This window comes from Convolutriloba macropyga, chromosome 3 (assembly GCF_964194025.1).
Source record: "Convolutriloba macropyga chromosome 3, txConMacr16.3, whole genome shotgun sequence".
In the NCBI taxonomy this organism is placed as follows: Eukaryota; Metazoa; Xenacoelomorpha; order Acoela; family Convolutidae; genus Convolutriloba; species Convolutriloba macropyga.
Genome location: NC_134470.1, coordinates 32,557,081 through 32,701,259, shown reverse-complemented (window position 1 = coordinate 32,701,259; position 144,179 = coordinate 32,557,081). Strand labels below are relative to the sequence as shown.

General features: G+C 35.8%; 2 protein-coding genes across 4 annotated transcripts in view; both read left to right on the top strand.

The window, feature by feature from the left end:
* LOC142337016 (uncharacterized) overlaps positions 1–263 on the top strand; it is a 162,611-nt gene extending 162,348 nt beyond the window's left edge. Inside the window, exon 3 of the transcript XR_012758923.1 lies at positions 1–263. This exon is cut by the window's left edge and continues 117 nt beyond it. The gene's annotated coding sequence lies outside the window, so the exon portion shown is untranslated.
* Positions 264–23,984: 23,721 nt separating this feature from the next.
* Positions 23,985–136,084, top strand: LOC142337014 (uncharacterized). 3 transcript variants are annotated; one of them, XM_075386032.1, is made up of 9 exons: positions 24,043–24,120; positions 26,207–26,376; positions 36,358–36,416; positions 42,502–42,657; positions 45,938–46,175; positions 122,122–122,282; positions 126,745–126,868; positions 133,530–133,580; positions 135,677–136,084. In XM_075386032.1, exons 4-9 carry the CDS (start codon positions 42,624–42,626, stop codon positions 135,999–136,001), a joined length of 933 nt encoding a protein of 310 aa, XP_075242147.1. In that variant the 5' UTR covers positions 24,043–24,120; positions 26,207–26,376; positions 36,358–36,416; positions 42,502–42,623; the 3' UTR covers positions 136,002–136,084. The 3 variants fall into 3 exon arrangements, with proteins under 3 accessions (XP_075242146.1, XP_075242148.1, XP_075242147.1); XM_075386031.1 differs by lacking the exon at positions 26,207–26,376 and having other exon boundaries at positions 23,985–24,120; XM_075386033.1 differs by lacking the exons at positions 26,207–26,376; positions 135,677–136,084 and adding an exon at positions 133,804–133,933 and having other exon boundaries at positions 23,985–24,120.
* Positions 136,085–144,179: the final 8,095 nt, after the last annotated feature.

Genomic DNA, 144,179 nt, shown 5'->3' with positions numbered 1-144,179 from the left:
CATGGCTGTTTGACTCTTGTCAGCGCTCCTTTCGAGATCAACCCAACCACCGTCATCCAGCTGGACAGCAACAGGAACGGTTTAATTGTGCAATTTCTTATTATGTCGGATTTGTTCTATTTGGTCTAATAGAACTAATATTGCTTAAAGGTCTATTTAAACTTCTACTGAATTGTGCTCCAAAAGGGTATACTTTTGTTGTACCTTGTTTTTACTTATGTGTTTTTGATAAATTGTTGATTTAGGTGCAGTCTTTAAATTGAAATCATTATTTAGACAGTTTTAATCATTCACTAACCTACCCGGGTCGAGGTGTCACCGCCATTCAACACAAAATTATGTAAGATAAGCGGTGAAGGCGGAAAATTTTGTAAGATAAGCGGTGAATGCGGTGAAATTACATAAATCAGGCGGTGAAGGCAATGAAAAAATCTTTATCGTCTAGTAGCAGTGAAATTACATAACTTCAACGCTTTGAAAAAAATTGTCCAAATTATGTAAGATAAGCGGTGAATGCAAAGAAATTACATAAATTCACCACTTAGAGAAAAGTGTTAAAATTGTGTGAGACCAGCAGTGAATCCGATGAAATTACAGAAATTCACCGCTAAATTTAGTGGTAAAATAACAGAAATTCACCGCTTAGAAAACGCGTTGAATTATCTTTTGCTCAACGAAGTTAAGAATCATTTATTAAAAGACGCACGGAAAATTTACCCACGAATAATCCTACTTCTCTTTGAAACTTTTTTAAGCGGTGAAACTATGTAATTTCACCAGTAGGATAAGCGGTGAACTTACGTAATTTCACCGCATTCACCACATTTCTCCGCTAAAATTTGTAATTTCAGCGCTTATCTTACAAAAGTTCAACACTAATGCTATAAAGGAGAGTGAGTTTGAATTAATTTCAAAACAAGTATGCTAGATATCAGTGAGAAGTGGCGCAGTGGAAGAAGAAGTGGCTGACATGCAGGAGGTGAGAGGTTCGAATCCGTGCAAGGGCGGTTACTCGTAGTAAGCGGTGAAATGTGGTGAATTTTTGTAAGTTGATCGCTTACTCTAGCGGTGAACTTACATAATTTCACCGCATTTCACCGCAAAACTATATACGAATATTGCGCTGAAAAAACCAATTTTTCAATGCTTATCTTACATATTTTTCCAATTTTTCCTCAATCCGGGTAACCCATTAACTTTATAACTGTTCCAAACTGCATCGATTATGTTATAGAACAGAAGACCTTAACTTAACTACCGATTAAACAGCGAGCTTGATCTACACATATTTTAATGCATGCTATATTGATGTGTAATTGTATAATTTTTGCATCAATGCAACCAAATATTTTTCCAAAAATTTTGCCAAAGAATGTTGTGAGTACCAATTTATGTTGGAAGAATCAATTGTTCAGAAAAATAAAAAATTGTTTGGATTTATAAATTTGCAGAGTATATTCAGAAAATATTATGGATAGAACTATACACCGACAAAATTACTCTCCTCTTCATTTTTTGGTATTATGATGAAAAAAGTCGTCATAAGTTTTTGGAGGCTCTAATTAAATATCTTATTGAAACAGAAATGATTGTGTTTCTTCAAAATTATATCTTCTGTGCTGTGTTAACATCTTTTAATGAGATGAGTTTGGAACTTGATGTAAAAACACAAAATGTTTATCCGTCTTGTTTGGTTGCAGTCAAGCAGGACGATAGGCAAGAAAGCCAAATTTTGAAAATGAGGAAAAGTTGGCTGAAACTTTTCGGGATACCCGTAGTTTAAGTTATCCCTGGCTGATTGACCCTACCCGTATTTTAATAACCGGCCCCCAAATTCTAGACTACCTCTCACAGCATCTGAGAGGAATGACCACGGCCAGTGGTCCGCTAAGGCCTGTAACCACTAGATGGCTAAAAACTGATGTATAATTGTTTCTTTTTGGGAAAACATTAAAAACTAAAAAGCAATGTGCAGTCTTGATTGTGACGGTCGGAAAGGTATTTTTTGATAGATTACTTAACTATTACAAAACTTTCGGCTTGTTTTGTGTCGGCTTACTTTTACATCGGCTTACGTTGCATTCACTTTCTCAATTATAGTTTATAAAACTTAAAACTGGTTGAGTCCAACAGAGCGGAATAAATAAAGACGTAGCAATGACATGCACGAATAGAAAAAACTTGTGATCCAAACGAACAATTAAATTAAATGTTATTCGAAACCGAAGAATTAACTGGGTTAATTATAAATTGAGCATATAGAAAATTTGCTGAACTAAATATATTAGCATCGAGCAATGTTGTCATCAATGAGCAATGAGATAGACATTTAAGCAATATATTTGCAGCAACATTTCTTTATTTCTTTAACAAACAACTGTTTGTCAATTGTTTTAGAAACTTAAAAACTTGTCTTTTTTATTACAGAAAAGGGTACATTTTCGTGAAAGTGAAATTGATGTATTTATTTGCTTTTGGTGGCATCATCAAAAAATATTACAAGCATTGAGAATACATGAGGGTGGATTTATAATATTTATACAGATTGTGTTGTCAGTTTCAACCCAATTAGAGACATTTTTGCACTTTTGTACAGAAAATGAAAAAAGTTTTTTGGAAGCAAAAATGAATTTTTTGAGGGTCTAACTAAATTTCTAAAGGAAACAAAGTTATTTGTGTTTACTCAAAATTATATCTTTTGTGCTGCTTGAACATTTTTCTCTATGAGTTGAGGCAGGAACATGATGAATAAACACAAATTGTTTAACTGCTTGTGTGGTTTCTGTCAAGGAGGCTCTAATGAATTTTCTAAATGAGACAGAAATAATTATGTTTCTTCAAAAAAATATCTTCTGTGCTGTGAAAACATTTTTTTTTACAATACGAGGTTGGAAATGATTTACAAACGCAAATTGCATAAGCATCTTGCTTTGTTGCGGTCAAGCCAATAGGCAAGCACTCCAATTTTGAAAGTGATGTGAAGTTGGCTGATTACCGTATTTTAAGTTGTCCCTTGCTGGCCAGTGGGCACGTTCGCTTACTTTTACTTGCGCTTTTTTTTGCGTTCATATTCTTGTTTGTTTGCTGTCAAGCAAACCGAAAAGCAAGACAGCCGAATTTTGAAAATGAGGTAAAGTTGGCTGAAATTGATATAGTTGCGGCACGCTTTGTGGTTTCGCCGCAACAGTCGTCCCGCAGTTTTCGAGTGACATCCCGGAGTAGCCGTGAGAGATGTCAAGGGACAGCGTTACGCTAGGGCCAGTGACCACTAGATGTCTGAAAATTGATGCATAATAGTCTCTTTTCGGAATACATTGCAACTTAAAATTTTATGCGTAGTCTTGATTGGTAAGGTTAGGAATGTTTTATTTTTGATAGGTTACACAACTATTACATAAATTTTCGGCTTGATTTATGTTTGCTTATATTTACTTTGGTTTATTTAGAGTTGATCTTCTTGTTTACAGTCTATCAAGCATAAAAAGGGTTGAACTAAACAGGGCGGAATGAATAAGGCATAGAAAGGACAAGAACGACTAATAATAGTGATCCACCCGGAGAATTACGAAAAATTATTGACTAGATTATTTATAGAACGACCATATGAAAATTTTGCTGAAATAAACGAAGTGGCATCGCGCAAAGTTGTCATCAATAAGCCATGTTAAAGACACTTAAGAAATATTATTACGGACAAACTTCTGGTTATCATTTGTTTTGCAAATTTAGTAACTTGTATTTTGTTTATTGCAGAAAAAGAGAAATTTTCTGAAAATTTCATGCTGTTTATTTTTACTGTGGCATCATAGAAAACATTACACAGAAGAAGATTACACAACAGTGAAATCATCATGTTTTTGCAGATTGTGTTGTCCTTTTTTTAAATCTCAAACATGTAAATTCGAAAAACCCCAAGGTTAAAGTTACATGTTGTAATATTATAAATCAAACATACTACATCTTTCCTTTGAATAACTAGACATAAAAACAATAAAAACCTAAGTTTCAGTTTCTAATTCTCCTGAATTATTTTTAAAAAATAAACTTTTGAAGCCTTCAACTTTTTGTCCATTGGAACTCGTTCGTGTCTTTTTTGCATCTCTTCCTTAAATTTTTTTTGATTTTTTTCTTTGAGTTTTCCCTTCTTGGAGCTCGTGGAAGTTTATTCCATTTCCGAACAAAGTTTCTTAAAATTGAATTTTGACACCATTTTGAATTACATTTTTTGTGGGAGATAAATCATATGTACGATTATTAACTTTAATTTCTAGGTCTCCGATTATTTTGAATATTCTTTGGTCTTGTATGTTTGTTTGTTGGACATTATCGAAAAGTCTATTTAATGAAGTTTTTGCTATTTGAATTTCTGCGGGAAATATTTTATTTTCAAGAAGTAGTTTATGAGCACTGTCATATTTTGTTCGAAAAAAGAAAACTTTTATGCCCATAAATTTTGCTTATTAATTCTGTCAATTGAGTAGGACGGCAAAACTTCGAAAAAAAATTGCACTAAATTCTAAATGCGATAAAACAAGTGATCTGGTGAGATTTTTTCGAGCCTTTGAAGGTACTTCATTGCGTACCAAATAAATTGATCTGATAGCTGATCACATTATTAAGTTGTTTTTCGTATGTCAACTCTTTTTCAAGAATAATATCTAGGTGTCTGCATTCATCTACGCTCATCTATTGGGTTCAATGAATGACTTTTAAGTTCAACGCAAAAGACAGTTGGTAACTTTTCAGTTTTGAAAACCATTATTTCTGTTTTCCCTTCATTTAGAGTTAACTTGTTTTGTTTCATATATTGTTCAGTTTCCATCAATATCTTTTTACCCTTTGCTTCTAAACATTGTTCATTTTTTTCATGACATAAAATCTGCAAATTGTAAAACATTCGAACTTTTCCCTATTTCCTCGCCGAAGTCATTAACATAAAGTATGAATACTAGTGGTCCTAGTACAGTACCTTCTGGAACGCCATGATTTATAATTGTCCCGTCGGATTCAACTCTTCCGTTGCCAACACACTGTTTCTTGTTAATTAGAAACGATTTCAATAAGACTCTTGCGTTTTCTCCAAAACCATATTTTTCAATTTTTTGAATGAAATTTTCCATGATATTGAGTTAAAAGCTTTCGCTAAATCCAAAAAGATTGTTAAAACTATATCTTTTTCTTCAACATATTGATTTATTTTCTCTGTCAGTGCAATTATTGTATTGACACGACTTTTGTTTTTGGAAACCGAATTGATTTTTGTTAATTATTTTATTCATATCTAAATATTCTGAAATTTGCTCCAAGAGAAGTCTTTCAAAAATTTTTGCTAATGTTGAAGTGACCGAAATTGGTCGATAGTTTTCAGGGTTATGCTTGTCGACTTTCTTAAAAATGGGAGTGACGTAGGTTTCTTTTAAAACTTCAGGATTGTGTTTGCGTTTATACAGTCATTGAAAGCAAACTGCAAATGGGTTCCAAAGGCCCAAGATGATATATACCCCGGTCCAGTTGATTTTTGTGCTGGTAGTGTGTCAATAACTTTGTGTAGTTCTCTTCTGGTTACCGGCCTGAAATTGAATTCATTTCAAATTAAAAGAAGGCAACCTAGGAGCAATTATTTCGGCCTTGTAAAGTCCAAGACGGGCAAAACAATTATTCAAACAGTTAGCAATGCTTTTTGCATCCGATATTACGTTATGGCCCTCTTTCAGTTTTGGAATTTTTTCTGTCCGTTTATTTGAATTAATTTTGTTCTTGATGAAATTCCATTGTTCTTTTGATGTTGGGAGATTCTCGAAAAATTGTTTTGTATAATTGTCAGATGCTTTACGTAATTTTCTATAAACATTGTTTCTAGGTACTTTGTATTTGTTAAAGAGCTCCTAATTAGAATCTTTTCTCCATTCATTGAAAACACGATGCTTTTCATTATTGAGACTAGGCAGTTCTTTTGATAGCCATTTTTCGTGCTCCTTTTTTGTTTTCACTTCTATTTTTTTCAAAGGTGCGTGAATATTTAATTCAATTTAGAAAATTTCAATAAATTTATGAAAAATTCCATTTGCTCCAATATTTTTGTACATTAGTGACCAGTCTTGCAATGCAATATCACTGTTAAACTTACTTCTTGTGTATCACCTTTTATCTCGCATTAAGTATTCCCTCCTTTGCCGCTTCCATTCTAACTTCAATGATGATTGAAATAGTCAATTGATCATTTTCAAGTATTGACTCTATTATATCTGTTTCGAATATTTGATTTTTAGAAAAAAAAACCCTTTACTCATTTCTCGTATATAAGTACCACATATGTCAATTTATTTTTCCTCATTTGGTTCAACAAAATTTTTTGTATACCACTGTGAAGCAGGAATGATTGGTTTAGAATTATCAATCATTTGGGTGCAATACTGACATTGGAGTCAATGGGAGAGAATATTCCAGTGCATGTTTAGATATAATGCATATTGATACGACGATACCACGCCCCTGCTGCCAGAATGGATAGCATTTTGCTAGTTAATAGCTGCCTCGCGTAGTGAGTACGCAATTGCCACGCATTAGGCCACAAATTTGGAGCCAGATTTCAAGTTCAAGCCCCGGAAACCGTGGATGGTTGGTTTTATTGGCCTGCAGTGCTAATTATCATTTGGTCTGATAGCCCGGGTCGAGGTTTGGTGGTGAATTTTTGTAAGAAATGCGGTGAAATGCGTTGAAAAAAAATAATTTTCACCGCGTATTTCTTACATCTTTTTGCGGTGAATGCGGTGAATCGCGGTGAATTATTTTTTTTCACCGCGTTCTCAGTATTCTTACAAAAAAGAATCGTCCCTACACGGGTTCGAACCTCTGACCTCCTGCATGCCTTCCAATGCTTATTCCACTGCGCCAACTGTCACTTACTTGTTTGTTAATTCTTGTGAATTTAAATCAGATTGAGTAAACTTTGGAAACCATATGCGGTGAATTTTTGTAAGAAATGCGGTGAAATGTGGTGAATTATTTTTTTTCACCGCATCTAGTGGTGAGAAAAAATAATTCACCGCTTGAGAGAAAGCGGTGAATTATTTTTTTTCACCGCATTCACCGCATTCACCACATTTCTTACATTATTTTGCCATAATAGTCTATGCGGTGAATTTTTGTAAGAAATGCGGTGAATTTGGTGGTGAATTTTTGTAAGAAATGCGGTGAAAAGCGGTGAATTATTTTTTTTCACCGCATTCACCGCAATCACCGCATTTCTTACGAAAATTCACCGCATTCACCGCATTTCTTACAAAAATTTACCCAAAAACCTCGACCCGGGAGTCTATTACGTTCTGCATTGACTTTGTGTGGTAACGTACCTCTGCATCGTCTTGAATGAGTCGGAGTGTACATACAACAAAAATCAGAGCATACTGTATGTGAAATTGACATACTGATTAATATGATAATAATCCTGGAAGATCTTGAGATTTTTATTTATTCATACTGGCACAGTGTCAGGCTTACTTTTTTGAAGAGGAAGATCCTGTTTAGGAAAATTTTTTATATTCACATGTGTATTCTGTGTCCGTCTGATACAAGTGTTATTCCATGGGTAAAAAGTATTTCAAAAAAATCTTTCACTCGTATATCATCCTTCGTGGGTTTCATTATTGCATCATTAACAACTGTTTTTCGATTTTTTGTCCTGCTGTCTTCATAAAAAATCAAATATACCCTTGCACTCAAACTGATTTGTCAAGTTTTATTATGAGGGTGCAAGCATTCTTTAAATCCAAAAACACGTCCTCATCAGTTCTCATATTCTGAATTAATAAGTTTAGGGGATCCTTTAATTGTTTTTATCACTTCATTTGAATTTAGAACTACTACAGAATTGAAATCAAAAAACGATTATTTGGAATCGACCGCTCAATCGTATGTTTTGAATAACTGGCTGACTGTTTTCACAAGTTTCGATTTTTATTGTTTTCATTTTTAATATTCTTGATCCCAAATTTCTGTTTTTGATTAATGTTTATCTTTGTGTGCGGCACACTTTTAAGAAATGGTTCGAAGTTCGTAAATTGTGGCACGTGTTCCCTTTGCAAGTTATATGTTGCATTGGTGAGAGGTCCAACCAAATCCCCAATAACGGCCATTTTTTGGTGACCTCAGGGAGGCTGATCCTGTTTTGATTTTGGCCTGGAATCGCTCTGCAAATTCGATGAAATGTATAGGACAAACTGACCTATTTTTCGTTTTCTTCATATAGTTTATTTCCTCGCCATACAGCGGTGTTGGAAAAAGAGCACAGTTTAGGTGTTGCCATTGTGCAAGTCACTATACAGTGCAACAAAAATGAGTCAAACTGACCAAGAGTTAAAAATCTCAAAAGTCTTTACAAAAGTCGGAGTTGATTGCAGTTTCATCATGATTCAAATTTTTTTATCTGTTACTTCTCTGGAGATTTTTGCAATGCTCTGACATATCTAGGGGTTTTCTATCATCATAAGTTTCTCTCAACGCTTTCCATGTTTTACTTTCTTTCGTGATATAAGCCCGGGTCGGAAAATATCGGAAAAATATGTAAGATAAGTTGTGAAAAGTGTTTTTCTTACCGCAAATTTTGTACAGAATTTTGCGGTGAAATGCGGTGAATGTGGTGAAGTTAAGTAAGTTCACCGCTAGAGTAAGCGGTAAACTTACAAAAAGTCACCACTTTGTACCGCTCACTACACGTCAGAGTCCTTGCACGGATTCGAACCTCTTACCTGCTGCAGGTTAGCCACTTCTTCTTCCACTGCGCCACTTCTAACTAAACTGTAGCATATTTGTTTTTAATTTGGCGGTGAAGAGTGGTGATTTTTCGTAAATCCACCGCTTACTCTAGTTCACTGCTGTTCTCACACAATTTTAACACTTTTTTCTAAGAGGTGAATTAATGTTGTCTCACCACTAAGCTAAAATGTGAATTTATGTAATTTTACCGAATTCACCGCTGTTCTCACACCATTTTACAAGTTTTCCTAAGCGGTGTGTTTATGTAGATTCACCACTAGGTTAAAAGGTGAATTTATGCAATTTCATCACATTCACCACTTATCTTACATAATTTGGACACTTTTTTTCCAAGCGGTGAGTTTATGTAATTTAACCACTAATTTCAGCTGCGAAATTCTGTAATTTCACCGCTACTAGGCAATAAAGGTATTTTTCACCGCATTCACAGCCTAATTTATGTAATTTCACCGCTTTCCTTGATTATTCTACAAAATCTTTCGCATTCACTAATTATAACCGATATAATTTTGCAGTGAATGGCAGTGACACATCGAACCGGGTGATTTATATCTTAACAGTGGAGTTACATGGTTTGTAATCGCGCTATTGTCACAAAAGATCGTCCTATATTTAATGCTTGGCAATACCTTGTTATGGGTGCAAACGATAGATATAAGGACTATTGTAAAATTGGTTATCTGCACGATTCTATTCGAGAGTTTCGTTTTTGTCACCCAACAAAATTTCCCTTATAATAGGGAAGAGGAAAATGATACGAACATACCAAAAAACATTATATAAAAAGCTTTTTTTAGCCGATTACCATTCATTGCCCCGACCTATAGATTTTAACTAATATTAAGATAATTTGTGGAATTACGAGACAAAAACTTTTTAATATATAGTGCCTGTTATAATCTTGAACGACATCTTAAACGACATGATACTATAGTATATTGCTTAGTGAAAAAGCATAAAACAAACGTACTTTTTGTAGCATATAAAATACTGAATGTACACTTTCAATGAGTCAGTGACTAAGAAGACTCTATTCTCTTTTATATAGCGATATCACAATGATTTCAGTCAGTCTATTAGATAGTAGCTACCCTAGGCACGTAACTCCTCTATTGACTTTGTTAAACTCTATCTATATTTACCTTATTCACCTTAAGTAAATCACCTCACCACTAGGGTTATAATGAGTCCTAACCCTAGCGATACGGATAATCATTCCGAAAGCGGAGAAATGTCTGCACCAGGAGATGAAAAAGAACGCCTGTTAGAAGGTAAAAAGGCAACTGAAATTTAACTAATAAAGTCTAACTACTTTAAAAAAGAGCAACAACCCTTTGTCTCTACCTGAAAAAATTTCCCCAAATCACTCGAACAACATTTCTCTCTCACCTGATAGAAATTGATGGTCAGCAACTGAAAAAAGGCACGCTCCTTTTTGTGAACGATCCAATAACAAATAGATATATTTCTCTTATCTATGACAAATTATTCTGTCCACCATCAGATACATTTCGACTAAACCAAGGAGGTGCTTATAATGAAGTCTATACTCATGATGCAGGAGAGCTATTCCAAAAATTATCCCTTGAGTTTCTTAAAAGACTTGCACCTGCACTCAATGCTGCCGCTAAACATTCACGAGCGGAAAATGTACATGGAACAATCAGACGAAGAATTATAACGCTCTAATCACCTAATAGATACACAGCTACGCGCAGTCGTAGGTGCCGATTCATAAAGAAAAGTTAGAAGTGATCTATTTTAAACTTGGTTTTATACACCGATTTTGGAAAAGTCTGTTGTGTCAAATTTTTGCTGCTACAAAATCCATAGCAAAAAAAATATAACTAGCTGATTCCAGAACTTCTAAAAGTATTACAGTAATTGTATTACTCAAACTGGTTTCCAGAAAAATTTTTATATGTATTACAGATGTTCCATGAGAACTTATTCACGAATTAACAACATTGCAATCACATTAACTAATCAATATGTGGAAAGCCATCCGTTTACTTTTGACAATGCTACGGAAGCAAGTATGTCTTTAGAAGCATGACCAACAGAAAAACATGCACTTAACGTAATTGTACATCCACAACTTATGAATATAAATCCGAAAGAAAAAAATGAAGCTGATTTTAACTCAAAACTATTAGATGTCGGAACTGTGTTATCATCTTATGATCTGTCACCAAATGTTTTACATAACAAAATAACAATAATAGTAACATAAATCAGATAAAACCAACTAACTGCCACAAAATTCAAACAAAGAGGTTAAAAATATTTTACCACTCTTACATTAATACACCATTATGCCGTTTACAAAAACAAAATTCAGTACACTTTAATACTGAACCTTTAATTTAAAAAAATTTTGAATCAACAGTCAAATCAAATACAAATTAATAAACAAAATACTCAAAAGACAATAAAGCAGTTTGCAAAACTCTTTAGAAAACTGAACACACAAAATAATTACCGGCTAAAAAAGCCTCAAGACCAGGTTATTAACAAATAATGTGTCCGTATTTAGGATAGTCAGTCCCCTTGCAACAATCAGTAAGAGCGTTTGAAGGCTCTGATCTTACAAATACCACAGAAAATTCCTTGAACGCTATCAGAGCAAATATGGTTTTGACAGCAGGCCAAACTGAATCCCTTTATCCTGAAGCAGGGATCTTGGAAAGGATGTCAATGACTCAATCAGCCTCAATTGGCCCAGCCCAACAGAGGTACTCACAATTACCACTAAGAAACGTAAAGAATTGACGAGGCTTTTGCCTAGAAATCCAAAAAAAACTTGATAATCAACGATCAAAATCTCGAGAATGTACATTTAGAGAGTTTTACTCCCGCTTCTGATAGACAAATAAACCCACTCGCGCTTAGAACTGAACAAATGGCCTCAAAAAGCAAATGCTATTTATGCACCAGATATGAGTAACGCATAAATGAATGATGCCGTAGTAAAAGAGGCAAACTCATTACTAGCAGGATTAGCAATAAAAAGATAGCAAATCGCAAATCAGCGGTGTTGAAGCCACAACTTCTTTTTCGCAATTGGTAAAAAAATCCACCCGGAAGATATTACGCGAACACATATTGATCGACATAAGATTGAAAAAAGGTCGCTTTTTTCGCCCAATTAAAACAATATAATTTAAACATCGCAAATCTCACTCCAGACGCTGTCAGAGCAACGGAAAAAAACATAGCGCATTGTATCATACAGCACGACAAAAAAACTCGAATGGTTTCAAGAAAATTCAGATTTTTAAGAATTTGGCAAAACTGCTTGTGAAATAGTATTTCAACATACCCTGATCGTCCGTTTACAAAATTGATAATCAAACCAAGTTTTCCAAAATATACAATTAACCCAGCTATATAGCGAAATCAAAACCGCCCAAATAAACAAGTAGCAACGAATAACATGAGAGGGAAACCCCAAGCATTTAGTGATTGCTCTAGAAGCAGTAGTAGAGATAAAAATAACTCTTCACGTCAGAAAACTCCTAACAGAACCTCCTCACTAAATTTTACAAATAAAAACACATATAGAAAACCAGTAACTTCGACCGACCGAATATATTGGGCTCTTTATAACCCGGACCACGAAATTTTTAAAAGTAACAAATGAACAAATAATTGTAACAATCATAGCTCTAATTCCAGACCATAATCAACAACTTATTGACAACCCTTCTCTAGAAACGGTCTCAGAAACATACAAAAAAAACTAATTTTCTTTTGAATCAGAAACAAACAGATAGTGCAACGGCTCCATCAGACACAACACAAACACACAATGTTTCGGAAGAACAAAGATTAAACAACTGTTTATTGATTTACTCTTTGAACTCAACCAAGATACACAAAATGAATAATTAAATTGTTTAGAAGAATTTAACACCCTCAAAGAGAAATACATTCTTTCTGCATCAGTAAACAGCAATATCTGGGTACTATCACTCACTTTATTTATGTCACAGAATAATAGCCACAATATGATTATATCATCACCAAATGTAGACATCGATTTCTTAATTATTTCATGTGCTACTCTTGATGTTCTGAATGATGACACTTCGAACGAACTAAAACGAGTATCACAAGCCCCAATAAAAGGCATCCAAATTTATTTTCTCTACAGCAAACCATACTGAATTAAACTCAAATGGGATAGTCAAACTCGAATTATACACAGAATTTACTGAAAGCCGTAGATACCTAAACAAACAGTTCAAATTAACTTTTCAATTAGCAAACGCAAAAATTCAATATTCTAGGAACACCATTCGCAGAAAAAAGATGTAGAATCAATTAAATTCTCAGAACTGAAACTGGTAATAAATCAAAACTACGATAAGATCAGTAAAGATCTACGAATCATCAACCAAACCCGAGAATATTTTCTAGTCATTGGAGATCATGAACTATAATTTTGAGCTTTAGAACATCGTATTTTAGCAAATTCTCTCAATGCCTACAAATACAGAAGCCGTTACAAAAAACGGTCCTCCGCTGCTCTTATCATATCTCTCAATTATGCCAATATATAAAAACATATCCTTCTCTATGATGGGTATCAACAACCTGGAATATCCATTTCATTTCTTTGTACAAATTTTAATGCAAAACCCATGAAGTCACCCACTAACACTAACAAGTGGACTAATTGCATATACACAGCAGGATATCTTTTTTTTTAGATTATAACCAAATCACAGAATCTTTGGACTCGTATTTATGAAACTATTCATCTCAGAGTAAATCAAAAACATTGAAAAAACAATACTGCCCAACTTTCACCAAACAATACTGCCCAAAACAATGACATTAAACTGGCATTAAATCAAACTGTCATTAAATCAAAAACATTTTATATCTCATATGATATTTCTTTTTCACAAAACAAGGAGTATATTTTCATCAAATGTTCAATTTGAAGAAAATATACTTCAACAAGATTATATTGAACTTTCAGCTAATCTTCTAATAAAATATCAAAACTGTTACGCAACTTCTTAATTAGTTATTAGGAAAATTAAAGTAGAACTCAGTCTACCACATAAAGCAAATTCAGTCTCAAGCATTAGCGTACCACAGTCATACCACTACAATTACATTAAGAAGTACCATACTTACTCGACATGCTTTCTGATTTTGACATCATTGCTCTGATTTTCTCGCTACCAGGAACACATTTACATATTTACTAGGACACCCAGTAATTTTTCTCCGGAATGAGTCACTCAAAATCGTTTTAGATGCATGCGGATTGGTCTCAATGATTAATAAAACAGAACGCAGTCGAGCAATAGAGCCAAGACAGATAATCCTAATATATATTAGAGGACCGGTTTTCTAAATAGCCGACATAACCAGCGCATATAGGCAAATGCTACTAGAAACTCTGTGCAGCGGTTAATGAGCTTTGTTTTTACAGGACAAAAGTATTGCTTTTATGGTATTTCAAATTCTCAGCCGCATTTTCGTCCTTCAAGAGTGGTATATTCAAACCACTTAAAAATTTAGATATTTAGATGAGGTCTTCATAAAAGATGAAATAACAGAAAGAATGTTTAAAACACCCAAGGAATGCCACCAAATTATAAAAGATGAAACTTCCAAAGCTGATATAGATAATTTTGTTCTTTCTGGAATAAAAAAAATCCCTGGACATCAATTTAAAAATGATCACATTTACCCATTAAAACCGAAAACTGATGTTCTTCTTGAACTCCAGCTACAGAAAAAAATACAATTTTTACTTATCTCAAAATTCATATTTAACAAACAATTAATTTTTAGACAATTTTATCTTCCAATTAGAAGTCCAGTAGGTTTTAAATGGACACGAGAATTATAGCAGACACTTGATCAAACACAAAAAAAGAGTTAACAGACGGCACACAATGTCTCAATATCCCAAACCCAGATACACATTGTTATATTCTATGCGACGGCTCAAATTATGGCATAGACCAAGACCTATTAAAGAAAACAAATTTGAGAAATTGAAATTATTTTCCGTCGATTCCTGCTTGCTCTCCAGAGCAGAAATCAGGCACTACACTATATCGAAAGAATGTTCAGCAATCACTTAGCAGTTTCGGAATACAAATTCCTAATAAAAGGTTCACGACCTTCTATTATACTATACACAGTACATAGAACAATCCTTCTTCCATTCACTCAGAAAAATAAACTAAACTACAGAACTCATAAGTTTCAACTCATTATATTTAAGTTCCCAGGCATACTCATTGTTTGGACTGAAGGGGAAACCTTTCATTTCCCGATTTAACGAGTCATTCGTTAATATCCACTACACACGATGAACACCTTCTCAAGACAATGGAGACTCCAGAATCGGTAATCCACGAAAATTATTAATGACCAAGAATCAAGATAATTTCCAATTGGAATGCCGCTTCTCTGCTTCAAAGATTTCCTATAGAGCGTTGTTAGAGATTCGCCAAAAGATCCACCCCACTTTCCAGTGTATGTCAACATAAGAGACAACTACTTCAAGGGATAACTAGAAGGCAATAATTTCCAACCAGTTTTTTTATAACAGATACACTACAAAGCACAACCAACAGAAACTTTACAGAACAACTTAACTATGAAATCACATAAAAAAGCGGCAAAACATACCCAGTATTAAAACACAGGAAAGTTATTTTAAATACAAAAACGGAACCTCCTACACATTTCGTACCACTAGAAGAGGCTGCTGAACTTTTTAAATAGAATCAATTGTTCTCTTCCAGCAATTGTTGAATCTATTATCAAGTCCCCAGAAATCTATATTTATTGTCTTCCAGAACGTACATAAAAAACCTGCCCAATCACTCCAACTTGAACATTAAGAGCAACCAAAAAGCTTTTACGCTACTGTCTTCATGACCATGACTTAAGTATTAATGAATCAAATCAGCGTTTAAAATTTTATTAGTAACTTTATCTACAAAATGTGTCTACTTGTTTCTCTATTGTTAACTGCTTTTCATAAAGCACACTCCCACAATCTTTCAGGCCACCTACTTCGTGAGAAACTTAGTCAAATAAAACAGAGGAATACTATTTCCCAAAAAAAAGTTTTGGCAATCCTCACACAAAATTACTTAGAACTCCAAAGTAGCTAAAGAATGCCAAACTCACTAATTGCTCCACAGCACCCATTTTTAGAAGAAGGTCAATCGCACTCACCTAGAAGGGTAACTCTCACATTCATGTAACAGTAGTTGCAATTTTACATTATGTTTTTTTTACAACCGTCACCAAGAAAGGACGCAGCTAACGCACTCAATATACTGTTTGATCAGTCCATTGCAATAATTTGGAATCCCAAATAACCTGGTCACGGACAATGGAAATGATAATAATGGCGAAAACACACATTTTTACGTTGCATAGTTTAAATCATGCACGCCATACGCTCCGTGGTCTAATGGTTTAGTTAAAAATAGCATTAAAAAACTTAAAAAATGTTTTGAAGCTCTGTTTTAGATACACAACATGACATATAGTCACAAAAACTGAAAAAAACCCCTGGGTTTTTAACTCAAAAGTTTGCGTAAAACGGGGACTCAATTTTAAACCAATATGAAAAGTGTTCCTGGCATAAAAGCCAAAAAGTCAGCAATGTTTATCTTATCCTCCACTACAGTTAAACTGAGAAACTGCAAACTAAAGGTAAAGTCACCAAGCAATTCACGCCGGACGTACAGATACAGATCATCTTTGTCTGCACCCCAAATCAAAAAATTGAAAATATGACTTCTTGCATCTCGACGAGGAGAACATTGATTTTAGATCTACTCCTAGTCATTGAAACCCAACAGATTGGAGTTTCAAAAAAAAAACAACAACAAAAAGTCGGTCCTCACAAAATAATAGAAACTATTGTGACAAATAAAAGTTGACATATAAAAGGTATTTAACGTAAAAAACAATCCGCCATTGAAGCTACATATTCCCATGTTGCGCAGAAGAAAAAAATATTCGAGAACAAATTGAGAAATATATCTCCGGTGACAGTCGTTTACAAATACAACTACATAAACCGACAATCACAAAAATGAAGTCAATCTCGTTTTGTCTAGAAATACCAAAAAGACCATCAACTACAGATGAATTGTTTGCTCAGTCTGCAGAGGGCCAATCGAGACCATCTAATACTAACGTGGCGAACTACAATACCAGGGATGTCCGCTTACGAAAGCAACAAACGGAAGATTACACAGTCTTTTTAACACAATCTGAATTTTTTTTCACGCACAGAAACTTACCAAAATATAAAAGATAAATATAACAGGTATATAAAACTTAAACTTTCTCGAAGTATATAGCCGAACTCAACCTAGCATAATACAGAAAATAACCTATAAACAGAAACAGTTCTTTCACCACTCTCCCACTAATGTTTTCACCTTCAGAGGGAAAAATTAAAAATAAAACACCACATGATACCCCCACTTTGGGATCAATTTATCACCAGCTTTCTTAGCAGAACCTCATATCTGGCAACACTTTTTCTTAGCTTCACCTCCATCACGAAAGGTAAAAAGAGAAAAACCAGGCCAATCACCGTAGATATGAAAGAACACAATTTAACCAAAAAATAATAAGACAACAACGGAGCGTTCTGGGAAAACCCACAACTCCATTCATCTTACATGATCTGACTCAAAAAATCTTTACAGTACGCTGGAACTGCATCGGTCAAAATCATTGCACGGTGGAAATTTTCACAACATTGCACTTTGCTGTAGTGCCTTGGAACTATGCCTAGAAACCAGACTTACAGTATGCTTTGATTCTAGACGCTAACCGAGTCCCATGTGAAAAAAAAACACTTTAAGAAATTTTGAAGTTGGAAGCTCCAAGCCAATTGAAAACGCATACCCACAAGTAACTTTCGCTTTTGAAAGAAAAGACTTTACACTTCACTAATTTTTAGCAATAATCTCTCCTTATTTCCTAGATCTCATCTATGAACAGAATATCATCCCATCGAACTCTCCCTTTGCAGAAGCCAGAGTAAGTAAAACTCAATTATTTCTTTTAATCATTGTTGTACCCTTCAAAACTCACTATCAAACTTTCGATTGTAATAATTTTTTTCCAAGTATTGGAGAAAATTTGACTGCACAATTGGGACTCATGTTTGTCAAACAGAAATCCAAGTGCTCCCCCGTTCACCGAAGCTTCAACGCTTTCAGAAAATGACATCACCAGACAATCTTACCACAAAAGTCGTCATTGATTTTTTTAATAAAAGCTCAAAAGCTCAAGATAGCGAAGAACACCCTTACTTGGTCACTACTTCAACAAAATTTGCAGCTAGACCTGGACCAAACTCGACACTTTCCAACGCTTTCTCCTTCAAACATGTATACACTGCTCACCTATCAGATTCAAAAGCAAATGCACCAAACGCAAGCACAACAAAAAACGAAAACAAATAAGCACATAATTTTGATGATGATTCCTTGCTTTCCCGTTGCAAACACAGCTTTGCCACAAGCACCTTTAATACCTGCGCCACCAAGAGCACCGCTGTAAGAAATATTAATCTTTTTAACTCCCCGAATCTCTTAACTGCACCAATTATTTTTGCAAACACTTGCAAAAACTCAAACTTCAGATCTAAAATAAATGTCTCGTTTCAAAATATTCGTCAAAAGCAGAGTATTTAAGTTCCCCATTTTATCACCAAACTCTTCGCAAATTGCAAACAACCTATTAAATTCTCCATAAGGACCAGATTCAAATATAGAAAGACTTTTTTTCACAAGCGCAGTGGATTCACTCGTTTAATGTTTTCAATTCTTCTCCCTGTTGCCAAATTTGAATGCCACTTGGCTTCCATGAAACCCCTGCTATAATCAATCGAATTTCAAACTCGCTTGAACCGGATAAACATTCTTATCAGTGTATTGGCAAACAGCCAGACACAACACGTACCTTCGCCCATTCAAACCTTAAAACTTGATCCAAATTGTTTAGTCCTCATTCCCACTATTTCGGAGAGATCAGAATAACGGGGAACAATTACATAATTGGGTTGAACCGAGAATGACAAAGTCATAAACATTTATTCCGGCACAGAAACCAAGAGCACACGACTTGCTAATCCAATCTCAGTTCAGACAGTCGTAGACCAAGTCAGACTGATCATTCATCCTCAATCACCCAATCCCTACTTGTTAGGTTGAAAACTAACACTTCCCCGTTCACTTGTCATGATATTCACCAAAACTTTATCGATACTCTAAAAGCACAGAAGGTTAACTTCGTATTTTATAATCCTCACTCAGGATTATCTAACACTTTTCTACTACAAGTGTAATTATAGTATTCATTAATTTATATTCTAATCATTTCCACTACCTCTAAAACAACCAATCACTATTGATTGACAGAACATATCAACTCCCAAATCCGGAATACAGTAATTTATTGTGACACACTATGACTGCTCTCATAATCATATCACAAATATGCATTCACTATGAGCTCAATAAGATTGGTGAACGTAAGAACAAATCCGGGGATTTCCAAACTCTAACCGCAGGAGTCTCAATTTTTTCACTTTAAAATAATTCCTATACGCGCTTTTGTCTTATATGAAATACTCGACAACAAAAAAAGCTTTTGCCAAAATTCCCCGGTAGCAACACCAATTATGAATATCAAGTCGTCCATATACTATGATGGTCTTTTCAACTAACTATCTTCTCATACATAATCTTGACCTCCAGTCATGAAACATTAACTGCAAAAACACAAAAATTAGATTTAAAACTTGTACTGGCCCTCAAATCAAGCAATTAAAAGCAACAGTCAATTGGGAACATAATGATTACTGTCAAAACATCGACTCAGGACAATCATAGGCCCCAATTGTTTAGTTTCAAAAACGACAATTTATTGAAACCATCACGAACAAAGAAAGGAACACTGGAAATAAACGCACTTCCAGCATATACACAACTTGTTTTCATGATTAAGTGTTTGTCGATTTTAAGGTTTGACGTAAGCCTTAACATGAATATAAGGACAACTGCCCCTGCTCTGTGACATGATATCAAGATATTTTGTACAAACTCACGAAAGTTTGCTCAATTCAATTCTTCGCCGGATTACACGACTATGCTGAATGTAACAGTAAACAATAACTACTTTTCGCAATGGTTACTTTTTACTACAGGAATCAACTTTCTTGCAAATCTGGAAAGTATGATTTTTCAGAAAGCAAAATTGATTAGAAACAGTACATCCTATTGTAAAATTAGACGCCAAAGTCGACTATGCAATCTGTCCAGTACTCTTAGATCTCAAAAGGCCGAAAAAACTTCCAATTTACAAAAAAAACTATAGGAACCTGACAGAAATCTCAAACAAACGGCTTTAACTTTGCTAACACAAAAACTTCACTTTTTAGGTTAAAATATCACGGGAATCAGAAATACATTTTTCACACTCAGTAGCTCTAAGGTAATATCAATCTAAAAATGCAAAACAGTTTCTTCCCCTTGTATGTATTGCATGGCTACTGCTAGCAAAACAGTCGTTTTCACTTTTAAACAAAAGTCAATGAATGCTCTACGTGAAACAAATAATTTAGATCAACAAGAGACGCTTGATGCAGACGACGAGTCAAATCGTCTAGCGACTTACCCAATTAGGAACTTAACAGTGTTAAAGTATTCACAGCCGATGAAAATGAACGCTGTTTTACAAAAAAAATTTTCACTGCTAAACGAATAGTCAGATTTAGCCAAAGTAACTGGGCAAATCCAAAGAACAGATTTAAATTTAATCAATTCGTTTTTGTTGCCACAGAGAAATTTGAAGTGGCACAAACCTTAAATTTTCTAGATCGAGCTTAACGAGCCGAATTACAAACCCCTTATTCACAGTTACAAAGACAATACTCTGAATATTTTAATTTTTTTATTAATTGCAAAGAATTAGGACTTCGCCGCCTTGACAGTCGTGATTTAAATAACTTTTTAAATTGTGTAACTGTTTGAAATGTTTGAAAGACTCTCTTATTGGAAGCTTCGGAAACCCATGGTATGTATTAAAACAAATAATCATCTCATGGACAAAGTTTAAGTTAATGCAACGTCTCTTTGTCTTAGTGAGCAGCGCTTTTAATGCAATTGATCTGATAGTTCTTTTAGGACCAAATATCACATTGGCTAAAATAATAACATCCCAATTTTGCAGAATAGTTTCACAAACTATCATTATTGTATTACAAAAAGAACTAAATAAGTACAAACAACCACTCCCAAACAGACAGAAATGACGACGCTCTAGCAATAGAAAACGCACACATTCACAAACTGAAATGAAATTATGACACAAAATAATTGAAAATTTTTAAAAAAAAATTGTCCCTCGTACACAAATATCTAACTGTAATCGTTGGGGATCGACGCTAACCACATCAGTTATGATTGTTATAAAAATCAAAATTCAATTCTCCTTACCTCGAATCTATCATCCCCGGTAAAAGAAATCGTATACAGAATATACCACTATCACAAGACTCTTTTGATGTAGATCATAAATATCATGCAATTCCAGTGGATCTTATCCTTGATCTACCAAGTACTTGACTATAACATATGCCCACCAAGCTGAGGGATCTCCAACCCCTCCCAACTTCGAACTGAAGCAATCAACCTCATTATGCTGAACGTCGTTGGCAACCTCCCTATGCCACTCACACCTCTGTTGATGGCTGCTCTGATACCAGAAACAGTGTTTGAGTCGCAAACTCCGGCTAAACTCACTATGGCGCAAGCGCCACCACAGCCCAAGCCTGTATTTTCCACAAGGTACTCGCTGGGTAATCCACTGCCTTCACCCGCTACTTTTTTCTCTTCCTCAGGAGCTGGGGAACTCTGAATTTTTAATGGAGTGACCCTAACTCCTGGAACAGACAAAAATTCCTGGGTCAGCAAGCTCGTCAAGAGAGCCTCTCAAAACTAGACAGCAAGAAACACCCCAGATATAGTCCTGAGTAGAGGAGGTTCCTGTCGTACAATCTCAACGCTCAACACCAGAGGTGGTGGTGCCAAATTGGGCCTAGACTGGTTGTGTCTGTATGGCTGAACGAAGATCACAACCGCTGGTCTACCCTCCCTACCAGATGCTGACACCACAATTGGTAGCAACGTAAGATCACACAACCAGGCACAATAGCGGGCTTGCTTCTGCTCCACGACCACAACAATCCTTTCATCAAGGTCCTCACTGCGACAGACCGACATCTAAGTTCAACTACTATCTGTGCACCGACACTTCGCCCCGAAAACGCGTGCGCAATAAAGCGTGATAACTAGAACATCAGTATACCTCATATCAAGACGCCACCGTCGTCCGCGTCTACTAACTCCCCTACAGACCATACTATAGCCCTCTGCACTGCAACGTTTTTCCGGAATCTTGGCAAGCAGGCCCGGATTTCACGTTAGAGCACCACTACTGAGCAACACTCCGACTTCTCCATGTCAATAACGCAATACCGAGAATGACAGATCTTAGAACTCAGATTTTTTTCAATTTCATAATTACGTAGGTAATTAACCGTAAATGCTCTTTCTGCTGCTTACTGCTCTTCTTCAACATTGAGGGCTAGGAACAATTCTCTTTCCGTCTTTTCTACGGTCGGAATTTGCTCACAAAGAATTAAAATCGAAAAGTTTAAAGAATTAAGTAGATCGCAGTAACTAATATTGGATTCTAGAAAGAAAGTAAGTTGGTAAGTTCGTACTAAAAAGTACTGAAAAGAGATTAATCGAAGTCTCCTGGTACCACCGATAAGGACTACAGACTACAGCTCTCCGCCAAACTGGGAAAAATGATCTTTACAAGACTGTGGTAGACATCTGTATACTACGACATCAGTGACGTCATTGGCCAGCATACCCTGTAACTGGCAGTCTCAGTGGCTCTACAATCTACAGGATGTGTGCCAATTACTGACGACTCATGTCTCACATTTAACTAGACGGGGACTCCCAATGGCGTTTCTGGTAACCAACTCCATCACTTGACAGGGACAGCTCAATTAGAGTAATTCTACAATTTGGGATGAAAAAATCTCAACCCGCATGGATTACCTACATCCCCGGATGGTAGCAGATGAAATACTGAATGTACACCGTCAGCCAGTCAGAGAATGAGAAGACTTTATTCTTTATTATATGGTGCGTGCACTCCTGAGCAGCTAACACTACTGAGTCTAGTAGTTAGCTGCACTATGTGTATATCTCCCATCTTGACTCCAGTGTTATGTATATTATACACCGTTATAATCTCCGTTCGTGTACATCTTCAGTTTTTTTACCGAGTCGGCTTGTCTGAGTGAACTGGGTAAGTCTACTTCGCGCGCAGAAAAAGGTAGCACTAACTCTTTATACTTTAAGGCTGTAAAAGGAGCCAAATAGGGTTTGCCTTAATTTGTCGCCATATCCCATACGGTATAAGGATACCGTTTGTGGAATTAAAGAAGTAAAATGGAATAAATAGTCCGTTTACTCGAAAGGGAAGGCGTGCTGGCTCATAATGCACACATCAACATCATTCCACGTTCTAAACGTCACGCTCTGAGCTGAGAATGATGCTAATGTCTGTAAAAAAAACAGGTTGTATTATGAAATTTCAGAGCATGTACTGATTCAGTCGAATTCAGTACACGCGCTCATTTTTTATCTTTAAATATTGCAGTTTGTGGTTATTTTTTAAAAGAGCTTTCAAAAATGCGCTTCTAGCTCTGAAGAAATGTTCTATTTTCTGACAATATTTGTTCACATTTTCGAAGAAACACATCGTGCACTATCAAACTTCTGATTATTCAGAACGCCACTTTGAACGCAATATTGACGTGTTTGTTCTCCGATCATATCAAAACTAAAGCGTGCTGCTATAAATTAATTTTTTGGGTTCCATGATGTGGAAAATTAGGCAGCGATTGCGCACAGTAATTTTATAACGATATCTTTTCGGTTTAAAGTTATAAGCAAAGCGAGTATCGCGAGCAAATTACAATTTGTTATTATAAGGTGTCACTTCTGTTGTTTTGACTGATTTTTTGTAAATTATTACAACATACCGCTGTTAAAGCGAGCAATCACTAGAGAGTGTAGTTTTCAAAAAGCTGCATGAACAAAATATTTGTTCATTCTTGCTTTTATTTATTCACAATTTCTAATTTGAAGTGTTAGCAGTTTGTGAGTTTTTATAATCACTACGACACAGTTCACAGCAAAAGATGTCTGCCATTCGTATTGTTTTCCATATCTGGTTCAGGTATGTGCTAATAATCAGTCAACGTAGAAACAGAAATTTTCACGTTCCCAATCCTTTATTCATCAAGTTCCCTTTTTCATTGAAGGAAAAGTCATTATATCGTAGTTGTATTTACTTGAACAAGATATGTCTTGTCTTGTGTTGCAACTGTGGCCAAGAGTTCCAACTGGCCAAAGTTATGGTTAAATTCAAGACTTCCAAGGAAACATTGCTAGGCCATAAGTAATTCGGGTAATCGAGACTCCCAATTCGACCAGAACGACCTTGCACATCGAGTAACTCTTTCCAATATATTTCACTATTCGGTATTGATCACAAAAGTTGAATAATTGGGTTTAAATTATAATAAATAATTGAACACAGAAATCCAATAGTTTACTTCTGTATTACTATCTCCAATTGTTTGCGTTCAAAGGCTCTTTGAAGTCAGAATAACTGACAATTTAAAGGAACTAGGGTGTGGGAATGAAATCATTTAATTTTGGAACAGATTGGTTTTATTCTGGGGAATCTAAACGACAAATTTTGTAGCTCGGTTTGCCATTTTGTGGAATTGGGCACCCGGACCCTAGTGTCATTAAAAATCAGTTTTGAATCATAATGAATTCATTCTGTTTTCTTTTCTATGCGCAGAGCTCTCATCAGGGCACTTAGCGGACATTTCGTGGCAAATTTCAGAATTTCTGAATTCTTCCTGAACATAATGACATTTTATCCTATTTTTCTTTAATGATTAATATGAAAAATTAAAATCGGCCAAAGTTGGAAAAAGCTGAATGGCAAAAATCAATTAATTGAACATATGGTTATGTGAAACAATGGTTAATACTACTAATACCAGACCAAGGGGTTAAAAACACTGAGTTATTTTAAGTTTTAATAATATTAACTATGAACTTCTTCTTCGACAGTTCTCTTCTGTTCTACCACTCTTCTATTCTCATTTCATCATCACATCAATTCACCATCACTTCTCTACACTAGCTCTCTCTTCACTTCTGCCTTCCAGTTGAGGTGCAAAGACTGTTGAGACTGGTTCTATTTAAAATGCACTGTCGGCTGTCGCAGTAAATGACCTCTATCGCTTTGAGTTCACCTGAGGAAACAATACCAGCGACCTTACTCAGATTAGCCGTCGGCTGACACTGACAAAAGAGCTCCAGGAAGTGCAACGGGTACTCGACTGTCCCTCGAAAGATACATTCGTACGACGATGAAGGTCCTTTGAAAGTAACAGGACCCACCCCCTGATCTCTGCCAAGGTCACTGGGTCCTGTCAAGTGATCTTGGCCAAGATCTGGTCGAGTCCTGCCATGGTATTTCTGAGCTTCGTCCTCTCGTTGAACAAATCTTCTTCCACGTTGTCCAACTGTTATAATTGTCCCACCCCCCCCCCCCACCCCCCCCCCGAGCTCTTTGGCGTGATTTCTGATTTCACAGATTAAGCTATAGATATCCTATCCCAGCACAGATATAGAAACAACGCTATGTCATGCTCAAAGATGATGACCGCAAATTCCTAGTATTTTCGAAAATTTCAATTTTTTTCTGAATTTTCAGTGAACAATTTGAAAAAGGAAAGTCATACTAAACAGACAAAACTCCTAAAAAATTAGATTATGGGTTTTTTCTGAACATATTGCAAGGTAACTTTACTACGAGAATCTAACAAATCAGTACTGAAAGGCTCTGACACTAGGGTCCGGGCAACAAAAGATTGATTTAGATGCAATTGCCCGCTTTAAAAGCCATTTAGAGCAACTTTAACACTGTTTGGCCCCTTATAATACGTGTATTTACTTTTGTTTTGCGGAAATTAGATGGTAAAATGGAGTAAACGGCCAAATTTAACTTTGGGGATTGCAGTTTACTAGCTAATAAACTCTAGTGATCGATCTTTCTCTGTCATTAAATTTATTCTTGATGATTTGACATCAAAGTTTTAATTGCGGATCTAGCATTTTTCATCATCTAAAGACAATCAGAAAGACTAAGTTCGAGAAAAGATTCAAAGAAATGATATGAGCAAACGATAATCATAAAGTTTGCATGGAAATGTATTGATTTGATGTTTTTGAAGTTTCAGGTATTCGACAGTCATTTTTGAGACAAGCGGAAATTTGAAACCCCTTGGCTATCCCAAACTGATGACTTGTTATTTCACATAATAGATTCTTTCTTATAAGATATTGTACTGGCGGAAAAGCTGACAACCCCGGATCTACTATCACACAACTTCCTTTGATTTCATACTAGGTTATATATGAATTTTAGGAGTCATTCAGGAACCAAGCAAATGTTTGAGAGCGAAAATGCATTAACTTCAATTCATATAGAAGCTTTAAAAATTTCTTTAAAATTATACAAGATCACATATGACTCAAAAAAATTGACTGGTGCAACATATTTGCGTATAACATAAGTCAATGAGCATTTAAATTAATATGATTGCTTTTGCAGTCTTTGTTTGAACTTTTTTGGGAGCACTACAACAATAAATTTCAAGTTTATACACTTTTAGAAAACGATACTAAACTATCATGCAAATTTTGCCCGCTTCGTATAAATAAGCATTCTGAGTATAAACTGCATTCAGAGAATATAAAAATTTTATCCATATAGATAGACTTACTGTTTCGTTAGCGTCCAACTATGCGTCCGACTAGCCTAATTGTTGTCCATGATGATTAAATCGCTATTATTGTCACTTTCGGATCAGTACCTCAAAGTGTCATAGGAAAGCCACAAGCAAGTACGCCACTTTGTGCAGGATGGTCCTTTGGGAGTGAGTCTTTTATAGAACGAGATTTTTTCACTAAAAGTTGCTTAAGATATAAAATCTTGATTTTTTATTGGCTTTTTACACTTAGTTTTTACGCTTTAAAAGTTGCTTCAAATCCATATCCTCGTCGTTCCACTAAGCAATAGCCCTCAGTGGGGCCCTGGCCAACATGAACCAACTGAGCGCTCTCCTATCAGAAGCAAGAGCAACCGCTGATGATACTTCACAGAATGAACAATATTTTATTCAAGTTCAAAACAAACGTAAGCGTTTTTGAAACAGAAACAAAGGAAATTCGATGTCACAGACAGTTAGACCAATAGTTACAAAATCAATCCGAGATCCACTTATGTGAAATTTGCCCGAGCTACGAAGACAAAAATCCCACAACTGAAAATACAACGAATTAGAGAATTGCCAAACGCCTCCAGAGAAAGTCTCATGTCAAGTACAAACCTGCAACAATTGTTCCCAAAGGCTAATGTGAACACAAGAAATTCACTGCCAAAAACCAAGTCCAAACCAAGCTTTGTTATAGTCAATGTGCATCACAGCATCCAAGAAAACGAAATAAAAGAGGAATTCTTGAGCAATAACGGAATGAATGTAGTAAAAGTGTCAAGGATTATAAGCCGAGCAAGTGGCAAACCTACAAAGTTTATCAGAGTAATAACAGATTCAACAAATCATGTATTAGCAGCACAAAAGCACGGTGTAAGGATTGGTTGGCTGATCTACAGATGTGATACAAGCGAAGAGCCGCCACATGTAGAACAAGGCTTCAAGTGTCAGAAATATGGACACTCCGCCATTGAGTGAAAAAACGAGCAGCGTTGCCTGTGATGCACAGGCCAGTAAACGGTAAAACAATAAGCCGAACCAAAACAAAATGCCAAGGGTGCAAATTGTGGTGTATTGCACGCATCTGTGTACAAAGGATGCTCCTCCTATCAAACCGCAGTTGTTGCAGTGACAAAGAGAAAACAAGATATCAAGTACTCAGCAGTGGCAAAAAAACAAACCGAAATATTACAACCAAACTTGACTGTCTCAGCGATAAACATTAGTGTTCTGGTTGCTGAATAGCTCAGCGAAATCCGTTCATCCTTCAATACAATGTCTTACAGTGATATAATCAATGTTGTCAGTGTTAGTGCAAGCAGAACTTTTGGTGATAAAATAGAAGGTCAAAAAATTCATGACAGCGCAAAAATGCTAACAATAATTTCCCAATTGTTCCAACGCAACAAATTTCAACAAACAGCCATCAATTCAGCAAATATGTATAAAATTAAAATTATGTTATTGAACCGCCGAGGCTTATCCAACAAAATATCAAAACTTCTCGTTTTTCTGAAGGAAAAAGATATTGATATTGTGCGCCTGAATGAAGTCAAGAGCTGACATAATTAAAATCTTAGCGATGATAATTTCGTAGTTACAGAAACGAGAGCAAGTAAGTCATATGGCTCAATGATTTTAGCAAAGAAGGGAACGACAGTAATAGAAGTTAAACCATGAAAGTTTGAAAGAAACAATCGAGGAAAAGTTTTCAAAATAATAAAAGCATGCTTTGAAGTACCTGTTTTAGGTCATCTCTGGGTTATAGCTCTTTGCAGCTCACCAGGTCGCGATTTGAAACTAACAAAAAATTTTGAAACTGAAATGAAAAACGTTTTTATCTGTGGTGACTTCAACGCTCCCCATCAGGAGCTGAATTGCACATAAAACACTGAAAAGGGTGATAAAATAATTGAAATCCTGGAAACTGGAACTTTCAAAATTTTAAATAACGGTTATCACACATATCAATCAAATCAAATAGAATGTCGAAATACGCTCGATCTACATTTCGCCGATCAATTAGTCATCAGATTTTTGACACATGTTATGTTTCCGATGACTTTGTTAGTGACCACAGCTCAACCATGACTGCCTTGAATATAATAACTCAGAGCATATTCGATTTGAAGGCAAAAAAAATTCAAAAAACTCAACCAGATTGTCAGACAAGAATACAAAAACTCTGTGCTCTATCCACTAGTCTATCCAAAACCAGAAGAACTAAACCACCTAAATGAAATAAATGTACAGATCATTCAATTCTCGCTATAGAAGTTTTATATCCTACAAAAGATTTTCCATTTGGATGTGAAATTAGTAAAATTATCCGTGAAAAGAAGAAAAAGAGACGAGAGCTGAAAAGAACAAACGGAGAACAGTTAAATTTCCTGAAAAAGGAAATAAATTTCCTCCAAAGAGAAATATAGAGGTCCATGAATCAATCGGACAAAATCAAACAATCAAAATTGATTGCAAGTGCTCAAAATAAGGGGACCAAAATCTCTTGGGGAGCAGTTAAAGCCCTATGTAGTGAACAAAAAAACCAAATGAAACTGAACAAAGTGTTGAAGTCTCATATAAACAAATCAGAGCAAAAACAGACACTGAGAACTGCGAAAGCTTCAGAACTTTTATAAGGGATACAATGAAAGATCATATATACGAAAGCTTGGATCTAAATGAGCGCCTGGAGAAAGCTGAAAACAAGACAAAAACGTTTATTCAATGCGAAAATATTGAACCAAATAACTACTGTATTATTAAAGTAGACGATTATGATGAAATTGTGAACGAAACAAGTCCAGGACCAGATAAATTCAGCTATAACATCCTAAAAAGTTTACCTAAATGCCTCGAAGCATAAAGTTGTCTCCTGATAACTAGCTCAAAAAATAATTCTTATGTTCCAACTGCATGGAAAGAGTCACAAGTAAAAATGTTACCAAAGCCAAACCAAATTAAAAAAGATGCAGAAAATTACCGACCAATCAGCCCAACCAATTGCATTGCAAAAGTTAGTGAAACAGCAGTAAAAAATATTGTCCTAGCGCACTGTGAAAACAATGATGAAATGCAAAGAGCGTATAGAAGGAATCGTTGCACAACTTATATTTTGCTCAAACTTACTCAGAACGTAACAGAAGCATTGCAATGGTCCGAATTGATTGGATTTGTCGGCTTAGATATTGAAAAAGCGTTTAATGCAGTGTGGAGACTATACTTCAAAACAAACTGCTGCAAATTGGTGTGCATAAAACTCTGATGAAATGGGAAACTCTTTTCTCTCTAAGAAAAGCATCTTCGTGACAATTAATAAATCAAAAAGTAGCACATTTTCAACACTAGATGGAGTACCTCAGGGCAACGTCATTGCACCAATGCTCTTCCTGGTTTATGTCAGCGGCATTCCTGAAATACCTGAACAAATATCTCAATTTGCTGATGATTTTCCCCTTTACTACAGGTCGCGTTTCTGTAGAATAATTCAAGAGAAGCTTCAATATTCACTAGACAAATTGGTCAAATGGTGCAAAAAACTGAAAAAAAATAAATCCAGGCACAACAAATTTTATGCTTTTTAAATGTCCAAAGAAGTTTTCCAGTTTAGACGTTTTATCAATGGCACACGAATTGAAGGCGCTAATTCAATCAAATTTTTTGGCGTAAACCATATCCCACATCTAAAATGGAACAAACACAGCAAAAGCTTGGTGCAAGAGCAAACAAAAGAATCTACCAACTATGGCGCTCAGTCAGATCAACATTGATGAAGAGTGCTTGCTGACCTTGTATAAATCATGGGTTCGACTTCTATTTCTCTATGCAAATGCCTGCTGGATTGACCAATCTAATTCAGTTATTAACAACATACAACTGATCCAAAATAAGGCACTAAAATTTGTATGAGGAAACCCCGCTGGTACAGTGTCAAAAAACTCCATGAAGAGGCCAATATACCTGCAGTAAGAGACTTTCAGACTAGAATAGCAAATGAGTACCTGAAATGGGCAAAAGATAATTAGATGGAATCGATAATACAACTCATCCAGAAGAAACGACAACGTTCGAAAAACAGTTATCAAAGCACACTGGACTATCTGTCATATTAATGTTCTTTGCCAGTTCCTATATCGCTGAAAAATTCAGAACAGCCATCATTCAATGACTTTCTGCCGGCCGCTTGCTTCGTTAATTCGTGGCAAAAGTCGAACAAACAATGTCCTAACCGTAGAGCTAAGCCAGCCGCTCACTTAGTTAATTCGGAGCTCAGCTGTGAGAAACACAAGGAAAACAACAGCAATTTACACAGCTTTTATCTACTGAACAATATTGATCAGTTAACATCATTTGAAACCAAGAAAACGTTCTTGGCTTTCACATTCACTCCACTGATATCTCTAACAAAATTAAATTACGGTTATGCAACTAACGACACAATACAGTGCTGTGCGCGGTTTGGTTCAGTGGTTTTAAGGTTTAGGTTAGCATAGCACTTTTGACTACTTCTTATTTTCCGTCTGTGTTTTACTTCATTCGTCAAAACGCTTCAATTTTGTTTTTGAAGACAGGTTACTAAATGTTGCAACTGCACTTTTTCTTACCATCACACAGTTCATTGTGACGCGTCTTATTGCTTTCCTTCCTAAACAAGATTACACTTTTTATGGCTAGCGCATTCCTCCAATTCTTTGATAAAATGAGGCGCAGCACTTCAATCCCCAACGCGAGCGCAGCTCTTTTTTTTCAATTTTTTCAGTTTTTTTATCTACTCTTCCCACTCTCAATAATTTTTACTTCTTGAATAATTAATCTTAATAAACGACTTTTTTTACTTCGAATAAAAATTTATTGACATCTTACCACACATAGAAAAACGACGAATTATTCAGCTACTGCGAGGCTAGCCGAGAACACCAAGAAAAAGAGTAAAAGCAAGCAGAGCCAGCAGAAGCACTTCCCGGCGCTTGAAGTGGCTCCCAGCAACAACAGCAATCATTTGATTTCAAAAGAAAATACTCTGTAAAAACAGTAGCATAAACTCATCTTTCCGAAATTGCGAACTTTCTATTTTACTTATTGATGCCTTTGAAATTGACTGAACTTGATTTTACATACATTAATAACAGTAAGTTAGCGTCCAACTATGCGTCCTTAATTATAACATTTGTTACAGACATTGAGGAGTTTATTAATTTTAAAGTCATTTTTGGTTATTTCAATTACAGAATTAAATGTATCTAATTGTTTTCACGATAATCAACAAATTCTGTTTAAATTACAAAAAAAAATTACAGATTTAGGACTTTTAAGCTTTGTCTTGATTAGCTTATTCAAAACATAAATGAACAGCAGCCTACAAGCATCGAAGAAGATAAAGCGGAAGCAAAATTTTCGACCACGCCCGGAGTTCGTGGAGTATCCTTCGAATCTTTTTAGCTATGAGAATTTCGTCCAAGCAACTTTGCATTAAACTGAAGCAGAAGATTTTCCTACTGCTTGTTCTTGTTATTTTTATTGTGGAACATATGCAATAAGACGAAAACTCAAAAATTGTTTGTTGGCCATAGCCTGTTCAGATTTTTTTTAAAAAAACGATTCAATGAAGCTAGCATGAAGATGTTAAATTTTCTTTACCTGAAAATTTGGGAAAATAGATAAAAGATTGTAATTTGAAGGAAAAGTAGATGTATTATTCTTGGTAATCTTACTGTGATCACATATGTTTTTTTGGTAATCATACAGGGATCATCATTGGTTTATCTTTGTGAACGTCTTCGGTTTTATAGAAAGTAGGATCATAGTAAGAAATCACGTACGGATAATGAAATCATACTATCCTTGTGTGAAATCAAAAGAGACGTTGGTCCAACAACGTTACCCATTTTTAGCACCAAGTTGCGGCGGCCACATTTTGTGATTATTATGATGGTGTCTAAAGATTATTCTAAAATTTCAATTATTTGCCCTCTGAATCAATTCTGTACAATTCATTGAAAACTCTTTCAAGATAGACCAGTGTTTCGTTTTCTGAATTCTCATGGAATTGAGTAGCATAGAACATTCATTACAGAACAAATTACAGAATATTCATTTTCTTCATAACATGTTCATTCGTTTACCTCTTAACGGAGTGTGATTTTACTTCGGTTTCTATGTCGAACAGCACTATGATTGAGCAAGAAGGCACTTTGCGTGGCGCAGAAAAATATGCACATTCGCATATAACAGCATGAAGCTCCATGTTAATAGATAGGAAATGACATTGCAGAATCGAATGTCTTGGCAAAAAATCAAAAGATCTGTGTTTCTACAAGCATCTAAGAAAATTGCATTTTATGGCTTAAGTTTGCAGAAAGGAAAATTATATGAGTCTTCAGAGGAACAAAGAATGCCTGAGTAGCATTCTACTTCAAAGAATTCTTCTTCCATAACTCATTGAAAATTTTTAATAAGAAAGTGTTGCTGTGATACCAGTAATAACCTGTTATTTTCAAATTTGTTATTCTGGCAGTGACTGCTTTGATTTTCCCTAATCAGTTCATGTCGGCCTTGATTATATCATTTTACAGACCTTGGGCATCTTTTTAATTTTAAAGTCATTTTTGGCAATTCCAAACCCACAGTTAATTGCATCTGATTGTTCTCTTCACAAGAAAATAATTGCCAACAAAGACACAAGCAAATATGGCTGTCAAAATTACAAAAAAAAAATAAACCGCCGTCAGATCGTCATGCTTCGTCTTGATTATTTTATTCTATGCATTAAACTGTTGCTTTAAACTGAAACAAATTGATTTCTTATTGCTGGTCCCATTTATTTTGATTGTGAAATATTTGCAATCAGACGAAAACTCAACAATTACTCGTTGAGCATAGTTTGTTTACATTTACTTTTTAAACAACGAATTAATAAAGCTAGAATGTAGAAATCAAATTGATTCCACCTGAGTTGTTGCAAAATGGTCAAAATAGGCGAAATGGAGAGAAAAAATGAGTGGGCAACAATTCTTGAAATATAATACAAAGAAATGACAAAATCACATGTCCAGCCAATTATTATCTAAATTTGGATCCTTTCCGTTCGTGCCCCGCAGCTCAGTGGGTGCATATTATTTGCACCCCTCCCCCGACGCACGTGCCATGATTTCACATATTGATATACTATGTAATGGCTCTGTATGAGAGGGGGGGGGGCATAACCTCGGGGGGGGGGGTAACCATGGTTATATGGAATAAGATGGTGGCAGTTTAGTTTTACACTAAAAATGGCGTCAAAACACCAAATTTTACACTCTTTCGAGAGAAAAAATCTAACGAGAAAAAAGCTGATATTCTGCTGAAGCTTCGTAAACCTTCAGTCTCAAAAAGAAAAAAAAACGAGGCGAATTTTTTCCGACTAAGAGTTCAGATGTCAAATACTCTACTGCAATAATTTCTGTAACCTGTGTTTTGTTTGTTTTAACTGTCATCAAAAGACCTTCATTTTGAATGTCGAAAAATGAATCAGCCAGATCACATTTTGCATGCGAAAGTTTTTTGGAATATGGGGAAAGTTATCATTGAGAAAATGTGAGGTCGAGTGTTAAAAACAAATTTATGATGACAAATTAAAATCCGAACAAACGGACAATAATAGACCCGCGCAGCTATAACTCTTCCCGCTTTAAACATAGTGTTTAGTCAACGATTCTATTTTTTACTTAGAATGTCAAATACGTATACAGTTTGGAACATTGTTCCGGAACATTGACGAAATTGCCTTAAAAGAGAGCATTCTTTTTAGTGATGAATGACATCAACGTAGAAGCTCCAATATCATTATTTTTGGAAAAAAGTTAAAGCTCACTTTCTCAACAAACCATGTCGAAATCAATCAAATTCATTGAGCAGAAATAATTGGCATCTGCAACTGTTAGTATTCAAAACCAAAGACATGCCAATGCAACGAAGCAGCAGTTTTATTGAGAACAACAGATCTGGACAAATTTCAAAATGTGTAAGAGAACATTTTTTTTTAAATTAAAAAAGAATCAACTGAGTGCGCTGACTGCAAAAAAATGAAACCAAAGAAAAAGAGTCAATTTTTTCAAAACAACCCGCAGAAGACATGTCATCATTTATTCCGAGAGATATCACCGTTAGGAGCTATTAGTTGTTGCAACCGATAGGATCTATTAACTTAAAATATTGACATCGAAGTACAAAAATGTCGAAATCTTGCATCCGGAAGGCAGAAGTTTGACCAAGAATTGATAAGTTTGTGGTGCTAAATTTTAGCAGCAGTCGCAAATATATGAGATAGCGAACAGAGAAGGAGTGAAAACAGTAGTTAAAATATTTAACGAGAGGACAAAATGTCAACTGTAAAAATTTAGCCAATTCTTTTAACTATCGATAAATTCAATTTTGAAGTGAACTATGGTAATTTGGTTTCAGGTGTAGCATCGGTGCCCCCATGAATTAGCAAAACTGAACAATTTTCAAAACTTATCATGACCAGCGTCTTTTTTTCGATTCTTGTTATTTGATGCCTCCGTTGAAAATAACGCTCTACAATATAGAAACCCTAGTTTGAACACAAGATGATTTATTGAAGTAGCCAGAAACGCCAGGAAAAATTGAAATAATGTACTTCCAACTTTGTTATCTTTTCTCAGTTCTCTAGAAAAAAAATTGTCTGTGGCTTTCTTGAACATCAATAGTATCTTAGTTCTTAGTTGGATTCTATTTTGTGATTTAAAAAAACAGCAAGTAACTACAAAATAATTAAATTAAAAATTCTATTTTTTTTCAGTTCCAACATTCTCTGAAAGTTTTTTGTTTTGAATTAGATTGGAAACCTATCCGTTGTAACAGGAAAAAGGAACTCGTGAGAAGTAAAAAAGATTGCCTCTTTTTTATCTGTAAATTTAAATTAATACCGTTACTTTTTTGCGTAAACAAAAAATGAAAAATCGACTGGAGAAAAAATAAAACGCCGGCCTCGCATATATAGTCCCCCATTTTGAGAAAAAAAATTTGGAACAATTATGATTTTAGCCCCATTTCATTCATTAGAGTTCATTAGATAAGAGCTCAAAAATGAGCGCATGAGATAAGAGCTCCTCAAAAACTAGTCCTGAAATCACAAGCAGCCGGGCCAAGGATTCAACGCTAAAGAACGCAAAATTATGTAAGATTGGTGTTGAATGCGTTGAGTTTATGTGAGATCAGCTCTTGAGCGTAGATCTTAAAAAATTCAACGCATTCGACGCTAATCTTACTTATTTTGCGTCGAATTCAACGTAGATCTTATATATTTTGCGTTGAATTTAACGTAGATCTTACATATTTTGCTTTGGATTTAACGTAGATCTTACATATTTTGCGTTGAATTTAGCGTAGATTTTAAATTAACTCAACGCATTCAACGCCAATCTTACATATTTTGCTGCAACAACGATAAAGTTTCTGAAATATGTTTGCAGAGGCACAAGCTGGCTTTGCGCAAGCGCTGGATCTCTTCAACCTCGAATCTAAACATTGAGAATCTAACAAATTAAAATTGGCTGAATTTCAGCAAGCTGCGTATGTGTTATTCTGGATACATTTTTAAAAACTTTATTTTTTAGTTGCTTACTGTGTGGCAGCTCATATTCCAGCACAAGCATTGGTGTCGCTCATGGTCAAGGTGAGCTCCCCACTGAACCCGAATTCTGAATACAGACTTGTTAATTGTAAACTCGACTATTCCATTTAATATATTTTGTTTTCCATCAGAAGACAAAAGTTGGGAACAGGTCTCAAAGAAACTTTTTGCTTCTTGCTTCCCGGCAAATTAACATGGTTCAGGACTTTTATAGCGAAATATTGCATGAAATTGTCCATGAATAGTTTGAAATTGAGATTGGAAATTTCCAGTTTAGATGCATAATCGGCGCTCAGTGTGATTTTTTAAAAAGCGCCACAGACATCAATTAATACAACACTTTGATTTCAAATCAGTTCTCATTTCACCAAAATCGAGGCCAAAATTTTATCCTGTAAGATCTTGCAAAATGCAAACTAAAAAGTTTATCTTGTAAGACTCTTGCATATAAACACACCACGTTAGAAAGGAGGTGAAATCTGAAAAGTCCAGCCCAAACTAAAGCTAAATTTTTATGCAATTACTGAGTTGACATCAAAGGTAAGTGACTGACCTCATTTTTCAAGATAACTAAGTAGTTTGGAGGCTAAAGAAACCCTCTTGAGAGGCCGCGGAACCAAGAAACAAAAAAATTAGAAATCTAGAAAACAGGAAACCAAGAGATTAAAAAATTACGGCAAAATTGAATAACGAAGATTGAAGATACTAGGACCCCTTTCTGATGCCTTAGATTGATAAATTTCAGATATTTTTTGTTCTTCGTTCATATCTTGCGATGTTTTAGATTTTTGTCTTCGAGTATAGGTCATAACAATAGCTGCTGTGGGCGGGACACCAATTCTGAAATTTAAAAAAAGGCTATATTGTAAATTTGTAGAAAGAAAAAGTTTCTCGTGTAGGATTCATGAAAGTTTATCAAGTAATATTCATATAAGAAAAAAACTTATCTTGTGCGATTCTTGCGAGAAAAAGTATATCTTGTTGGATTCTTGCAAGAAAAAGTTTGTTATGTAAGATCTTATCTTGTAAGATTTGTAATCTGATTCTACGATCTAAATATCTTTCCAAATAGGTAACAGTTCATTATGTTTTTAGCGTTATAGAAATTTTCTGGAGAGTTTGCAGAGCTTTCACAACAGTTTTTTTATGACATCTGAGTCACTTTTCCGACGTTTTTCTTCCGGATTTTCCCAGAGAATTGTCTGTTTTTGCTATTGTTGCTTCAAAATTGCCCATGAAGTTCCAATTGGATTCAGATTGAAACTACTCGCTGACATTTCGGGTATTTTTCGCTCTTTTGCATTGAACAAATTACTGAAAATGATTGAATTATTCACGGGAGCATCATTTGCTTACAAATTTGTTCATTAAAATGTCTTGTTTTCCGCCCATCTTATGCCACTCTTGTTGATTACCAATCAATTGATTTTTATCCTAAAAGGGATGATTGCTTGCCCAAAGTCAAGTTTTTGCTTCTCTGACAAGTATCACTTCTTCGTAGAACTAAAACAATTCCTTCGCCAGAGACGCCTTGAGCCTGATACTTGTTTTGTATCGTTTGGATTTCTATTGTTTTCTAGATCTTGATTATACGTTTTTGCTTTTGTTTTTCTTGTCCACAAAAAATTGATCATTTTGGCTTGCAAAAGCGTTTTAACCAGTAAAAGAAAAAACCAGCTTAACCAATTTTTATCTGTATAACGGACAAAATGAGCATGAAGTCTCATTTAAAGTTTTGAGATTTCACGCAACTTTTCACGCCCCAGCGCAAATTATACTTTCACGACAAATGTAACGCTTAAAGTGTATGCTGTATGTTACCATAGTGCATTAAAGATTTCTCATTTTATTAGGTCAGATATGTTCTTTGTATGCAATCTGCCCAGCGTTTAAGCTTATATTTACGATACATCAAAGTATTTAAACAATATTATGACCTCTAATCAGTTATTTTTCAAATGAGAGCTGCAAATTGTTTATCATTTTAAAGCCATGTATAGTTTTTTAGAAACTTAAGCAGAGATGAGGGCTGATTCCTGTTTGTCTCATATTGAACGCGGACATTTTTTTTGTCTGAGTTATCAGAATTGTCAGAGTTTATTAGATTTGTCAGAGTTATCAGGAAAATTACTTTTCATGCTGTGGGTTCAATTGTCTATGAACCTACAGTCAAAGCAACGAAGCAACTTTCGAAACTTTGCATTCTGATTTTTCCACCTCTTAAAATTGTTTCCATTTTCAGACATTTCACGCATGGCATGAAAAATTTTTATTCTAACATTACTTTGCTAACAGATCATTTTTTATAGTTCTTTGGCTCTGTTACATTTTTGAGCCATTTTTGAACTATAATTTTCATTATAGTTCAGGTTCAATTGTCTATGAATCTACAGTCAAAGCAACGAAGCAACTTTCGAAAACTTTGCATTCTGATTTTTCCACTTCTTAAAATAGTTTCCAATTTCTGACATTTCACGCATGGCATGAAAAATTTTTATTCTAACATTACTTTGCTAACAGATCATTTTTTATAGTTCTTTGGCTCTGTTATTTTTTTGGTCACAAGTTATATTTTTAACCTCGAAAAAAAATTACCATGGTGGAAACCATTACTCATGATTTGGAGCAAGTAATTCTCTACAAAACCATTTAATTAGACTAAAAAATTGGTTTACTAAGAGATTAATTGAGGCCCGAACCAGCATCTGGGCAGTTGCCACATTTGTCTCAATTGTCTTTTAAATCCGACAAGGAGGCTCGTTAATGTGCGTTTGCACATGATGTTCCGATCCGCGCTTATCTACATTTTTGACATGACTGTCAACCAAAAAAGAGATAATCGAAAGTAGATCTCTGAGTTTAAAAAAATCGTTACACAAACTATTAAATGATTTATTTGATGTCATGCCTCAATACAGTGCTCGCGAGATCTCACAGTGCTCGCGAGCCTCAATACAGTGCTCGCCCCCTATTAATAAGACTACGGGAGAAAAAAAAATCAACAAAATATGCAAGAAGAAAATTGTTTTTACAACAAAAGTTCGACATCTAACCTTAAAATCACCTAAAAAAACATCAAAATACAACCAGAAGAAAATTTAACTTTAAAAAAATTTAATTTTTTTGTAACTACAAAGCAATTTGGACTTTAAATTAATGAGACTAGGTAAAAAGCTGACAAAAAGAAGCCACAATGGGGCGAAATTCAAAAAGTCAACCAATTATTAACAAAATATTTACAAACTTCTTAAATCCATTAGATTTTAACAAAAAAATTCTTGATTAATTTACCAAAAGGACACTACAAAACCAATCAAATCGGTCTTTAGTTAGACTGAGCCACAAAACGGACCAAAGACGAAAAAAATTGAAAAACTTACGAAAAATTTGCGAAAACACAAATTATTGAAGCCATTAAAATCTTTCGCTGTTATCTGAATATTCCTTTTTTTCAAGAAATAAGTAAACGGTTTCACTTAAAACTATAATGAACAAAAGTTTACGTTCAGTTGGGTTTCATTTGAAAATAATCTATTATTACGCGATTGAGCTGAAAGAAGAGAAAAAGCAACTCGCATTTTGACCACTAACAAAACTTTTATGAAAATGCATATTGCTCAACTAACAAAACATCAGTTACGACGTAATATCAACAACCACTTTAGTATTCGAGTTACAGGGAAGTGGATGGGGCCTCTCAATGATGAGAATTAGATAGAATTTGAAAAATATAACAACAAGAACTAAAAAAAATTAAAGAAAAGAACGATTGAAAACTATCATGAAAATTAAGGCTATTTTCTATAAACTTACTGCATTGAGTAAACTCATTCGCTCCGCTCTCAGTTAGAAAATTTTGAGACCTCTCAGTTTCTTACAACTACATAAAGAATAAAAAACAGGAAAAAACAGCAAATTGAAAAAAAAAGAATGGAGATTGAATTCTCGAAGCCATTAAAAACTGAATGAGCTATTCATGAACTATTCATTAAAAAATTAATTAACTATTCACATAAAACTTTTTCATTTTCAAATATCTTATTAACAACAATGGATTTCTTTTCCGCAAAAAATGCCTGCAAAAACCAACAAATATGAACAAATATATTGAAACCACGATATTTTTGAGAAAATCCGTAGTATCAAAGCCATTAAATTCAATAGCTTTCAGCTGAAACCAATAAACAATAATGGTAATACGTTTTGCCCCGATAGAATGGTTATAATTTGTTTAATTTCTAAATCATCAATAAGTCATCACAATAATTCGTATGACTTTGAAAACCCAACAAATACAGGCAAAAACCAAAAATTCAGTAGAAAAGTGCGAGAAGACAATGCCGAAGACACTAAAACCATACGTTTTTCTCTGCAAGTTTTATTTATGATCTTTTGAAGGTCTTCTCTATGCCAATAGGAATTGGCAATAATAGCATAAAGTGGTAAGATTTCGAAAGGATTCAATATTGTGAAAAAATTAACAAAACTTTTTAAAAAAAAGTTATGAAAATTTGTGGCATCCAAGTCTTAAAGACAATAGTTAGAAGCTGAAACCGCTAACCAAATTAATTTTTGTTGTAGTAGAAAGGATGAGGGCGCTGTCATTATTGAGATCGACGTACAGTTTACAGATACAAGTTTAAGATCGGTTAGTATTCAAAAAAATTATTTTTCGAAAAATTATTTTTTGAAATTTTACCAGCCATTAGCTGTCCAATCAAACTACTAAATTGGTTCAAGTACTGCTCCTTAGGAACCTAATTTATTTTTAGTCAAATTTTTTAGTCATAGGACAATAAATTTTTATCAAAAAAATCAATAAGAAAATCAAAATTTCAATAAAAGTTATGAAAACTCAGATTCGGAACAAAAGAAAATGAGCGATTACTTAAAAACGAATTATTTGTTCATTGGGAACCATTTGACGGTATATTAGCTTTCTCATGAACAAAATTTGGATTTGAAAAGCGACTAGTCTCTAAGTGACTTGAAAAAAGTCAAAAAAAATTATGTGGTTTTTAAAATAGAAGCTCTCCTATAGATATCGAATTTCTTTTTATAGTAAACTTCTCTATGAGACAAAAACTACCCTTTTTATGGCCTTTCGTCAGTAAAATTTTAAAATTGTTGCATTTGCAGCATAAAATGTAATTTTGAATTGATATTTCTATGGAAAAAATCTTAATTTGAACAAAAAGGTGAACAAAACCATGCCAAACATCACGTGTTCACCCAAAATTTTAAACCTTGATAACTCTTCGAAAAACGCGAAATGCAAAAAAAATCTTTTTGATTCTGAACTCTACGCTGGACGAGATTTCTAATGATACCACTCACATTTCTCTACGATAAATATATCGAAATTGTCTGAACAAAAAAAAACCCATTTGAGTATATAGTTCCTACCCCCACAAGTGGGGTCGGAACAAAAAATGAATTGCGATGGATTTTCCTGAAGAAACAGTGAATTAGTTTTTCGTTCATTTCGGTCTAATTGGCTCGTTGCAAAATTCGTGAAAATTGCATACTGATACTGTGGAAAACAGTACACAGATCTTGACAATCTGCACGAATTAAGAAAAATATGACATATATTTCCAACTTTAAAGCAAATCTGACCTATTTTCTCTTACCGCCAATGTTTTTCACCAGCACATATGATTTAAAAAATCGCAAATAACATCTAATTAAATTTACTCGATAAAATTCACGATTTTAAAAATTGAGAAAGTTTTGAAAAAGACCTGCACTAGCAACTTCGTTAAAATTCGGATCGTTAAAAAAAGACATTGCATCAGTTCTCAAATAAAATTACAGTTCGAATGTGTATTTTATTACCGGAATAACGCTAGACTCGAAATTAATTTTCTTATGGTCTTTTTGTTCTATTTTTAAACAAAAAACTATTTGTTATTTGCTATTTCTTAATTTTTGTCTGTTGCCTTTTTTGGCTTTTTTTTCATGACCTGGCCTCCCTCATGGCCTAAGCCCTAATAGTTTAGTCTCAGCTTTATATGAACCAATCTCAAGCCAAGTAAAACAGAATTTTTGTGCTTTGTCCAGCTAAGGAACTGTTTTTACTAATTTCTCTTTTCTGAGACAGACGAAAATTATCAGTACCATTTAGGAACCCATCCGACAGAATCACCCTTGGTATGCCAATTTCCATCTGCACCCAGTGATGTTACCTATGAGGCAGTTGGTGACTCTACAGTTAACATCTCATGGCATAGAGTGGAAAACAACTTGATGTTCGATATCATGGATTCTCAGAACGAAATAGGTAAGTATTCTTTTTTATTAACAGGAACAAAAAATATTTTCCTATGCATCTTCACTGTATGAAGTCCTGTGTAATCCCACAGATGGATCATGGTAACTTTATCAAAGCCCATAATTGGATCAATCAGAAGACTAAACTATTATTCTTTTCTAGTTTGAGGTGATAATAGAAAATTCATAGAAACTGCTAAGAAATTCCAAGGAATATCTCCTGATCATACCATGACTTTTCTATGCTGCCAATGAATCATAGAAGACAAATATTAACTTTAAACTTGTGTTTTCTCGCCGCATCAGGTAAAAGTTTTCCTAGCAATTATTCATATACTAACATAATGCAAAAAAAAACAGTAATAGTTAGGACCCGGGTCGAGAATTACGGTGAATGCGGCTAATGTTTGTGAGAATTCTGGTTTTTAACGCAGAATGCGATGAGAGCAATGAAAATAAAAATAAAGCTGAAAGATGACGTGAAATGTGGCAGAGTTGGAGCAGAAAGTATTGACATGCAGGAGGTCTTGAGGTTCAAACCCGTGCACGCCGCTAAAAAATATGGACTGCATCGGTAAAAAATTCGGGAGCCTTGCGTTGCAAAATAGTTTTTTCACCGGTTTTCACCGCAATTCTTACAATACTTTTTTTCTGCAGAACATCAACTCGTGTATTCTTGTGTCTTCACAGGAAATAAAACGAAAATCTTGAAAATGAAAAATGGCTGAAAATTGACGATAAAAGATTGCATTTTTCTGTAAAACCTATGAACGTTTTCAAGATTCCATTGAGTAGCCGATTTGGTAGTAGACATGAATACAATCAGTTTAATTGTGTAACTTTTCAATCGGATCAAATCCTATTATTTTTTATTTTCGTATCGCCTGCTAAGTTCATCATATTGTTTTTTTCCAAACTTATAAAAGTGAAACCACTTTCAAACTTTCAACGAAACCTGCAATTATCTTTTTTGAGAGAAAAACAAAAAAAGAACCAAACAGAAATCACAAAAAAAAGAAATGCTCACAAATTTCAACCATACTCGTACAAAACATTTGACTCCCACTTAGTCAATCAAAACAATGTCATTTATTATTCAACCTCGTGATTATTGATAGAGATTTCTCAAAGTAACTTCTCAGACCTCTTGCCGTGCCCTCTGAGTGTGCACTGAATTAAAACAAACATGATTTTTATTTAATTACATTAAGATCCTAGTTTTTCAGCAAGTTCTCCTTATTTTAAAAGCCTTTGCAGTCCTCTAAATCATTCCTTCCTACAGTTTTCTCAAAAATCCAAACATGTAGACTGATCAATTTTACTCACTTTTTATTCTTGCGTCCAATGAGTTTTAAAAAAAAAGATACAACCTTATGTCGGAATAATGATTTTCCGGCCGTTTTTTCTATATAAGAACATGTTATAAATCTTTTGTTTTTGAAATAAACAAATCAAGGTTTCGTTTTACTTGATGATATTCATTTCTGTATAAAGTTGTCGAGAGCAAAATCGAATTTTTTTTACTAGACATTTGACGTAATGCTTTAATTGATTTTATTTAGACAGACATAATTGAGATGCTGATAGAGGCCTCTGTTGTCATACTTTTCTACTTGTTAAAACACACTTTTGTCTTGTTACTCAGATTGAAGTCCATTACTGTACGTTAAGACTGCCCCGGACGAAAACAGCTTCTTTCCGTAATTTAGTGCCTTCATGTACAGAATTTTGCGCATTCACCATTTTTTTGTGCGTTCAAGTTCATACTTGCGTGCCCTTTTTAAAGTTTCCAGATTCTGTAATGCTGAACGCACGACGCACCGCTCGTGCGCTCATATTCGGTCTGGACTTAATTGTTTCAGTCTGAGACTTCGACCTCGGTTATGCACACTCATTGTCAAGCATACCTGAGCATCAAAAATTTTCTACCTTAATAATGCCCTGTTAGTTACTTTGAAATGGTTTCATCTTAGTTAAAGAATATTAACCATAAAAATTATATTGTAGCATAAAATTTTTACCAAGTAACCTAAGTTAATAATAAAAATGAACCAAAAGTTTTAAATATTTCTTTTCGCGTAGCAATTGCATAAAATATCCACATACGAAGCTATAAGGTAAGTAAAATTAAATTTCTTTAAAAGCGCTGGCTTATAAGAAACATTAAAAAATCTTGTAAATTTTACCCGAGGAAATAATTAATTTGAACCTTGTGAGTAAAAATGTTCTGCACTATTTTGTTGTATTATTTGAACAATTTAAATTGTTGAATGGCATCGATGATTGTTGCAAAGTTTCATCCAATCAAATGCTTAATTTTGGTGTTTAACTTAACTCCATGCAAAAAAGAAGTTTTTTTTGTAATTTTCTCCATTTTTTATCCATATATTTTTCTTTTTTAAGATTTTTCCAATTGTGTTTTTTTTACGGCGAATGTGTTCATTTATGATGATTAACGGAGTTTCCAAATGATTTTTAATTGTCGCACAAAAACATCTCAATTTTCTTTGAGCAAGTATTTTTGACCAAAGAGCGGTTTAGAAGGGGTAGTATTCCATATTTTGAACTTTTGTTTGTATAGCTCTATTTTTTGATACACAAGAAGAAGCTAAATTTCGGAGTTATGAAGTTGCAGTCCGCAAGCCCTTTTTCGTTGAAAAAATTAACACTCTTTGTCTTTTTGCAATAACTGAGTATATATTTGCAGCTGTATCCTTCATCCTTTCTTTATAGTTCAGTTTCAGCCTCTATAATGGATAATTATCGCCTAATGAATGTTACATAATTACGCTGTCCTTGAAAACAAATTTTATGGTGAGCGAAAATGAAGCTGACACAAAATTTTGAAAAAAAAACTCCTATCCTCAAAATCAAAAAAACTCACAAAATTTAAAATCAAGTGAGTCAATACCGTATTGATTAGGTCTGCACTTGGTACTGAGTTCACTAATTGAGGCTATCCCAGGCTGAGGTGCCAGACGGAAGCAAGTATGTCCAGACCGTCCCAGACGGAAAGTACCTATGTCCAGACCGTCCCAGACGGAAGTGGCCTATGTCCAAACTTTCGTGCGTTCGACAGACTTTCGTGCGTTCATGTTCAGACTTTCGTGCGTTTTTTGATGTTTCCAGACTATGTAATTTTGAACGCACGACGCCCCCTCTCGTGCGTTCATCTTCGGTCTGGACATTCTTGCTTCCGTCTGGGACCTCAACCTGGGATAGCAGCTCTCTTTGAGCAATCAAATATCGTCATTTTGTTGTGTAATAACTTCACCGTTTTTCCCTTTCAGAATCTGACATCAACAACACGTTCATTGAATTGTCGCGCCGATTTAGACCAATGACTCATTACCGCTTCCATATCCGATCTTCTTCTCAGTGCCATGGTAATGGATCAAAAACATACTCCGATTGGGTGAATGTTGATGTCTACACACGTCCTCTGAAACCCGTGGTAGAAGTTCTGGAAACCGGGTTAAACTATGCCGTGGTTGATGTTCACAGTTGGGAAGTCTATGACTCAATAAGGTAACTGAAGCCAGCGTACTTCCCGGTTTCAGAAAAAGATAAGATACTGCTTAGCCTATTGCTTAAAACTCAAATACATTCATTGCTCTGATAAAATATCCACATGCGAAGCTATAGGGTAAGTAAAATGAAATTTCTTCAAAAGCGCTAGCTTATAAGAAACATTAAATATCTTGCAAATTTTAGCCGAGGAAATAACTAATTTGAACCTTTTGAGTGAAAATGTTCTCAACTATTTTGTTGTATTATTTGAACAATTTTAATTTTTCAATGGCATCGATGATTGTTGCAAAGTTCCATCCAATCAAAGGCTTAATTTTGGTGTTTAACTTAACTCCGTGCAATAAAGATGTTTTTTTTTGTAATTTTCTCCATTTTTTATCCACGTATTTTTCTTTCTTAAGATTATGGAATATGAAGAAAATTTTGAGGTTGTTTGAAATTTCCGCAAAGGCAAAAATATTCCGATTGTGTTTTCTTTTTGACCCAAATGTGTTCATTTATGATGATTAACGGAGTTTCCAAATGATTTTTTCACAAAAACATCTCAATTTGCTTTGAGCAAATACTTTTGACCAAAGAGCGGTTTAGAAGGGGTAGTATTCGATATTTTGAACTTTTGTTTGCCTAGCTCTATTTTTGATGATAAAGAAAAAACTATATTTTGGAGTTGTGAATTTGCTGTTCTCAAGCCTTTTTTCGTTGAAAAAACTAACACTCTTTGTTTTTTTAAAGTTTTTGGTAGCCTTACAACTTACTCATAGATGAAAGTCCTAGGATTACAACTTTTTACAGACGACATAATAAGAAGCATTATTTTATAATTTTTGAATTATGAGGTCAACCTGGGTATATCCCAAGCCACAGCTCCATTTAATGATTGACTTATTGGTCCCATTAATGAATTTCCCATTGAACATAATACTGTAAATTAAAATTAAAAGTCTTTTTCTCAAAATCGTTTATTTTGAGGAGTAATCCCGCAGTTTTATTTTTTTAGTGAACATCGGAATTTTACCGTATTTTTTCACTGTTTGCGTATTCTTCTAAGAATATGAGTCGCTTTTGCCCTATTCTGTAAATATCATAGAAGAAGTAGCGATCAGCCACGTAACCCGATCGTGGTAAGTCTCATTGTGGTTTTCACAATCGAAAGTATTTGGATTACTTTGGGGAGCCATCCTTTCTAAGATGTTCACATTTTTTGACTTTATAACGTCAATGAAAACTCGAACTTGAAACAGTGAATTTGGGTAATGTCTGAATAGTCAAAGGAGCTATAGAATAATTAATTTAAACTTTGCATAAAAATCAAATGTAAATTTTTTCAAGCTGCTGCTCAACTTTTCTCAAACCAAAATGTAGACATTACTGATATTTTTTTCACGTGCGAAAATATAATTGCTAATTTTTTGCTTTCATCTTGATTTTCCGATAGAGTTGATATATGAGCATAATGACGCAAAGTATTCGTTTCGTCTGGAAGGTATATGTGTTGTACTTAAAATACTTTTGAGTTCTTTTAGTTTAACTCCTATCAGCTGCATCTTTGTTGCTTTCTCATTTTTTTCTTGATAACGGAAGTTCCACTATGTGGTTAAAAAACGTACTAAAGCATCATTTTTTAATCGTTTTTGGGCAGTATATTTGTTTCAATGAATTTATAACCAGGGTTGTGTAAATTTTATCAGAACTTTTATATTGCCGATAACTTTTGTTCATCATGACGTCTGATCACAACGACTCACTAATGATAGCACAACTGTGTTGTTTACGCAGGCAAAATAGGGTTTTAATAATGATTGTAGGAAACAGTTTTTACGGCTCCCGGGTCGAGGTTTTTGGGTAAATTTTCGTAAGAAATGCGGTGAATGCGGTGAATTATCGTAAGAAATGCGGTGATTGCGGTGAATGCGGTGAAAAAAAATAATTCACCGCTTTTCACCGCATTTCTTACAAAAATTCACCACCAAATTCACCGCATTTCTTACGAAAATTCACCGCATATGCTATTATGGCAAATTAATGTAAGAAATGCGGTGAATGCGGTGAATGCGGTGAAAAAAAATAATTCACCACTTTCTCCCAAGCGTTGAATTATTTTTTTTCACCGCTAGATGCGTTGAAAAAAAATAATTCATCGCATTAAGCGGTGAAAAAAAAATTAACCGCCACCGAGAACGCGGTGAAAATAAATAATTCACCGCGATTCACCGCATTCACCGCAAAAAGATGTACGAAATACGCGGTGAAAATTATTTTTTTTTCACCACATTTCACCGCATTTCTTACAAAAATTCACCACCAAACCTCGACCCGGGCTTTGACACTTTGTGAACTGTTGTTGAGTTTTCAATTTCCCCCCCTGTTTATTGTTTCTGTTGTTTTTTTTTCTAATTTAATTGCGGTTTTGAAAGATAACATTGGTCTTTCTAACGTTTCTTAAATAAATTGGTTAATGTTCCCTATTGATAACCTATGGTGTATGTGTCTCTGGCCCCGTAGCTTTTTGTTTTGCGTGTTTTTGGTGTTGTTTCTCTGTAATTATGAAAATGACACTATTGGAAAGACAAATGGGATTTCCAATCGACCTTCAACAAAACAATTTTTTGTTCTGTCAAAAGGCAATTTCTTTTCAATACAAATGATTGCAAAGTTTTACATTGAAATCATTTGTCTTGAATAGGACAAGTGAATTCTGAATTTTGCATCCTTGTCGTTATTCTCTTGAATTTATATATTTATCTAAATGACAAGTTCAAGCAGCTTTCAACGGAAACTGTGAACTTGGCATGTCTTAATTGGAAATTTTTCACTTCTTACTTAAAAAAAGTGAATTTCGGAGTTTTGCGTTTTGTCTTTTGTTTTTATTATCAATAATCGTCAATTCACTTAAACAGTATTCGCGGCCTCGTGGTGTCAACTTCTGACGGAAATTAGCGACTGAGACACCACTCTTTATTGAAGTCAATTTCTTATTTTGTCAAACTTGCCTTCAGTTGTATTTACTTTTAAGTCTTTTCCTTTTTTGTAATTTTGTGGTTTGCTGCATTTATAAAACGATGGTTTCATTGTTGAGAACTTTATAATGATTTTTGATTTACAATTGAGATTTATGTATCAATTTGAGTTTTCTTTTTTGTTTACTTATAAACTTTTTGAGTATCGGAATTACCTTTTTAGAATTACCTTTTTCCTTTTAGTTTTTCCAACCTAACATTTTCAGAATTATTATTCCTCTTTTGGTCACAAATAGTGTAATTTCTTTTGCACAGTAAGATTTCTTGGAAACTTTTACCATCATAGTATTCCGGGGAAGCATAGTTTTCCTTGTCATGAAATCGTTTTCTTCTTTTGGCGTCTGTCTTTGCCTCATATGATTTCCTAACTATCAAAAGCTGGTGTTACCGGAAAAATGTCGAAAACTGAATGATAAGTTTTTTATATTTACCTTAATTGGTTTTTAAATTCGTATCAATTTATAATCAATTGTTTTCCCTAAGTTTGGTTACAACCACCAAATTATGTGTCAAGACCAATTCAAAGAACACTTTTTCATTGAGTTCCATCACTTGGTTCTAAATTTGTGTTTCATTCGTTGGAATTGCCCTAGTCGATTGAGGACGGTTATCTTGCAAGATCTTGCAAGAACCTTGCAAGAATCTTGCAACACTATGCATCATCTTGCAAGACTCTTGCAAGATCTTGCAAGATAATCGTCCGAAATGCAAGAGTCTTGTAAGATAACCGACCATCTTACAAGACTCTTGCAAGATAACCGTCTTGCAAGAACCGCCGGAAACATGCCTTTAGCTTCTGCATGGGCCTCTTTAGCTTCTTTGAAGATTAGAGAATAGGATTCGACCTATTCCCTAACGTCCAAAGAAAAAAAGAGAGACCCGAAAATAGCTAAGGCTAACAAATATAAAAAGAAACATCATCAAAATGCGCAGAAGGGGTCACAGAAAGGGCAGGGGGTTTTTGCGCTGCAGCAGGGGTCACAGAAAAGGCAGGGGGTTTGTGTGCTGCGAAAGAAAGCATACAAATATAAATAAGAACATCAGCAAAACACAAGCACATGAGAGGGGGCACAGAAAAGGGGTGGGGTTGAAGCGCAAAAGAAAAGGAGCGAGAGAGAAGGGTGGGGTTAAAACGCGCTGAACACAAAGACACACAGAAAAGCAGATCGCCGTGGGCGAAAGGGGATGGGAAGAAAAAAAAGCAAAGGGGAAAAAGAAACAAAGCGAAAAAACGAGCGAGCGCACGAGCGAGAACGAGCGAGCGCACGAGGGAGACGTAGCAAGCGCAGGAGGGAGAAAGAGCGAGCGCAAACGACCGAGAGAACGGGCGAGCAGGAGCGTCGGCGACAAAGAACAGGCACGAAAACAACAAAAAAAAAACAAAAAAGCTGAAAAAAATTGCCCGGAAGGCATACCTAGACAAACTGAATGAAACTAGAGAGACGAAAGGAGCAAGTTCAACTAGAGGGAGAGAGAGAGAGAGAGAGAGAGAGAGAGAGAGAGGGAGAGAAGAGAGAGAGAGAGAGAGAGAGAGAGAGAGAGAGCGAGAGGAGAGGAGAGAGAGAGAGAGAGAGAGAGAGAGAGAGAGAGAGAGGGAGAGAAAGAGAGAAAGAGAGAGGAGAGAGAGAGAGAGAGAGAGAGAAAGAAGATAGAGGAGAGAGAGAGAAAGAGAGGAGAGAGAGAGGAGAGATAGAGAGAGAGAGAGAGAAAAGAGAGCGAAAGAGAGAGAGAGAAGAGAGAGAGAGAGAGAGAGAGAGGAGAGAGAGAGAGAGAGAGAGAGAGAGAGAGAGAGAGAGAGAGAGAGAGAGAGAGAGAGAGAGAGGAGAGAGAGAGAGAGAGAGAGCGAGAGGGGAGAGAGAGAGAGAGAGAGAGAGAAAGAGGGAGAGAAAGAGAGAAAGAAAGAGAGAGAGGAGAGAGAGAGAGAGAGAAAGAGGATAGAGAGAGAGAGAGAGAGAAAGAGAGGGAGAGAGAGAGAGAGGAAAGATGAGAGAGGAGAGATAGAGAGAGAGAGAGAGAGAGAAAAGAGAGCAAAGAGAGAGAGAGAGAGAGAGAGAGAGAGAGAGAGAGAGAGAGAGAGAGAGAGAGAGAGAGAGGAGAGAGAGAGAGAGCCCGAAAGAGAGAGAGAGAGAGAGAGAGAGAGAGAGAGAAAGCAGCCGGAAATAGTAACAGAAAGAACATCAAGAGAGCAACGAGAAACTAAAAAAGGGCAAGAGAGGCAAGGAGAGAATAGAAAAACACTAAAACAACAAGAAACAATAGGCATTCAGAGTTTGTCATAATCATTATTCATGAGCTTCAATGGTTGTCATCACTGTCAGAGCTCAGAAAACTGATGCTACTATCACAGCACATCATTGGAACAACATGGAAAAAAAACAAAAAGTAGAAAGAGGAGCCTTCAATCAAACCTACAAGCAGCAAAACAAATCTAAAATAGGTATGGAACTTCCGAGTCTTTCATAATCAAAGATCATGATTTTCAATGGTTGTCATTACCGTCCGCGCTCAGAAAACTGATGTTTTCATCACAGCGCATCTTTGGAAAAATAAGAGAAGCCGACGAAAATGGCAGAACGAGTATCATTTAAGCAAACCAAGACAAGAAAACAAAAAAGAAATAGGACTAAGCATTCAGAGTATTTCATAATCACTGACTATAGTTTTCAAGGGTTGTCATTACTATGAGTGCTCAGAAAACTGATGTTCCAATCACAGCATATTGTTGCAACAACTTGAAAAACAAGCGGAAAAATCAAGAACAAAGCAAACCTACAAACAGAGAAAGATCTTAAAAATGACATCTTGAAAAAAGTGACCAGAAAAAAGAGACAACAGGTCAACCAAGAGCAACTAATCAGCTCGGAACGAAACATCGAATACCAGGAACAAGCTATAACAAAGGAAAAAGTGATCAACGGAACAAAGGAACTTGAAACAGTTTCGCAAAGCACTCATATTGCTGACAGAAGAGTCGGTTTTAATCACTGTGCTTCACGCAAAATGCGGGATTTGGCCGGGCAGGCACAAAAAAAACAAAAGACAAACCAGAGAAAGGACAAAACAGCAGAAAGAAACGAAGACAAACAAAACCTGCCCACCCAAGTCCCAAATGTCACTTAACTTATCCATAACAAAACACATAAAAGAACAAGAAACGACACAGAGGAAAATCATAAGCTGAGAAAAGAAGGGAAGACCAAAACAAAAGCAGACAAAAGCTAACAACAAGTCACCAGAAAAGACAAATCAGATATCAAATACATCAAATACCAGGAACAAGCTACAACAAAGCAAAAAAGGGGTCAACGGAGCAAGGAACTTGAAGCAGCTTCGCAAAGCACTCATATTGTTGACAGAAGAGTCGGTTTTAATCATTGTCCTTCACGCGAAATGCGGGACTTGGCCGGGCAGGCAGAGAAAAAACGAAAAAAGACAAAACAACAGAAGAGAACAAAACAAAACATGGCCACTGAAATTCTAAAGTCACTAATTAACGAAAAAAGAAATATGAAGGAACGACAGGAAAAAACTTCAACTGATCAAAGGAAACTGAGACAGTTTTACAAAGCACAAGAATTGCCGACAGTCGCTCTGCATCACGCAAGAGGCCGCACTTGGCCCAGCAGAGAAAAACAATCCAAAAAAAGGACAAAGGAGCAAAAAAACGAAGAAAAACAAAACCTGCCCACCCAAGTCCCAAATGTCACTTAACGTATCAAAAACAAAACAGAGAAGAACAAAAAATGACACAGAAATAAAGTCATCTGAGCAAAGGAAAATGGAAATATTTGACAGTTTAAAAGTGCGTATCATCAAACGCCGTAATTGGAGAGAAAAACAACGAAGAAAAACGGACATCACAGCACAAAAAAAGGAAGACCACAACTGAGCCCATCTATCTAATTCCCAAAGATGACATAATTTATCAAATACAGAAAACCAAAAAAGCACATCAAGTAACAAACGGTTTGAAAGCTATCAGAATCAAGAATTCAAAAACAATCGAGCGAACACTAATATAATTGAAATACAGACAAAATTTATCACAGTTGAGCAGATGAAACTCGCACCTTTGATGAGTAGGCAGAAAGTAACTGACACCAAATAAAAAAAAGGAACCAGATAGAAAAACTGCCTACCAAAAACCCTATTGCATTGAATATTGAGAAAACAAAAACATAAAGACATTAAAAAAGGAAAAGCAGTCAAATCAATTATCATGATTTGATACAAAATATAAGCCACAGTAATCTGTTCAGAGTTCAATATTGAGTGGCGTTATACAAAGTTTGAATTTTATAAAGTATCGAGAAAGGTATTAAATCATTAGACATCAAACAACCCAATGAAACATCAAAGAAAACAAGAACATTGGACTGAGGATAGAGTTCAACATCAAATGAAGGACCAAAATTTTACTCAGCAGAGCAATGGAAAAAATGCAACAACCAAGCGAAACAAACAAAATTTAGAGAAATCATATTAGCAAAAACAGAGCCGATTCTACAATCGACTTGCAGAAAAAGAACCACCAGTGCCTTATGTAAATAAAAGGAAGAAAATTTTAAGAGCTTCAAAAATCAATTGAAACTCAAAGCAAAAAAATCAAGGAGTAATTACTCAACTATCACATTTGCAAAGGCTGGGCTAACAAATTTAAAATAACCGACTACCAATAGAGCGGTGCAGCAATTGTTTAAAGTCAAGTTTGCCGTCATTATTCAAATGGCACTTATCGAAATTATCAATGTGCTTTTCTTTTAGTTTTTTTGAAGGGAAATATTGGCGTCCTAAGTTTTTGAATAAATAAAAGTTTACTTCTTGAACTAGTTTTTCATCAACATCGCGTCTTTTTATCAGACCCAGAGTTAGAACTTTGCCGCCCTTTCTGCCTAAGACACGACTGAACGCAATTAGATTGGCAGCCACTTCAAACGGAGGCTTTGCTTCATTGTCGAAGAACTTTGTTAAGTCATTATTCCCGACAGCAACTATGACAAACTGGTATTGGGATGCCGCCAAAACAACATGCAGTCCGAGTTCGTTCGATCGCATGCCTCCGAAACTAAGAATTTCAACACCATATTTTGAGATTAACGGATCGCTTTTGATTTCCTCTTTTATTCGTTTGGTGTTGGAATCGCCAATCAGCAGTATTGAGCTAAATCAAAGCAGTTTGCAAAAATTTGAACGAAAAACAAACAACTCAAATTAGCACGCAATTATCAGCAAAGTTTTTTCCATAAAAATTGAAATATCTAAACTTAAGATGAAGGTAACCATCCACCGATTGAGCCTATAAATAAATTAGAGGGCAGTATCAATGTTACTCAAAGCATTTTTGTTTTCTAATTTTTTCCAAGAAATACCGAACAAGCAAAAAAATATAAATCAAAAAGATATGTTGATTCTACAACCAACATTGCCAAAGAACCTTAAAATCTGTATTCTGAATTATTTTTAATTGTGCTCATAGCCTTCCTTGATTACGCTGACAATATAGCAGCCAGAAGCAGGGAGTACAACTGTTTTATAAGCAAGTTCATCTACTAAAACCAGAACGGGAGACCCTGAATTAGATATTTGGAAAAAAAATGGGAAGGGTTCCGAATAATTGAACATTTTCAATTTTGTCATCTCTACAAATGGAAGGCAGAGAACATGACTTAAACCATTTTTTAAAACAAAACACTCTATCAGCACGAAACAGCCGTCAGTTTTTTGAAGAATGCATTCTCCTAAATTTTCATTAACACGCATATAAGAAAGGGAACAAAGTTTTTTTCCGTTTTCATTAACGAATCGTCCTCCAGCTGCTTCAATTGAATTTTCACTAACAAATTTTTTCGAGCAATCAATTAATTTTGTTAGACTAGTTATTATAGAATTTTTCTCAGTCGTTCCGCTTTGCATAGACTGTTGTTCAAATAATCTTTGATGTTTCAAAAACCTGATGAGCATTTTTTCAGGATTCTTGATGGTACCTGAAAGCGCAAAAAGCAGCATATGGTAAGCCGATTCGTATCAAAAAGCTGAAAAAAGAAATAGTGGTCCGTTCCGCTTCACTTGTTCCACTAAATGACGCATGGTATGAAAATTAAAAGATTGTGATTCCTCTCCATTGAGATGAATAAAATTTTGAAAAAAGCTCTATTAAATTATCAGCGTGTCGAAGATCCGAGGAGTGAATATCTTTATCACTTAGAAGACGAACTGCAAAGCTCAATTTGCAGAAACTTTCGTAGTAATCATTAGGCAACTGCACATTTTTTAATGCCAAAGGTCCGAGGTGAAAAAAAAACAACTTAAAATCAAAAGCTTTCCAGAAATTGAGTACAGATAATTTCTTTGGTCAATGAAGTATTTCAAAGGAAACTTTACAATTTAGAATTGTCTTCTCAAGCTCTAAAGCTGATGGACCTTTGACAAGTGAAACTATCATTTTCGATAAAACCTTAGCTGTTCCTAGGAAAACCTGGTGCATGGGATCAATTGGACAAAACCAGGGAAGACTTAAAAATTTGTTCAAAGGTGTATACGATTTAACTCCGTTGACAACTGTTTTTGTTTTGTCTGCCAAGTCGCCACATCGCTTAAAAGAATCGTTTTCTCGCAGTCTGAAATTTTTCGAAACCTTAAACAACATTCGATTATTTCTATGGAAGCCTTTAATAAAACAATGAGGGCAACTATTATGACCCATATGCTGCTTCATGCACAGTACATACGCTGTAGCGGGCATGTCACAAACAATTGATCTTATTTTAAATGTTACACGCCCTAATGGTGGACACAGGTCAGTTGCTGCGCTGCATACATTTTCAATCTCCACACCAAGTTTGCTAAGAAACCGCGAAAAATCAGGTTTTCCCCCATACCAGAGTCCAAAAAGGCAGATATTTAAGAAACTTGATCTTGAAACAGGAGGCAAGTTATAAAGTTGAACCCAAACTGGCCATACAGCTAGCTTACTAGACTTAAAAACTGGAGCACCGTCTGTGTTTAGAACTAACTGCAGCTCTCCCTGACAAAAAACTTCTGATGCATACTCCCAGCTACAATCATTTGACCAACTTTGCAATATATAAGACGAATTTTTTGAGGCAACTAGCGCGAGTTGAGATATGAAATCAGCTATAAGGAACTTAGGATCGACGTAACTATTGGTTGTTATTATCGGAAGGTTGTAAATTGGCAGATCTGCAAATATTTTATTGGGAGACGGTAAAGTTTGAGCAAAAAGCTTGAGCATATCTGCTCTGGCAATATCAGATAACTTATGTTTTTCACTTTTTTTTCAATTTTTTTCATAAACTCGTCATGTCGAATATCTGCTCCTTCAAACAAAAAAAATCAAGCGAGTCAAAAGAATCAGGATCAAAATTAGGTGCATCATTAGGTGGTTTATCTTCGATAACATGAAGAGAGATAGGTGTAGACATGACCTGAGCATCTTCAACATTTTGCACAACTGGAGTTTCATTTAGAGCCAAAAAGTTAATATCCCGAGATCCTTCATCCGATTCACAACTTTGTTCAACTTCGTCACGACAGCCTACAAAATTAAGTATAGTCTCATCAGTGTCTTTTACGTCAAGGCTACCAAAAACAGAATAGTAAGTTAAGTGACTTTGTCGATCATCGTTTATATCTAAGATTTCTGGAAAAACATTCGAGCACGCGGTGGAAAACCTTTCCTAGAAAAACGCTGATTAAAATTGAAACTTTCCTGGTGTTTTTGTGAGATTTTGGTTACTTTTCTCTTTTTAGTGACAGGGATATCAGGGAAGGGATCACCGTGCAAATGCTTATGCGGGCACAGACAATCTTTATTTTTTTCTCCGAAAAAGTGGTTGTGGTAAGATATTGTCAATTCTTCGCCCTCTTCAATTACCCGCAATGGAGCACATACCATAATATTTTCAACTTTTACGTAACTAACGTTCGGTTTACAAGACGCGTTAATGAAAGAAATCGGGCCTAACATAATCCATTGCATTCCCACACGCGAACTACACATTACTGAATAGTCATTATAACCCGGTATTATCTCAGACTCTTCTATTGGCACTAGGTACCCAATCAAGCCCGGTATTTCGGTATTAAAATCAATTTTGTATTTTCCAAACACTCCAAGTTGTGTAAAGGAAGCGTCCTGGAGATAACAAACCGTTTTGTAAACAACATGTTTGAAACTTTTTCGGTATTCAGAATCCAAAAAATTTTTGACATCACAAAGAAAATCTTTCGTTAAGCTGATATCTAGATTTAAACCATGAGCACTCACCAAATTTGTGTTGATCCATTTTTGTGTTAGCTCGCTGTCAATTTTAGCAATTTCCTGCCAACTGATATCAAGTTTGGAGAACTGCTTCGCTACTTGCGCGTAGAGTTTAAACTTTTTGAAGTTAAGGATAGACATTATTGATCTTAAAAATGATATCATCTTAAAAAAAACGATCAGCAAAAAAAATTAAAGTTTAAATCGCCCAAAAAAAAACAATTGACAACTTTTATGTATACCGAATTCAAGAAAGTTGAAACGGAACAACAAATCAGATTAGCTTCTGAGATAATCGAGAACGTTCGTGACGGCCCAGAGAGTTTGCAGCGTCTTTGGTTTTTTTCAGGGCATAAAGACTATCACCGCATAGTCGTCTCACAGCTTCTAAAATCAATTAAAAATACTTGATACAAAAAAAATAACGGGCAACATAGTAATGAAGCAAAACAATCGAACCTTTGAAAAACCATTCATCTTCATTTGAAGCCATTTTCCGCCCTACACATTTTGCATTCGATCGCTGACCGAACCAGCAAAACTCAACTCTCTCATCAAACGTAAACATTTTACGCGCCAAAAACCTTCCAATAGCACCATAGTCATCTGTAGGGCCATCATAGGCCAAGAGATTCTCTCCTTTGTACATGAGTTCACCATTGACTTTTATTTTAGAACACTTCGCTCGGCGTTCCTTCTGAAAAAAAGGCAAGGGCTCTATAAAGGGAAGTTTCTTACTGCCAGAATTATTCACTTACCAAAAAAAACTTACCCACTATCTAAAATATTTTAAAAAGCTTTGAAGCGTATGGAATTTCAGTGTAAAAACGAAGCTGTTAGTTCATAATAAAGAGTAGTGTGATCTTTGATAAGAATTTGAGCCAGTTATCACGAGATGTTAAAATAATTTCAAAATGGCAACTCAAAAATAACAGATCAAAGAAACACCAAAAAAAGACCAACATAGGAAAACCTGTATCAATAATTAGAACAAAGAACAACTGGTTGCTACCAACCGGATCCAAGATTACTTTAATAAAAAGCAAAAAATTAGCGTTGATATAAACTTACGAGCTCTTGTAGACCTTGTGCAACATCCAGCAACCGATTTCTTGCTTCAACTTCAATTCCATTACTCGTACGCACACCACGTTCTAACTTCTCAAAATAGCTCAGGGACATTTTAAACCCGGGCACAAAATTGGACATAGCACAATCTAAAAACAATCTTCCTTTATTGATCAAAACAAAAAGAAAAAATGCGCAGAAATTGAGGAACAGCTGAAAGAAGTTAAAACATGAAATATTAATGCAAATGTGCATGAGAATTTGATTTTAGGCAACAAAACAACTCCGGAAACTAAGAAGACCCAGGATGATTATATACTTAGATAAAAGAACTCGGAACCAGAAATTGAATTTCGGAAAAGGACCTATGCAATGATAGTTACCTACATCAAAATTCAAAATATTCTTTCAAATGAGTCATGAGCATTACTTCAAACACTTTTCACGCATGCGTTGATTAACTAATCGTAAAAACATTCGAATATACTCTGTTGGAAAACTGATCACTCAATGCAAATCTCAAAGCTTTTTAAAAAAGCTCAGTCCGTTCCTCATCCGCTGCAATGCGATCGGTATTAGACAGAGTTTTCTTAGGCTTTATGACAATTTTTCTGCATTCATCTGCAGACCATAGCTTCATAATTATATTGAATGCTTTGTCAACAGGAGTTGATCCAACCAGGCTGTACAAATTTACGCCATTATACATCAGCTCCGGAAGATTTCTGTCTACTTCATCAATTTTGTGATCATTAATATTCGATTTTGGAACCGAAGCTTCTGACAGCCGATATATTTCTTCTAGAGATCGTCTAGCGAACTTCGATAGATCGTCCAAGATTTTATCACTTCTCTCCATTCTTGCTTCCATTCGATCCATTAGTCGTTCAAAACGTTTGACAAGAGCAAGCTAAGAAAAAAGACAATTTAGTTTAAAAAAAAGGTATAACCCATCGAATCCAACAACTGCGATATAATTCTCTATCAAGAACTCTTACTATGTAGCTCAAAATTGTTACAGAACCGTTGAAAACTTCGCTGATAAATTTTACAGAAGATATCTCGAAACAATTTCACCCCACTCAATTCAACCTACTCAAATTTACCCGAAATCAATAGCCGCTACCGGCTAAAGAAACGAAAACATACCATTTCAGCTTTGCTCACGACGGACTCAATGTCTTTCTGAACTTTGTCAGTTGACGCGACAGGAAACGTTGGCTCATCTGCCTCATGGTCAGAGTCGGTAACTTCGGAATCCGACGGACAAGATTCAACCGGCACAGCAGGCAAAGACATAGAACTTTTTCTCAGACTGCCAGAACTCGATTTTTGACTCCCAAAGTTTTTCTGCGGATCATTGTTTTCCTTTTCTTGTTGCTTTTCAGTTTCAATTTCCTGTCGCGCGTCTTCGAACTCCTGCGTCAGGTTCATATCTGTAGGAGCCGTACCCTTCTTAAGCTTCACGGTCATTAAAACTGCTACTCGTTCCAACATTTCACTAGGACCACTCGTTATGACCAACCCATTGATAAACTCCTTTGGCTTCTTGTCGGACTTAAACGGCAAATCTTCCCATTTCAGGGAGAGTTTCATTGAATTAGTAAGATGATTCGGCCAACTCCCGTGACCCGGTTTCAAGACAGAAATTTTATCGTCGCAGTTAAAGTAAACCAGAAAGACGTAATTCGTAGGAAGCTCTACATCTTCCATCTTATTCGCATTTCTAGCAGACTTCTTTCTGAGGCCAGTGGGACCACCGGAATTTGAAACAGGAGTTAATTGAGAGCCACTCATTCAGGTTTTGTTTTTAGTTAACAATCCTTAGAATAAAAATAAAAAACATAGCTGGCAGATTGCCATAAAATAGCCGCAATAGCTTTGTAGATCTGCAGTCTCAAAAAAGCAGTAAAAAAGACAGACCAAAAGAACTCATTGAAGGCTATATATGTTATATTTTCATTAAAAATCTGTATAAGATTTTGCTGCCTCTATTAGCTGCTCTCAAAAAACTTTGTGCTAAAAACTTGCTCCAATAAGAGCGAAGAAAGACGTCACGCACGCAATTTAGTCGAAATTGCATGCACGAATGAACAGAAAGCAGATTCGAAGTGGTTGTGAGGTCATAAGGTCTTAACAAATATTGCGACGACAAAATTAAAAAAAAAACGAGAAGGCCCCACGTATCGCCCCACGTATCGCTGTGCGACTATTAATAAAGCGCACTTTGGGCCAAAGAACAACCTTACAGAAGTTTCTTTCTCGGCGGGCAATTGAACTAACTGTCTTACGAAAAATTGTACAAAAAAATAATTGAATTTATTTAAGTTTTATTCAAGTCAGTTTGAAATTTGGAAAACTTAGCTGATAACCGCGAGCATTAATATTCAATATCAAATTTGATTTACCTCATTTTGAAGCGCTGAAACACATAGAGAACAACTTGATTGAAAGAAACAACCAAAAAAAGTAACAAGTGCTACCACTTGCTATAACAAGAACACACAAAAAATCCTAACGCGTTGATCAGTGCTACCACTGACCAAAAAGACAAAGCAAGCTAAACCGAAAATTGTTACACATAGTGCACCAGTGGCCATTTATTATTGCCAATTCAAACTCCAAAGCATCAAAACTGGCGAATTACACGGTGAATACGGGTTGTCTCGTTTTTTTTTCGATTTGCTGATAATGCCCCAAAGTTAATTTTTGAACAAAACCTAACGCACAGAACGAATTCTGCCCATATATCTTCAATATCATTCTGCTCAGGTTATGACATTCGACTTTGAGGCCGAAAGACGCAAGATAAAGAACTCAATTATAAAAAAAAACAAGAAAAAAAGGAAAGACGAGACAATCCTTCACCAACAAAGATTTTATTATTACATAATTGGATTAATTGAGATGGATATTACTCACTCGAAGTTTGATGTCGTTCTGGCTTGTAGCTTGGTAAGACAACTGAAGTTGATAAGGTTGCAATATAAAGTTTCAAATCAAAACAAACCTGAAAAAATTTGTTTTAGAGAACATATAGACAACGTACATAAGGCACAAACAACAGAGCACTAATAATATAACACCAGGTTGGGGAAACACTAGGGATGCTAGAGTACTTTGAGATACGAGTTGAAAACATCAATCAGATCCAGACGATGTGGTTTATAGACCAAGAAAAATCAAAATTTGGGTACTGTACCAGGTCCTGATATGTCCCCCAGTACCCAACCTACATCTCTAAAAAATTTCAAAGATACCCAGGTTGAGGTGCCATCCGGAAGTGATCTCTGATCAGACCGTGCCAGACGAAAGTAACCGCTGATCAGACCATCCCAGACGAAGTTGACCTCTGATCAGACTAATGTGCGCTCAAAACACCGTGTGCGCTGAATGTGCGCTCAAAATGGTCCCTGATCATACCATTCCCATCCGGAACTGATCTCTGATCAGACCCAAATCAAATCATTACCAGACGATTGTGCAACCATGGCCCAGACGAAACCCAGACCATTGTCCAGACGATTGTGCGCGTCCGATGACCTCTGATCAGACTATCCCCAGACCAAAAATGCCATTGATCAGACCATCTTCTAAAGATTTTCTGACCACCTCAAGACCATTGTCTAGACGATTGTGCGGCCATGGTCCAGGCAATTATGCGCTTCAGATGACCCCTGATCAGACTATTCCCATCCGGAACCAAAACCCAGATCCTGTAATTATGGTCTGGGAGCACAACGTGTGCGTTGGACTTCGGATGATCAGAGGTCACTTCTGGATGGCACCTCAACCTGGGTAACACTGTGACAACTCAAATTACCCAGCATTTGTTTTGGGAGATTGTCCCGGGTGTTTTGGGCCACTATAGGGCCACCATTAGCAAATCAAGGGTACGTACCAGAGGTACGTACCAGAGCCGATTTCATGGGTAAATTGGGAGGGTATTCAGAGGTTAATAATTCAATGATGCGCGATCCAAATAAAACGGCACCTATATCAAATTAAACCTTGTTTCAGGACCTGTTCAGGTCACCAAACAAAATTGAAATCGAACAACTACATCAAAAGTTATTAGGGATCAAAGGTACCGTACCGGAGCCCAGTCTCATGGGTACTCAGAGGTGAATAACTCAACAACACAGGACTCAATTTAAACGGTACCTATATCAAAATAAACCTTGTTTGAACACCTCTTTAAATCATCAAACAAAATTAAAATCGAACAACAACAGGAAAAGTTATTACGGATCAAACTTACCGTACCGGAGCTCATTTTCATGGGTAAAATGGGCGAGTACTCAGAGGTCAATAACTCTGCGACGCCCGGACCAAATTAAACGCTACCTATATCAATTTAATCCTTGTTTCAGGAACTGTTCAGATAAACAATCAAAATTAAAATCCAACTACTACATCAAAAGTTATTACGGATCAAACGTACCGTACCCGAGGTCATTTTCATAGGTAAAATGGGCGAGTATTCAGAGCTCAATAACTCCGCAAAGCCCGGACCGAATTAAACGCTACTTATATCAAATTAATCCTTGTTTCAGGACCTGTTCAGATCCCCAATCAGAATTAAAATCCAACAGCTCTATCAAAAGTTATTGCGGATCAAACGTACCGTACCCGAGGTCATTTTCATGGGTAAAATAGGCGAGTATTCAGAGGTCAATAACTCTGCAACGCCCTGACCAAATTAAACGCTACTTATATCAAATTAATCCTTGTTTCAGGACCTGTTCAGATCACCAATCAGAATTAAAATCCAACAGCTATATCAAAAGTTATTACGGATCAAACGTACCGTACCCGAGGTCATTTTCATGAATAAAATAGGCGAGTATTCAGAGGTCAATAACTCTGTAACGCCCGGACCAAATTAAACGCTACTTATACCAAATTAAACCTTGTTTCAGGATCTATTCAGATCACTAAACATAATTAAAATTGAACTACTCTACTGGGAGATATTAACAATTTAAGGTGCAATGCCAAATCCCACGTATAAACGAATATTTGACCAATATTTGATCAAAATTATAACAAAAAAATTGGTTATGAATCTGAAACTTTGTCCAAATCTTTTCGGTACCATAGCAATGCTATGGTTACCGTTAATAACACAAACAGAAGCCCGGAACCATAAGTTATAAGCCGAAAACCATCAGAATGGTCAAAAATGGGGTAAAATGGGGGTATGTGTGTCCTAGACAATTTTTCAACAACGGCTGAACGAAACGTAACGAAACATGTATCAAATGAAACCAGAGCTTACGGCGAGTTCAACGAGCCATTAAAAATCAAAATCCGTTAAGTTTTCGAGGAGATATTCCAAAATTAAGGTTTGGCACCAAGTCAAAAATTGCACCCGGTACGTGACCTGAATCGTCAAAATTTTCATAGTAAACACTGAAATACGTGTACACACTATAGTGTAATTCCTTCAGGACATAATACTGGGTGTAATAAGCCATAATTTGACAGTAAAATACCAATTTATCAACATTTTATCAACCTCTGCAGCAAAGGCACGTTTTCGTCAAAAATGGGGATACTTCACGTGCAGAGTGAAAATTGAAGAACTAAACGTCAGAAAAGTGTATAGAAAACCATGCAAAACGGACTCCACACGTAATGACGAAGCTAAAGAACCATTTCCTGTAAGTGAAAGCGCTAATTTTGAAGTTTCGAAAATCGGCCTCTCCAATATGTACCCAAAATAGGGTTATTTCCGGATTAAGTCGCAAAATTCATCCTTGAACTCGCTGAAAAACAACGTCAATTAGCACGAATCAGTGAGGGGGGCTCGTGCGCTACAAAACAAGCCTACGTTCGCTTAAATCTGTTCGGTACTCGCAGAGATAATAACAAACTACCGAAACGTACTCAATTTATTATCAGACATATTCAGGACTGTTCCTGCCAGAAAAACGCTCTACGACAAAGACGCGCTAACGCAACGTAATTCGGGGCGTACAGTAGGTCCTCGGTGACAGTTTCGCTATGTCTTGTTTGTCAAGACATTTTTCACAATATTTTCAAAGGCATGTTTAATGTAGAATTTTTGTAAATGCGTTTTTTAGAGAACACCAGAACCGAGAACAGCTGTAACCACCGAGTTTATTTATGTCAGCAACCTCTTAGATTACTTAGAAACAGAAGGAAACAGGTAGGCAGGCCCGGGGAGATAATCCAAAATCAACATTAACAACTGCAGGACAAATGCAGCAGATTTTTCTCCGAACACAGACATTAAACACCTTTTGCACCCAGAGAGAGCAGAACAAGAACGAAACGTTTGTGCTGTAGTAGCTCGCGGGCCATTAGCAGATCCAACATGAGTTCGCTACACATTTTATTTGGTCGTTGTAAAAGCGTTTCATGAATTGCGTAGGAACAATTAGAAATCAGCAAATTTCATGTTTTGAATCTTCATTTGCTTTCGAAAGAATACTGTATAATTTTTGTGTTTAGGCCAAAATGAACCACGCATTTTTTTTCTAATTGGCACAACTTTTTGCTAGATTATAAACTCCGGTCATTTACGGCCATTAAATGTCAAAAACATCAAAAAGTAATGCTAATTTTAAAAAAAATGAAAAAAAAAATCAGCAAAACTTCAAAAAAAACGCTATTTAAAAACTACTCAAGCACTCTTAACCTTAGATGAGTTTCTTCATACAACGCCAAGAATTCAGAATATCAATTAATTTAACTGCAACATTTGTAGAGACAAAGGAATAATAAATATAACGGGAATAAAAGAGTCATCTATAAAAAAAAGAAAGGAACAAAAAGTTTAAATGGAAATTTTTCAAACATAAGGCGCTGATATTACTATTTTTCTCTTTTAGCTGTGTGTACTCTAATTCAGAAGCGCTGTACTGTCATACGAGGGGTTTAGAACGGATTGGAAAGTTAAAGAATTCCAAGTTAAGATAAAGAACTCAATTATAAAAAAAACAAGAAAAAAAGGAAAGACGAGACAATCCTTCACCAACAAAGATTTTATTATTACATAATTGGATTAATTGAGATGGATATTACTCACTCGAAGTTTGATGTCGCTCTGGCTTGTAGCTTGGTAAGACAACTGAAGTTGATAAGGTTGCAATATAAAGTTTCAAATCAAAACAAACCTGAAAAAATTTGTTTTAGAGAACATATAGACAACGTACATAAGGCACAAACAACAGAGCACTAATAATATAACACCAGGTTGGGGAAACACTAGGGATGCTAGAGTACTTTGAGATACGAGTTGAAAACATCAATCAGATCCAGACGATGTGGTTTATAGACCAAGAAAAATCAAAATTTGGGTACTGTACCAGGTCCTGATATGTCCCCCAGTACCCAACCTACATCTCTAAAAATTTCAAAGATACCCAGGTTGAGGTGCCATCCGGAAGTGACCTCTGATCAGACCGTGCCAGACGAAAGTAACCGCTGATCAGACCATCCCAGACGAAGTTGACCTCTGATCAGACTAATGTGCGCTCAAAACACCGTGTGCGCTGAATGTGCGCTCAAAATGGTCCCTGATCATACCATTCCCATCCGGAACTGATCTCTGATCAGACCCAAATCAAATCATTACCAGACGATTGTGCAACCATGGCCCAGACGAAACCCAGACCATTGTCCAGACGATTGTGCGCGTCCGATGACCTCTGATCAGACTATCCCCAGACCAAAAATGCCATTGATCAGACCATCTTCTGAAGATTTTCTGACCACCTCAAGACCATTGTCCAGACGATTGTGCGGCCATGGTCCAGGCAATTATGCGCTTCAGATGACCCCTGATCAGACTATTCCCATCCGGAACCAAAACCCAGATCCTGTATTTATGGTCTGGGAGCACAACGTGTGCGTTGGACTTCGGATGATCAGAGGTCACTTCTGGATGGCACCTCAACCTGGGTAACACTGTGACAACTCAAATTACCCAGCATTTGTTTTGGGAGATTGTCCCGGGTGTTTTGGGCCACTATAGGGCCACCATTAGCAAATCAAGGGTACGTACCAGAGGTACGTACCAGAGCCGATTTCATGGGTAAATTGGGAGGGTATTCAGAGGTTAATAATTCAATGATGCCCGATCCAAATAAAACGGCACCTATATCAAATTAAACCTTGTTTCAGGACCTGTTCAGGTCACCAAACAAAATTGAAATCGAACAACTACATCAAAAGTTATTAGGGATCAAAGGTACCGTACCGGAGCCCAGTCTCATGGGTACTCAGAGGTGAATAACTCAACAACACAGGACTCAATTTAAACGGTACCTATATCAAAATAAACCTTGTTTGAACACCTCTTTAAATCATCAAACAAAATTAAAATCGAACAACAACAGGAAAAGTTATTACGGATCAAACTTACCGTACCGGAGCTCATTTTCATGGGTAAAATGGGCGAGTACTCAGAGGTCAATAACTCTGCGACGCCCGGACCAAATTAAACGCTACCTATATCAATTTAATCCTTGTTTCAGGAACTGTTCAGATAAACAATCAAAATTAAAATCCAACTACTACATCAAAAGTTATTACGGATCAAACGTACCGTACCCGAGGTCATTTTCATAGGTAAAATGGGCGAGTATTCAGAGCTCAATAACTCCGCAAAGCCCGGACCGAATTAAACGCTACTTATATCAAATTAATCCTTGTTTCAGGACCTGTTCAGATCCCCAATCAGAATTAAAATCCAACAGCTCTATCAAAAGTTATTGCGGATCAAACGTACCGTACCCGAGGTCATTTTCATGGGTAAAATAGGCGAGTATTCAGAGGTCAATAACTCTGCAACGCCCTGACCAAATTAAACGCTACTTATATCAAATTAATCCTTGTTTCAGGACCTGTTCAGATCACCAATCAGAATTAAAATCCAACAGATATATCAAAAGTTATTACGGATCAAACGTACCGTACCCGAGGTCATTTTCATGAATAAAATAGGCGAGTATTCAGAGGTCAATAACTCTGTAACGCCCGGACCAAATTAAACGCTACTTATACCAAATTAAACCTTGTTTCAGGATCTATTCAGATCACTAAACATAATTAAAATTGAACTACTCTACTGGGAGATATTAACAATTTAAGGTGCAATGCCAAATCCCACGTATAAACGAATATTTGACCAATATTTGAATATTCGTTGTAAAAGCGTTTCATGAATTGCGTAGGAACAATTAGAAATCAGCAAATTTCATGTTTTGAATCTTCATTTGCTTTCGAAAGAATACTGTATAATTTTTGTGTTTAGGCCAAAATGAACCACGCATTTTTTTTCTAATTGGCACAACTTTTTGCTAGATTATAAACTCCGGTCATTTACGGCCATTAAATGTCAAAAACATCAAAAAGTAATGCTAATTTTAAAAAAAATGAGAAAAAAAATCAGCAAAACTTCAAAAAAAAACGCTATTTAAAAACTACTCAAGCACTCTTAACCTTATATGAGTTTCTTCATACAACGCCAAGAATTCAGAATATCAATTAATTTAACTGCAACATTTGTAGAGACAAAGGAATAATAAATATAACGGGAATAAAAGAGTCATCTATAAAAAAAAGAAAGGAACAAAAAGTTTAAATGGAAATTTTTCAAACATAAGGCGCTGATATTACTATTTTTCTCTTTTAGCTGTGTGTACTCTAATTCAGAAGCGCTGTACTGTCATACGAGGGGTTTAGAACGGATTGGAAAGTTAAAGAATTCCAAGTTAAGATAAAGAACTCAATTATAAAAAAAAAACAAGAAAAAAAGGAAAGACGAGACAATCCTTCACCAACAAAGATTTTATTATTACATAATTGGATTAATTGAGATGGATATTACTCACTCGAAGTTTGATGTCGTTCTGGCTTGTAGCTTGGTAAGACAACTGAAGTTGATAAGGTTGCAATATAAAGTTTCAAATCAAAACAAACCTGAAAAAATTTGTTTTAGAGAACATATAGACAACGTACATAAGGCACAAACAACAGAGCACTAATAATATAACACCAGGTTGGGGAAACACTAGGGATGCTAGAGTACTTTGAGATACGAGTTGAAAACATCAATCAGATCCAGACGATGTGGTTTATAGACCAAGAAAAATCAAAATTTGGGTACTGTACCAGGTCCTGATATGTCCCCCAGTACCCAACCTACATCTCTAAAAATTTCAAAGATACCCAGGTTGAGGTGCCATCCGGAAGTGACCTCTGATCAGACCGTGCCAGACGAAAGTAACCGCTGATCAGACCATCCCAGACGAAGTTGACCTCTGATCAGACTAATGTGCGCTCAAAACACCGTGTGCGCTGAATGTGCGCTCAAAATGGTCCCTGATCATACCATTCCCATCCGGAACTGATCTCTGATCAGACCCAAATCAAATCATTACCAGACGATTGTGCAACCATGGCCCAGACGAAACCCAGACCATTGTCCAGACGATTGTGCGCGTCCGATGACCTCTGATCAGACTATCCCCAGACCAAAAATGCCATTGATCAGACCATCTTCTGAAGATTTTCTGACCACCTCAAGACCATTGTCCAGACGATTGTGCGGCCATGGTCCAGGCAATTATGCGCTTCAGATGACCCCTGATCAGACTATTCCCATCCGGAACCAAAACCCAGATCCTGTAATTATGGTCTGGGAGCACAACGTGTGCGTTGGACTTCGGATGATCAGAGGTCACTTCTGGATGGCACCTCAACCTGGGTAACACTGTGACAACTCAAATTACCCAGCATTTGTTTTGGGAGATTGTCCCGGGTGTTTTGGGCCACTATAGGGCCACCATTAGCAAATCAAGGGTACGTACCAGAGGTACGTACCAGAGCCGATTTCATGGGTAAATTGGTAGGGTATTCAGAGGTTAATAATTCAATGATGCCCGATCCAAATAAAACGGCACCTATATCAAATTAAACCTTGTTTCAGGACCTGTTCAGGTCACCAAACAAAATTGAAATCGAACAACTACATCAAAAGTTATTAGGGATCAAAGGTACCGTACCGGAGCCCAGTCTCATGGGTACTCAGAGGTGAATAACTCAACAACACAGGACTCAATTTAAACGGTACCTATATCAAAATAAACCTTGTTTGAACACCTCTTTAAATCATCAAACAAAATTAAAATCGAACAACAACAGGAAAAGTTATTACGGATCAAACTTACCGTACCGGAGCTCATTTTCATGGGTAAAATGGGCGAGTACTCAGAGGTCAATAACTCTGCGACGCCCGGACCAAATTAAACGCTACCTATATCAATTTAATCCTTGTTTCAGGAACTGTTCAGATAAACAATCAAAATTAAAATCCAACTACTACATCAAAAGTTATTACGGATCAAACGTACCGTACCCGAGGTCATTTTCATAGGTAAAATGGGCGAGTATTCAGAGCTCAATAACTCCGCAAAGCCCGGACCGAATTAAACGCTACTTATATCAAATTAATCCTTGTTTCAGGACCTGTTCAGATCCCCAATCAGAATTAAAATCCAACAGCTCTATCAAAAGTTATTGCGGATCAAACGTACCGTACCCGAGGTCATTTTCATGGGTAAAATAGGCGAGTATTCAGAGGTCAATAACTCTGCAACGCCCTGACCAAATTAAACGCTACTTATATCAAATTAATCCTTGTTTCAGGACCTGTTCAGATCACCAATCAGAATTAAAATCCAACAGATATATCAAAAGTTATTACGGATCAAACGTACCGTACCCGAGGTCATTTTCATGAATAAAATAGGCGAGTATTCAGAGGTCAATAACTCTGTAACGCCCGGACCAAATTAAACGCTACTTATACCAAATTAAACCTTGTTTCAGGATCTATTCAGATCACTAAACATAATTAAAATTGAACTACTCTACTGGGAGATATTAACAATTTAAGGTGCAATGCCAAATCCCACGTATAAACGAATATTTGACCAATATTTGAATATTCGTTGTAAAAGCGTTTCATGAATTGCGTAGGAACAATTAGAAATCAGCAAATTTCATGTTTTGAATCTTCATTTGCTTTCGAAAGAATACTGTATAATTTTTGTGTTTAGGCCAAAATGAACCACGCATTTTTTTTCTAATTGGCACAACTTTTTGCTAGATTATAAACTCCGGTCATTTACGGCCATTAAATGTCAAAAACATCAAAAAGTAATGCTAATTTTAAAAAAAATGAGAAAAAAAATCAGCAAAACTTCAAAAAAAACGCTATTTAAAAACTACTCAAGCACTCTTAACCTTAGATGAGTTTCTTCATACAACGCCAAGAATTCAGAATATCAATTAATTTAACTGCAACATTTGTAGAGACAAAGGAATAATAAATATAACGGGAATAAAAGAGTCATCTATAAAAAAAAGAAAGGAACAAAAAGTTTAAATGGAAATTTTTCAAACATAAGGCGCTGATATTACTATTTTTCTCTTTTAGCTGTGTGTACTCTAATTCAGAAGCGCTGTACTGTCATACGAGGGGTTTAGAACGGATTGGAAAGTTAAAGAATTCCAAGTTAAGATAAAGAACTCAATTATAAAAAAAAACAAGAAAAAAAGGAAAGACGAGACAATCCTTCACCAACAAAGATTTTATTATTACATAATTGGATTAATTGAGATGGATATTACTCACTCGAAGTTTGATGTCGTTCTGGCTTGTAGCTTGGTAAGACAACTGAAGTTGATAAGGTTGCAATATAAAATTTCAAATCAAAACAAACCTGAAAAAATTTGTTTTAGAGAACATATAGACAACGTACATAAGGCACAAACAACAGAGCACTAATAATATAACACCAGGTTGGGGAAACACTAGGGATGCTAGAGTACTTTGAGATACGAGTTGAAAACATCAATCAGATCCAGACGATGTGGTTTATAGACCAAGAAAAATCAAAATTTGGGTACTGTACCAGGTCCTGATATGTCCCCCAGTACCCAACCTACATCTCTAAAAATTTCAAAGATACCCAGGTTGAGGTGCCATCCGGAAGTGACCTCTGATCAGACCGTGCCAGACGAAAGTAACCGCTGATCAGACCATCCCAGACGAAGTTGACCTCTGATCAGACTAATGTGCGCTCAAAACACCGTGTGCGCTGAATGTGCGCTCAAAATGGTCCCTGATCATACCATTCCCATCCGGAACTGATCTCTGATCAGACCCAAATCAAATCATTACCAGACGATTGTGCAACCATGGCCCAGACGAAACCCAGACCATTGTCCAGACGATTGTGCGCGTCCGATGACCTCTGATCAGACTATCCCCAGACCAAAAATGCCATTGATCAGACCATCTTCTGAAGATTTTCTGACCACCTCAAGACCATTGTCCAGACGATTGTGCGGCCATGGTCCAGGCAATTATGCGCTTCAGATGACCCCTGATCAGACTATTCCCATCCGGAACCAAAACCCAGATCCTGTAATTATGGTCTGGGAGCACAACGTGTGCGTTGGACTTCGGATGATCAGAGGTCACTTCTGGATGGCACCTCAACCTGGGTAACACTGTGACAACTCAAATTACCCAGCATTTGTTTTGGGAGATTGTCCCGGGTGTTTTGGGCCACTATAGGGCCACCATTAGCAAATCAAGGGTACGTACCAGAGGTACGTACCAGAGCCGATTTCATGGGTAAATTGGGAGGGTATTCAGAGGTTAATAATTCAATGATGCCCGATCCAAATAAAACGGCACCTATATCAAATTAAACCTTGTTTCAGGACCTGTTCAGGTCACCAAACAAAATTGAAATCGAACAACTACATCAAAAGTTATTAGGGATCAAAGGTACCGTACCGGAGCCCAGTCTCATGGGTACTCAGAGGTGAATAACTCAACAACACAGGACTCAATTTAAACGGTACCTATATCAAAATAAACCTTGTTTGATCACCTCTTTAAATCATCAAACAAAATTAAAATCGAACAACAACAGGAAAAGTTATTACGGATCAAACTTACCGTACCGGAGCTCATTTTCATGGGTAAAATGGGCGAGTACTCAGAGGTCAATAACTCTGCGACGCCCGGACCAAATTAAACGCTACCTATATCAATTTAATCCTTGTTTCAGGAACTGTTCAGATAAACAATCAAAATTAAAATCCAACTACTACATCGAAAGTTATTACGGATCAAACGTACCGTACCCGAGGTCATTTTCATAGGTAAAATGGGCGAGTATTCAGAGCTCAATAACTCCGCAAAGCCCGGACCGAATTAAACGCTACTTATATCAAATTAATCCTTGTTTCAGGACCTGTTCAGATCCCCAATCAAAATTAAAATCCAACAGCTCTATCAAAAGTTATTGCGGATCAAACGTACCGTACCCGAGGTCATTTTCATGGGTAAAATAGGCGAGTATTCAGAGGTCAATAACTCTGCAACGCCCTGACCAAATTAAACGCTACTTATATCAAATTAATCCTTGTTTCAGGACCTGTTCAGATCACCAATCAGAATTAAAATCCAACAGATATATCAAAAGTTATTACGGATCAAACGTACCGTACCCGAGGTCATTTTCATGAATAAAATAGGCGAGTATTCAGAGGTCAATAACTCTGTAACGCCCGGACCAAATTAAACGCTACTTATACCAAATTAAACCTTGTTTCAGGATCTATTCAGATCACTAAACATAATTAAAATTGAACTACTCTACTGGGAGATATTAACAATTTAAGGTGCAATGCCAAATCCCACGTATAAACGAATATTTGACCAATATTTGATCAAAATTATAACCAAAAAATTGGTTATGAATCTGAAACTTTGTCCAAATCTTTTCGGTACCATAGCAATGCTATGGGTACCGTTAATAACACAAACAGAAGCCCGGAACCATAAGTTATAAGCCGAAAACCATCAGAATGGTCAAAAATGGGGTAAAATGGGGGTATGTGTGTCCTAGACAATTTTTCAACAACGGCTGAACGAAACGTAACGAAACATGTATCAAATGAAACCAGAGCTTACGGCGAGTTCAACGAGCCATTAAAATTCAAAATCCGTTAAGTTTTCGAGGAGATATTCCAAAATTAATGTTTGGCACCAAGTCAAAAATTGCACCCGGTACGTGACCTGAATCGTCAAAATTTTCATAGTAAACACTGAAATACGTGTACACACTATAGTGTAATTCCTTCAGGACATAATACTGGGTGTAATAAGCCATAATTTGACAGTAAAATACCAATTTATCAACATTTTATCAACCTCTGCAGCAAAGGCACGTTTTCGTCAAAAATGGGGATACTTCACGTGCAGAGTGAAAATTGAAGAACTAAACGTCAGAAAAGTGTATAGAAAACCATGCAAAACGGACTCCACACGTAATGACGAAGCTAAAGAACCATTTCCTGTAAATGAAAGCGCTAATTTTGAAGTTTCGAAAATCGGCCTCTCCAATATGTACCCAAAATAGGGTTATTTCCGGATTAAGTCGCAAAATTCATCCTTGAACTCGCTGAAAAACAACGTCAATTAGCACGAATCAGTGAGGGGGGCTCGTGCGCTACAAAACAAGCCTACGTTCGCTTAAATCTGTTCGGTACTCGCAGAGATAATAACAAACTACCGAAACGTACTCAATTTATTATCAGACATATTCAGGACTGTTCCTGCCAGAAAAACGCTCTACGACAAAGACGCGCTAACGCAACGTAATTCGGGGCGTACAGTAGGTCCTCGGTGACAGTTTCGCTATGTCTTGTTTGTCAAGACATTTTTCACAATATTTTCAAAGGCATGTTTAATGTAGAATTTTTGTAAATGCGTTTTTTAGAGAACACCAGAACCGAGAACAGCTGTAACCACCGAGTTTATTTATGTCAGCAACCTCTTAGATTACTTAGAAACAGAAGGAAACAGGTAGGCAGGCCCGGGGAGATAATCCAAAATCAACATTAACAACTGCAGGACAAATGCAGTAGATTTTTCTCCGAACACAGACATTAAACACCTTTTGCACCCAGAGAGAGCAGAACAAGAACGAAACGTTTGTGCTGTAGTAGCTCGCGGGCCATTAGCAGATCCAACATGAGTTCGCTACACATTTTATTTGGTCGTTGTAAAAGCGTTTCATGAATTGCGTAGGAACAATTAGAAATCAGCAAATTTCATGTTTTGAATCTTCATTTGCTTTCGAAAGAATACTGTATAATTTTTGTGTTTAGGCCAAAATGAACCACGCATTTTTTTTCTAATTGGCACAACTTTTTGCTAGATTATAAACTCCGGTCATTTACGGCCATTAAATGTCAAAAACATCAAAAAGTAATGCTAATTTTTAAAAAAATGAAAAAAAAAATCAGCAAAACTTCAAAAAAAACGCTATTTAAAAACTACTCAAGCACTCTTAACCTTAGATGAGTTTCTTCATACAACATCAAGAATTCAGAATATTAATTAATTTAACTGCATCATTTGTAGAGACAAAGGAATAATAAATATAACGGGAATAAAAGAGTCATCTATAAATAAAAGAAAGGAACAAAAAGTTTAAATGGAAATTTTTCAAACATAAGGCGCTGATATTACTATTTTTCTCTTTTAGCTGTGTGTACTCTAATTCAGAAGCGCTGTACTGTCATACGAGGGGTTTAGAACGGATTGGAAAGTTGACCAATGTGACAATTTACGATTTTCGCAAGATAAAGCTTCATCAGTGAAAAATGTTATATTATCGCCGGTCAAAACGTTTGATTGACTTTTTACAGTAACTTTATCAGTCTCAATCTGTTGCTGACAATTGTTTTTGGTGTTATTTGCAGCAAAATAATAATTCAAAGCTAATGGATTCACAGAAAATTATAGTTCACAGTTTAAAAAAGTCGATTCAATAATTATATATCATAGGCTGAAACGTACTGCAGGCTTTTGTATCATCATTTTTAGTGTTTACCACATCATTCACGCTTGGTGTGAACAGAACAAACCATTGAATTGATCAATGATTTATTTTTGTGGAAACAGGTAGGTCAAATACGTTATCGACGGCAGTTTATATGAAACTTTCCGTTGAGATTCGAGAGAAAAATTAGTTTAAGGCAAAAAAAATTTTGACCCAATTTTTGTCTTTAAACTGTGTGCAAACTTTAGTGGGAGTGCCGTTTGGCTTTCGGAAGAACTTAGAAAGGATTAGGAGGATTTGAAATGCGACCACTTACGATTTTCGCCAGGTACACCTTGAACCAGTGAAAATTGCTGTGTTATCCCCAGTCAAAACGTTTGATTGACTTTTTAACAGGATATATGTCTTTTATCAGTCTCAAATTAACATTGAAAATGGTTTTTGGTGGTGTTTTCAACATAATAAAGATCGAAAGCGAATGCACTCAAAGGAAATTATCGTTTACAGATAAAAAAGTCGATAAAACCATTATATATCATAAGCTGAAACGTACCGGATGCTTTTGTATGACCATTTTTAGTGCTTTCGACATCATTCAGGCTCGATATGAACAGAATAAACCATTGAAATGATCATTGAATTATTTTTGTTGGAATGGGTATGTCAAATACGTTATCGAAGGCAAAGTTGAGGCCCGAGAGAAAAATTAATTCAAGGCAAAAAAAATTGGACCACTTTTTTGTCTTTAAACTGTGTGAAACTCTCAGTAAGAGTGTTGTTTCGCTAGAGGAAGAGTTTAGAAACGATTAGAAGGATGAGAATTGTGACCTTTTACGATTTTCGCCGGGTGCACCTTGAACCAGTGAAAAATGCTGTGTTATACCCAGTCAAAACGTTTGATTGACTTTTTAACAGGATATATGTCTTTTATCAGTCTCAAATTAACATTGAAAATGGTTTTTGGTGGTGTTTTCAACATAATAAAGATCGAAAGCGAATGCACTCAAAGGAAATTATCGTTTACAGATAAAAAAGTCGACTAAATCATTATATATCATAAGCTGAAACGTACTGGATGCTTTTGTATGACCATTTTTAGTACTTAAGACATCACTCACGCTTGATGTGAACAAAACAAACCATTAAAATGACCATTGAATTATTTCTGAAGAAACGAGTATGTCCAATACGTTATAGACGGCAAAGTTTATAAGAAATTTTCCGTTGAGGCCCGAGAGAAAAATGAATTTAGGGCAAAAAAATTTTGAACAACATTTTCTGCCTTTAAACTGTGTCCAAACCTCAGTGGGAGTGCCGTTTGGCTATAGGAAGAACTTAGAAAGGATTAGGAGTATGAGAAATGTGACCACTTACGATTTTCACCAGGCACACCTTGACTCAGTGAAAAATGCTATGTTTTCCCCAGTCAAAACGTTTGATTGACTTTTTAACAGGAAATATGTCCTCTATCAGTCTCAAATAATTACTGGCAATTGTTTTTGGTGGTGTTTTCAACATAATAATGATCGAAAGCGAATGCACTCAAAGAAATTTATCGTTTACAGATAAAAAAGTCGATTAAGACATTATATACCATAAGCTGAAACGTACTGGATGCTTTTTGTATGACCATTTTTAGTGCTTACGACATCATTCACGCTTGGTGTGAACAGAAAACCATTAAAATGATCATTGAATTATTTTTGTGGAAACGAGTATGTCAAATACGTTATCGACGGCAAAGTTTAAATGAAGCTTTCCGTTGAGGTCCGAGAGAAAAATTAATATAAGGCAAAAAAAATGTGGACCCCAATTTTTGTTATTAAACTGTGTGCAAACTTCAGTGGGACTGCCGTTTGGCTATAAGAAGAACTTAGAAAGGATTAGAAGGATGAGAATTGTGACCTTTTACGATTTTCGCCAGGTACACCTTGAACCAGTGAAAAATGCTGTGTTATCCCCAGTCAAAACGTTTGATTGACTTTTTAACAGGATATATGTCTTTTATCAGTCTCAAATTAACATTGAAAATGGTTTTTTGTGGTGTTTTCAACATAATAAAGATCGAAAGCGAATGCACTCAAAGGAAATTATCGTTTACAGATAAAAAAAAGTCGACTAAATCATTATATATCATAAGCTGAAACGTACTGGATGCTTTTGTATGACCATTTTTAGTACTTAAGACATCACTCACGCTTGGTGTGAACAGAAGAAACCATTAAAATGACCATTGAATTATTTTTGAAGAAACGAGTATGTCCAGTACGTTATAGACGGCAAAGTTTATAGGAAACTTTCCGTTGAGGCCCTAGAGAAAAATTAATTTAAGGCAAAAAAATTTTGGACACTATTTTTTGTCTTTATACTGTGTGTCAACCTCAGCGGGAGTGCCGTTTGGCTATAGGAAGAACTCAGAAAGGATTAGAAGGATGAGAAATGTGACCATTTACGATTTTCACCAGGCACACCTTGACTCAGTGAAAAAAGCTATGTTTTCCCCAGTCAAAACGTTTGATTGACTTTTTAACAGGAAATATGTCTTCTATCAGTCTCAAATAATTACTGACAATTGTTTTTGGTGGTGTTTATAACATAATAAAGATCGAAAGCGAATGCACTCAAAGAAAATTATCGTTTACAGATAAAAAAAGTCGATTAAATCATTGCAGATCATAAGCTGAAACGTACTGGTTGCTTTTGTATGACCATTTTTAGTGCTTACGACATCATTCACGCTTGGCATGAACAGAACAAGCAATTAAAATCATCATTGAATTATCTTTGTGGAAACGAGTATGTCAAATACGTTATCGACGGCACAGTTTATAAGAAATTTTCCGTTGAGGCCCGAGAGAAAAAAGAATTTAGGGCAAAAAAATTTTGGACCCCATTTTTTGTCTTTAAATTGTCTGCAAACCTCAGTGGGAGTGCCGTTTGGCTTTAGGAAGAACTTAGAAAGGATTAGGAGTATGAGAAATGTGACCATTTACGATTTTCGCCAGGTATACCTTGAACCAGTGAAAAATGCTATGTTATCCCCAGTCAAAACGTTTGATTGACTTTTTAACAGGATATATGTCTTCTACGAGTCTCAAGTTAACACTGACAATTGTTTTTGATGGTGTTTTTAACATAATAAAGATCGAAAGCGAATGCACTCAAAGAAAATTATCGTTTACAGATAAAAAAGTCGATTAAATCATTATAGATCATAAGCTGAAACGTACTGGTTGCTTTTGTATGACCATTTTTAGTGCTTACGACATCATTCACGCTTGGTATGAACAGAAAAAGCAATTAAAATGATCCTTGAATTATTTTTGTGGAAACGAGTATGTCAAATACGTTATCGACGGCAAAGTTTATAAGAAATTTTCCGTTGAGGCCCGAGAGAAAAATGAATTTAGGGCAAAAAAAATTTGGACCCCATTTTTTGTCTTTAAATTGTGTGTAAACCTCAGTGGGAGTGCCGTTTGGCTATAGGAAGAACTGAGAAAGGATTAGGAGGATGAGAAATGTGACCATTTACGATTTTCGCCAGGTACACCTTGAACCAGTGAAAAATGCTATGTTATCCCCAGTCAAAACGTTTGATTGACTTTTCAACAGGAAATATGTCTTTTATCAGTCTCAAGTTGACACTGGCAATTGTTTTTGGTTGTGTTTTGAAAAAAAATGAAGATCGAAAGCGAATGCACTCAAAGAAAATTATCGTTTACAGATAAAAAAAGTCGATTAAATCATTTAATATCATAAGCTGAAACGTACTGGATGCTTTTGTATGACCATTTTTAGTGTCTACGACATCATTCAAACGCGGTATGAACAGAATAAACCATTGAAATGATCATTGAATTATTTTTGCGGAAACGAGTATGTCAAATACGTTATCGACGGCAAAGTTTATATGAATCTTTCCGTTGAGGCCGGAGAGAAATATTAATTTAAGGCAAAAAAATTTTGGACCCCATTTTTTGTCTTTAAACTGTGTCCAAACCTCAGTGGGAGTGCCGTTTGGCTATAGGAAGAACTTAGAAAGGATTAGAAGGATGAGAAATGTGACCACTTACGATTTTCGCCAGGTACACCTTGAACCAGTGAAAAATGATATGTTATCCCCAGTCAAAACGTTTGATTGACTTTTCAACAGGAAATATGTCTTTTATCAGTCTCAAGTTGACAATGGTAATTCTTTTTGGTGGTGTTTTCAACATAATAAAGACCGAAAGCGAATGCACTCAAAGAAAATTATCGTTTACAGATAAAAAAAAGTCGATTAAATCATTATAGATCATAAGCTGAAACGTATTGGTTGCTTTTGTATGACCATTTTCAGTGCTTACGACATCATTCAAGCTCGGTATGAACAGAATAAACCATTGAAATGATCATTGAATTAATTTTGCGGAAACGAGTATGTCAAATACGTTATCGACGGCAAAGTTTATATGAAACTTTCCGTTGAGGCCGGAGAGAAAAATTAATTTCAGGCAAAAAAATTTTGGACCCCAATTTTTGTCTTTAAACTGTGTGCGAACCTCAGTGGGAGTGCCGTTTGGCTATAGGAAGAACCTAGAAAGGACTAGAAGGATGAGAAATGTGACCACTTACGATTTTCGCCAGGTACACCTTGAACCAGTGAAAAATGATATGTTATCCCCAGTCAAAACGTTTGATTGACTTTTCAACAGGAAATATGTCTTTTATCAGTCTCAAGTTGACGCTGGTAATTGTTTTTGGTGGTGTTTTCACCATAATAAAGATCGAAAGCGAATGCACTCAAAGAAAATTATCGTTTACAGATAAAAAAAGTCGATTAAATCATTATAGATCATAAGCTGAAACGTATTGGTTGCTTTTGTATGACCATTTTCAGTGCTTACGACATCATTCAAGCTCGGTATGAACAGAATAAACCATTGAAATGGTCATTGAATTATTTTTGCGGAAACGAGTATGTCAAATACGTTATCGACGGCAAAGTTTATATGAAACTTTCCGTTGAGGCCGGAGAGAAAAATTAATTTCAGGCAAAAAAATTTTGGACCCCAATTTTTGTCTTTAAACTGTGTGCGAACCTCAGTGGGAGTGCCGTTTGGCTATAGGAAGAACCTAGAAAGGATTAGAAGGATGAGAAATGTGACCATTTACGATTTTCACCAGGTACACCTTGAACCAGTGAAAAATGCTATGTTATCCCCAGTCAAAACGTTTGATTGACTTTTCAACAGGAAATATGTCTTTTATCAGTCTCAAGTTGACACTGGCAATTGTTTTTGGTAGTGTTTTCAACATAATAAAGATCGAAAGCGAATGCACTCAAAGAAAATTATCGTTTACAGATAAAAAAGTCGATTAAATCATTTAATATCATAAGCTGAAACGTACTGGATGCTTTTGTATGACCATTTTTAGTGCCTACGACATAATTCAAGCTCGATATGAACAGAATAAACCATTGAAATGGTCATTGAATTATTTTTGCGGAAACGAGTATGTCAAATACGTTACCGACGGCGAAGTTTATATGAATCTTTCCGTTGAGGCCGGAGAGAAAAATTAATTTAGGGCAAAAAAATTTTGAACAACATTTTCTGCCTTTAAACTGTGTCCAAAACTCAGTGGGAGTGCCGTTTGGCTATAGGAAGAACCTAGAAAGGATTAGAAGGATGAGAAATGTGACCACTTACGATTTTCGCCAGGTACACCTTGAACCAGTGAAAAATGATATGTTATCCCCAGTCAAAACGTTTGATTGACTTTTCAACAGGAAATATGTCTTTTATCAGTCTCAAGCTGACACTGGCAATTGTTTTTGGTTGTGTTTTCAAAAAAATGAAGATCGAAAGCGAATGCACTCAAAGAAAATTATCGTTTACAGATAAAAAAAGTCGATTAAATCATTTATTATCATAAGCTGAAACGTACTGGATGCTTTTGTATGACCATTTTTAGTGTCTACGACATCATTCAAGCTCGGTATGAACAGAATAAACCATTGAAATGGTCATTGAATTTTTTTTGCGGAAACGAGTATGTCAAATACGTTACCGACGGCGAAGTTTATATGAATCTTTCCCTTGAGGCCGGAGAGAAAAATTAATTTAGGGCAAAAAAATTTTGAACAACATTTTCTGCCTTTAAACTGTGTCCAAAACTCAGTGGGAGTGCCGTTTGGCTATAGGAAGAACCTAGAAAGGATTAGAAGGATGAGAAATGTGACCACTTACGATTTTCGCCAGGTACACCTTGAACCAGTGAAAAATGATATGTTATCCCCAGTCAAAACGTTTGATTGACTTTTCAACAGGAAATATGTCTTTTATCAGTCTCAAGCTGACACTGGCAATTGTTTTTGGTGGTGTTTTCAATATAATAATGATCGAAAGCGAATGCACTCAAAGAAAATTATCGTTTACAGATAAAAAAAGTCGATTAAATCATTTAATATCATAAGCTGAAACGTACTGGATGCTTTCGTATGACCATTTTCAGTGCTTACGACATCATTCAAGCTCGGTATGAACCGAATAAACCATTGAAATGATCATTGAGTTATTTTTGCGGAAACGAGTATGTCAAATACGTTATCGACGGCAAAGTTTATATGAAACTTTCCGTTGAGGCCGGAGAGAAAAATTAATTTCAGGCAAAAAAATTTTGGACCCCAATTTTTATCTTTAAACTGTGTGAAAACCTCAGTGGGAGTGCCGTTTGGCTATAGGAAGAACCTAGAAAGGATTAGAAGGATGAGAAATGTGACCATTTACGATTTTCACCAGGTACACCTTGAACCAGTGAAAAATGCTATGTTATCCCCAGTCAAAACGTTTGATTGACTTTTCAACAGGAAATATGTCTTTGATCAGTCTCAAGTTGACATTGGCAATTGTTTTTGGTAGTGTTTTCAACATAATAAAGATCGAAAGCGAATGCACTCAAAGAAAATTATCGTTTACAGATAAAAAAGTCGATTAAATCATTTAATATCATAAGCTGAAACGTACTGGATGCTTTTGTATGACCATTTTTAATGCCTACGACATCATTCAAGCTCGGTATGAACAGAATAAACCATTGAAATGGTCATTGAATCATTTTTGCGGAAAAGAGTATGTCAAATACGTTACCGACGGCGAAGTTTATATGAATCTTTCCGTTGAGGCCGGAGAGAAAAATTAATTTAAGGCAAAAAAATTTTGGACAACATTTTCTGTCTTTAAACTGTGTCCAAACCTCAGTGGGAGTGCCGTTTGGCTATAGGAAGAACCTAGAAAGGATTAGAAGGATGAGAAATGTGACCACTTACGATTTTCGCCAGGTACACCTTGAACCAGTGAAAAATGATATGTTATCCCCAGTCAAAACGTTTGATTGACTTTTCAACAGGAAATATGTCTTTTATCAGTCTCAAGCTGACACTGGCAATTGTTTTTGGTGGTGTTTTCAATATAATAAAGATCGAAAGCGAATGCACTCAAAGAAAATTATCGTTTACAGATAAAAAAAGTCGATTAAATCATTTAATATCATAAGCTGAAACGTACTGGATGCTTTTGTATGACCATTTTCAGTGCTTACGACATCATTCAAGCTCGGTATGAACCGAATAAACCATTGAAATGATCATTGAATTATTTTTGCGGAAACGAGTATGTCAAATACGTTATCGACGGCAAAGTTTATATGAAACTTTCCGTTGAGGCCGGAGAGAAAAATTAATTTCAAGCAAAGAAATTTAGGACCCCAATTTTTGTCTTTAAACTGTGTGCAAACCTCAGTGGGAATGCCTTTTGGCTATAGGAAGAACTTAGAAAGGGTTAGAAGGATGAGCAATATGACCATTTACGATTTTCGCCATGTACACCTTGAACCAGTGAAAAATGCTATGTTATCCCCAGTCAAAACGTTTGATTGACTTTTCAACAGGAAATATGTCTTTTATCATTCTCAAGCTGACACTGGCAATTGTTTTTGGTGGTGTTTTCAATATAATAAAGATCGAAAGCGAATGCACTCAAAGAAAATTATCGTTTACAGATAAAAAAAGTCGATTAAATCATTTAATATCATAAGCTGAAACGTACTGGATGCTTTCGTATGACCATTTTCAGTGCTTACGACATCATTCAAGCTCGGTATGAACCGAATAAACCATTGAAATGATCATTGAGTTATTTTTGCGGAAACGAGTATGTCAAATACGTTATCGACGGCAAAGTTTATATGAAACTTTCCGTTGAGGCCGGAGAGAAAAATTAATTTCAGGCAAAAAAATTTTGGACCCCAATTTTTGTCTTTAAACTGTGTGCAAACCTCAGTGGGAGTGCCGTTTGGCTATAGGAAAAACTTAGAAAGGATTAGAAGGATGAGAAATGTGACCATTTACGATTTTCGCCATGTACACCTTGAACCAGTGAAAAATGCTATGTTATCCCCAGTCAAAACGTTTGATTGACTTTTCAACAGGAAATATGTCTTTGATCAGTCTCAAGTTGACACTGGCAATTGTTTTTGGTAGTGTTTTCAACATAATAAAGATCGAAAGCGAATGCACTCAAAGAAAATTATCGTTTACAGATAAAAAAGTCGATTAAATCATTTAATATCATAAGCTGAAACGTACTGGATGCTTTTGTATGACCATTTTTAGTGCCTACGACATCATTCAAGCTCGGTATGAACAGAATAAACCATTGAAATGGTCATTGAATCATTTTTGCGGAAACGAGTATGTCAAATACGTTACCGACGGCGAAGTTTATATGAATCTTTCCGTTGAGGCCGGAGAGAAAAATTAATTTAAGGCCAAAAAATTTTGGACAACATTTTCTGTCTTTAAACTGTGTCCAAACCTCAGTGGGAGTGCCGTTTGGCTATAGGAAGAACCTAGAAAGGATTAGAAGGATGAGAAATGTGACCACTTACGATTTTCGCCAGGTACACCTTGAACCAGTGAAAAATGATATGTTATCCCCAGTCAAAACGTTTGATTGACTTTTCAACAGGAAATATGTCTTTTATCAGTCTCAAGCTGACACTGGCAATTGTTTTTGGTGGTGTTTTCAATATAATAAAGATCGAAAGCGAATGCACTCAAAGAAAATTATCGTTTACAGATAAAAAAAGTCGATTAAATCATTTAATATCATAAGCTGAAACGTACTGGATGCTTTCGTATGACCATTTTCAGTGCTTACGACATCATTCAAGCTCGGTATGAACCGAATAAACCATTGAAATGATCATTGAGTTATTTTTGCGGAAACGAGTATGTCAAATACGTTATCGACGGCAAAGTTTATATGAAACTTTCCGTTGAGGCCGGAGAGAAAAATTAATTTCAGGCAAAAAAATTTTGGACCCCAATTTTTATCTTTAAACTGTGTGAAAACCTCAGTGGGAGTGCCGTTTGGCTATAGGAAAAACTTAGAAAGGATTAGAAGGATGAGAAATGTGACCATTTACGATTTTCGCCATGTACACCTTGAACCAGTGAAAAATGCTATGTTATCCCCAGTCAAAACGTTTGATTGACTTTTCAACAGGAAATATGTCTTTGATCAGTCTCAAGTTGACACTGGCAATTGTTTTTGGTAGTGTTTTCAACATAATAAAGATCGAAAGCGAATGCACTCAAAGAAAATTATCGTTTACAGATAAAAAAGTCGATTAAATCATTTAATATCATAAGCTGAAACGTACTGGATGCTTTTGTATGACCATTTTTAGTGCCTACGACATCATTCAAGCTCGGTATGAACAGAATAAACCATTGAAATGGTCATTGAATCATTTTTGCGGAAACGAGTATGTCAAATACGTTACCGACGGCGAAGTTTATATGAATCTTTCCGTTGAGGCCGGAGAGAAAAATTAATTTAAGGCAAAAAAATTTTGGACAACATTTTCTGTCTTTAAACTGTGTCCAAACCTCAGTGGGAGTGCCATTTGGCTATAGGAAGAACCTAGAAAGGATTAGAAGGATGAGAAATGTGACCACTTACGATTTTCGCCAGGTACACCTTGAACCAGTGAAAAATGATATGTTATCCCCAGTCAAAACGTTTGATTGACTTTTCAACAGGAAATATGTCTTTTATCAGTCTCAAGCTGACACTGGCAATTGTTTTTGGAGGTGTTTTCAATATAATAAAGATCGAAAGCGAATGCACTCAAAGAAAATTATCGTTTACAGATAAAAAAAGTCGATTAAATCATTTAATATCATAAGCTGAAACGTACTGGATGCTTTTGTATGACCATTTTCAGTGCTTACGACATCATTCAAGCTCGGTATGAACCGAATAAACCATTGAAAGGATCATTGAATTATTTTTGCGGAAACGAGTATGTCAAATACGTTATCGACGGCAAAGTTTATATGAAACTTTCCGTTGAGGCCGGAGAGAAAAATTAATTTCAGGCAAAGAAATTTAGGACCCCAATTTTTGTCTTTAAACTGTGTGCAAACCTCAGTGGGAATGCCTTTTGGCTATAGGAAGAACTTAGAAAGGGTTAGAAGGATGAGCAATATGACCATTTACGATTTTCGCCATGTACACCTTGAACCAGTGAAAAATGCTATGTTATCCACAGTCAAAACGTTTGATTGACTTATTAACAGGATATATGTCTTCTACGAGTCTCAAGTTAACACTGACTATTGTTTTTGGTGGTGTTTTCAACATAATAATGATCGAAAGCGAATGCACTCAAAGAAATTTATCGTTTACAGATAAAAAAGTTGATTAAATCATTATATATCATAAGCTGAAACGTACTGGATGCTTTTTTATGAACATTTTTAGTGCTTACGACATCATTCAAGCTCGGTACAAACAGAATAAACCATTGAAATGGTCATTGAATTATTTTTGCGGAAACGAGTATGTCAAATACGTTACCGACGGCGAAGTTTATATGAATCTTTCCGTTGAGGCCGGAGAAAAATTAATATAAGGCAAAAAAATTTTGGACAACATTTTCTTTCTTTAAACTGTGTCCAAACCTCAGTGGGAGTGCCGTTTGGCTATAGGAAGAACCTAGAAAGGATTAGAAGGATGAGAAATGTGACCACTTACGATTTTCGCCAGGTACACCTTGAACCAGTGAAAAATGATATGTTATCCCCAGTCAAAACGTTTGATTGACTTTTCAACAGGAAATATGTCTTTTATCAGTCTCAAGCTGACACTGGCAATTGTTTTTGGTGGTGTTTTCAATATAATAAAGATCGAAAGCGAATGCACTCAAAGAAAATTGTCGTTTACAGATAAAAAAAGTCGATTAAATCATTATATATCATAAGCTGAAACGTACTGGATGCTTTTTTATGAACATTTTTAGTGCTTACGACATCATTCAAGCTCGGTACAAACACAATAAACCATTGAAATGGTCATTGAATTATTTTTGCGGAAACGAGTATGTCAAATACGTTACCTACGGCGAAGTTTATATGAATCTTTCCGTTGAGGCCGGAGAGAAAAATTAATTTAAGGCAAAAAAATTTTGGACAACATTTTCTTTCTTTAAACTGTGTGAAAACCTCAGTGGGAATGCCTTTTGGCTATAGGAAGAACTTAGAAAGGGTTAGAAGGATGAGCAATATGACCATTTACGATTTTCGCCATGTACACCTTGAACCAGTGAAAAATGCTATGTTATCCACAGTCAAAACGTTTGATTGACTTATTAACAGGATATATGTCTTCTACGAGTCTCAAGTTAACACTGACTATTGTTTTTGGTGGTGTTTTCAACATAATAATGATCGAAAGCGAATGCACTCAAAGAAAATTATCGTTTACAGATAAAAAAGTCGATTAAATCATTATATATCATAAGCTGAAACGTACTGGATGCTTTTTTATGAACATTTTTAGTGCTTACGACATCATTCAAGCTCGGTACAAACAGAATAAACCATTGAAATGGTCATTGAATTATTTTTGCGGAAACGAGTATGTCAAATACGTTACCGACGGCGAAGTTTATATGAATCTTTCCGTTGAGGCCGGAGAGAAAAATTAATTTAAGGCAAAAAAATTTTGGACAACATTTTCTTTCTTTAAACTGTGTCCAAACCTCAGTGGGTGTGCCGTTTGGCTATAGGAAGAACCTAGAAAGGATTAGAAGGATGAGAAATGTGACCACTTACGATTTTCGCCAGGTACACCTTGAACCAGTGAAAAATGATATGTTATCCCCAGTCAAAACGTTTGATTGAGTTTTCAACAGGAAATATGTCTTTTATCAGTCTCAAGCTGACACTGGCAATTGTTTTTGGTGGTGTTTTCAATATAATAAAGATCGAAAGCGAATGCACTCAAAGAAAATTATCGTTTACAGATAAAAAAAGTCGATTAAATCATTTAATATCATAAGCTGAAACGTACTGGATGCTTTTGTATGACCATTTTCAGTGCTTACGACATCATTCAAGCTCGGTATGAACCGAATAAACCATTGAAATGATCATTGAATTATTTTTGCGGAAACGAGTATGTCAAATACGTTATCGACGGCAAAGTTTATATGAAACTTTCCGTTGAGGCCGGAGAGAAAAATTAATTTCAGGCAAAAAAATTTTGGACCCCAATTTTTGTCTTTAAACTGTGTGCAAACCTCAGTGGGAATGCCGTTTGGCTATAGGAAGAACTTAGAAAGGGTTAGAAGGATGAGCAATATGACCATTTACGATTTTCGCCATGTACACCTTGAACCAGTGAAAAATGCTATGTTATCCACAGTCAAAACGTTTGATTGACTTATTAACAGGATATATGTCTTCTACAAGTCACAAATTAACACTGACTATTGTTTTTGGTGGTGTTTTCAACATAATAAAGATCGAAAGCGAATGCACTCAAAGAAAATTATTGTTTACAGATAAAAAAGTCGATTAAATCATTATATATCATGAGCTGAAACGTACTGGATGCTTTTTTATGAACATTTTTAGTGCTTACGACATCATTCAAGCTCGGTACGAACAGAATAAACCATTGAAATGATCATTGAATTTTTTTTTTTGCGGAAACGAGTATGTCAAATACGTTATCGACGGCAAAGTTTATATGAAACTTTCCGTTGAGGCCGGAGAGAAAAATTAATTTAAGGCAAAAAAACTTTGGACCCCAATTTTTGTCTTTAAACTGTGTGCAAACTTCAGTGGGAATGCCGTTTGGCTATAGGAAGAACTTAGAAAGGGTTAGAAGGATGAGCAATATGACCATTTACGATTTTCGCCAGGTACACCTTGAACCAGTGAAAAATGATATGTTATCCCCAGTCAAAACGTTTGATTGACTTTTCAACAGGAAATATGTCTTTTATCAGTCTCAAGTTGACACTTGTAATTGTTTTTGGTGGTGTTTTCAACATAATAAAGATCGAAAGCGAATGTACTCAAAGAAAATTATCGTTTACAGATAAAAAAGTCGATTAAATCATTATAGATCATAAGCTGAAACGTATTGGTTGCTTTTGTATGACCATTTTCAGTGCTTACGACATCATTCAAGCTCGGTATGAACAGAATAAACCATTGAAATGATCATTGAATTAATTTTGCGGAAACGAGTATGTCAAATACGTTATCGACGGCAAAGTTTATATGAAACTTTCCGTTGAGGCCGGAGAGAAAAATTAATTTCAGGCAAAAAAATTTTGGACCCCAATTTTTGTCTTTAAACTGTGTGCAAACCTCAGTGGGAATGCCGTTTGGCTATAGGAAGAACTTAGAAAGGGTTAGAAGGATGAGCAATATGACCATTTACGATTTTCGCCATGTACACCTTGAACCAGTGAAAAATGCTATGTTATCCACAGTCAAAACGTTTGATTCACTTATTAACAGGATATATGTCTTCTACAAGTCACAAATTAACACTGACTATTGTTTTTGGTGGTGTTTTCAACATAATAAAGATCGAAAGCGAATGCACTCAAAGAAAATTATTGTTTACAGATAAAAAAGTCGATTAAATCATTATATATCATGAGCTGAAACGTACTGGATGCTTTTTTATGAAGATTTTTAGTGCTTACGACATCATTCAAGCTCGGTACGAACAGAATAAACCATTGAAATGATCATTGAATTTTTTTTTTTGCGGAAACGAGTATGTCAAATACGTTATCGACGGCAAAGTTTATATGAAACTTTCCGTTGAGGCCGGAGAGAAAAATTAATTTAAGGCAAAAAAACTTTGGACCCCAATTTTTGTCTTTAAACTGTGTGCAAACTTCAGTGGGAATGCCGTTTGGCTATAGGAAGAACTTAGAAAGGGTTAGAAGGATGAGCAATATGACCATTTACGATTTTCGCCAGGTACACCTTGAACCAGTGAAAAATGATATGTTATCCCCAGTCAAAACGTTTGATTGACTTTTCAACAGGAAATATGTCTTTTATCAGTCTCAAGTTGACACTTGTAATTGTTTTTGGTGGTGTTTTCAACATAATAAAGATCGAAAGCGAATGTACTCAAAGAAAATTATCGTTTACAGATAAAAAAGTCGATTAAATCATTATAGATCATAAGCTGAAACGTATTGGTTGCTTTTGTATGACCATTTTTAGTGCCTACGACATCATTCAAGCTCGGTATGAACAGAATAAACCATTGAAATGGTCATTGAATTATTTTTGCGGAAACGAGTATGTCAAATACGTTATCGATGGCAAAGTTTATATGAAACTTTCCGTTGAGGCCGGAGAGAAAAATTAATTTCAGGCAAAAAAAATTTGGACCCCAATTTTTGTCTTTAAACTGTGTGCGAACCTCAGTGGGAGTGCCGTTTGGCTATAGGAAGAAATAGGAAAGGATTAGAAGGATGAGAAATGTGACCACTTACGATTTTCGCCAGGTACACCTTGAACCAGTGAAAAATGATATGTTATCCCCAGTCAAAACGTTTGATTGACTTTTCAACAGGAAATATGTCTTTTATCAGTCTCAAGTTGACACTGGTAATTGTTTTTGGTGGTGTTTTCAACATAATAAAGATCGAAAGCGAATGCACTCAAAGAAAATTATCGTTTACAGATAAAAAAGTCGATTAAATCATTTAATATCATAAGCTGAAACGTACTGGATGCTTTTGTATGACCATTTTTAGTGCCTACGACATCATTCAAGCTCGGTATGAACAGAATAAACCATTGAAATGGTCATTGAATTATTTTTGCGGAAACGAGTATGTCAAATACGTTACCGACGGCGAAGTTTATATGAATCTTTCCGTTGAGGCCGGAGAGAAAAATTAATTTAAGGCAAAAAAATTTTGGACAACATTTTCTGTCTTTAAACTGTGTCCAAACCTCAGTGGGAGTGCCGTTTGGCTATAGGAAGAACCTAGAAAGGATTAGAAGGATGAGAAATGTGACCACTTACGATTTTCGCCAGGTACACCTTGAACCAGTGAAAAATGATGTTATCCCCAGTCAAAACGTTTGATTGACTTTTCAACAGGAAATATGTCTTTTATCAGTCTCAAGCTGACAATGGCAATTGTTTTTGGTGGTGTTTTCAATATAATAAAGATCGAAAGCGAATGCACTCAAAGAAAATTATCGTTTACAGATAAAAAAAGTCGATTAAATCATTTAATATCATAAGCTGAAACGTACTGGATGCTTTCGTATGACCATTTTCAGTGCTTACGACATCATTCAAGCTCAGTATGAACCGAATAAACCATTGAAATGATCATTGAATTATTTTTGCGGAAACGAGTATATCAAATACGTTATCGACGGCAAAGTTTATATGAAACTTTCCGTTGAGGCCGGAGAGAAAAATTAATTTCAGGCAAAAAATTTTGGACCCCAATTTTTGTTTTTAAACTGTGTGCAAACCTCAGTGGGAGTGCCGTTTGGCTATAGAAAAAACTTAGAAAGGATTAGAAGGATGAGAAATGTGACCATTTACGATTTTCGCCATGTACACCTTGAACCAGTGAAAAATGCTATGTTATCCCCAGTCAAAAGGTTTGATTGACTTTTTAACAGGATATATGTCTTTTACGAGTCTCACGTTAACACTGACAATTGTTTTTGGTGGTGTTTTCAACATAATAAAGATCGAAAGCGAATGCACTCAAAGAAAATTATTGTTTACAGTTAAAAAAGTCGATTAAATCATTATATATCATAAGCTGAAACGTACTGGATGCTTTTTCATGACCATTTTTAGTGCTTACGACATCATTCAATATCGATATGAACAGAATAAACCATTGAAATGATCATTGAATTATTTTTGCGGAAACGAGTATGTCAAATACGTTATCGACGGCAGAGTTTATATGAAACTTTCCGTTGAGGCCGGAGAGAAAAATTAATATAAGGCAAAAAATTTTGGACCCCAATTTTTGTCTTTAAACTGTGTGCAAACCTCAGTGGTAATGCCGTTTGGCTATAGGAAGAACTTAGAAAGTGTTAGAAGGATGAGCAATATGACCATTTACGATTTTCGCCATGTACACCTTGAACCAGTGAAAAATGCTATGTTATCCACAGTCAAAACGTTTGATTGACTTATTAACAGGATATATGTCTTCTACGAGTCTCAAGTTAACACTGACAATTGTTTTTGGTGGTGTTTTCAACATAAAAAAGATCGAAAGCGAATGCACTCAAAGAAAATTATCGTTTACAGATAAAGAAGTCGATTAAATCATTATATATCATAAGCTGAAACGTACTGGATGCCTTTTTATGAACATTTTTAGTGCTTACGACATCATTCAAGCTCGGTACGAACAGAATAAACCATTGAAATGATCATTGAATTTTTTTTTTGCGGAAACGAGTATGTCAAAAACGTTATCGACGGCAAAGTTTATATGAAACTTTCCGTTGAGGCCGGAGAGAGAAAATTAATTTGAGGCAAAAAAATTTAGGACCCCATTTTTTGTCTTTAAACTGTGTGCAAACCTCAGTGGGACTGCCGTTTGGCTGTAGGAAGAACTTACAAAGGATGAAAAGGATGAGAAATGTGACCATTTTCGATTTTCGCCATGTACACCTTGAACCAGTGAAAAATGCTATGTTATCCCCAGTCAAAACGTTTGATTGACTTTTTAACAGGTTATATGTCTTCTATGAGTCTCAAGTTAACACTGACAACTGTTTTTGGTGCTGTTTTTAACACAATAAAGATCGAAAGTGGATGCAATCTAAGAAATTTATAGTTTACAGATAAAAAAGTCGATTAAATCATTATATATCATAAGCTGAAACGTACTGGATGCTTTTGCATGACCATTTTTAGTGCTTACGACATCATTCACGCTTGGTTTGAACAGAACAAACCATTAAAATGATCATTGAATTATTTTTCTGGAAACGAGTATGTCAAATACATTATCGACGGCAAAGTTCATATGAAACTTTCCGTTGAGCCCGGAGAGAAAAATTAATTTAAGGCAAAAAAATTTTGGACCACATTTTTTGTCTTTAAACTGTGTGAAAATTTCAGTGGGAGTGCCGTTTGGCTATAGGAAGAACTTAGAAAGGATTAGAAGCATGAGAAATGTGACCATTTACGATTTTCGCCATGTACACCTTGAACCAAGGAAAAATGCTATGTTATCCCCAGTCAAAACGTTTGATTGACTTTTCAACAAGATATATGTCTTCTATGAGTCTCAAGTGAACACTGACAATTGTTTTTGGTGGTGTTTTCAACATAATAAAGATCGAAAGTGGATGCAATCAAAGAAATTTATAGTTTACAGATAAAAAAGTCGAATAAATCATTATATATCATAAGTTGAAACGTACTGGATGCTTTTGTATGACCATTTTTAGTGCTTACAACATCATTCAAGCTCGGTATGAACAGAATAAACAATTGAATTGATCATTGAATTATTTTTGCGGAAACGAGTATGTCAAATACGTTATCGACGGCAAAGTTCATATTGAACTTTCCGTTGAGGCCCGAGAGAAAAACTAATTTAAGGCAAAAAAATTTTGGACACCATTTTTTGTCTTTAAACTGTGTGTAAATCTCAGTGGGAGTGCGGTTTGGCTATAAGAAGAACTTAGAAAGGATTAGAAGGATGAGAAATGTGACCATTTACGATTTTCGCCAGGTACACCTCGAACCAGTGAAAAATGCTATGTTATCCCCAGTCAAAACGTTTGATTTGCTTTTTAACAGGAAATATGTCTTCTATCAGTCTCAAGTTAACACTGACAACTGTTTTTGGTGCTGTTTTCAACATAATAAAGATCGAAATTGGATACAATCAAAGAAATTTATAGTTTACAGATAAAAAAGTCGATTAAATCATTATATGTCATAAGCTGAAACGTACTGGATGCTTTTGTATGACCATTTTTAGTGCTTAAGACATCATTCAGGCTTGCTGTGAACAAAAAAACCGTTAAAATGGTCATTGAATTTTTTTTCTGGAAACGAGTATGTCAAATACATTATCGACGGCAAAGTTCATATGAAACTTTCCGTTGAGGCCCGAGAGAAAAATTAATTTAAGGCGAAAAAATTTGGACCCCATTTTTTGTCTTTAAACTGTGTGTAAATCTCAGTCGGAGCGCCGTTTGGCTATAAGAAGAACTTAGAAAGGATTAGAAGGATGAGAAATGTGACCATTTACGATTTTCGCCAGGTACACCTTGAACCAGTGAAAAATGCTATGTTATCCAGTCAAAACTTTTTGATTTGCTTTTTAACATGAAATATGTCTTCTATCAGTCTCAAATTGACACCGAAAATTCTTTTTGGTGGTGTTTTAAACATAATAAAGATCGAAAGCGAATGCACTCAAAGAAAATTATCGTTTACAGATAAAAAAGTCGATTAAATCATTATATATCATAAGCTGAAACGTACTGGATGCTTTTGCATGACCATTTTTAGTGCTTACGACATCATTCACGCTTGGTGTGAACAGAACAAAACATTAAAACGATCATTGAATTATTTTTGTCGAAACGAGTAAGTCAAATACGTTATCGACGGCAAAGTTCATATGGAGCTTTCCGTTGAGGCCCGAGAGAAAAATTAATTTAAGGCAAAAAAATGTTGGACCCCATTTTTTGTCTCTAAACTGTGTGTAAATCTCAGTCGGAGTGCCGTTTGGCTATAAGAAGAACTTAGAAAGGATTAGAAGGATGAGAAATGTGACCATTTACGATTTTCGCCAGGTACACCTTGAACCAGTGAAAAATGCTATGCTATCCAGTCAAAACTTTTTGATTTGCTTTTTAACAGGAAATATGTCTTCTATCAGTCTCAAATTGACACCGAAAATTCTTTTTGGTGGTGTTTTAAACATAATAAAGATCGAAAGCGAATGCACTCAAAGAAAATTATCGTTTACAGATAAAAAAGTCGATTAAATCATTATATATCATAAGCTGAAACGTACTGGATGCTTTTGCATGACCATTTTTAGTGCTTACGACATCATTCACACTTGGTGTGAACAGAACAAAACATTAAAACGATCATTTAATTATTTTTGTCGAAACGAGTATGTCAAATACGTTATCGACGGCAAAGTTCATATGGAGCTTTCCGTTGAGGCCCGAGAGAAAAATTAATTTAAGGCAAAAAAATGTTGGACCCCATTTTTTGTCTTTAAACTGTGTGTAAATCTCAGTGGGAGCGCCGTTTGGCTATAAGAAGAACTTAGAAAGGATTAGAAGGATGAGAAATGTGACCATTTACGATTTTCGCCAGGTACACCTTGAACCAGTGAAAAATGCTATGTTATCCCCAGTCAAAACTTTTTGATTTGCTTTTTAACAGGAAATATGTCTTCTATCAGTCTCAAATTGACACCGAAATTTCTTTTTGGTGGTGTTTTAAGCATAATAAAGATCGAAAATGAATGCACTCACAGAAAATTATCGTTTACAGATAAAAAAGTCGATTAAATCATTATATATCATAAGCTGAAACGTACTGGATGCTTTTGCATGACCATCTTTAGTGCTTACGACATCATTCACGCTTGGTTTGAACAGAACAAACCATTAAAATGATCATTGAATTAATTTTGTGGAAACGAGTATGTCAAATACGTTATCGACGGCAAAGTTCATATGGAACTTTCCGTTGAGGCCCGAGAGAAAAATTAATTTAAGGCAAAAAAATTTTGGACTCTTTTTTTTGTCTTTAAACTGTGTGTAAATCTCAGTGGGAGTGCCGTTTGGCTATAAGAAGAACTTAGAAAGGATTAGAAGGATGAGAAATGTGACCATTTACGATTTTCGCCAGGTACACCTTGAACCAGTGAAAAATGCTACGTTATCCCCAGTCAAAACTTTTGATTTGCTTTTTAACAGGAAATATGTCTTCTATCAGTCTCAAATTGACACCGAAATTTCTTTTTTGTGGTGTTTTAAACATAATAAAGATCGAAAGCGAATGCACTCAAAGAAAATTATCGTTTACAGATAAAAAAAGTCGATTAAATCATTATATATCATAATCTGAAACGTACTGGATGCTTTTGCATGACCATTTTTAGTGCTTACGACATCATTCACGGTTGGTGTGAACAGAACAAACCATTAAAATGATCATTGAATTATTTTTTGGAAACGAGTATGTCAAATACGTTATCGACGGCAAAGTTCATATGAAACTTTCCGTTGCGGCCCGAGAGAAAAATTAATTTAGGGCAAAAAAATTTTTGACCCCATTTTTTGTCTTTAAACTGTGGGCAAACCTCAGTGGGAGTGCCGTTTGGCTCTAAGAAGAACTTAGAAAGGATTAGAAGAATGAGAAATGTGACCATTTACGATTTTCGCCATGTACACCTTGAACCAGTGAACAATGCTTTTTTTTCCCTAGTCAAAACGTTTGATTGACTTTTCAACAGGAAATATGTCTTTTATCAGTCTCAAGTTGACACCGAAAAATCTTTTTGGTGGTGTTTTAAACATAATAAAGATCGAAAGCGGATGCAATCAAAGAAATTTATAGTTTACAGATAAAAAAGTCGATTAAATCATTATATATCTTAAGCTGAAACGTACTGGATGCTTTTAAATGACCATTTTTAGTGCTTACGACATCATTCAAGCTCGGTAGGAACAGAATAAACAATTGAATTGATCATTGAATTATTTTTGCGGAAACGAGCATGTCAATTACCTTATCGACGGCAAAGTTCATATGGAACTTTCCGTTGAGGCCCGAGAGAAAAATTAATTTAAGGCAAAAAAATTTTGGACCCCATTTTTTGTCTTTAAACTGTGTGAAAATCTCAGTGGGAGTGCCGTTTGGCTATAAGAAGAACTTAGAAAGGATTAGAAGGATGAGAAATGTGACAATTTACGATTTTCGCCAGGTACACCTTGAAGCAGTGAAAAATCCTATGTTATCCCCAGTCAAAACTTTTGAGTTGCTTTTTAACAGGAAATATGTCTTCTATCAGTCTCAAATTGACACCGAAAAATCTTTTTGGTGGTGTTTTAAACATAATAAAGATCGAAAGCGAATGCACTCAAAGAAAATTATCGTTTACAGATAAAAAAGTCGATTAAATCATTATATATCATAAGCTGAAACGTACTGGATGCTTTTGCATGACCATTTTTAGTCCTTACGACATCATTCACGCTTGGTGTGAACAGAACAAAACATTAAAATGATCATTGAATTTTTTTTGTCGAAACGAGTATGTCAAATACGTTATCGACGGCAAAGTTCATATGGAGCTTTCCGTTGAGGCCCGAGAGAAAAATTAATTTAACGCAAAAAAATTTTGGACCCCATTTTTTGTCTTTAAACTGTGTGTAAATCTCAGTGGGAGCGCCGTTTGGCTATAAGAAGAACTTAGAAAGGATTAGAAGGATGAGAAATGTGACCATTTACGATTTTCGCCAGGTACACCTTGAACCAGTGAAAAATGCTATGTTATCCCCAGTCAAAACTTTTTGATTTGCTTTTTAACAGGAAATATGTCTTCTATCTGTCTCAAATTGACACCGAAATTATTTCTTTTTGGTGGTGTTTTAAACATAATAAAGATCGAAAGTGAATGCACTCAAAGAAAATTATCGTTTACAGATAAAAAAAACGATTAAATCATTATATATCATAAGCTGAAACGGACTGGATGCTTTTGCATGACCATTTTTAGTGCTTACGACACCATTCACGCTTGGTTTGAACAGAACAAACCACTAAAATGATCATTGAATTATTTTTGTGGAAACGAGTATGTCAAATACGTTATCGACGGCAAAGTTCATATGGAACTTTCCGTTGAGGCCCGAGAGAAAAATTAATTTAAGGCAAAAAAATTTTGGACCCCTTTTTTTGTCTTTAAATTGTGTGTAAATCTCAGTGGGAGTGCCGTTTGGCTATAAGAAGAACTTAGAAAGGATTAGAAGGATGAGAAATGTGACCATTTACGATTTTCGCCAGGTACACCTTGAACCAGTGAAAAATGCTATGTTATCCCCAGTCAAAACTTTTGATTTGCTTTTTAACAGGAAATATGTCTTCTATCGGTCTCAAATTGACACCAAAAATTCCTTTTGGTGGTGTTTTAAACATAATAAATATCGAAAGTGAATGCACTCAAAGAAAATTATCGTTTACAGATAAAAAAAAGTCGATTAAATCATTATATATCATAAGCTGAAACGTACTGGATGCTTTTGCATGACCATTTTTAGTGCTTAAGACATCATTCAAGCTCGGTATGAACAGAATAAACAATTGAATTGATCATTGAATTATTTTTGTGGAAACGAGTATGTCAAATACGTTATCGACGGCAAAGTTCATATGGAACTTTCCGTTGAGGCCCGAGAGAAAAATTAATTTAAGGCAAAAAAATTGTGGACCCCATTTTTTGTCTTTAAATTGTGTATAAATCTCAGTGGGAGTGCCGTTTGGCTATAAGAAGAACTTAGAAAGGATTAGAAGGATGAGAAATGTGACCATTTACGATTTTCGCCAGGTACACCTTGAACCAGTGAAAAATGCTATGTTATCCCCAGTCAAAACTTTTGATTTGCTTTTTAACAGGAAATATGTCATCTATCAGTCTCAAATTGACACCGAAAATTCTTTTTGGTGGTGTTTTAAACATAATAAATATCGAAAGTGAATGCACTCAAAGAAAATTATCGTTTACAGATAAAAAAAGTCGATTAAATCATTATATATCATAAGCTGAAACGTACTGGATGCTTTTGCATGACCATTTTTAGTGCTTAAGACATCATTCAAGCTCGGTATGAACAGAATAAACAATTGAATTGATCATTGAATTATTTTTGCGGAAACGAGTATGTCAAATACGTTATCGACGGCAAAGTTCATATGGAACTTTCCGTTGAGGCCCGAGAGAAAAATTAATTTAAGGCAAAAAAATTGTGGACCCCATTTTTTGTCTTTAAACTGTGTGCAAACCTCAGTGGGAGTGCCGTTTGGCTATAAGAAGAACTTAGAAAGGATTAGAAGGATGAGAAATGTGATCATTTACGATTTTCGCCAGGTACACCTTGAACCAGTTAAAAATGCTATGTTATCCCCAGTCAAAACTTTTGATTTGCTTTTTAACAGGAAATATGTCATCTATCAGTCTCAAATTGACACCGAAAATTCTTTTTGGTGGTGTTTTAAACATAATAAATATCGAAAGTGAATGCACTCAAAGAAAATTATCGTTTACAGATAAAAAAAAGTCGATTAAATCATTATATATCATAAGCTGAAACGTACTGGATGCTTTTGCATGACCATTTTTAGTGCTTAAGACATCATTCAAGCTCGGTATGAACAGAATAAACAATTGAATTGATCATTGAATTATTTTTGCGGAAGCGAGTATGTCAAATACGTTATCGACGGCAAAGTTCATATGGAACTTTCCGTTGAGGCCCGAGAGAAAAATTAATTTCAGGCAAAAAAATTGTGGACCCCATTTTTTGTCTTTAAACTGTGTATAAATCTCAGTGGGAGTGCCGTTTGACTATAAGAAGAACTTAGAAAGGATTAGAAGGATGAGAAATGTGACCATTTACGATTTTCGCCAGGTACACCTTGAACCAGTGAAAAATGCTATGTTATCCCCAGTCAAAACTTTTGATTTGCTTTTTAACAGGAAATATGTCTTCTATCAGTCTCAAATTGACAACGAAAATTCTTTTTGGTGGTGTTTTAAACATAATAAAGATCGAAAGCGAATGCACTCAAAGAAAATTATCGTTTACAGATAAAAAAAAAGTCGATTAAATCATTATATATCATAATCTGAAACGTACTGGATGCTTTTGCATGACCATTTTTAGTTCTTACGACATCATTAACGGTTGGTGTGAACAGAACAAGCCATTAAAATGATCATTGAATTATTTTTTTGGAAACGAGTATGTCAAATACGTTATCGACGGCAAAGTTTATATGAAACTTTCCGTTGCGGCCCGAGAGAAAAATTAATTAAGGGCAAAAAAATTTTTGACCCCATTTTTTGTCTTTAAACTGTGGGCAAACCTCAGTGGGAGTGCTGTTTGGCTCTAAGAAGAACTTAGAAGGATTAGAAGAATGGGAAATGTGACCATTTACGATTTTCGCCATGTACACCTTGAACCAGTGAACAATGCTATTTTATCCCCAGTCAAAACGTTTGATTGACTTTTCAACAGGAAATATGTCTTTTATCAGTCTCAAGTTGACACTGGCAATTGTTTTTGGTGGTGTTTTCAACATAATAAAGATCGAAAGCGGATGCAATCAAAAAAATTATCGTTTACAGATAAAAAAGTCGATTAAATCATTATATATCATAAGCTGAAACGTACTGGATGCTTTTGTATGACCATTTTTAGTGCTTACGACATCATTCAAGCTCGGTAGGAACAGAATAAACAATTGAATTGATCATTGAATTATTTTTGCTTAACGAGTATGTCAAATACGTTATCGACGGCAAAGTTCATATGGAACTTTCCGTTGAGGCCCGAGAGAAAAATTAATTTAAGGCAAAAAAAATTGGACACCATTTTTTGTCTTTAAACTGTGTGAAAATCTCAGTGGGAGTGCCGTTTGGCTATAAGAAGAACTTAGAAAGGATTAGAAGAATGAGAAATGTGACAGTTTACGATTTTCGCCAGGTACACCCTGAAGCAGTGAAAAATGCTATATTATCCCCAGTCAAAACTTTTGATTTGCTTTTTAACAGGAAATATGTCTTCTATCAGTCTCAAATTGACACCGAAAATTCTTTTTGGTGGTGTTTTAAACATAATAAAGATCGAAAGCGAATGCACTCAAAGAAAATTATCGTTTACAGATTAAAAAAGTCGATTAAATCATTATATATCATAAGCTGAAACGTACTGGATGCTTTTGCATGACCATTTTTAGTGCTTACGACATCATTCACGCTTGGTCTGGACAGAACAAACCATTAAAATGATCATTGAATTATTTGTTTATATGAAACTTTCCGTTGCGGCCCGAGAGAAAAATTAATTTAGGGCAAAAAAACTTTGGACCCCATTTTTTGTCTTTAAACTGTGTGCAAACCTCAGTGGGAGTGCCGTTCGGCTCTAAGAAGAACTTAGAAAGGATTAGAAGGATGAGAAATGTGACCATTTACGATTTTCGTTATGTACACCTTGAACAAGTGAAAAATGCTATGTTATCCGCAGTCAAAACGTTTGATTGACTTTTCAACAGGAAATATGTCTTCTATCAGTCTCAAATCAACACTGACGGTTGTTTTTGGTGGTGTTTTTAACATAATAAAGATCGAAAGCGAATGCACTCAAAGAAAATTATCGTTTACAGAAAAAAAAGTCGAATAAATCATTATATATCATAAGCAGAAACGTACTGGATGCTTTTGTATGACCATTTTTAGTGTTTACGACATCGTTCACGCTTGGTGTGAACAGAAAAAACCATTAAAATGATCATTGAATTATTTTTGTGGAAACGAGTATGTCAAATACGTAATCGACGGCAAAGTTTATATGAAATTTTCCGTTGAGGCCCGAGAGAAAAATTAATTTAAGGCAAAAAAACTTTGCACCCCTTTTTTGTCTTTAAACTGTGGGCAAACCTCAGTGGGAGTGCTGTTTGTCTATAGGAAGAAATTAGAAATGATTAGAAGGATGAGAAATGTGACCATTTACGATTTTCGTTATGTACACTTTGAACAAGTGAAAAATGCTATGTTATCCGCAGTCAAAACGTTTGATTGACTTTTCAACAGGAAATATGTCTTCTATCAGTCTCAAATCAACACTGACGATTGTTTTTGGTGGTGTTTTCAACATAATAAAGATCGCAAGCGAATGCACTCAAAGAAAATTATCGTTTACAGAAAAAAAAGTCGAATAAATCATTATATATCATAAGCAGAAACGTATTGGATGCTTTTGTATGACCATTTTGAGTGTTTACGACATGGTTCACGCTTGGTGTGAACAGAAAAAACCGTTAAAATGATCATTGAACTATTTTTGTGGAAACGAGTATGTCAAATACGTTATCGACGGCAAAGTTTATATGAAACTTTCCGTTGAGGCCCGAGAGAAAAATTAATTTAAGGCAAAAAAACTTTGCACCCCATTTTTTGTCTTTAAACTGTGGGAAAATCTCAGTGGGAGTGCCGTCTGTCTATAGGAAGAACTTAGAAAGGATTAGAAGGATGAGAAATGTGACCATTTACAATTTTCGATATGAACACCTTGAACAAGTGAAAAATGCTATGTTATCCGCAGTCAAAACGTTTGATTGACTTTTCAACAGGAAATATGTTTTCTATCAGTCTCAAATTAACACTGACGGTTGTTTTTGGTGGTGTTTTCAACATAATAAAGATCGAAAGCGAATGCACTCAAAGAAAATTATCGTTTACAGAAAAAAAAGTCGAATAAATCATTATATGTCATAAGCTGAAACGTACTGGATGCTTTTGTATGACCATTTTTAGTGTTTACGACATCATTCACGCTTGGTGTGAACAGAACAAACCATTAAATTGATCATTGAATTATTTTTGTGGAAACGAGTATTTCAAATACGTTATCGACAGCAAAGTTGATATGAAGCTTTCCTTTGAGGCCCGAGGGAAAAATTATTTTCAGGCAAAAAAAATTGGGACCCAATTTTTTGTCTTTAAACTGTGTGGAAACTTCAGTGGGAGTGTTGTTTGGCTATAGGAAGAGTTTACAACGGATTAGGAGGAAGAGAAATATGACCATTGATATAAAACTTTCCGTTGAACCGAGAGCTCCCTTCAATGGACTGAAATCATAAGAGAACATGGTCTTTGAGTTAATTGGGGTTTAGAATTCTTCTTTTATCTTTAAAATTTTGGGACGTCTCTCTTGCAAGATTCTTGTAAGAGTCTTGCAAGGTAAGCGTCCGGATCTTGCATCTTGCAAGATTAGCGTTATTTGCAAGAATCTTGCAAGATCTTGCAAGATAAACGTTATTTGCAAGAATCTTGCAAGATCTTGTAAGATAACCATCCTTGCTCGTCTAGGGTGGCCACACGTTGTACGCATTTTGGGACAAGCAAACGATATTTTTTTCGACTGTAATTAGTAATTTTCATTTGAGAATGCAAAATTAAATTTAGCTAAATAGATGCTAGCTGATCTCGATAACAACATTTTTTTTATTGAAGAACCTCAGTGTCTGAACTTTGTTTTCAAATTTTAATAGAAGTTGAGTTCATTTCCTCTTTTTTGCTTTTTCAGTAAACTATAGGTTTATATGTCTGGTTAGTTTTTTGCACGAGATAATATTTTTTTTGTTTTTTTTTCAACTAAATGTGAAAATGGGAATCTGTTAGTCACTTCAGTTTTTGTTCATAGAAGTAAAAGAAAAAAATACTAAATTTCTTTGAACTATTTGATATATTTTATGGTCAGGTTTTGAGAATACATCAATCCCTAAATTACAAACAAAACATACAATTTCTTATTTTGAATTTTTCTATCTCTGCTTGATTTATTAGACATTTCAGGCAAGAATATGGATGATTTTAGTCAGAACTTTAGGTGTAAACGTACAATGCTGAGTGTCCCTTTCTAAAGTTTTAGATCCAACAGGCTGATGATGTCACTGAAACCCTATTAGTTTTTTAATGTTCTTTTCTATTATCTTTTTCTTCAAAAATTGTCAGCTGCTGAAAACTGCCTGAAGCTCAAGATGTCCTATAATACTTTGTGATATCTTATTATATGCTAAAAAAATTGACTGGCTCTAATTGTACGATCTGAAAAATAAAAAAATGTTTTACCTGAAAAATCGTTATCTGTTCAGAGCTAATAATATACCCAAGAAACTTCTATTCATGCACCGGATATTTTCATGAGTTCTGTTGACACAATTCGATTGATTTTTTAGAAGAATTTAGGGAACCATTTTTTAATGAAATATCGTTGGCGGCTTTCATTTCATCTTTGCAAAAATCGGGTCAACTGATTCATCTTAGCATCTGCAGTTCCGTTGAGATTTTCTTTGTTTTGGTACACAAATATATACAAAAGTTTCATTCAGACGCTCGATTGAAAACACACATTCGTTAATTTTTCTTCATATAACACAGTTTAAGGAAATTCAAGTCGACTTACCTGACCAACAATCTTGTCAGTGTCCTCTTTACCTGGGCAGTTGAAACCTTAAAAATTTAAACATAGCTTATACCACCTAAATCCGATGGGCATGACAATAGTAATAAATATTTTTGATGTTTAGGAAACTAACTGGAAGAGCTTGACAATTTTTTTACTTATAGTGTACGTCAAAACTGAAGGGCATTGGCAAAAAGTCTGTGCAACCAAAAAGTTTCTCAAACATTTTCAACAGTAAGAAGTAATTTAACAGTTTCCAGTTTTGCTATTTTTACCCACTAATCATCATCAATGATCATAGCAAAGATGTTGCAAAACAAAATCTGTTGATACGTGGATGCAAAACTGATGCAACCGGCTGAAAACAAATCCACAGGGAATAATGCAGGAGCTTTCAATAACTTATTGATTTAGTTCCCATAAATAACGAAAATACTTTCTTACGATTTGGTCATACATTCCTGGCATTAAATCAGCAACCCAGAATTCAATTACGGTCAATAATAAAGGGAACTGCGAATTAATACTTTGAAAGAGATGGAACAAAACAAGGAACAGAAAACAATTTCGTTTGACGAAAAAGCTTGCCTTTTCCAAATCTTTACAGGATATGAAACAATTCAAAAATATAGACTGTTTGTACTTCACATGTGATATTTAAGAATTTTTCTACTACAATAAGCGAACTCAATAGAAAAATGAATAAGTCAACTGGGTCAAATTTTTCCGTCGAATGTTTTTTGCCCCATATCTTTCCATGCGGATCTTTCCTGCTCGTGCCCACAAGCTTTGTGGGAGCCTATTTTTGAGCCCCCAGACGCAGGTGCCATTTTTTAAACGATGATTTACTATGTAATGGCACGTGATCTGTGACCGAGGGTGCATAACGTTCTGGGGGCACAAAGGGAAAAGATCCCCAATTGGTTTGGATTGCATAAAATAGCACAGAATGAAGTTTAACAGGCTAACCATTTTATTTGTGAGAAGGTATTTTCTTCTCATTTTTTTTCGGGACAAAGGAATATCTTCCCAACAAAATGTTCCTAATAAATCAAAAGTGAAGAAAATCAATTCTTGCAAAGATAAAGCAAAAGATTTCTTTTGTCCACATTTTTTTACCCGCAGAAAATTTGGTGCACTTTATCTGAAAGCTAGCTCGCGAAAAAAGTTTATTGAAAGGTTTTTTCGACCAAAAGAAAGTTCCATTTTGAGGCCTTTCAACAAGCATTTCATCTACCCGGGTTTAAGTTTCTTTGATTTCATAGAAGAAGTATTATATGATTACATATACTGACTATATTCGATTTTCTTGTACAATCCTCCTATGAAACCAAAGAATTAATACATACCCCCTAGTAGTATATAATACCTACGTAAAGAAAGGGGGGGGGGGGGTTATCATTCGACTCTTAACCATAGGATAATAGGTAGTGGCGGTTGAGTGGGAATAGGCTAGGCGGTATAAATCTTTCCGCCTGCTGTTTATTGCCGTTTGGATTGTTCTATTCCGCCGTTCTTGCTAGTTCTTTCTGGTCGTTTGAATTTAACGCTACATGTAAAAAGTAGTCTTATTACCCTAATAGAGGGGAGGGGCTTATTATGTGATATTTAGACGTGTGATTAAGTGGTTTTGGTCAGTTGTTAGCAAAAATTGATCATTATTGGGAGAATGTGTGCATAGATCAAATGGCAACTATAGCAACGCTTGATTTGAAAAGTATTCACGAAACTTACAAGGAAATCGAAAAAGAATATTCACAATACGGTAAACGATTTTTATACTTTTTAGCCACTTGTTTGCATTTGGATCCGGATCTTGATTTGGATATTGCGTTGAAGTTGCGGCCGTACGGAGGTTTGATTGGTATTGATAATTCTTCGTTAGACAAATATTTCAAAAATTTAAAAATTTTGAGATTACATGCCATACTCCACGACGCTTCCGGTTTTGTTTATGAATATAGTGAAAAGGGTCCAGGCTATTCTTACGTATTACCTTGTTCAGTGACAAATGAGTACCTTGGTCATGTGACTGGAATTGCTTTTTGTTTATACGTAAAATCTTTCAAAAATAGTTTATTCAATTTGCTGGAATGTTGAAATCCGGAGCAGTTGTTCTTGATTTTGAAGGCTTTCGAAGTAAAAAATCTGGATTTATAATAAAAGAACTTGCGGTATCTACCGAAAATTACAACGATATAATTTCGTTTTTACCTCCAAAATCATTTAACATACTTTGTTCGAGTGAGCAAAGATCTTTCCTGTGGGTATCTAAATTCCTTCATGGTCTCTCGTGGGAGACAGGAGAGTACCCTTATCATTATTTGCAACAGATTTTTCAAAGTATAGTTCTTCGATTTCCCTTTTCTGATTTTTACGCAAAAGGATTAGAAAAAACGGAAACTTTACGGCAGCTGTTACAGAGGAACGTTATCAACTTGGAAACTTTGTTCTGCCCAAAAATTGAACACTTGAAGTTGTATCGGGAGACACCGGTTTGTAAATTACATGCATTGAGTTGCCCAAAACGACAGAGAACCAAGCATTGTGCCAATAAGAAGGCAAAACTCTTTTACCAGTGGCTGACGAATGAATCGTCGGTTAGAGAAACCAGCTCCGTCTCTACTACAAGTGAATTTGTCTCCAAATGACAGTTTACAGTTGCATAACGCCTGAAAATCAGTTAACGGTTACTCTTATCAAGGAAGAGAAAAATTGACACAAGAGGCCAAACAGTTTTGAGAAAACAGCAGATTGTGTGTGCTGGTGCTGAAATAGAAGCTTTCAAGAAGTATCTTTCTCTACTGGAGTACTTTCAATTGTACCATGTCTTTACAAGAGAAAATGAAAAGGTTGAAACTAACCCCTTTACCTACGCCCAAGCGTGCAGTACCAGTTCTGATGTCTCTGGACGATGAGACTCTTCCCGATGACATCAAGCAGCTGATTAAAGAGAACAATGTAGAGTCAATTGTTTTCAGAGATAAACAAGATTCGATGAATGCAAACTATACAATCACTTACAAACAAGGAGACGAAGACTCTGGATATGTTTCTTATGAATTTTTTATAGTTAAATAATTATGTAAAAATTCCTGGAAAGCAATTCATTTTTTTGAACAATTTTATTTCACAATGAGTCAAACCGAAGATCAATTAGATTCGGGTGCAGGTATAATTGACTTGGTTTTTGACGCCGAGCACCAAGAAAGACAATCTTGGAGGTTTTGCAATTCGAGATTGCCTCGATCAGAGGTTGTATACTTTACACAAATCATTATAATAATTTTTCTTATAACTGTATCTCTCACCAAGTTGGTTTTTTTCAGTCTTGACTGTGAAGAATCCACATTTTGGTTTTCACTTCTTTCTTGTACAGTTGGATACGCTCTTCCAAATCCAAAGTTATGAATAAAGTTATTTCTACCAATGACCGGTTGTTCATGGCTGTTTGCGGGCCGTCTTGCTGCGGGAAAACTGAGCTCATTTTCAAAATGTTATTAGTTGGCACATTATTCCCAGAGTTTCAAACAATTTATTATTTTTATCAGCATGATCAGCCAAAATTCCAATCGTTAGAGAAGAAACTGAACATACATTTTAAAAAATTCTCCAATTTTGAGCTCATTTCAGAGTTAGAGAACTGCCTTCTTGTGTTCGATGATTCATGTGAAGAAATTTTTAATGACAAAGAATTTTCCGAATTAGCAACCGCAGGGCGACATAGAAACATCAGTGTAATTTATGTTAAACACAATTTGTTCCAGCAAAGCAGATGGTCCAGAACAATTGATCTAAACACAACACATATCATATTGTTCAAATCACCCCGTGACACACAACAGATTAGTTTTATTGGTCGACAGTTGAATAATGCACAATTTTTAAAAGAAAGCTATGAGCTCGCAACCAAAGAACCGTTTGGTCATTTATTAGTTGATTTGGATCCAAAAACATCAGACGTCTTGCGCTACTGTTCAAATATTGTTCCTCCAGGACCATCAATTTTTTATCTGCCATCAGCTAAAGCCGTTATCACAAATTTGAGCGATGAGAGAGAAAGATGTATGCTGGGGCGGCTGCTAGACATATCGGATACAAAACTAAAAGAGAAGATCGAGAGAGCTCCAAATAAATTCATTAAATTCCTTTGCGAATGTTTGCTCAACATTGTCAATGGTAATGTTCCAATAAGAAAAAGTGTTGTAGAAGGTTATGAAAAATCATTCAGAAAGCTATTGTCTAGACAAACAAGTTTGAAAGAAAAGAGGCAACTTTTTGCTAGAGAAACAGATTTGGTCAAAATTGTTGGTTTCGATTGTTATCGATATTTGACAAAATCATAATGCGCGCCGAAGAATTCATTTTAATTCCAAAACGAATGTTTGCTTCACATCAACCGGTAAAAAAAGAAGTTTTGGACAATCCCCTTTATAAACAGAAAGTTGCACAGCTGTCTCTTTTGCAAAGAAACTAGTCCAACTCAATGGAAAAACCAGAGAAAGCATTTGAACCAGTTGAGACTGCAAACAAACTGATGATTGAAACAGCAGAAGAGGAGAAAACAGAACCCATGAGCGAAGACAGCGAGATTGAACCGGTAGTGAAAAAACAAAGAAAAAGCGACGATTTCACCTCTATAATGATAGAGCTAGAAGTTATGAATAAAAACCAAATCAAAAGATCAAAAATCATACTTGACTTGATTAACCAATCTGAAACAGTCACCATAGAGTCGAACGACGTTCTTCACGTTAATAAAGAAACACTGGGCATCAAAGCTTCAACATTTCTGTACAATCCACAGCAACCAACTAAAAAAATTGACATTGAAAAATACTCAAAAATTTTATTTGCTCTTAATATCTCACCTCATCTTGTTGCAAATACACATGCCAAGCAAATATTGGAAGCCTCGTCTGAAAGTGAACAAGAATTTTTCCCAAGTAGAGAACAACCCAGTCAACAAGAGTTCTCCTCTACTGGAGAACGACTCAGTGGCTCAAAACCAACCCGAAAAAAATATAAAGAAGAAACGGACCAAACGCCAGACAAAGAAGAGACCAGTCAGAAGATGTGGTCTTTCTTTTCCTGAAGTAAAAAAATTGGATCAGTTGTATTTAAAAGGACCAGCTTCGTATGGAAGCATAAAACGACTACAGACTCAAAGCAAGCTCCCTGTAGGCAAAGTCCTGTCCTATTTGGAGACAAAGCCGTCTTTCACAAAGTACCGTTCAATTCGATTAAAATTTCCTAGGCTTAAAGTTTTTGTAAAAGACATTAACGAAATTTGGTCTCTAGATTTGGCACACGTTGATAAATTAGCAAAGTATAACCGCAACATCAAGTATCTCCTAGTAGCGGTTGATTGTTTGTCAAGATATTTACGAGTGGAACCTTTATAAACAAAGTACGCAACAGAAGCAGCTGAAGCATTCAAAAAGATGATCAAAAACAAACAGCCCGAAAAGGTATGGGTTGACGATGGCACAGAATTTCTGGGAGAATTCAAACAATTGTGCAACAAACGAGGAATTCAGTTATATAGTACTTTCAGTGAAAAAAAGTCAGCTTTTGCAGAGAGGAACATTAGATCTCTCAAAAAGATAATTCATCGGTATCTCGAAGAAAAGTGGACCTATAGCTACATTGACCAATTAGACCAATTTGTGAAAACAATCAATTCAAGAGTCAATCGAGTAACTAAAATTGCTCCCAACAAAGTTACAAAAAAAGATGTGCCACGACTAGTTTCATTGACAGTCCAAACAAGCTCAAATCAGAAGCCCAAGTTTTACATTGGAGACTTTGTGAGAATAGTTAAAAAAGATAAAGCATTCAGGAAAAGTTACAAGCAATCGTTCACAGACGAAGTCTTTGAAATAACGGGAATACCGACATTAATCCCACCAACATACTCCTTAGTCGACACAGACAAAGAACCAATTCAAGGAAAATTTTATCAACCAGAATTACAACTTGTCAGGCTCCCTCTCGTTGAAAATGTCCAACAACCGGTTTGAAGACGAGTTTACAGTTCACGTTGTTTCATCCGCTTCAATGGAAATATTTGATTCAAACACACTTGCATCATTTCGAAATTTTTTTAATGACGAAATTCAACTTGCAGGTGATTGGAGAGTGGCGTTAAGTGAAATCATATTCCCAACAAAAATAGAAAACATAGTAAACGGAGATCTAATTGTGTACAACTTAAAAGACTATGAAGATTCCCAAAAGATGTCTTCTGGAGCTAATGTTATTTCTAGACCTTATAATGGACAACAATTTAGTTTTATGCCAGGAACCTTTGATACAGTGGCACAACTTCTTGCTACAATTAAGCGAACAATTGGACTGCCCAATTTTTCTTTCAGAGAGTTGAAGAGCTCTGGAAAATATGAAATTTTATTTGGCAAATATGAGGGAATTACATTTCCCAGCGAGGAAATTCCGAGCATTATTGGATTTAAGGGTATTCCTGACGGTAATGGAATAGATATTGGGTACAAAATGATTCCCAATGCGAACAGGTTTATGAAAAGTGATGATACGAAAGCTTATTATGGGGAGTTCCCAGCTGATCTTTGTACTGGAAAGCATATAATTTTCATCTACACTAACATAATTGAATATCAATACGTTGGTGACACTAAGGCTCTTCTTTTGCGAGTCATTGATTCAAAACAACGTCTGAAAAACGGTAGTGTTTGTGAGCTTGAGCCAACTCATCGGATAGTTTTTACAAATTTAGACTATAAGAAGCTCCTAACCAACACAATTCAATCGATTTCAATTGAACTGAGAACGGAAACAGGACAATTAGTTCCCTTTTCGGGAACTGGAAAAGTTATTCTAACACTACAATTCAAAAAATTTTCCTCCTAAAATGGATTCTTATTATGCGAATCAAGCAACGTCTTTGCCTCACTTCTCTGGACATTATCGTCAAAGAGGAAGTGGTTTTGGAGCCCTAGCTGCAGGCATTGGACGTGTTGCGCTGCCTTTAGCACGTCGTTTCATTTTGCCTACAGCGAAGCGTATCGGGAAAGAGCTTTTGAAACAAAGTGTTCCAGAGATTTTGGATGTAGTCGGAAGCAAAAAATCTCCTAAACAGGCGTTTAAAAATACAATCGCAAAAACTGTTAATAAACAGACTGGAGGATCTCGACGAAATACTTCACGTCGGAGGAAGTCAAGTCGAGTCAAGCCACAGAAAGCGATCAACAAACGCAAAAAAACCATTTCAACGCACAGAGCTCCAAAAAGAAGTCCGTCAGATTTTTTTGCCAGAGTGAACGATGATCGCTAATTTGTTACCATCAGAAGCAACTCACAGTTCTTTGGATTTATTCGAAAAACCTTCTCTTTTAGTAACTTTCGATGGTAGTTTTTGTCAAAAGTTGGGCCCAGTCTACAGTCCAAATGGACCCATGTTAGAATTTGAAGTCGCCGGTGACCGAAATAATTTTATTGACTTACAGAAAATTTTCTTGGAAGTAAAATGTAAAATCGTCCACTCATCAGAAGCTGATTTGAGATATGACGCAGGAGCAGCAACAGATTTTACGAAGACAGATGCTCCCTATTTTTGCAATAATGTGTTACATTCACTCTTCTCTGACTGTACAGTGTCTGCTAATGGACTAAAAATTTCAAACGCTAACGGAAACTATGCTCATAAAAGTTTTATTGAAACAGAATTTTCACATAACAAAGATGCAAAAAACACCTGGTTGGCATGTCAGGGTTACTCCTACGAAGAAAATCCAGGAGCGCTGTCAACTGCGGAAGTGAACAGAAGGAAAGCCTTAGTGAGGCAATCAGCTGAGTGCACATTCTACGGTAAAGTTGCAGTCGACTTTTTCACCTGTGACAGACATTTGCTAAGTGGTGTGACACTTCGCATTGCATTTAGACGGTCAATAGATGATTTTGTTATAATGTCTGACGATGCTGCCAAGCACTACAAAATAAAAATTGTCGAAGCTAATTTGTATGTGCGCAAGATGACATTGAACGATGATGTTGTATCGGCTATTGAAAAAACTTTATTAACAAGTCCAGCTTCGTATCCTTACCTGGAGACTCTAACAAAAACGTTTCTGGCGTCAACAGGTCTCCACAGTTGGAAACAAGAAGATATTTTTGCCAGAGAACCGATTCGTAGACTAGCAATTTGTCTGAACACTAACGAAGCGTTTCTTGGTAACAGCAGACAAAATCCATTTAGTTTCCGCAAATTCAACCTTGAGCAGATTTATATTTATCGAAACGGTTTACCTGTAGCAGACAGTCTGATATCAACAAGTGATGACAAGCGTCTTTACTTTAACACAATATCCGATTTAGCTTACATCGACAATGGTCATGGAATAAGTTTGACAGATTACCCAAATCATTTCATAATGGTTTTTGATTTGACCAGCACCCAACAAGCATCCCACGATTTTATTCATCCTGAGCTTACAAATTCGTCAATTTCTATCGAGTTGAAATTTTCTGCGGCCTTACCGAACAATATAGAAATATTCATTATTGGCGAAAAAGCTAGCACAATATTTGTTGATAGTGCACGAAGAGTATCAAAGAATCACATTTTGACAAATTAATAATGGATGAAGATGAAATTAATGGTTTAATCCAAGGTTGCAAAACTCTTAAATATAAATTCCATGGTGTGTTTACGGCCAACAACTTTCCGGAAAAAATGAACAGAAACAGCTTCCTTATTGTTAATGCAGCAACTGCTGAAAATATTGGCAGCCACTGGTTACTATTATGCAGAAAAAACAATCAACTTTTGTTTGCCGATCCCCTTGGTGAGCCCATTTCATCGTACAAACACCTATATCAAAGAATCGTTTCCGTTGGCAGCAATCACAACATCTATCAACTCTTGGAGAATCAACCAATTCAAAGAGCAAACTCTAAACTTTGTGGACTTTTTTGTATTTATATTGCTCATTTTGTTTTCAATGCTCAGAAATTTGTAAATATTAGCGATAATGAATTGATTCGTTTCGCTTTTCATATGATGTTCTAACCTTACTAACTTGAGAAATTTATTTTTTTTTTCAAAACTTTACTTTTTCTTCATACACAAAGCGAACACTCAATAAATCAGAATCAATATTCAATTTTCCATATCCACTCATAAAAATATCCATAATTTGACAAAAAGCGCCAGAATGAGGACCATACAAAATTGTTTCAACTCTTCGTAAAGTTTCACTATTAACAAAATCAGTTTGAAGTTGTTTGGATGGAGGCCGGGCATTGTAGATAGTTTTTTGAGCAACTACTGGCATCTTGGCACTCGGTTTGAGATTGACATTTGTTTGTTTTGCAGAGCTGCTTTTCGATAAATTGTTGTGGTTAGCAAAAGCTGGCAGTCGTTTGCGCACTGACTGTGAATCGGTTTTTTCTCCCGAACCGTTGAATTCGATTGCCATTTTGAGTTTTGTAAAAACGTCTCCATTAGTCTCCAAGTTTGGTGCAGTCCAAAACAAGAATTTGAAAGCTGTATAAACACAAGGCACAGGAAAGCTCTGATATCGTTTCACTGTTTCGTTTTCAAAAGTAGTTGTATCAATCAGAACGTGATAATGACTGTTTACTAAATTGCAAAATTCGGAATCAAAATGTGCACACACTGCATAAAAATTTCCAATAGAAAAGCTAGGTTTTTCTTCAAGAATGAGAAATTTGAACTGTTTCTGAAATTGTTTAAAGTAATTTGGAGAACGCTCAAACATCGCCTCAACCATCGTTGTTGGCAACTTCTTTTTGAATTTTTGGTTTCTTCGCTAGTGGTGGTTTTGTTGTTGACAGCTGGTCAGCCACTGAGTTCTGTATTTTGCTAGCTGAGCTGACCAAATTTTCAAACTCTCCAAGAGTTAGAGAAATTCTCTGTTCAAACTCGTAATCGTCTGTTGCTTTTTTGAACAATTTCAGAAATACATATGTCCCTGTCCTTTCATAGGTTTTCAGCGTTGCTCTGATTAAGCGCTTATCAGTTTTGGAAATATCGAAATAACAATCTCCAAACTCTGTGTCTTTAGTGGACGTGAAAGGCATAGTGTGCAACTTGTTTTATTACTTTCAAGTGTTATAATGTGTAAAACTCCAACTCAATGGGGCGGCAAGTTGGGTTTAAACAAGTGTCGTCAAACTGCCTAATTAAATCCAAATGATTTGTGAATACAGGCTCAAGTACGCCTATGGCGTACTTGAGTCTGTCTGTTGTTCACATATTGCATAATTAATTTCAGCTGTGACCTTAGATAAGACAAAAAACATATGTGAACCTAGGTGTGTACTTGGACCAGCAGTGCACTGTACACTTTTTATTGGAATTATATGCGTACCATATGTTTTGAGAACACAAATGTGAGCCACCCTGGGTGGGTATTTGAACAAGCAGTGCAGTGTACACTGTTTATTGATATTATATGCGGACCACATGTTTTGGTTCTATAGAGAAAACAGATGTGACCCTAGGTGTGTATTTGGACCAGCAGTGCAGTGTACACTGTTTATTGGAATTATATGCGGACCATATGTTTATAACTTGGAACAGATGTGACCCTGGGTGTGTGATATAATTAGAAGCACAAGTGAACCTACAGCAGTAAGGAAATTCTGATAAGAATAAACATGCACCAGCGTACAATGAAATGCTAATAATAAAATACGCTCTGGATAAGAACTGAGTTAGTACACACTATAAAGTGTATCGACCCATGTATAATAACAAAATTTAGAGCATATATCAGAGCACATACACTACCAAAATTAAAACCATATTTGACCCCAGATATAATTTGTTGAATTACACGTTGTGCAATATTACTTTAAAAATAGTTATTCATTTTCTTTAAACCTTGCGTTCAGTGCACTTTGCTTTCTTTCAACAGTTCGTTACCAGACAAACACCTACCAACAGTCTTCTATCAAATTGCTTTTAGTTTCTTTCTCAAAATTTGTACAAAAATTATGTCCGTTCAAATACTTGCTGAATCTGTAATTTCCTTGGAGCGAACATTGGTTTATCAGACAGTGTTCGAAAACTTTGTTGTGCTTATTCAACAGAAGAGACAAGGCGATGTTTGGCAAACTTACCAGCACTGCTTGATACCCAAGCTTTTCATTAACGCAATTGCTTCTTTACCAGAGAAGACAGAACCAGCAGATTGCAGTGTTATTACATCAGGAGGACATTTACCTCCAAAAACTTTGCCAACATTTCAACATCTTGGCATGGAGTCATTACCTTACGACGTTAAACGAATTTTGTTTCGTTACGATTGCGACTGTGTGCCTCTGTTTGAAAACCAGCTAGGGGCTTATCAGGCTTGCGAAAACTTAGCTGACATGTGGGGCATAAAGTCATCACCTTGATCCCCAGAAAATCAATCGCAATTGGATTCAGCCAGCTTGCCAGTAACACCAGCAGTTGATCCGAGTCCCAGTTTGACACCGACATCTAGTCCATCTCTCTTTGCGGGAATTCACAAGAACAATTCTACGGCTCTGTTCAGTGACAACCAGTTTGATACAACGTTACTGTCAGCTACACAATTTCAAACACCAGAACCAGCACGTGTTTTTGGTGTCACAGACACGCCAAAGATTTGCAATGCACCAAAGAAACGGCTACCTGAGAATACTTTAATGGACTTATTTGATTAACTTGAAAACTAAACTTAATGGATCATCACAAAACTCTTTTATATAGTGAGATGCTAACTTGATTTTGTTTCAAGAATGTGTGATTTCAACTTTTTAAAAGCTGAATTTAACTTTTTAAATCTGTTTTATAGCTTTAAATCCGCTGAGTCAAAGAAATTAAAACGTTGCTACTGATCAAGTTCGAACATGTTCAGAAAAGATTTTCATTATGACGTAAACATTTGTTTCCTAACAAACACTCAATTATTACAACTACTATGACGTGGTGAGATTTTTCAATATTATATCCAGAAATACTTTTCCAAATCTGCAAAATTTTTGTTATTATTATATATATTAAACATAAAGTTTAGAGATATAGCCATATGCGGTATTGACGCTAATGACATGTTAACTCCATGCCACAGCTGTGGCATGGATTGAATTCCAAATTCAATTCATAAGTCGAAGAACTGTTCAAAAAATAAAAAATAATCAAAGAAAATATTTCGAAAAAATGCATTTCAAACGTCAAATTTTGACACTTAATTCAGTAGATGTCCTCTTCAGCTTACACTAGAATCAACTCTCATTTGTTACTTGAGGATCAATTGAAAAAAAAAGAGCTTGTTAGTTTAAAAAAAAAACGAAAAAAAAACTCAAAAAAAAAATTTTTTTAACACATGACCTCTGACCTTTGACCCCAAAAAAGAGGGTTCCAAAAAATACTTGGGATGAAACTGAACTCTAAAGTACAAAACATCTCATCACACTCGTCAAATTTTACTCATCCGTTATGGAGATAATTAGCCTCTAATTAGCGACTAATTAAGGGTTAATTAACCTTATTACTAATTACTGAAAAAAAATTCAAATTTTTGCAACGGTTTTGTACTCACTGCTTGATGCCCGACATTATTGCTCATAAGCATCATCATCAAAAAACGGCTCCTTCACCGATTTTCGAAACATCTGGCAATTAATGTCACATTAACATCTGGCATTAATTAGCATATGAAGTACCCTAAGGAAAGATGTTAGATTGGTTTTCTTTAAATTTTTGGACTTATTGGGCCCTCAGTGTAAATTTATCTCATAACAGCTGTCATCAAAAAAGGCCTCAGAAAAAAGACACATGTTTATGTCATGTAATTGTCATGTAATTGTTAATTAATGACTTGATTGACAGAAAAACAAACTTTTTTTCTGTTTATTTTTGAGCAATTTTTTTATATGGGTCCTATGTTTTTCGGCACGGGGAGCATTTTTGCTCATCACACTTAAGAACGTAGGACAACTCTAACCATCTGTAATTGAAAATGCATAAAATAGCGCTTTTTATTACAATTTTGAATATTAGCATGTTTTTCCAGGTTCCCAAAAAAGTTTTTTGACACAAACGATGATCAGCAATACTCGGTAGGGTTCCCTGTGGTGGTATATTTTGGCATACGATTGCAATGGAGAGTTGAAAACACATCTTTTTTCTCTCAAAAGTAACAAAATTTCGAAATAAAGTTATGTGCCAAAACCGACCAATCAGAAAACAGCATTTCAAAACTTCGAATTTGGCGCCTATGCAGTACTGTAGTCTCTAATACTGTAAACCCGAGAAGCCATTTCTTGTTCATTCGTTTCTACTGTTCGTACTCGAGTTTAACAATTCGTTCTTACTAAAGTTAGACAATTCAAAAATGGGTTTCCAGTGTCGTTATTATGATTCTATTCTGAGTACAAAAGGAAATCGCTCCAGGCATGAGCATAAATTCCACCCTGATGAGATTGGTTTACCCGTATATCAATGTTCATTATGTGAGTTTACTTGTCGGAAGATTTCTTTGCTCGAAGAACACATGAAAACTGCACACCAACGATTCACCAATTGCTGTCAAAGCTGCCTACTCGGATTCAACGATTGCCATCTTTACGTACAGCATATGACTTCCGTTCATCACTTACCCGTCCTAGGTGAACAATTTCAGCCTCGAGACACTCCGTTGGAAAGTGCATTCCATGGAGTACTGAGATCGTTCGAGTCAACAGCGGCCGAAGAGTCCAATGATCTCGAAAACTTTATGCGGATACAAAAACCCAAAATAGACACTCTAATAAGTGAGCAGTTGACCCAGGGTCCTCAAAAAGTTCAACTGTGTGCAAAATTGCGGCTTGTCAAAGTTATGTATGATGAGCCAGATATGCCAGAAGATGACCGTATTGAAATATACGCAAACTCACTGATGACTCCTGTCTATGCAAACGGACTGTCGGATGAAGCCTATTGGCAAATGGTGGAGAAGATGATGAGCGTATTGACAACATTCAACTCTTTGGGGAGTGGTTGGACACTCGAAAAAGTTCTCAAAGTTGACGTCAAATTCGTGCGTTTCAGACCAATTCTTGGTTCATCATACATCGCGTTGCCGTCAAAAATTGCCAACTGCAGAGGATTGCTCAACGTTAGGAACCACGAAGATCGAGATTGCTTCAGGTATTGTTTTGTGGCCGCTTATCACATGTATCATCAGATAAGTTTAGATAGAATTGATCGTAACTATCAAACCGACAAAACTTCACCAACTACATACAATCAACCAGGACTGCATCAACCTCTGGGCGATTTTACTATGCCCATGGGCTTTGCAGACATTCCTCAATTTGAAACACTCAACAACGTTCAGGTAAACGTGTTTGGATACGATAACGGCCAGTTTTTCCCTCTAAAAATTTCGTCATACAGCTCAGATTTTGTAATGGATTTACTTTTGCTGTACGACTGTGACCGTCATCACTACGTCCTCATTACAAACCTGGTGAAGGTTGTTTGCTACGTGCGAGGACTTGATTACAGATTCTCCTACAAAATTTGTCGAAACTGTTTTTTGATTTGTCAAGAAGGACTTGAAAGTTACAACCTACATCTCAATAACTGTTGCAAAAATGCACCTGCTGTCATTCATATGCCTTCAAGTGAGAACAACTCATACAAATTCACGAACTTGGCTGCTACATGGTTTGTCCCTCTTGTTATCTATTTTGACTTCGAGTCTTTCTTACGACCCGTGTCTTCTTGCAAGGGACCAAGTGATAAAGCCTTTACACAGGTCAAGGAGATACATGAACCGTGTGGCTTTGCGCTAACAGTGATAGATCACCACTCATCAAAGCCAATCTTTCATCATGTAGACAGTTCTCCTGCTTGCATGACAAATTTTGTCAAAATGCTTCACAAACTAGCCAAAGATATTCATCAGCAGAAAAGGAAGCACCCTTTCTTCAAAGGCGATAGACGAAACTTGGGAAAGTCTAACGCTACGCACTGTTGGATTTGTGAAAAATCGTTTTCAGAAACGGAAGATCCACAGAACACAATTGACCTGGACCATTGCCACTACAGTGGTAAATTCTTGGGATGGGCACATGAGAAATGCAATCGCTTGAGACGAAATATCACTTTCACCCCTGTTGTGGGTCATAATATTCAAAATTATGACTTACATCACATTTGCTTGGCACTGAACAACTGCGAGCCAACCACAACCATCAGCGTCAAACCAGCCACCGACGAAAAATACATATCAATGACATTTGGTGTGCTTATTGACACTTTCGTAACGGAAAAGGGAAAAACAGTGAAAGTTTACGAATATCTTCGATTCATAGACTCCTTCAAGATGATGAACAGTTCTTTAGAGAAACTTGTTGAAATTTTACCCGATGACCGTTTCGAAATAATGAGGGCAATGTTTTCTACATTATCTGATGCTAACCTTCAGCTACTTAAACAGAAAGGCTACTACCCTTACTCTTATGTGACTAGTCGGTCCAAGTTCAGTGACACCAGTCTCCCGCCACTGAGCAAGTGGGGTAACACTCTGGACGGAGGGGCAGTGAAGGTAACGGAGACTAATTTACAACACGCACGCAGGATGTGGGAAATTCTGGAATGTGGAACACTGCAGGATTATCATGACTCATACTTGAAGCTCGACTGTGCACTACTCGCATGTGTTTGCGAATTCCATCGACAGTTGAGTTTCGATACGTATAAACTGGACTGTATGCACTTCTTCACCCTACCCAATATGGCTAAGGAAGCATCACTTAGAATCTGCAAAGCCAATGTCGAGTTACTGACTGAGCGCGAACACTTGGACATGATTGAACCCGCAATTCGCGGTGGAGTCACGTCTGTCTTTGAAAGTCGGCGCTTCACTGCAAATAACTCCTATATTCCCAACCACGATAGCACGGAGGAATCCTGTTTTGGTTTCTGTGTCGACGCTAATAACCTTTATGGTGGCGTAATGCAATTAGAGAAACTACCGCTCGCCGACTTTGCGTTCAACACAGATATTCAACTTCAAGAGATTTTGGACACCGCCGATGACGCTAGCATTGGATACTTTGTAGAGGTCGATATCTCTTACCCGCCGAGCCTTCATGATGAGCATCGCGATTTTCCGTTGGCGCCCACAAAAGACGTGGTTGAAGATGAGTGGTTGAGCGATTACCAGATCGAATTAAAAGAACAACACATTCTCCCATCTTCCAAAGTAAAGAAACTCCTGCAAACGTTCTTTGATAAAGAGAGATATGTGGTCCACTACAAACTGTTGAAACTTTATGTCCAACTCGGCTTGGTAATCAGGAAAGTTCACAGAGTGCTTCAATTTCGCCAAGAAAACTGGCTGTCGCCATACATTACACTAAATAATGAAAAGCGGCAAGTTGCGTCAAACAAGTTTGAAGAGAACTTTTATAAACTGATGAATAATGCAGTTTATGGTAAAAACTGCGAATCGAAAAGACGCAGAAATAAAATAACAATCTCACGAGATGCCGAGCATGCGCTGAAGATAATATCCAGATTTGAGTTTGATCGCTATATGATCTTTGGGGAGAATTTAGCAGCCTTGACCACACGACCAAAGTCCATTTATTGGAACACTCCCACTATTGTGGGAGCGACTATATTAGATCTTGCAAAATTCCACATGTACTCATTCCATTACAATGTGATGCGCCCCCACTTTAATTGTCGCCTTCTTTACAGCGATACAGATAGTCTCCTTTATGCGATAAAAAGCGACGATTTTTATACAGAGTTATCGCAGAAGCCTCAGTCAGTATTAAGTCATTTTGATTTCTCAAATTACCCACCCAATCACTTTCTTTACGATACCACTAACAAAAGAGTCGTCCTCAAATACAAGGACGAATTCGCCGGCGACTATATTACTGACTTTATCTGTTTGAAGCCGAAGCTGTACTCAATCCTGTCAAAAAGTAAGTTTATTCCCTCATAAAACAAAATTGTTAGTCGTTGTATAAAAATTCGTATTGGGTTAATAGGCATCTGGAAGGTGTTAAATCGTATTATATTTACATAGGGGGTTAGTAATTATAATAGCACCTAATTTTTCTCAATTCTTTCTTTCTTTTAGGTTGTCGAAAACTTTCAGCAAAAGGGGTGACGAGGGCCGCACAACAACATCTTCGCCACGTCGACTTCCTAAACACTCTCAGCACTGGAAACCACCTGCGCTCAGAGAACACCAGGATTGTGTCCGACCACCACAGGCTGCAGACAGTTACTACAAACAAAATTTGTCTGTCAGCTTTTGACAGCAAGCGCTATATACTACCCGATGGCATAAAAACCCTCCCGTTTGGCCATTATGGAATTGTCGATTATGCTATCGATGAAATTGATTGGAATAACGACGATGTGGAATGGGATTATGACGATTTTAGCGACTTACTTTTGAGCTCTAGCCCAGAGTGGGATAACAGTTTTGTTGTACCACATTCCTCTCCAGATACCACCCAAAGCTCCAACACATGGCAACCACCAGACCCCGGTTTTGTCGCTGCTCAGAATATAAATGATTCGGATATTGAAAGTAGCGATATCGTTGATTTCGATGCCAGTTTTGAAGAAAACTCTACGCCCGATAATCCGTTCATTAATTTTGAGGCAGAAGAAGCAAGTGAAAGCGAGTCAGAGGGCCCAGTGTGCAAAACTGCAAGGCGATATTAGTGTGCATAATTAAATTTAATTGCCCAGAGAGAGACACGCAAAACTGAACCAGTATTGATTTTGCATGCAGTGTGAAATTTGGTTTTAATTTAATTTGTTTGAGTGTTTTGAAATCAAAAGCAAGCGGCGAGACAGAAAGCAAAGTTAAAGGGAAACAAAAGCGGCAAGACTCAAAAGGGAAAGATTGAATAGGAGAGGGATATAAACAGCGGCGGAAAGATTTTATCCCGCCTATCCTATTCCCACTTAACCGCCACTACCTATTATCCTATGGTTAAGAGTCGAATGATAACCCCCCCTTTCTTTACGTAGGTATTATATACTACTCCCCCTGAATGAATTCTGTTTTAGCATTTACATGAACGATCTCAAGCAAGCTCCAGAACCCTCTGCGTGGCCTCACATGATTAAAAATTTGAATGGTATTGTTCAGTATCGAATATCAATCGAAGTCAGCAAGTATGGCCAGAGTGCGACAAGCGATGAGATTCTATTGGAGTTGCCAACGCTAGGTAAATTTCTAAATCACTTACTTAACAGAAAATGAATAGTACCTACCGTGTCAATTCAAGCCAATTGAATTCTCTTTTAATGATAAACACAAGTGGCTGCAAAAGATCCTACAAAAGTATTTTCGGAAATTTGCAAAAAGAATACATATTTGTTCCTAAAATTCACGATAATGCAATCCCCAAGATTGATTATGCATGCCAATGCCGAAATAATTACCACTATGAAGACAATTACGGTGAATGCGGATTTGACCGTCATTTTTGCCCCAATTACGCCAATTAAACCAACCATCAAATTTAGTCACAAAACCTTGCAAGAATAGATGAGAGTGGAAATTATTTAAAGTTCCCATTCCCAAGCCTGGTTGTCCATCTTAGACACTTTGAAAGCTTGCCAAGACTTATACGGTGCAGTAGTTAGCTTGAGAAATTTATAGTACGACTTGAGAAAATTCCAAAAAAAGTTTTAAATGGAGACGTACCCGAGAGGTTAAAACAACTCAAATTGTTCAAGAAAAATATCTGCGTTTAGTAACTAAAATTTTGGATATCGGGAACGTTGAGCATCGTTTGCGTTAAAAAACTCACGTGCACTTTTTAAAATATCGAAAGTCTAGGGAGCCAGAAGTTGAAACGCCAGAGGTTGCTATAAACTTAGCCAGCGTTTCTTTTTAAAACTTGCACGTTTTGTGTTTTCAGCAAGGTTGTGACTCTGCGTATGTCACTTCGAAAATCTGCCTTAACATCTCGAAAGGCTTCGTAGTTCTCAATAAACGCCAGAAGTTCTCGGTGACTTCAAGCAGAATTGCTTAGCCTAAACGTCAAAATTTTGCCCGTTTTTGTTTTATTTGAATTAAAACACTGACAAGAGCAAGAGCGCTGACGCAGCACCGATTGATGCTTTTTTGAAAATTTTCGTCACCAAGTGTTAAGTTTTACGCAAATTTTTCTAGGCCTCCAAAATTGCTTTTTTTTCAGACATTCCTACGTTCAATTTCAATGTGCAGACTTTCAAATATCCCTCTGCAGGTTCAATTCCGTCCGGAAATATCGACTATTCGTCTGGGACCTCATCCTGAAAAGTCGAAATTGAACTACTCTAAGCGGACTATTTCTATGTAATATTCGTATTAGTCCTTCAATTTTTCGCTAGTCATTTTTTTTTCTCACGTTCAAGTTAGCGGCTTTTAGGGTAGATTCCTTGGCAACCAGGTGGCGTGGAAGGCCTCGTGGCAAAGTGCACGCTGATTCCACGCTGATTGTAATTGACCTAGTAAAATTAATCAAGATAACATTGACCGGTTCGGAGCATGTACTCTGGGCGTTATCCCCCGATATTCAGTTTAATATCGCTTTCCAATGAAGAACGCTACAGTGGGACTCGAACATAATTTCACGGCAGGCCATGTAAAGGGATGCAACATTTGTACGCGGTTAAAATAAAAGAAATGTGACTAAGAACAGAGTAAAGGTTTTTCAATGGTGGATTACTGTCTCAAGATGATTTCAGAAAATTTTCTAGGGAATGCGAAAACCTCAAAAATTTCTCTGAAACTCCTGCAAAAATTCGTCGTTAAAACCAGTAAAAGTGGATTGCTTTTATGATTTATTTTCTTCGAGGCTTTTCGCAACAACTCTAAACTTCTATTGCAAGAATCCTAGAACCCTGATTGAAATTTTTTGACTGACAAGGAAACAACTTCTTAAATGCAAGACCTTCATACAAAAACGATTTCAAATACTCATAATCTTAAGCGGAGATCAAATTTTTATTAATGGTTGCGATAGCAAGCTAATGATTGGTTTTCTGGCTTTATAAAGTTCAAAGATTTTAAATTGTGTTTTTTTTGAAAAGGAGCATCTCCTCTTGATCAATAATACATTGGGGTCTATTTAAGATTAGACTTACAAGACAGTGATGTTCGTTAAAAATAAGTTCTCAGGCCAAAAGGCGGAATCAATTGAAGAGCAGAGAGAAGCAAGATCAACTTTCTGATCATACCACCTATTTCGGAGAGAGCGAGAAAAGTAGGCGCGGAAAGATTGGCAAGCGAAAAAATAAATCATAAAGTGCGGCTTGAGCATGAGTTCTATGGAAGCCAATTTAGCCGTTTTAACTGCATATTAGACATTTAGATTCAATCTTGACCCATTTATATGAGATATTTTTGGATTTTGTGTTCCTTCCTCGAAAATTTTGTTGCAGTTGGTTTTTTATATATACTTTGGGTGACCTTTTGATTTGATTCATATCACTTTAAGTTTTTTTTAGCTGAAGAAAATTTATTTGGATTTCAAAATCAGCCAATTTGTTTCTTATCTTTTCTTCAATTATTGGTTTCTGCCTAAATTTTGTCTATTTCTGCATTTCAGATTAAATTTTCTTGTTTCTCTTGATAGAGCTTTTCAAGGGCATATTGTTAACAAAAAGAAAAAACTCCTGTTTCTCACAAAATAAATGAATCAATTCTGTTTATATTGTTTTTTAGCTGACGTTTTAGCTGTATTCCAGCGTATCTGGGTGTCGTGTAGATGCTAGATGATTACCCCGAAGATAATTTCTAAGGTATGCTGAGAACAGCTATTGAGACAGCCCAAAATTGAGAGAATGTTATGAGTAAAATAAAATATTTTTATAATTGGTCCCTTTATCTTTTTTTTCGTTCGGATTTCTCATTTCCCGTGATGCATCGTTTGTTATGTTTTGCCTATCATTTGGTAATTATCCGCCAAATATAAAAACTCTATAGCAGAATATTTCACAAATTTGGTTTTGTAGTAAAAAAGCATTTTCTAGCTAAAATTATTGTTTTTCCTTTTCAATCTTTCTTCTCAGTTTGTTGATTCAAAATCACTGCTATACTGCAGTAAATAGTTTAAGAGCAGTTTTCTGAATCCTAAGTTAAATTTTACTTTTAGTAGTCTCCAGAGCCTTCCGGCCTTTTTACAATCTCTTTACACGTTTTCTACGTCTTTGACAGCAGAATGTATAGGTTATTTTTGCCATTCAGCAACAGAATGCAGAGCAAAAAAGAGAGAGATTTTGCGGCAAAAGAGAGAGATTTTACGGCCTGAAATTTTTTTCACTTTATTTTTGATATAAGTAAGAAAACGGTGTTTGATCGAAAATTGGCTTTCACAATTACTTTCTGTTCACTACACCACAATTAACTAACACATTGACCTCCACCCACTTCCGCCGATCTCCGACCTCCACCGACTTCCGCCGACTTCCGCCGACCTCCGACCTCAGCCGACCTCCGCCGACTTCCACCGACCTCCACTGACCTCCGCCGACTTCCAACCTCCGCCGACTTCAACCGACCTCCACCGACTTCCGACATCCGCCGACCTCCGCCGACTTCCACCGACCTCCACCGACTTCCGACCTCCGCCGACTTCCACCGACCTCCACCGACTTCCGACCTCCTCCGACTTCCACCGACCTCCGCCGAATTCCGATATCCACCGACCTCCGCCGACCTCCACCGACCTCCGCCGTTTCTAACTGAATGACGTGAATGCACCAATGTATTAAGCCCGTGGGGTGTCAACCCCAGTGTTAATCAGTGTATTTGTGTTAACCTTTTTCCAGTGTTTGAATAGTAGACTCGATTTACATGCAGATTATGACCTGAACAATTACAGAAAGAAGGGAAAGAGGATATGAGTGGGGACATTTAAACTATTTAATGTAATGGACATCACGTATTACATGGACCTTAATTCCATATTCCACATTTATATATGACATGTATTTATTAAATCCTGCGTTTATAAATTCAAACAATTTACCAGAGTTTATTCTTTTTGCATGAGAGAGGGAACAATTTATTTGACCGAGCAGCGTGAAACAACCACTTAAAGCCCCTACCACATCAAAAAGCGGCAATATTTAGGCAGCAATTAAGCATGAATTAACAAAATGTGCAGAGAGAGTTTTGGCGGTAATTACTTGTGTGCAGACCAAAATTAGGCGGTAATTACTTATACACAGACAAAGCATAGTCGGCAATTATTCATGCGCAGATATCATTTAGGCGGGAATTATTCATTGGCAGATAAAACTAAGCCGTAATTTACCCCTGCAAATAGAGTCACCAGTAAAACTTTTTCATACTCGTAGGATTTACTATGAAATTTTATCTGTAATTTCCAAAAAGTGACATGAACATAGTAATGGTAAGCCAAAAAAAACAGACTGCAATTTTCAATGATTCAGCGCTGATTTTTGCTGCAAGCAAGGTACGGGCCTTTTATTCATTCATTCGAGCACTTTTGCAGTGACTTCATTTTTCAATTTTTTTAAAATGAGTTTTTTTTTCGCTCATTGGCTTGACGCGGAAACTTCTTATTTTGTGCTCAGTTTATTTTTTCTTTGTCTTTTTGACGCTGCAGATCTACAAAGCAATCGCAGCTATTTTATTGCAATCTGTCAGCTATGAGTGCTTTTGCTGTTCAGCTCCAACTACTGTCGAACCAGAAGTGGAGACAAATATCACAAGTTGGGCTGTTGTGGCAGGGGTTGTACTTCTGCTCTTATCTGCAATCCTGTACGGACAATTTAAAGAGAGGCTACAGATCAAGTTAGTTTAGATTTCTGTTTTCATTCTCCTAAGATTCCAAATAAATATCAAAGAACGCACAGTGAAAGATAGGAATTTCTTTAAACTCAACTGCGCCTTGTTCTAATTTACAGTTGTGCATGATTTTACAGGAGTGCATCCGTTAACACAGCCGTATCACAACCAAAACCGGCATTATAATACTTGAAATTATATGAACAATCCAATAATAAATTACTGGTTACCTCAGCTGTCTATAAATTACTGGTTAATGGCTATTAAATAAAACTGTCCAATAATAGTTAGTAATAAAATTGAAGGACACTCCGATAATATTAGATGACAGTCGACGTAATGAATAGTTTTGTTTGTAAAACAGCCGACGCCCACTTATAAACTAAGCATATTAGACTATACAGCTTTCGGCACTCGCTTTTAATTATTTGGCCCGGCTTTCGGCCTCCTTTCCTTCAATTCAACTCGATACCGAACAAACTCGATACGCGAATGGCATTGGGTAATTTGTCATGTAACCGAAAAGGGTTACATGATAATTTACCCAATGCCAATATACCCAATGCCAAAATACCCAATGCCATTATACCCAACGCCAAAATACCCACCGTCGAAAATACCCACCTAATAATTCCAGGCGGTGAAGTAAATATTGAAATAAATTACACGGTCCAGGACAATCGTTAAAGTCGAGGCCAATTCTTTTCATAAGTCCAGCCAAATTCTTTTCATGGTTCTAGGAAATGTCTTTTCATGGGCATTTTGGCTAAAGTAGGGTCTTTTAATAAGTCTGCGTTTTCAACGAACTCTGATTTTAATTTATGCTGCTTCTGCGTACATACACCGGTGCATGACGAAATAGCATTGTACCAGAGCAGTCCAACGTATTCCGATTTTTAAAATAAAGCAGTTCTTGTAGCTGGTTTATTTTGCATCAACAGATGATTGAATGAAACAATGTATTTTAACTTGCTATTAGCCATGATGAAAATGCGGCGTTACTCCTTTTTGTTCAAGGAAAAGTCGAGGACATCACGCAAAATCCCGACAAATTCTTTTCGTACAAAAATTCTGTCGAGGACAGTCTTTTCATGCAATAAATCTGTCGAGTTATCAGCTCGTTAAAGATCAGACTTTAGAAACACTTTGATTAGGGAGCGCAGAAAAAGTTTCCTTTTTATGCATTTCTTATACTGCATTTTAAGACGCTGCCAGTGAATCAATTTTATAAGAAGACTAGAAAAGATTGAAATTTGGTATGAACTCTGTACCACTTATCTTCAACTTATTGTTATCTACATCTCAAAATCGGCTTTAAGAAAAACTGAAAGGTAATATGAAAAACTGTATTATACTTGATACAACTCTTTGCCCTCTTTGCCCTTTTTGCGTGAAATATCGTTTGTTTGCCGGTTTTTCATCATTTTGTTGATGATCTTAATCAAACTTTTGCTCACAAAACTCTTTAGAACGAGAACTGAATTAGTTTGCAATATGTCGACAAATCTATTTTTAGATTTTCTTTTGTAAATTGGCAGAAGACTTTGAATGATATCTCAGCTCAGATGACATAATCTTTCTAATACTTTTCAGCAGAAAAAAACCAATTATATTTTTTTGAAAAATTGAAAAAAGAGTTTTTTTCAAATCTTTTGAAACATTTCAGAGAAAAGTTTTTAAATTATTTATAAAATGACTGTTTGCTGTTGCATCGAAAAAATTTACTGGTAAAATTTCAGGAATTTTCACTGTTACAAAAAATTGAATTAAAAATATCAAAGTTTTGCAATATTAAAAGTTTCTCTAAGTAAACTTTATCTTAAATTTGGCGATTTCAATTCAGCAGAAGAGAAACTGCTTGCGTGATAGAATTGGAATGTTAAAACTCAATTTGCGTAAAAATTCAACTCATGCAAGGTCTGTTATTTTTTTCTTTTGTTAACGCTTCTCTGGTTCCATCTTTTGCACCAGTTTTCAAAGTAAGCCAATGGTTTGCATTTTTTTCTCTATTCTGATACACTTGTTTCAGAAATTAGTACTTGCAAAAGTTTTCAAGGCGGACATTTTTTTGTTCAGTCTCCTTCAGATATCTAAAACGAACAACAATGACATAAAACTGTTGTGATTAAGATGAAGCTATTTTGCTTGTATCTTGTCGACCTAAACATTATTCGAAAATTAATATTTTTTATTAATCGATTTAATATTTTTTATATTTATAGTTGAACAATCATACTGTCAGTGGATTGTTTTCGGACAAACAGTGAGAACCTTTTATTCTTTTTCCTAGCAAAACTGTTTCGTTAAAAAGTATTTTTTACCGGTTTTAACAAAAAGTAATAATATTTGTTTTAAATAGCTAGTTTGAAGTTTGTAGAACTTGTTTTTTTTTTTAAATTTTAAAACAAAGAGTTTTTAAACCTGATGAAATTTTAAATTTTAGGAAAAAAGTGAGACCAAGACAATATCAATTGTGATGCATATCCAATAATTGCAGACAATTTCAATCGGAATGTCAACACTTAAAGAAACAAATCGTTAAGTGTTGCAGTGAAAAATTTGACGTAAACTTTATGTTCAATCAAGTTTTTTCCAAGCCATTGAATTTGTATTCCCCAGGTCCAGGTTTGGCGGTCAATTTTTGTACGAATTGCGGTCAAATGCGGTGGAAAACAATAACTTTCACCGCGCATTTCTTACATCTTTTTGCGGTGAATGCTGTGAATCGCATTGCGTTCTCAGTGTTCGTAGTAAAAATAAGCCTCCTTACATGGGTTCGAACCTCTTATCTGCTGCATGCCTTCAACTTCTTTTTCCAATGCACCAACTGTCACTATCTTCTTTTAAGTAAATGTTGGAGAGCAAATGTGATGAATTTTTGCAAGTAATGCGGGGAATTTTGCGGTGTAATTTTGTAAAAACTGCGGTGAAAAGCTTTGAATTATTTTTTTCCTCCGCATTCACCGCTATCACCACATTTCTTACAAAAATTCACCGCGTTTCTTACAAAAATTGTTCCAAAAATCTCAACCCGAGACAAAACTACATTTTTGAACAGATTTTTGAAACAAAAATTTTAATGCAAAAAAAAAGTTTTTTTTTCGGTATCATCAAAGTGAACTCATTACTCTCTATTTGAGATCTAGTTATGTTTTCCCTGATGGCAATTTTCAACCTCAATGGGCGTTTTCGCCTGCTGCTGCAGAGTAGCATAAACTGAGGTCAAGATTTTGTCATTTAGTTTCTCATTACATGCGATAAAAATGAGCTAGTTGCTCAAAATTGTTGGAATCAGGAAAACCATAACTGGGTGATTGCTGTAATTTTTTTCTCTAACTACGTTATTCCAGAACAAAATTGCATTCATAAAAACTTATCTGATCAAAGACGACAATTTCTAAGGAATACACATGACAAACAGCTTTTTTGGCGTTAATTTAAACATTCGCTACAGAAAATGAATGACAAATGTTTTTCGGTAACTTTGAATCTTTTAATATATTCATTGGAAACCACGCAAACAGAGGCCACATTTGCCCTCGTTTTTTGTAAGCCTTACCTTTGCAGAGTAATGTTGATTTAATGCAGCGTATGTAAATACAACCTCAGTTGAGGCGACCCTACTTACGACCGAAAAAAGGACAAAAAATTATAAATCTTTGGCATCTTCGGTTTCAAGCGTAAGAAAGCTTCAGTACGTTCGGTTTGGTTAGAATTGTCGGTTTCAAACGTAAGAAAGATTTGATATGGTCGTATTTTGACGCAGGAGAGATTCGGTATGTTCTGTTTTCGAAGATTCGGTATGTTCGGTATTTAAACGTAAGAGATCGTCGGTACGTTATGATACGGGTTTCTTGCAAGAATTTCAACCATTTTTCTTAGAAAACAATTCCGAAAGAATGTGCAAATTCATTGAAAGTCCTTTTTCTAGCTCATTCGCAAAAATAAATGAATGAGTATAAAACTCTTGGTTAATTTTGAATTCAATAGTGTAACCCACTTGTTCAACATTGATGAGAAATCTGTTGGTTAATTTGCATTTACTAATTTTTGAAAAACTTTCCTGTAGTTTGCAAGCAAATTTTTTGACAGTTGGTTGCGTTTCAAAACGCCTAGCGCAGATAGTTTCCATTGTTCGCTCCGCTGGAGTGATCTGCTTTTCAGACCAGGGGTTTAAAACATCGCGGTGTTTCTCTAAAAGATAACGAATCTCACTTAAGTTTAAAAACGACAATAGCGAATCTGTCTCACGTTTAAAAACGGCGATACCGAATCTTTCGTATGTTAAATACCGAACGAAAACGACGATACAGACGAAAAAATTATAGGAAATTTCGTCGTTTTTGGCTAGAAATCAACGATGATACCGGCGATTTCCTATGTTTAGAAACCGAAATGTTCTCATCTAGTGATGGGAAAAATCTGTGCCACGCACGGTATCACCAGAAAATTCTCATTTATTGATTTACTAGTAGTTTTGTTAAATTATCATTCGTTAGCAGTTTATCATTGGGATTCGGTTTTATCTTACGCACTTCCATTCCAGTTCGGTACGGTTAAAGATGCAAACAAGGTTGTGTTCCAGAACCAAATTTTTGTCTGATCAGACTTTCCAGACCAAAATTATCTCTGATCAGACTTTCCAGGCGGAAATTAACCCTGATCAGATTTTCCAGACCCAAATTACCTCTGAACAGACTTTCCAGACACAAAGGGTCTGTGATCAGACTCTTCAGACCGAAGGCGTTCTGATCAGACCATCTTCAGACCATTGTCCAGACTCAAAGAAAGTCTGATCAGACAAAAAATTTGGTTCTGGAACTCAACCTTGTTTGCATCTTTAACCGTACCGAACTGGAATGGAAGTGCGTAAGATAAAAGCGAATCCCAATGATAAACTGCTAACGAATGATAATTAAACAAAACTATTCAAACCATTGCCCAGAAATTAATCAGACTATGATAAGACCCATGTGCGCACGAAGAGGTTATGATCAGACCCGGTTGCGCTCGAAGCATTTATGGTCAAACCCAGTTGCGCTTGCAGCCATTTATGATAAGACTGAAGCGCGCTCGAAACGAGTTCCGATCAGACTCAAGTGCGCTCGAATTAGTCTGATCAGAGAAAAATTTTAATTGTGAACAAATCTCGTAATTTTGCTAAAATATATTCATTTCATAAAAACTGATGTTTGCAGTATTTAATTCATCTAAGGAAAAATCAATTATAAAAGTATTGTTAAAGACAACGAAACCCAACTGTTGAGAACAAACTTTTGTCAGTATACCGTTTAGTGTCTATTTCTGAGTCAATGGATGAGTTTAGACAGCTTTCCATAAGAAACATCGTGGTATCCAGTTGACCAAAATTTCCTCTGAAGGCGACCGGCCTTTCCTATCAGTTGGACTCCTTATTTCTGATCAGAGCTATCGGACTTTACATGAGTCTCTGATCAAAACGCTGCTCTATTGTTGCTTCTTGGCAGAGCCAACATCTCTCAGTAAAAAAATTTAAAAAAAAAATGAAAAAAAAATTAGCCGCTCGAAATTGTCTCTGATCAGACAGAATTGCGATCGAAAAAATTTCTGATCAGACACAAGCGCGCTCGAAGAGGTTATGATCAGACCCAATTGCGCTCAAAGTCGCCTCTGATCAGACCAAAGTTCGCACGAAGAGGTTGTGATCAGACCCAATTGCGCTTGCAGCCATTTATGATAAGACTGAAGCGCGCTCGAAACGAGTTCCGATCAGACTCAAGTGCGCTCGAATTAGTCTGATCAGAGAAAAATTTTAATTATGAACAAATCTCGTAATTTTGCTAAAATATATTCATTTCATAAAAACTGATGGTTGCAGTATTTAATTCATCTAAGGAAAAATCAAGTATAAAAGTATTGCTAAAGACAACGAAACCCAACTGTTGAGAACAAATTTTTGTCAGTGTACCGTTTTGGGTGTATTTCTGACTCAATGGATGAGTTTAGACAGCTTTCCATAAGAAACATCGTGGTCTCCAGTTGATCTGAATTTCTTCTGAAGGGGACCGGCCTTTCCTATCAGCTGGACTCCTATCAGATCCAAGCTATCGGACTTTAGATGAGTCTCTGATCAGAACGCTGCTCTATTGTGGCCTCTTGGCAGAGCCAACATCTCAGTAAAAAAATAAAAAAAATATGAAAAAATAAGGCGCTCGATATTGTCCCTGATCAGACCCAATTGCGTTCGAAAACATTTCTGATCAGACCCAAGTGCGCTCGAAGAGGTTATGATCAGACCCAATTGCGCTCGAAGAGATTATGATCAGACCCAATTGCGCTCGAAGTCGCCTCTGATCAGACCAAAGTGAGCCCGAGTCCGCCTCTGATCAGACTTTTCAGACCAAATTGACCTCTGATCAGACCATCTCCAGACCATCGTCCAGAATGTAGTGCGCTCGAAATTCCGTCCATACCCTGTAATTTCGGTCTGGGAACACACGGGTGTGCGCTCGACTGGGTCTGATCATAAACCAATTTGGGTCTGGACCTCAACCTGGGAAGCTATATCATAATCACGGAAAATTTGGTGAAGTTTTGTCTGTTTGACTAGCTCAACTTAAAGCGTACTGAAAGGGAGATGCAGCTTCAATTTTATTGGTTCTCTGTTAAATAAATGTCCTTTTTTCAGACGATCAGCCACAACAAAAAGGGAGACCAATGACGTGTACGCCGATGCAAGGTTAGCATATTTACAATACGTCTCATCGGCAGAAATCATTTGTTTAAGATAGGCAACGTCAGAATCAAGAGTGCATTTTCAGTTTATCAATCAAAGAACAATTTAATAAATATTCTTGTCTAGCACTGCTTAAATGAAGCTTAAAGCTCACTGAATTTCAATAAACAAGTTCTTGTTGATGAACACTGGCTGTACTCCCATACGGTGGGTATATATGTTTCAGACCCAATAAATGCACAATTTAGGGATAGTGCGTTCAGAATTCCCAGGATGAAGTCTGCGACCCAAGGCAGTTATTTGCCAGACCAACTTAGGTCACGGACAGGGGGTCCGGCGCGACCCAACTCAATAGTCTGGAAAAAATTTGGGTCGCGTCCTTCCGTCTGACCAATGCCAATTATTTTCTGTTCGTTCTGGCCAATACCCACATTTTGGTCTGTTCGCCCAGGCCAATACCCTTATCTCGGTCTATTCGGTCTGGCCAATATCCTTGTTTCGGTCTGTTCGGTCTGGCCAATACCAAAATTTTGGTCTATTTGTTCTGGCCAATACCCAGATTTCGGCCTGTTTGATTTGGCCAATACCTAATTTCAAGGCCTGGAGGTCCAGCCAAATAAGAGCGGGCCCTCAAAAAATTGTATAAATGCGTGCTGTATTGACTGTTTTTCAAAATAGCAGCCCTTAAATGGTAACCGATATCTACTTCTTGCTAATTAGACTACTTCATTAAATTTCTTTTGAAATTTGAATTTGTCTTTAAATTGAAGTTTTTTTCAAAAATTTCTTTTTAAAATCTCTTATCCATTTGTCATTCAAAAAATGAAACGAATAAAATATAAATTTTATTGGATGCTTCTATACGTTTAAGTGGGTCTGGTTAATGGTCTGGCCTAGGACCTGTTCGTTTTGACCAATGGTCTGGACAACGGTCTGGCCTAAATTCTGTTCGGTCTGGCCAATGATCTGGACAAAGTCTTCAGTCTTGCCAATGTTACCCAAACTGTTTGGTCTGGCCAAGTGTGGCCAAAGTCGGTTCGGCCTCGCCAGTACTTATCTTTAGGTATGGTCGGTCTGGAGCCCCCTGTCCGCGAACGAAGTCGGTCTAGCCAATACTTGTATTGGGTCGCGGACTTCATTCTGGGTTATGCTGTCCGGAAACATGGATGAGCGCTCGATAATCTTGAAAATAAGTAAGTCAATAGTCAGACTTGGGCCAAGAGTAAAAATAAAGTTTAGTAAGAGGAATGAACACACGCTCGCTAGCCGCTTTGACGTTTGTCCTTCGAACTGCACCATCCCCACTGTTGAAAGCTTCACTTTTGCTCCGTTAATATACGCTTAAAAGAAACGAATTTCAAGCAAGAAAGCGAGCAAAATATATTACATGGGAGAATTGCATTTACAATTGCCCAGTACTGATTTACACTTGGAGTTCGTTGCGGGCCATTATATTTCTAGCATTTTTTCCGCTTTATCCCGAAGTCGCTAAATAGCAGAAGAAGTGGCTTCCTAGGTTGAGACCTCGACTCATGAAAAGACTTCATAATTCTAGTTAGGGGGTCTTTATTAATTAAAAATACACAGTCCAGCACTTAGTTAGAGCCGAGGTTAAGTCCTCTAGTTGCCATAATTAAAGTCGTGCACGGTCTTCTCACGGGTCGAGCTAAATTCTTCTTATAGCCAATTAAAGTCCAGCCCCGGTCATTCATAAGTCGAGCAAGTCTAGTTTAAAGATAGAAGTTGTAATATCTTAAAATAAATATTATCTACTTTCCATAAGCAAATCTTCTGTTCATATGCTGATCATCTATCCATAAGCCTTTAAAAGACATCAAATTTGTGCCGAGCTAAAGTGCAACATCAAATTTGGGTCGAGCTAAAAAAAATGATGGGCCGAGCTAAAGTCCAGCAGCAAAGTTAGGGTCGAGCTGAAGTCCAGCAGCAGAATTTGCGTCGAGCTAAAGTCCAGATTAGATCTAAAGTCGAGCTAAAGTCTTTTCATGGACTATTAAAGTCCAGCGTGGTCTTTTCATACCACTTTTTGGTCGAGCAGGTCTTTTCATAAATTGAGGCCCAAAATGTGGTGCATATTTCAGATATATGGAGCCAAACTTTTGTTCAAACAAGCCATGTACGAGCACCAGTGCAGATATGCCCAACACAGAACTGGGTCGGTTCAGCGGTTTATATGATCAAACTGAAGATGAGGACGTAAACCAATTTGTCGATGAGCTTGACGACAATGGTGATGTCTGCTCCAAACATTTGGAACCAGAAGAAATGATCGAAAGCAGTCCACCTGTTCTCAATCCTCGGGCTTCTCAAAAGAATGAGTACTTGGAGCCCCGAGTAATGGAAATTGTGGTTGAGGAGGAAAAAGATGACCGCGATCAAATTGTACAAGAAGTTCAGGAAACTTAAATACCAAAGAGACTAGTATAAAATAAGAGAAAATATGCCAATGCTAACCCAGCTTTTTCTTTGTAAAGTAATAATAACGATAATAGGTTTTTTCAAGTAGGCTAAGAGAATTACCGTAATTAACCAAGCTACAGCAATACACAGCCCACTTGCTAGGTCATTAAAAGGTCCTTACGGTCCTAGTCGAATGATGCCAAGTAGCAGCACTACGGTTTATTGGAGAGTTTGTTCGTTTTAAAAAAATAATCAGGGTAGTTGTTATAATCTCGGAAGCGAATCAGGATTTTACATACTCCTGTCTACAGCAGTTCAATTATTCCGTTTCACCATGTTATCTTGTGAGCCGATCTCCGAAGGTTATCTTGTGAGATCCTCTAAGACATCTTGCAAATGACGGTTACCTTTCAAAGAATCTTTCACGACAACGGCTTAATTATCTATTAGCTTGCAGGAAGATTGCAAACATCTAGCAGAATCAGGGTTGAAAGCTGAAAAGATTTACAGCCACAATGTTTAGTTCAGAAGTTTTATTATCCAGTTTCAATTGTTTTCGGAAAAACTGAGTCGCACATAAGGTTCATACCCCGCTCATCCACAAATTTGGTGTAATTGTCTATCAAATGATCAACAGATAGAAAAACCCAAAAATTATTTTTGAAATCCCAAAAACCCAGAAAAATACCCAAAAAAACTAAAAAAAAAACAAGTATTTTTCAAAAAAGAATACTGTGTGAACGAAAAGGAATAAATAACAGGAGTAATAAAAGTTTGCAAATAACTCAATGGAGTAAAAAAAGATGCACTAGATTGATGAGATATGCCAATATTAAGAACGCGATTTAAGACGAACAGCAAAATCAAACAACAACAGCAAACATTAGTTTTATCAAAAACTTTGTCCGTTTTAAAAAACATAACTTAATAACAAAGTCAGCATACCGTCAGATAAATCTTAAACTAAACAAAATAACTTATAAATCACCAGAAAACATATGAGACCAGTTCTTTAAAATGTTTAGTAGCAATTAGACAAAAAGAACAAAAACAGTAAAGTTAAGAAATTCGCTTATTTTTTTTTTATAACAATTAACTTCAAAGTAATGAAAACCTTTAGAAATCAAGTAAAATATCCCCAGGTTTACGATTACCAATGCTTCTGTAGAAGGGCATTGAGACCTGTCCTTATTCAATTTTTTACGGCTACAAAGAACTACAGAAAGACAACAAACAAAAATTCAATTGAAACTTGCCAGAAAACGCTGTCGAAGCCGTAAAGCTATATTTTGGCCCTCAAAATATGTTCTATTGCGCCGCTATTAATCAAAAATATTATAGTATGTGACCTATCATTAATGAAACTAGGTAACAAGTTGATAAGAAAGAACAAAAAAAGAGCAAAACTAATTAACATTTTCGTTTTTTTTTTCGAAACAAAATTACTTCCAAAGCCATGAAAACCATTAAAAACAAATTGAAATAATTAAATAGGTTCATTTATTTGTCCATAGAAAGCCACGCAGACCTGCAATTATTTCGAAAATGTCCTAAGTCAAAAAAAGAACGTCAAATATGACAAAAATCAAAAACTAATTTAATTTTTTGTGAAAAACACGTGTCGAAGCCAGTAAAGTCATAACGAATTCTTTTAAAACATTAGATTTTGTGACACCAATCCCTTTTGAAACCTTCCTTTGACATCAGTGATGTCATATTTGACCTGTATTTAACGAGACTAGGTAACAAAAAGACAAAAAAGGACAACATTGCTAAGTTAGTTTTTTTATTTGGGAAAACAATTGTTTCAACGTCATGAAAGCCATCAGCTATCTACTAATATCAGAAAATTGACTAATCTATTCTTCCATGAAAACCCAAGGAAACCTGTCACTATACAGGAAATTTCATACGACTAAAACGACAAAGTAAAAACGACAGTTAAAGACAAAATAAAAAACTCAAACTCTTCAAGATGAAGTGTCGAAGCTGTTAAAACAATAATCTATGTTTTTCAGAATTTTAATTTGTTCACTTGTGCCTTCTCATCTTAAAAGCCAATACTTTGATATGAGACCTGTCCGTAACGTGATAATGTGACAGAACTAGAAAACGTGTAACACTTGCAAATATCTAAAAATATAAAAAATCTAAAATCTGGTAGTATCAAAGCCAGAAAACAACTTAATGCTTCAAACAGCAATAAAGATTAAATATCAAATCAGTAGAAAAAAATGCATTCTTTATTTGATGACACTAAGCTACAAGTTGACGAAATTAAGTAAAAAAAATAGAGGAAAATAAATTAGGCCATTATTTATTTAAAAATCAATTATTTTTAAAGGTCAAAACAACCATAAGCCATCCAGTAAAAAAATAAAACAATAGGCTGGAGTTGCTTAGCAAGTTGCAAAACAACCATAAGCTATTCGGTAAAAAATTAAAACAATAGGTTGGAGTTGCTTAGCAAGCCGATTTGACCTATCACTCCAAAGTTTTGACTTGATATGATCTGTTCTTTAATTAATATAAGAAAGATCAATTTTCTTTTTGGCTTGTAGCAGTCCAAGATTGGTCCACAGCGAGCCCTGCCATTGCCTATTGTCCATTAGAAACACTTAATTGTTCGAATGTTATAGATTTAGATAATTTGTTAGTTAAAAACTCAAAACTAAATTCTGCCTTTTTGATAATCAACGAGCAGTCCAAGATTGGTCCACAGCGAGCCCTGCCATTGCCTATTGTCCATTAGAAACACTTAATTGTTCGAATGTTATAGATTTAGATAATTTGTTAGTTAAAAACTCAAAACTAAATTCTGCCTTTTTGATAATCAACGAGTAAGGTTAGCAAAAAACGGCTAAGTTTTAATTACAGAGCACTCTCAACAGACGTTGAAGTAAAAATAACCCCCTTTTGAGTCTACAAAGATTGTATTAGTGTTGTTTGCGGGTGTACTTGTGGCAAATTTTATGAAAGTTGACTAAAGAAGCTTTTATCGTGCTGTTTTTGATGAAAAAGTCTGCATTTTGAATTATTTAGACCAAATTTTTGACAAAAAAATTAATCAAAATAATCAACAGTAATTTCTCATCTTTAAAATTAAAATCAACAACTTTATTCTTAAAACTCTTTAGAAATTTTAGCAAAATTGACAAAAACTTAGGCAAAAATTCCGGAAAATGTGAATGAAAACAACGAAATTTACTCTAATTTCTCAAAAGTTTAAACCTCGATAACTCCCTGTAACAAACGAGAATAAAAAAAAATTTGATTCCATATTTTATGCTGGACGAGTTTTCTAATGATACAAGTCTCAACTCTCTACGATGAATCTATCGATTGGCAAAAATTGTCTGAAGAAAACAAAACCCATCTGAGTTTATAGTTTCCCCCCCCCCTCGGATCAAAAAATGTTATACCATTCTTGCAGTTAGGAATAAGGCCGCCCAAAACCAATCAAAACCTAATGTTATTAATATGAAATGACCCACGTTTTTAGTATATTAACTGAAATGATTTGATCTTAGTTTTCAACCAACGTTGAATTCCAGACCAAAATCGTCTCTGATCAGACCGTCCAGACAAAAGTGACCACCAATCAGTCCGTCCCTGATCGTAATGACTTCTGATCAGTTTATTGTGCGCCTAAAAGGGTGCGCACGATCAAACTACCCGGGTTGAGGTTTTTGGGTGATTTTTTTGCCAGCAATGCTTTGTATGCGGTGAGTTTTTGTAAGAAAAGCGGTGATTGTGGTGAATGCGGTGAAAAAAAATATTTCACCGCCTTTAACCACATTTCTTACAATTATTCACCGCAAAATTCACCGCATTCAACCCGTCTACTTTTGTGGCAAATTTATGTAAGAAATGCGGTCAATGCTGCGAAAAAAAAATAATTCACTGCATTTCGCTTACAAAAATTCAACGCAAACTTCACCGCATTTCTTGCAAAAGTTCACCGCATTTGGGTTCCATAACGATTATTGAATCTGATTTATATTCACAAGAAATATCATAGAAGTAAGTGACTGATGGCGCAGTTGAATAAGAAGTTGTAGGCACGCAGGAGTTGGGAGGTGCGATCCCGTGTATGCCAAACCTCGACCAGTATATGAATATTTGTCTGAATATGATTGATAACAGAGTCGCATCAAATTATTTAAAAAATGAAGGAAAACGACTAATGATATTCTCGGCCGTTAGTTTTAAACTTAGTTCTGTCGACTGATTTTGCTTAAAATAATTTTATATTTGCAATCTGCTAATTGATGTCTAGCTCAGATAGTTGCAGCTTGTCCTTTCTGTTCACTTAATTAGCCATTACAGTAATCAGGCACTTCTCCAGTTAAAAACTGATGCAACAGCCGAAAAGTTGTGCACAACACTCTACAACTTATTGTGCCATTTGTTACAAATGATCCCATTTGCGAACAGTCTAGTTTGTTACACATTTTCTTGTTTAAAATACTGCAATTTGCAATTGGCGTTGATTTTCAATCAATAACGCTGCTAATCGGCGTAGTCGAGATCCGTAACATGAGGCATTAAGAGGCTTCCCAGTGAACTGAAACTCGGTACACCTTGAAAAAAAAACGAACTAAATCTTGTTAAATCTTGCCAAGATCTTCACATGGCACTTACCATGAAAATATCAAGAATTGTACGAACTTGCAAGATCTTTGCATGGCTGTCAAGAAACAAAATCTTTGCAAGATAGCCAAGAAAGATTAACCATGACATAGCAAGACATATCAAGTTGTCAAAAGTAAAAAGCATCATTAAACAAGATATACCGAAAAATTATCAAGAATTACAAAAAATTATCAAGAAGCGTTGGAAAATTCAGCTCCCGTTAGTTTATTATTAAACAATTGAGCCTTTTCCATTATAAATAATTTTTTAAGTGCTGCAAGCGCGGCATGTACATAGTACACACCTTATACATGACTCCCACTTAGGTCCCATAAAAAATCGAAAAAAAACTTTAAAAAAATTAATCAACACCACAGTCAAAAACTATTAAATTAAAGTCTCGAAATTTTTTGAGGACCAACTAAGCATTTGAGGCAAATACAGTACACTAAACACGCAAAATTGATTTTTTCAAGAACGGATTAACTCTAAAAATCACAACTGTTCTCCTATATTTTTGATTCCGACCAATTTTATTTAAAAAACAATTGATAAAGTTGCTACATCTGGGGAAAATAATAAACAGTAACTAATAAACACAAACAACAGAAACTATACTATCCCAAAGAATTGAAGACTGTTGAGAAATTTTTTAGGCAAAAAGGAAAGTTAGTACAAATTTACAAGTCCAATTGCGCAAAATGTTAAAGTGAGCAATTTAAAGATAAGGTGTTAAGGAAAAAGCAATCAAAAACTTCTGATTGCCCACTTGTCCTCACATTTACATCAATTATTGATTTTAGAAAAACTTCTCTTTTCTGCAGAAAAACATATTTATAGCAAGCGCCATTTCTTTGTTTTTTATGACAAAATATACAATTATATACTGCAGAATGTTAAAAAAAAGTTTTGAAATTAATTTTACCTTAACAAAGTTAAGCTAAATATCTACCTTTGCTCATGTTAAGGTACAATTTAAGTAAACCTTACCTTAGCTATAGCTTAACAAAAGGTTACCAAGACATCGTTAAGGTAAATTTACCTTAACTTTACATAGTGAGTTATTTAGTGTTTTATTTAGTTCTCAGAAGACTTTGATTTCTTTCTTGAGGACGAGGCGCCTCGAGCAGCAATCACAAAAGATTATAAGCCGTATTAAATTTTAAGATTTTGTGAAGAGCTATCAAGAAATTTTCATGGTTTATCTTGATATGATCTTAATAAGACCTCATCGAGATTTACCATGAAAGCAAGATGTTTCAAGTTTTGCAAGAAGTGTCAAGATCATGCATGTCTTATCACTGTTTACCAAGTTTCATTTCATTGGGTTGTGACTTGATGATACCTCAAACAACAATACCTCAAGGATGATTTTTTTGTTGGTACAAAGTTAGTGTTCAATGGTCAATGATTTAGAATCAGAAAGGAAATAAGGACTTTGATTTTGTTGCGAACTTCTGTTTGCAAGTGACAACCCAATATTGCACTATTGTGATTTTGAACGAGTTTGATCCTCATTTTTCAATTGAATGATATTTCTTTTAAAAAATCACGAACTTTCGTATAAGCCCTATAAGCTCCTGTAATGAAAAAAAAAAAAGGACCGACACCACTTCAAATCTGTTCCATATAAGAATCAAAAACTAATTGTTTTGTCAACCTTAAGAAAAAGCTCGCCAAATAGGGTCATTGGATGTCAAGAACGCTGAAATCAGTTTTGGTTTCCCATAAGACTAACGTATACCTGACCATGTTTTCTGAGATCTATATATGATATATATGACTATTACAAGAATAATAGGAACCATATAAAATTTTTGGAATCTTATCACCAATCTTCCACCTCTAGCTACCCATGAATCACTTAGGTAAAATATTAAACGGTGGTGGCGTATTGGGGTTTTGACCCAAATGTCTATGGGACAAAAAATTTTTCTGAGATACATGCATTTATCTCAGAAAAACTCATATATCTCAGACCCGAATGTATTCATGTACAGATAATAATTGCATTTTGCAGACGTAAAGTATCAGTGAGGGCTTAATGTGGCTGCCAGGAGGTGGAAATCTTATTCTAATCTCAGGTGCACTAAAACAGATTCTTGATGGTGTAATGATCCTGCTCATTTTCCTATGTTCTCTTTAAAAAATTTAAACAAGACAGCTCGTGTAGCACAGAATCTTCCAACACACCTCTCAGGGTTGCGATAAGAAATTTTAAATTCTGACAGAGAAAGAGTTGGGAACAACAAAAAGCAACTTATATACATTGGAGCTGCATATTACCTGTACTATACTGTAATTATGCCGTCTTTTTCAAAAGAACAAACTCTGGAAAGATAATTTTATTACATTCTGAAGGACATAGAAGAGCCATTTAAACACACACACACATAAGCACACACACACACAGCACACTTTACACAAACAAACACCAACACAAATACAAAGCACATCTTCAAACAACTTTTTTCTTTAATTTTATTATTCACTACTCTTGGTTCAACTCTGTTTAGTTAGGTCTTCTCTGTATTTTTCCTAAAATATAGGTTCAGTTGAGATTGTTCATGGTTTATGAACATAATGAGAAAAATCTTTTTTTTTAAAAATCTTACAAACGTGTTATATGCGAGATTGAAAAACACATTTTTGTTTTTGATCAAATTTAATGACGCAATTTGCAGCATATATGGAGTAATTTTTCGATTTCTTCAAGATTTCTGAAAGTTGTGCAATCTGCCTCTATTTGTGTCCATTTTTCAGAAAACATAACTCTCTCAGACATTTTGTCTTGTTCTATTTTTGTCGCTCACACAGACAAAAATACCACATGCATTTCAAACGCAAGGACACTTATTAACACAAAAAGCGCGCAAACATACACATACGAACATCGACAACGAAAAAGAGACCTTTAAATTTTCTTCTCTGCATCTGATCTTTACTCAATGGTCCTCACTGTTCATTTGTGTCTTTATTGTTTCTTTCTCGAAAACTTGGTGTGGACTTCTTGAAGCAATTGTATCGGTAATCGTTTAATTGACATCAAATAACAAGACAATTCATTTTTCGAAAAATTACAAACTTGTGGTCAGTGAGATTTAAATACACAATTCGATGTTGGACACATTAAAAGCCACAGTTCTTTTGCATATACTAAGTAGTTTCTTTAATTTTTTTCTTTTTGGCAACATTTGCACTATGCTTCTTTTTGTGTCTATCATTTGAAGGGTTTATCTCTCTCACACTAACTATCCCTGCCCCTCTCTGATACTCACAAATCAAACAAATAAAAAGAGGACACTCATAGTACACACACAAGGGTGCGCACAAAGAAGAATATTTATGAAAACCTCACAATAAAAAATCATTTTTGTTTTTTTTATTTTGGCATCTAATCTTTACTCAAAATTGACCACCATTTACATATGGCTTGACTGTTTTCCTTAAAACGTTGTTGTGGATTCCTGAGGCAATTGTATGGGTAATCGTAAAACTTACACTAAGAACTTGAGTGAAATTTTTGAATTTATTCAAATTGTTTTGTCA

What these genes read in the sequence shown, in the direction of transcription:
- LOC142337014 (XM_075386031.1), top strand. Translation starts at nt 24,083, where the DNA reads ATGTCTGCCATTCGTATTGTTTTCCATATCTGGTTCAG. An exon ending in GGATTCTCAGAACGAAATAG is followed by an intron (nt 42,658 to 45,937) that starts GTAAGTATTCTT and finishes TTTCCCTTTCAG; the next exon opens with AATCTGACATCAACAACACG. An exon ending in GACGTGTACGCCGATGCAAG is followed by an intron (nt 133,581 to 135,676) that starts GTTAGCATATTT and finishes TGCATATTTCAG; the next exon opens with ATATATGGAGCCAAACTTTT.